Genomic DNA, 140,741 nt, shown 5'->3' on the forward strand with positions numbered 1-140,741 from the left:
TCATTTCTTTGTGTATGAATTGGTATTTTACTATTTGATAGCATGGAACTGTATAAAGTGATGGGCTGTCATTTCACCATGATATTGAATGGGTTCAGTAGTGAACAATCTGGTGGACATATGATGGACCTTTGTGCCAAGTTTGAAAGATTGTAATCACAAAAGGTTTGGCTCTAAATAAGATAGATGCATTACAGGATTGATGGACAAAGTTTTTTGGTGATAGTCAAACATAGGAAATATTCTACCATGTTCTAACATCCCATTTGATCGTTCAAATCCACACAGAAGAAAAGTGATTGGAGAAGAATTTGACTTGAACTATTATGTTACAGGTTTTAAGATTAATTTCTTTAAAAAAAACATATATCATCTATAAATTCTGATAATACATTTATCTTAACATAAAGAGCTAGCCATATGTAACATCTCAGTTTAACACCAATTTGTCAATTTGCAATCAAATTATAAGTGTACTTCTTAATATATAATGCCTAATATGATTGGTTTTTGCTATGAGGTATTGAAAGCCTCAATTTAACAGGTTGACACTAAATTATGTAAATTGTACATGCATTATCTACTTTAATTTACAAGATCATTGTATCTACAAGTATATGGTTATCATTATGTGATGGAATCATGCTGAAAAAAAACAAGTAAAAGGGGAGAAATCACTCCTATATACATATCATATTACTACATCTACTGGAGATATCTGAGAGAACAAAATAGGGTATAATGATCATCATAGCAGAATCTGTCTGCTGTCATTTTGCCAAGGGGCACTACTGTAGTAATAACCTCTGTATATTTGCAATTTTATAATCAAAAATATTTCTCCAAAATTCTGGGTTTGCTATGTACATAAAACAAATTTTAACACTCTTTTCCGATATAAGTGTTTGCGATGTTTAACCACTATATTAGGACTACACTGAATCTCAACATGCATAGTATGTACATCAACAAATCTGTACAGTTCCAGCTGAGCTCGCTTTAGCTCTGAGTTGTTACTTTTACCAGTTTTTTTTGGTTTACAGTGCTTCCAATCGAAGTATGAATGATGAAGCACTGCAAAATATTAATACATTACTGAATTTGTCCTGGTGCATTGACATTAGATATAGCTATAGTAGTTACAACATTCATTATTCAGCAGCAAAGTTGAATAACAGTTTACTTTGATAATGCCGCCAAACAGATGCACAATATTCATTTTTGCATCTGTTGGTAGATATCATCACCACTAGATGTACAGAGTGATGCATGAGACAAATATCCTCGGTAACTGTATGAGGTCACTGGTGCCAAATTTGAAATTTGTTACGATTGAAGTTACCAGTACTGACACGCAAAAATGCAGCACATCTTTGATCTGACCCTACTAAATACTGTACAAAGACACAGACCCATTTTGGTAATGTATCAATATGTCGCAGTAGTTTGTTGTTCATACTTTGACTGGAAGCACTGTAATACAGTTAAATTATCAAAATTTTAATCCAAGTCAGGATACACACAACAAGAATTTGTGACACTGTTATGATTCCTGTTAATAATCAAATTGTCAATATTTTAGGGTCAAAGTTCATAATCACACTAATGTACAGTACAGGGCTAATTTAGTATTCATATATGTAAATTAGATCATGGATATTCATATATGTAAATTACATCATGGCTATCCATCAGGTTTTCAAATTTTATGACAATAACTTATTATCAATGGAGAATACTCATTGGTGTCTTGTTAAACATGACAAATTTATCGGCAAAAAATCTTTTCAATCCAAATTCTATTATCACTGATGTTGGATTAAAGTTCGTCTAATATAGAGAATGAGGCTAATTAAGTATTCATTTATGCAAATTACAAAAAAGAATATTCATCAGGTTTTCAATTTATTGGTTTCCAAGTTTTATTGGTGTTGTATTATTAGTACTTTATGAAAAATTTATCACTAAAACATCTTTTCAATCCAAACTGTATAATCGTTTTCTTCAGATTAAAGTTTGTCTGCATGGTGCACAGTGCAAGGCGTATTAGAAATCATTTATGCAAATTACATTAGTGATATTCATCTGGTATTCCAATTTTATGCTAATGATTTATCACGGGAGACATTTTATTGGTTTTACAATGTAAGTATTTTAAGAAAAATTTATTAGCAAAACATCTTTTTTTTAATCCAAATTTTATCATCACTGTTGTAGAATTACAGTTCGTCTGTATGGTGCACAGTGCAAGACTTATTAGTATTTTTATTTATCAAAATGGTATTCTTATGGTATTCAAATTTATGATAATGACTTAGTGTCAATGGAGGATAAGTCATGAGTGTCATGTTAAATAGTATATAATAAATGGTACCAGTAAAACAACTTTTCACTCCGATGCCAACAGTTATCAACATGTTAGTTACGTGAAGTTTATCATTATAATAACCTGCCATCGACTGACAGACTGCTTTCTTAATTTTAATTTTTTTCCACAGAACTGAAAACAGTGCCCCTGATTTGCAAAGAAACTAGATGTATCAGTATATGTATGTACAATGTCTCGAAGGTTGAGTTTGTCACAACAATATTGTGGAATAGGGAACTTGCAAATCCGCCATGTTGAATGTTGCATCATGGGAAATGTGATTATAAATACTAATCAAATAGTATGGTAAACAATATGTTGTTTTTAACCACAAATAATCAATTCATAGTCACCCTGATCATTGTGGGAGGTTTATATTATCGGTAGCTCCAGGTTAGGTATTATGATAACCACAGATAATCCCATAGTCTTTTGCTTCTCAGCATGCTCAGTCTGGATTGCAAGTTCCCTATTAAGTCTCACTTATCCAGAGTTGATACAGTAAATCCACTTTCTTGTTTTACAGCAACAGTAATAGATCCATTTCCAACCTAGGAAACTAATTTCAAGATCCAACAAATTACTTGCAGACAAGATGCAGTATTGTAGTTGTAAGGGTGTAATGTACCCTGGGTTGAGTTCATTTACAATTGTTACATCATCTTGGTGTAACACTGCCGCAGTTTGACTGGTAAACCACCTGGGTTGAGTTCATAAAATTCTACTAATTGCACTAAGTCCATAAATTTTGTAACGCCATCATCTAGGGAGACGTAGACACAACCACTTTGATCTTCTACCTGTAGAAATTATGAAAATAACATTTAGATGTTATTCCTCAATATTTTTTTTTTGTTCAGCCAAGGAAAATACGAGGGACCTAAGGTCATGAGTAATTTCTAGTTGAATGAAGAAAAATATTGGAGAATAACATAATTATACCAGCACCAGTAATATCAAAGAAAAAACGGGGAAAGTAATGGTAATTTTGAACGTTTTGACTCGTATTTCAAACACAGCAGAACCAGTGACATAGACACACATTGTCGTGATATAGACACGTGTTGTCATGACATAGAACGACCAGAGTATATAATCCATATTTTTTGTTTTTAATGGTTTGTGCATGATATGAGACAATTATTAATGATAATATCAATAATGTCAATGATAGTCAATTCATACAATGCCACTGTCACTTTGATAAATGGCAATAATTTTGATTTATGTTCAAATTGAGATACATTATCTGAGATTTTCATTGAAAACTTGGCATTACCACCATCTGCCATTAATATGCAACCCTTGAGGGTGTCCTTCTTTCATTTTTGTTTGGTATATCAGTGTGTGATTCTGTCTCTGGACTTTAGTGAGATTTCGTTGAGCTCGAACCCCTGAGGGCAAGCTTCTTTTTTCGTTTGGAATGAAATTTGACAGGGGTTATTTTTTCACCTGAGAACGGCTAAGCATAATCCGAGCTGTTGTGCTGTAGTGAGTGTTTTACTAATGTTTGCAATAGGTTTGGTTTATGTCTAGTCTATAGTTAGCTTTCCATAGTAGTTTTAATGTATATCTATCTTTGCTTGTCTAACGTTAACTTTCTATAGTAATGTCTATATACTTACTGGAATTATTTGATAGTGTCTGATTTTATTACCAAAACACAGTGACAGTACATAGTAGCCAGAAAGACGATGACTTTCTCTCAGTAAATAGAGTCCATCTACAGTTCCATGCTGTGTTAGTAGTTGTTCAGCCTCATCTCTACACATCCCACTATGAAACCAGGGCTGTGTAAGATGTACGCCTGAAACACACAAATTATTTGGAATGACATTTTTTTCAAATCATCAAATTCTAAGGCATAAAACAGAAAAACATGAACTGATATAAAAATAGACCTGGAAATAACTGGTCTTTTATCATGATGTCACTTTACGCCTACTGTGCAATCAGCCATATTAAACTGAATCTTTTCATAAACAAAGCTCATTAAAACAAAAGCATTGGCATGAGGGCGCTCTTTGTTTTAATCCATTATTCTCCATATGATTACACACAAGATGTAACTGATATGGGAAATGAATACCAGTATGTAAAGTCTTATTTTGGTTACAAGTGACTATATCCTTGTCATCTCATCTCATCCATGCCAACCCTTATTTATTGATACAACAAGTACTTTACTAATCTGACCACAATTTTTCATTTTTGAACAAAATAACCAAATTTATCAGAACCATAATTTTTTCTTCAAAAACTAGTTTTGCATGAACTAAACTAAACCTAAATTATCAGAATCTGAACTAGTACTCACTGATTTCAAGTCCTTACTGTCTGGGGAGGAGTGAAATGTATTTGTGTGTGAATGTATCTAAATCTAATATTGTTGTCATCAAAGCAAAGTGTGTTCTCCAATCTAAACTATTACTCACCGACCTCAATTCCTTTCATTCTGGGTAGCAATGGACTGCCTGTACTAAGAGGACTTGTTAAAAGTGGACTGCTACTCATATGTGGGCTTCCCATGGGACGGTGACCACCTCTGTGTTTCTGTGAAATGTACATGAATTGCAAGCTGATAAGACACAAGAACAATTTTGAATGTTTATGATATGTCTGAGATAAAGTTTCTGTTCACATGCTAATATTTCACATTATCACATCAAATTTGAGATGTTAGGTCATCGAGAGATGACCATCAAGTGATGATTTTAATATTTTAATTAACACGTAAGTGAGCTTCTTCTTCTGGTGTTTGTTTCTTCTTGTGTAAAATCTGAGAGTAATTAATATTCATTTATGCAAATGATATTCAGCTACATGATGTACATGCAAATTTAACATACAATCTCATTATGCAGATGACTTTGACCCTGTAACACGCTAACAGAGCTCCAAGAATGTCTATGAAACTGGCATTTTAGAGAGTATTACAGATTTTTTATCTCCTAATATTGGACTATGGTATTATGACCATTCAGGAAAGAAGTCTGTCACTGTATTTTTGAAAATAGTTGCCTTTTGGGGACTGTTTTTGTGAAAATGTCAAGACACTGACCCGGAATTGAAAATTAGCTCTCTAACAATCAATATCTTCCCTTACCCTCCATTCATGTCCCTCGGCTATTGCTACTGCCATAGCTTCTGTAGGATTCTCCACAACTCTACCTTGGTGCTGGGTGAAATCCATGGCAACACGATCACGATCACTGGCCCTCATCTAGAGGAACAAAACACAATATCTAGAAGTATTATGAAATTGTCACTTAGCAGTTTCCAAGGATCTACAAGTTCTCTGTTTTCTTGTTGACAATCAGTGATTTGAGCAATTTCAACAACTGCATCATTCCCTGGTTGTCTTTTAATGAACTTACAAGCTGGTATGTTTCATCTTAGCATAAAAATATCCTTTTCGGCAGTTTCACTTTCAAATCCAATTTTAAATTATCAAATGTTCAAATCATTATTGTACAAGAATTGATCATAAAAATTCAATATTTTCAAATTATTAAATTGTCTGTAAAATCTTCAACACATCAAGAACATTATGTGGTGAAATAATGGTGAAAACCACTCTAAGATACATCACAATGGTTGAGTGCACACTGCATAGCGCCCTCAACCTAAGTAGGATGCCATGATAGCAGGTGTCTTTCTCACAGACACACACCAACTGATACAACACGCCACACATTACATGATGGGGAAATATGATACTGTAACATACTTTGTGAGTGTGTTCAACAAACAGTACCCTGATCCAAAGCAGTAGGCAAGGATTTGAGTGTAAGCTTTAGGTGTAGAATTCAGATAGCAGGTGTCTTTCTCACAACCACAAACCAAAATGCCAGCCATATCACATTATCAGTATGGTGATGGCAAAATATGACACCATGAAGAAGGGAGAACCACTTCAAGACGCATCCTCATGACTCATGTCTATACGATGCTTGGCAGGATGTGGTGATATAAATATGCAATAACAGGTGTCTTCCTCACAGCTACAAACTTAAACACATTCTACTACCGGTACATTTTGTGATGGGAAAATAGTGTTAGTGAAAGCCACTTTAAGGATGGTAAGACACATAATATTCTTTACTCTGTTTGATAGACAGCGCCCTCAACCGACATAGGATACTGTGATTATGTTAGTATGTGATGCCCGGTGTCTTTCTTACGGCCAGCATTTTAAGATTGCAAAATATGATATCATGAAGTAGTAAGAGCCACTTCAAGCTACATCATTTCCAAGACGGTGTTGTATAGAAGACACCTTCAACTAATGCAGGAAAGCAGTGATTAATTAGCATACGATGGCAGATGTCGTTTTTCACAGCCAGAAACCAATTGTAACATGCAACATGAGAACACATTCACTCTTACCATTGATTTCCAGTTAAATGAGTAAGTGAATCGCCTTGAACACCACTGACATATCAATGACATATCATATAACCAGAAGATACATTACAAGGGTTAGTGGGGGGGGGGGGGGGGGGGGGGGTAATATCATATCTAGAAAATATCTTGACTTTGAAAACTGTATGACCCCATAAGTAAGTCAAATCTGAAAACCAACACAGATGTGTCTTATATCAAACAGCAGAATTATAGTATATTTTCCCTAAAGCTTCCAATCATTGAAGTTTGTTCTTGATCTTCAATATTCAATAACTATTTGACCTAAGTAATCTATGTGTTTATGATACGTACCAGTACTGGACTTGAGGTTGCATGGAGATCTTGTAATTTAGCTTGTCTACGTAGAGTTGTTTGATAGTTTTTACGGAGTAACTGAGACCCATACTTGGCAAGTCTTATACCAGTTACCCAACACTGCCTGGACTCTTCACTGTCTGCACACAGGCACTTTACATCTCTTGTCTCTGATGAAGTTACAGGCTAGTAAACAGATGGAATAAAAAAGAGATATAAACAAATCACCTTTAAAGGCATGACTGCCTGTGCCTGGCACCCTATTTTGCATATGACTGACTGTATGTTTTGGAGGTGGAGAACTTGTGATGACTCACTGGCAAGTATAATCACCAAAATATAAACATTCCCTATCTGGGTTGTTCACATGCAAATGCCGCATATTTGAATAATCCTAAGTGACACACAATCTAAACAGCTGTTTGCAGGGGAATTTGTCTCATTTTAAAAGGTTTTTACATTCTAAGAAACAAACAAATTGATTTTCAACTAATTTCGTGTATCAAGTTACCATCCTACGACATTCACAAACAATTTGTACAATTTGATTCACGACCTGTGTATTTCTCGGAGTACAGAAAAAATGCTGAAAACAAGACCCAGAAGCTATGAATTTCCCTGCATTTGCATAGATTAGCCATAATCCTCTTTATATAGGGCAATTCTGTGTTTAAAAGGCTCATGCCTGATTAGGATTAATTTCAATTAAAATATATACAAAAATTCAGTCCAGTGATCCTATCCATACAAATCCATATGGCACCACTGATACTATTGATATGTGAGAACCTGGGATTCGATCATGGGCCTTTAGGCACCACAATCTTCCATATTAACTAAACAATTTGGAAACTTAAAATAATGTGGTTTTCTTGGGTATCTATTTCAGGCAAGGGATATCAATGTAAATATCTTTAAAAATAAATCATTGAAAACATGATAGCAAATACAGGTACTACACAGTTAGACAGCACCCTCTCTCACATTTTGTTGAAAATGAGAAAGGGTATGAACCTGTCCTGTATTAAATCAATGAAGCATACTTTGTACATTGAAAACTGCTTATACTCTTTTTTTTACTTTACAACAAGCCATAACCTTTCATTCACAAAGTCCGTTTATTATGATTCCCATTATGTTTACTGTATGTCAACCTGCAACCTATATTGCCATAAAAAAATTCATATGGTCAAAATTATCAAATTTTTGACACTTCAAGACTTTGTTTTAGATTGTTGTCATAGCAATCATACATATTGTAGACTTGATGTCCAAATTGTGGCTTTAAAACTCATCACATTTACTTCATTTTGTGAAATTTTTTCACATATACTAGTATTCCGTTCACATTTGCCAGGTAGTGAGGAGAATTATAATGATGGAGGTCATTGCACTCACAGTATAAATCAGTATAAAAGGTCAAAATGTTAAACTTATATCTTAATTATCACCATGGAAATACATGTATATGAAAAATATTTACATTTGCTGATGGTATAATATTATGTTCTGACATAGTATGTTCTATATCTGAACAGACAGTAAGCCATCTAGTCCTTAGAACTGTGTTACATTGTACATCTCTTTTGGTAAGACTGTCATTGCAATGCTGTAAAATTCACCTCAGTCACAGGTATGTCAAAATTTGGGGTAGGCTATCTAGTCCAAAATATTTCTGAAATGTGTTGATATAGTCAGCACTGTGCAGCACCTGAGTGTTCTAGGGTTCAGCAGGAGTACACATAGAAAATTTGAACAACATCTTTCTTGCATACAGACCTAGTTAATTCAATCATTGGGCACAAAGTTCAACTCCATACTGCAGTAAAGAAGCAAAAAAAAGTGCTAACTGCTTGGCAAACCACGAGCTGGGATTTCAGTATAAAGCGTTCACTAATTACTGAATCAAGAATAAAGTATGTGATTGAAGAATAAAATATGTATATATGAAATAAATTTAGATGACAAGAACGAAATAGTACATGTAGGTGGTAGTTGACATGACTATAATTGCAACAACCACACAAACCATTTAGACCTCTCTAGATGACAGGCAATGAATGGAAGTGTTTATCATTTACCCCCTCTTACAATTTGTGCCAAGGTTAACTGAAATACCATGTTGTCACTATTTCCTCCTTCCGTCTGAGATAATCATGTTTTTTTTTCCACCAGAAATGTTGTTTTCTGCTTGATGATGTTATTGCATAGCAATAACACTTACATTGGTATAGCCTTGAACTAAAGAGTGTAATGACCAATATGCAAAGTTTGAAATTCAAAACAACATATCAACTAATTGACTCTTTGGCAAAACTAAAACTGCTTGACGATGGTATGTTTATTTTCCACTTTGATGGTATTTTCAAAGGAAAGGAAACATGCTGATTGTAAAATGGGGTGGGAAATAATGACAATGGCACTGCAGCACAACAGAATGTACAAAATTGATTACATCTATTTGCTTTTAAAGTTTAGAAGAAAAATCCAGTGTCTTACTTCTGCCTTCAGTACACTTGTATTGAATACTGCTATCAACTTAAAGGAAAGTCCAGTCAGACTTATTTCTATCTTTAGTACACTTGTAATGATTACTGCTATCAACTTTAAAGGAAAAGTCTAATCAAACTTATTTCTGTCTTTAGTACACTTATATTGATTACTGCTATAAACTCAAAGGACAAGTCCTGAAGTAATTATGAACTTATGGCAGGCATCCAGCTGGGTGGTATTTCATTATTTTGACTTCTAATATGTAAAGATAAATGAATGAATAGTAGACAAAACAATTATTTTGATGATTATCTGATACATATTGTTGTACTTTGATTATAAGTTCTATTTCAAAACCAGCAACTCCATGCATGGTTGTACATTGTAATTATGTTCCTTACTATGAAGTCATGGTCACACATGTTTCCACTCTACCAGGGTATTCAGAGATTATTTCATTTCATTCCCACTAAACATTTTAATGTAAAGTGCCTCGTTATTAACATAAAACATAATTAACTTTCCAGAACTAGAATTGTAGTAACTGAGCTTTCAGCTTACCAAGATAGATGTAAACTAAATCTATCTCTGCTGAGGCAATGTGGTAGATTACACAAATGGGCAACATTGACGCTTTTGTTGTGTGGATAATATCACCCTAGCTATAATCACTGAGCTGGGATCCATTTGTCATGATGACAGACGAGATTGAACTCACAGTGATAATAGTGTGTTCACCTCTGACTGTCTTATAATAAACAGTGTGAACTGTTAGGGACCTCTGGGAGTCATCATCACTGTGGTAAACAAACCTATGGGTTGTTTCAAATAAACAATCTTCAATTGAAGACACTTATAGCATTAACTAAATGTCCTATTTTGGAGCAAGGTTGGGTCACAGTTAACTTACAACCTTAGCTGTCCTAACCTGGTAACACAGTGACCTGGGATTCTGTACAAAAACAAAACTCTCAACAGTTAGAAATAAACAAGTGCAACTGAGGAGACCAGTCTAAACTACGTAAAGTACAACTTAGGGGTAAGGTTGGGTCAAAGTGAAAGCACCTCAGTTGTCCTCAACCTATCGATGCAGTGCCTTTGGATTCTTTAGCAAAACAACACACGTTTAGTTGCTAGAAATAGACACTGTTCATTTGAACAAAAGCCTGAACTAAGCAATATACAACTGGGGTACTTTTTGGCAAGATTGGGTCAGTAATTAATTGATGACCTTACCTATCCTACATAGTTGATTAGTGACTGACCTGGGATTTGGTGGTTAAACAAAATATCAATTTGTTGGAAATAATTAATATTCCATCAAAGACATAATGTCTAAACCCAGCTTTATGGCCAAAGTAACTGACTTTAAATGGCAGCATCGTACTAGACACTTGTACCTCACTTTGAACTGTAAGATTCAGTGTGTGGGTGCTCCACCTTGCTGTCGTCTCAACTACTAGACACTTATACCACACTTTGAACTGTAAGATTCAGTGTGTGGGTGCTCCACCTTGCTGTCATCTCAACTACTAGACACTTGTACCTCACTTTGAACTGTAAGATTCAGTGTGTGGGTGCTCCACCTTGCTGTCATCTCAACTACTAGACACTTATACCACACTTTAAGCTGAAACATTCAGTGTGTGTGTGTGTGTGTGTGTGTGTGTGTGTGTGTGTGTGTGTGTGTGTGTGTGTGTGTGTGTGTGTGTGTGTGTGTGTGTGTGTGTGTGTGTGCATGTGCTCCACATTGCTGTCGTCTGAAGTACTGGACACTTGTACCACACTTTAAAATGAAAATTCAGTGTGTGTGCATGTGCTTCACCTTGCTGTCCTCTGAAGTAATAGACACTCATACCACATTTAAGATTGAAAGGTGGTGTGTGGCTGCTCCACATTGCTGTCGTTTGTAAGTACTAGACACTCATCCCACATTTAAGATTGAAAGATGGTGTGTGGGTGTTCAACATTGCTGTCACTTGTAAGTACTAGACACTCATACCACATTTAAGATTGAAAGATGATGTGTGGATGCTCCATGTTGCTGTCACTTGTAAGTACTAGACACTCATACCACATTTAAGATTGATAGATGGTGTGTGGGTGCTCCACATTGCTGTGGCTTATAGCAAGTAACAACAATATGGTGTACCAAATCTTTCAGTTTAACTGAACTAAAGTAGCTCTTTATCATACAGGGCAAGGTTTTTGGAAATTACTACATTCAGCAGATGCATCAGTGAGAACATGTGTATAGAAACTGACAGCTCTCTCTTAACATGATCTATTACACGTTGACTACATGTAGTTTCATCTGGGGAAACAATACATCATACACACATGTGTATTTTCCCATGTGGGAACATTTTGTTTAAGTTAATTAAGAATAAATACAGTATGCACACTGTACAATTACACTACTCTTGATATTACTAGCATTCCAGTGGGCACAGTGAACAAATGTTGACTGACTGCACCCACTGGAATGCTAAAATATCAGATTAGAGTAAACACACAGACAGGGATTTCACAGAAGACTGTATTAAACAGTTCTAGGATGTACATATAAATATTTATAGAGGGCAGTCACTATAGGATATCATACATTTTGTATATGAACTATCTGCAAAGCACATTAATCAAAGACAGGCTAATTTTAGCACTAGAAGTACAATATACTGGTGCAATAGTCCAAAATTGGTTTCATTCCAAAACCTTCACTTTCTGTATTAACCACTGCATTCCATAATGATTTTTTTACTATAATTGTTTATGCTAGCTGCAACTTGAGTTTTATTTTTTTGATTAGCCAATCAACATTATATTCACTAAAACTATTAAAATACCAATGATTAGCTATTATATTATACCAGTATATTGATGGCACAAATCGTGAGATCTGATTGGTCTAGACATCGAACTAGCGCGTCTAAAATGAGCGATAATGCACAGTTGGCATGTGTCCAAATTTTGATGTTCACTGTTCGTCTAGAACGTTGTAGTCCGTGCAGGGATGGGGGCGCAAATGAAAGCAGAAAATGTTGCGTCTTATCTTGTTTCCGATATTTTCAATATACTGGTATAATATAATAACGATAAACTACCCCTGGGGATGGTATACCACTCGGTTTTGACCAGTGAACTCAATATATGCACTCGCTATCGCTCTTGCATATATTTCGTTCACTGGTCAAAACCTCTTGGTATACCATCCCCAGGGGTGGTTTATTGCTTAAATATTGTATGTGTGCCTGTGCCTCTGTGTGTGTGTGTGTGTGTGTGTGTGTGTGTGTGTGTGTGTGTGTGTATGTGTGTGTGTGTGTGTTTTTGCACACCGATGTGTACAAGGGGGAGGGCTTGCATATGTGTGGTTATATATAAACATCAGTCAATAAGTTGACTTATTATCGAGTTCATGTAGTTTCTGTATTTACAGCATAGTTCTAAAACCTACATTACAGTTTTGTACACTGGTCAAATCCCACATAATGGGAAATACCCATAACAATATATGTAAAAGTTCTTACCTTCAAACAGAAAACACTATCTGATGGTGCCCCAAAGTGTTTCTTTCCATTGATTGCATGATACACGTTGACGCCAGTAAATGGGGAAAAACATTGTAGGTGTCTAGCTTCCTGAAACAGGAATGAAAAGAAAAACCACAAGAGACTATAAGCCTGGCAGTCACAGCTTCATTCATTCATGGATTCATGAGTTGTGTAATTGATTTAACAGCCTTCAGTCATTGGCAGAGTAAAGGTATATAGAAGATCTACACTTTACTGACCTGTTATGAGGTATAAATTGTTACTGTAAAGCTAGTAGGTATAAAACTAGTACTGTTATTCACATTCAGGAAAAAAACCCATCAATTTCTGTCGAACTCATTTACATAGTGCCATAATATAGATTATTTGAAATCTTATTGCCCAAAGAAGTAATTCTTATAGAGTACGAGGTCATATAAATACCTGCCAATTACAAGTGAAAAAGGGCCAGTAACAAAAGTCAACTGTAGTCATTTTAATGGCCTGTCTCCTAAACTGTTTAGCCTTTTTATTTCTCGTTGTTGGGAGTATTTTACTCTGGTAACAAGAGCTTATCATCTGATTAAATCTTCTAAAAATCATGGGAGTAGAAGGACAAGAGTGTATGTAGCAAACAAAAATAAACAACGGTCACATTATATTAGCTTGAACCTTACTTGACTGTTTTGTGTCATTTCAAATTGATTTCTTATGATAAGTACTGTTTTTTTCTAGTAAACTGAGTAAATATAGACATGGGGACCGGTAAGTTTCCTAGATATTATACCATGATTTTGACCAGAAACCAAGCTGTAACTTAGGATATAACCGTTACTGTATACACTGCCATGCCCACTGAAGGCACTTGTGTCATGCAAATGTATTTACTACCAATATTTTTTCAGTCTATTTCTACATACATACATACATACATACATACATACATACATACATACATACATACATATATACATATATACATACATACATACATACATACATACATACATACATACATACATACATACATACACACACAGACACAGACAAAACTTGATGCCAATAGCACGCTGAATCTCAGTTCAGTTGTGCTATAAAAAATATTTGAGTTGTAGCTGGTGGTAACTCATGTAAAGGTTTTACTTATACTTAATTTCCCCCAAGGATATAAAACATGGAATCAAATTTTAACATATATATAACTTCTACATGAAATCAGTATGCAATGTGTATCACCTCATTACAATAACGAATAGCATAGTAAATTGACTGTGACATTCTCTCCTGTTTTAATTCTATCACTACTCTACGACCAGCCAAACTATAAATGACAATCTATACAATCTATTTTATGTACAAAGGGCTAACTACATTGATAAAAACTTTGAGTTGTAATTAATAGACATTCTTGAAATTATTAACAAACGTCAACAGACCCTTTTCTACATATTACATATATTTGTGTAGCAGATGGTCAGAGGAGGCCAATTACAATAGTCCCCCTCCCCCCTCCCCCTCCCCCCCCCACACACAAACACACACCTGAAGGGTGGCTAAAGAAAAACAGAATACCTTTCATTGCTTTTTTAAAGTATAAGTACCGGTATCTATTCATGTAATTGCTCATTTTTTATGCAAAGCCTGAGCCGAGATGAATTTGAAGTTTAAAAAAAAATCTTGTCCTCTCAAAAGGCATTTTGACACAAAATGTCTGACAAACAGACAAAAGGTCAGAGGGCAAAGTGTTACTTAAACTACAAATTGATATGATAATGACAGACTAACCTATAGTTCAACTCATGACCACTCACTGTGAAGAATGACTGAAATTTGATATACCGGTATGTCTATTTCAGTATGATTACACAAAATGAATAGGGTTATTAGATGTTACATAGTAAGGAAGATGTCCGTACAGTCATCATTGTAATTTGAAATAGATATACTTTCAGTAGCAAAAAAGTTGAAATAAAGTGACTTCCTATGAAGAGTTATGTAGCATGATATCCTGGATTATGTTATCATTGTCAACACAATACTAGATAACATGTACCAGTAGATACTATTACTATGTGTAAGCTTATAGTTGTACTCATTTGAACTGAAACTATAGGATTTATTTTCAAGATGTCCAACATCACAACAATCCATGTCTATGTCATCAGTTCTGACTATATTTCTTGATTGTCAAAGACACTTGTTTATACACTTTTCTCAGCTATGCAAAGTAGCCTTGTTCATTCTTGAGACTATCACATACATGCATGCATTCTGTCTCATCATGAACATTGTCAGTGTTATAAGGTGAATGACATTAACATCGTACAGGACATGAATCACTTTGCAGGAAGCGAAATTGGATCTGATGATGTTACAGAATTGAAATTTAGAATCAATCAACACTCTAACTAGATGATTACAAATGGCACAGACTGTCTGATGTAATGTTATGTAGGCAATATGCTACACATACTGGTCATAGTCTAGTGCTATCCATGGCATTGACTCTCAAGATTTCTGTTATGATTCAATACTGCACAGGTAACATCTAGACTCATAACTCTAGCAAGAAAGATATATCAATATTTAGTTATAATGCTCCAGCTTGTAATTTGCATGGTCTGTAATTTTATCTTTCTGATTTATACATTTGTTTCATATCATAATTATCATCCTGGACCACTAAAATGTATTCTTAAAGGCGAGAGCATAGATTTCAGCTGATGCACTGAAAAGTATGGAGTGTCTTGGATGGTGCTGTAATGTGGCCTGTTGTTTTATGACAATACTAAAACAGGTCAACCAGGTCAACAGGCCACTAGGCAGTCTAGCAATTAGCAAAAGGACAGTTTGACTAAACGTATCAACCACAACAGGTAAAACATCACTAGTAAGTAATTAGAACCCTTGGTTTTGGTACAAGAACTTATTATTTATATGACATCATTTTTTGGTTGCCATAAAACCCCACAATCTTCAGTTACCTCTTTGTGCTGCTGGAAATAAAAATAACCACCACCTCTATCATACTATGTTGATGCCACTTTACTCCTGGGTAAGTTTTAGTGTGTGTTGTGTCAGTAGATTTTGTATGTTGACTTTAGCAGAACACTGGACCTCACTTCACAGAGGCTGTCACTTAAACTATACATGTGTGTTTACTTTTTGTGTAGTATATACGGGTTATAGTTTGAAATTACCATTCCTGTTCTTGTTGTACAGTTATCAGATACACAAAACTACTACGCTGTTTGTTTTAACAACTTTAGGAATAAAGTTGGTCAGTTGGACCCCAGTTAATGATCAATTTGTCACGTCTTTTAACTATTTACACCTAGAATTAAAATATTCTTATATAGATATGCATTTTAAGTAACTGTCACATTTAATTCCAATCGTTATTTCCTGTAGACAATTGTGTAGACATAAACAGCTGCATGCATGCATGCATGCATGCATGCATGCATGCATGTATGTATGTATGTATGTATGTATGTATGTATGTATGTATGTATGTATGTATGTATGTATGTATGTCTGTCTGTCTGTCTGTCTGTCTGTCTGTCTGTATCTATGTATGTATGTATGTATGTATGCATGCATGCATGCATGCATGCATGTACGTACGTACGTACGTACGTACGTACGTACGTACGTACGTACATACGTAAGTATGTGCATGCATACTGCACTTGTGTACATGTTAGTGCATGTGTGTACATGTATGTCTCAGTATGTGTATCTGTATATGTGTCTCTATTTGTCTGTTGTGTAAGATGGATGGCATGATGTCATTGGCACTATTAGTGTCACCTCATTTTCACCTAGTCTAGTGATTACGCTCTTCTAGGCGTCAATTTGAAGCAGTGCATCATTGCGTGACAAAACCTGTGTGTGATGACTCACATCTGTCAATAATATACTGGAGGTGTTGTCTAGATGGGACTTCTGTAAAGGTTTTGTGATAAGACTGTGATTGTGATATAACATTGATAACTGCGTGACTATTCTCTTCTCATCCGTCTTGTCAGGCATGCTTTTTCTGTTGCTCTAAATGATGTCAACATGGGAAGCTTATGCCTTTCTAATAATCTGATTAAACAATTTGAATGTTTTGAAATGTTGCCATGGATACTGCAGTATTTTCCCTGGAGATGCATTTGTAAGAAAAACTGAATGCAGCTTCTTCTTCTTCTCCTGAGAACAACTCTACTCAAAACAAACTGTTTTAGTTATGCAACAACTGAAGAAAATATCCATCTGTAGTGCATACATGTATAATGTCATCATGATGGAAAGGTCAAAAATCTCAAATCTAGGTTTGGAAAAAATTACTTCATTTCTAGATATATTTCATGCCATTCTTTTAAAAATTGCATGATGAAAATATTAGAATTAAAAACAATTTGAAATTATAGTTTTTACAGTCATGGACATTGTGACTTGATATTTTCACACATTTTATATGCATGGTAATGTATATCTTTCCATATATATATACAAAATTGTGTTATTCCGATTACGCTCAATTTTAGAGTAGGTGGGGTAGGTAGGTTTTTATGTTATTTTTTTACTTTTTTTTTTCATGTGTGAATGTCTAGTTCAGGTAGTTATGTTTCCGTTGTTTTCCATATGGCCGTTACAGATTGGAAGAACAGTTTGTTTTTTTCAGATTCCGCATCCACTATTTCTTGCGAGACTTCACAATTTTTACGATTTTATTTTTTTTTTTTATCGAATATGTAAAAAAACTTTAGGGTCGGCATAAAAAACTAGGTGGGGTTGGGTAACTGGAACCAAACAACTTTCTTAAGGCCTAACAACATACAAGTCAAAAGATTAATATTCCAATCATTACAATTTTCAGTTAAAGAAATTCCATCACCTCATATACTATACTTTCTCAATTATTATAAAGTATATTGTGCCTAAGGGGTATATGAAATTGTGATTTTACATGGCTTTCAACCGATTCCATCGATATCTTATAAATGTCAGACTTGTAGGTTGAGTCATACAATGTAATATACAGTGGGAGGCTAACACTACATTATGCAACGTCAGTAATGCAAGACTAGTAACTATACATGTGGGTGTTTTCTATAATCTCTCTCTCCACGTAAAGTCAAATGGACAAATTTGGCTGAAAATCTAGCTAAATCTCCTGCTAAGGAAAGGGTGAACAGCATATGTCAGTAGTAAATCCATCACACATTGACAGATGGTAGTACTTATGTGATTCATTCAGTTTATTACAAACTCAACTAGGCCCCTCCAGTCTTAATGGAAGCCAGGTGAGAATTAGTCTTGCTGCTAGATGTTTGGGCTTTCTTTCGATACTATAAGTGAACGATAGCGATGTTCGGTCATGTGTCATATTGTATCGGAAGAACATCCGAGGTCTAGCAGATAGACTAGGTGAGAATATGATAACGTCATCATCATGTTAACACATCAACGGTCCAATAGCATTAAACTACTGCTGTCAGCGGCAAGAATGGAATGTCATACTAAAGAAAGACATTTCATTATATGATGGAGTCAGAGAGATCATATAAAAACGACCACATGTATAGTCACCGACAGTAAAATAATATTAGTCACTTTGGAATGGTACATTAGAAGTGAATGTGACATTTCTATCTGTATAGGATGGACCTGCATGATCACCTAATGATTTAAATAGTCAGGGTTAATGTCTCGATCTTTCTGAATCTGAGCAATGATTTAAATATTCAGCGATAATAATGTCTCTCTCTGAAACTGACAGAATAAGAAAGAGACATTAATGGTGAGAGACAAGAACACTGAATAATTACATCATTGTGTGATCAAGATCCTTAGTAGATGGATCGAAATGTCACATTCGTTTCCAATTTACTGTTTCAAGGTAACTAAATTTTACTATCCTATTGATTCTTAGAGCCATGAGGAATGTATTCGTCATTATAAACTCATGTTGTATCACTTTAATAATTACATCTGAGTATTGAGAAATGACTCACATACCTTTGAAGTACCTTTTGTAGAAAAGTACACTCCAGAACCCCGTAACAAGAAAAAAGATTTCTTCCATCCTCTCTTATGAGCTTCTTTACCTTGAAGATGCCCTTCTATGTCTGGGATGCGGTCTGTATTCAAAAAAAGTCTCTGCAGATATAATAAATCAAAGGAACAAAATTTATGAAAATTTAACAATGTTGCATAAATTATATTAACTTGCAAAAATATATATTTGCTGTATTAGAACATACTGAAATGGCTTTTTTTTTACAGTAAGTTTTGGGATCAAAAGCACAGATAAGGTGTATGAATGTCACTTCATTCTCAGTATGTGCAATAGTATTTTACCTCATGCTAGAGGCTATGGGGCGGAGGGCACTTGAATGCTGGGAATCTCAATGTATTAAAATTCTTGTTTTATACAGTAAGTATTGGTTTCTGACCACAAATATGGCTGCCATTCAGTCAAATTAGCATATTTGACAAAACAAAGTGATGTGCATACTAGTATGTTCCTTATGATATGTCGCCTTTGTACTAAGTTTGAGATATTGCATGTCTGAGAAATGTATTATTGATGCAATGTTCAGACAGATGGGTGAACCCGGCTAAAATCCACAATAAAATACCCATTCTCATCCATATGACCATCTTAAATTAAACCTTGAACACGAAGATATGTTTAATATATATCATATCAAACATATAATACAATCAATAAATCCAGGCAAATATATTGATAGATACAACTTGAATTCTACTTGGTACCTATACCTTCCTATATATAAAAGTTGTAGTACATTGTGTAGTTTACTGTATTAAACCTGATAGCAGAATAAGATAGTTTTTACAATAGCCTTTAGCATTTCCCAACAAAAACTAATCATCCGTACCAAACGTAAATCATGTCTCTATGTATAATAGGTAAACCTACAGATACTGAAATGACTGCAGGACATCCAGGATTGTACATCTATTTTCATTTGAAAGATGTCACTGTGGAAACATTTACTATGGTATTACCTTACAGATATAATACAGACACTTGGCTTGTTGAGACACTGATAAGAAATGGGGACGAGATGGTTTACAATGTTACCATTTATATTGAATTGGTATGGTTATTAAAGTTATAATTGGAAGCCATGTCTGTGTAATTGGCAAAGGAAAAAACTTTCAGGCTACATTGGCTTGAGCTAATAATAGCCGTTTTGGCCAGTGATAAATTAATTCAGAGTTTAAAGAAGTACGTTCAGTCGAACCTTCTCTTCTCGTTACACTTCACTTGTTGATAAATCACCAAGATTAATTCCCATGACAACAAACAGGTGATAAAATATTTAATACTGTATGTAGTTGGCATCGGTCTGTAGTCAGTGCACAGGTGTTCACTTTTATTTACTATGTCATTTTCCCTCTACACCAATGGCATTGAAAGAGTGAGCAACTCATAAAGTAGAATGTACCTATGAGACCAGTTTGTTTGAAAGTGAAAGAATCTGAAGCCACCAAAAGTTTGCCAAATAAAAGCTTGTTCCTGGCCACTTTGAACTAATTATAACAAGCCTTCAATCGAACACATACTTCCCAACTTGTATATTTTATGGCTAAGTTACTGTGCAAATCAGAATGATATGTCGAGATACAAAACTTCATAATTAATTGGCAATTTGCTATTTGACCTCGAATATGGAGATCAAAGGCCAAGGTCAAGATAGGAAAATAAAGCTGACTTTTGGGCAATAGACATTAAAATGGAGTCTTTGTTTATTCAACTTCTTCAGTTAACATAAAAAGAAAAATTTGTGGTCATTTCACCTTGAAATTGTTTGTCAAGGCCAAAGGTCAATGTCTCATTAGAAAGCTCATCTGATGATAATGTGAGGGTAGACACTTGAATGATGTTCATATGTATCAAACTTGTGGCGATAACAGGCAAAATCTGTTTGGTTATCACAAACATGGCTATATTTGATTCAGTTGTAAAAGAAAATGGCATGCATATGTCTCACGTAGTATTTGTTACCTTTATCATATCATATCAAATAACCTTTATGCCAAGTTTGGTTGAAATCGGTTGATGCATGCCAGAGATATGAGGGTGAATGCACATATGCACGGACGCACAGAAGGAACTCAATGTATATAAATCCCCTCTGGCGACTAAAAACTTACTTGCCTGCCACCGAGTTTTGCAGGGAATTGTCAACCTATTATTTTGCCCATAGAGTCTACATGATAGTGTTTGGCAGACATTTTGAATATGGATAAACTTTGACATCATTTTGTTCTCTATTGAAAAAATTTGCATGCATCTTGATTTAAACTGTGTATGGGTTAGGATTTTCTTGAACAACTAACATGGAGAGTCTAAGAGTTTTATTTCTGTGGCATATGCTATGCTTAAACATAGACGATGGTCTGTGGTTTAAAGGGAAATGCTGTTCCAGGAAAAAAAGTTATTTTTTTAAACTTTGCATTCAGGAGAGTCAATTCCCCCCGGAGTCATTCATACCTAGCTTGCACAATTTCGTAGTTATGTCCCCGATTCCGTAGGTGGTTGTGATGGAAATGTGAATTATTAATATTATAATGACTTGACTGCCACACAACTACTGAAGACTATTTGAAGGGTATTGACAGTCATATCTAACTAGGAGGAAGCAACTACAAAAAGTCTGGATGCAGTTTAGAGTCATTGTACCATTTATTAACGTACACACTGTCAAAGGGAAGGCAGTATGTTGAGCTAGAATTATTGTATGTACTACCACACAGTGCTAGTTATCGTCTTAGGATGTACAAGCTAGGGAAGGGAGTGTGTACAGTCCTAGCTTTTCTAAGTGGGATGAAGAAACTGCAAACTCATCTGGATGCACTCAGATTCATTGTATCATAAAGTGAATGATAAGACAGGGAGTGTAAAATGAACTACCATTACATTTTTACATTTATTGTACTACCATACACTTCTATTCCAAATATTCCACTTCTTCCAAATTGAGGAGCATACAATTCCAATATTAAAGTATTCTTACTTCAAACAAAATTTTCTTGGCTTCTTCTACATCATCTGCCAAGCCTTCTAACTCATCTTTATTTATTGCCATGTGGGATGGAAAGAATTGCTGCAAGGCAAAGAAAAGATAGATAATCAAACACGTACTCCATGGTATTTCTACTTCTTTACATCATAGCATTGGAGATCCTCTCCAGGTATTCCTGGAATGGTGTACTCCACTGGGATTTGTCTAATACCAATGATAAATGTATTCATTTCAACTCTCCAGGCATAGTAGAACTCATTTGGTTAAAGTGAGAGTACAAAATATACACAATAGACATAGACAGAGTTTGAGGGTATGTCTGATTTGGTTGTGAAAATCTTCAAAGTCTCCACTACTATTTTGAAGGGGAAGCAGTATCGTCACATTTTATCTTTAAAATACCTTTGCTTCTTATTCTTAAAGGCTACTTAAGATTTAGGATTCTAATCTATGAAAACAGTTGCCTGGCAAAGCTATTGAAAAACTGATCCCGAAATAAAGAATGATTCCTCATGGCTTTACTGATAAGACAAATGTGAGGACTCGGGATTGAAACATAGCTGACTTTTAACATTTCTTTTCAAACACATTCATCATGGTTACCACTATAAATAAGTATCTGACGCAATTCTTTTAGGCTAGTCAAAAATTGGACTTGTTTAAAATGGCACTAGCTGAATTTATCAGTTTTACTGAATGGATGGTTTACAAAAATACATTAGTAGACAAACACTGTCCCATACAATGTTAATGTTGATGCAATTGCCTCCTATGCTTTGGTGTTGTTAGTACAGCTAATGGGATAACAGGGGTATGTGTATATACTAGATCATATCATTGCATCAGAAACGTTTCATAAATTGCCTGAATACCAGGTTGAATCTGACAATAGCTAATGGTACTTTAATATGTAGAATATATAAACATCAAGTACCTTCTAGTATTTAGCAAAAATTACTCACAAAACATATCAACTCAACTAATGCCCCTTTAATTTCACAGACACTATTTCCAAAAAATTAATTGATATACAGTACAAACCTATAATTGAGTACAGAATTGTAGATATTACATTTTAATATATTGGATAAATTACCACTAAATTTGATTTCCTTACACCCATTTATATATGCCATGTATGTACATGATAAGTACTGATCAAAGAGTAAGAGTGTATAGAGTAAATTCATATTGACATGATTGTATGACACACTGGATGAACTATTGACAAGAAATCCTAAATTTGTTTTGATTTTATTCTGTCCATAAATTGTTTAGTCCTAAATAAATACTGGTCAAAGAGTAACAGTGCATAGAGTAACTGGTAAATTTGTTTTGATTTCATTTAATGTCCATAAATTGTTTAAATTGTCACATCAGTACATATTAATTCTTATCAAAGAACAACATTCTAACAGTATGATCTGTTGGATATTTTATTTACACTGCTGATAAATTCTATACTACAGTGACTGCATGTGTTTAATTGACAAAAGTGCAATATATCTCTGTTATGATAGCTGTTAGATTAATAAATTGGACAAACATTGATTTTCTTAAGTACATGCATGAATACGAAAACGGATTGATAATCGTTCATTTTGACATACTGGTACATGTACAAATAACATGGTTGACATAGTTAACATAGAGTTATGATGGTTGAACGGTTAGAGTGGTTGGCTTATAATCTGTACATTGCTGGTTGTACAGTCATGATGGTTGAATGGTTAGAGTGACTGACTTGTAATCTGTACATTACTGGTTGTGGAGTCATGATGGTTGAATGGTTAGAGTGGCTGGTTTGGAATCTGTAGGTAACACAGATTTGAGCCTGCTTCTGCCATTTATTTCTGAATTGCTAATATATATGGGCAAGATTTGAACCATGACTGTGCACCAGTCAACTCAGCTGATAATTAGGGACCTGGTAGTATAGAGGTTGCAATGTGAATGCTCTAAGTGTATGTGTTTGCGGAGGCTGCACAAGTTCTGCAGAGTTGAATAACACTCCTACAAGTTGATGTGTCAAACAATGAACATTCTCGCAAGCCAGAGTTATTCGTTAAGAACGTTGCCTTAAAACAGGCCGTGGTTTGCGACGATGACAATGAACTGCTGGTTTCAGTTTCATCTTCACTGTACAACACAACCAGTAACAACCAAAGTAAAGACATGCAACACTGTGCAATTTATACAAGGGGAAAATCAAGGGGAAAATAACACAGGTTCAATTTCTTTAGTCATAAGTCTATTCTGTATGCTTCCAATGTAGTAAATTTGAAATCAACATTGGCAGCTGACAAAAAGTTGACTGATTACAGTGAATGGATATGTAGCCTATTTCTCATCCACACTTATCTTAAGGCTGATAGAACATGACAATTCTACATGATTGCTATAAAATGAGTGTCACCTTGAATCATTTATAGAAAGTGAGTGGGTGTGTTGTCCATCACTTTTCATAACTAGACCATATCAGTATTCTTCATCTTTCCTGTGTTTTTGAACAAGTAGCTATAACCAAGGCCAGGTACACCTACAAACATCACAGCAATCATGAGTGCCTTAACAAAGGCCAGGTCATCTACAAACCTCACAGCAATCATGAGTGCCTTAACAAAGGCCAGGTACATCTACAAACTGCACAGCCATTATGAGTAAAATATGGATTTTTTCCCTTTCTCTATACTTCAAAGAGATACTTCTTTAAGAGAACGATTGTTTGTGGCCCTGGACAGAAATTGTTTAATTGTCTTTCTTGATTTGTACATTTTGATATTTTGTACATTTGTTAATATTTTTTCTATGTTTATAATTTCTGGCACTAAATTATTATTGCAAACGAAAGGATGGGCAAAGGAAATCATATTTCCATAACGGAGAACCAATAACCCTTAAATCTTCAAAATAAAGATTGTAAAACCGTAATTTGATGTTTGTTGTCATTGCACTAATATCGAGGTTTTGCACTAATAATTATTTTTTATGTAATCCAGTGAAAGTAATTTATCAAAATTGTTATCATACGACATGCAAATGGACACTATTCTTTTTAGCAAAACATGAATAAAGGTGAAACCATGTTCTCTGTAGTTTGTCAATTCAGACATATTAAAGTAGGTTTTTAATAGGGCACTTGTAAACCTGCCATGTTGAATGTTGCATCATGGGAAATGTGAAAATAAATACTAACCGTAAACAATAATGTTATATTGTTTGTAACCACAAATAATCAATTCATAGTCACCCTGATCAGTGTGGGAGGTTATTTTATCAGTAGCTCCAGATTAGGTATTACAATAACCACAGATAATCCCATAGTCCTTTGTTTCTGAGCATGCTCAGTCTGGATTGCAAGTTCCCTATTTATGCATTTTACTCCCACACTTTTCTTTTCTTCCTAAAGTGTGACCTAAAGTGTGACCTAACACCTCTTACACAACACATTTTGATGTTTTACATACCATGTGTCTATATCCAACCACTTGTACATTAATCATGACTTATTGGAATGTTTGAATGGTGAACAATGTTCATTTTAAATGACCTATGACATGTTTTGATGTTTTTCTCCATTAAACCATGTGCATCTGGACTTGTATACATGCATGGACATTAATATAATATTTTCATCAAATTTTCAACAAAAAAAGTAGTCTATGGGGAACAAGTATTTCATAATTCATGTTCTTATATGTGGCAAGAATGAAGAAAGTATCACAAACTGTTGAAACTCATGCCCATATTTCATATTCATGGAAATATTGAGGATGTAGTATTTTTATTACATGCCAAGTGAATTTTTATATGATGGTGAAAATTTCAGTAGTTTCTAATAAATCTAACAAAATGATAATTTTGACAAACATAGTCTTTTCCTTGCAAAGTATAGTGACAGGCAATATATATAACTTTAAGCTTCACTAGTCTGGCAAGTATCCTGGATGTTTCTAACTGAAACAAATTATGGCAAGATAGAATGACTGTGTCTAATGAGGCATTTAGGTTGGACGGCCTAATTTATCTGACACTATGCCAATACAATTTTATTCCGAATCTCCCACATTGAGAAAATTCATCAGCCATTTGGGCAATATCTTGAATAGCATAGCCATTTGGGCAATATCCTGAATAGCATAGCCATTTGGGCAATATCTTGAATAGCATAGCCATTTGGATAATAGCTTGAATAGCATAGCCATTTGGGCAATATCTTGAATAGCATAGCCATTTGGATAATATCTTGAATAGCATAGCCATTTGGGCAATATCTTGAATAGCATAGCCATTTGGATAATATCTTGAATAGCATAGCCATTTGGGCAATATCTTGAATGGCATACTGTACAAATGTATGTAGTATATATGACACCCAATTTTTTTCCAAAATACACAAGACGCATGTTTATAGACAAGCATTGTATTAAAGTCAAGATACTTACAGATGGATTCTCAAATAGCTGGTACTTCAGGAAGTTTTTCCTGAATACAAATTTGTTGTTTGAGTTTTCTGGCCAAGGGCGAAATACTTCCATCACTACTTCATGGTCTTCAAGACATCTCTCTGGAAAGATAAATGTCTTTCGTTTCAAGTAATTTCTCCACCATGAAATTCATAGTAGATGCAGGATATATACATTATTAAAGTCTATAGAGTATCAACAGGTTTAATAAGGTTTGAGAATGCTAGTAACAGACAAGGACATTTGGTATAACTTCAATGTATTTCTATACTATCAGTGTGTTCCGTCATCTGGTACAGAAACCACAGTGAACAACCTGGGGAACTCAAGAAAATGTTAGTGCCTGCATCCCATCCTTTAGAAAAACAACTATAAACAGAAAAAAAATTCAACAACAACAACAACAACAACAACAACAACAACAACAACAACAACAACATTTGAATAGTGAGTTTGGACATTTCTCATTTGGTAGTATAGGGAATTAACAGATTGTGAGGGCTTGAGGAAGTTTGAAATCATGGTTTCTGAGATCTTTCTCTGTGTATGTGTACACACACACACACACACACACACACACACTTAAACACACACACATATACATACATACATACATACATACATACATACATACATACATACTGTACATACATACATACAGTACATGTCATATATTTGGTTTACTTTTGTGAGTGAAAGCACTTGTCACATCAATTACAACCATGATTTCAATAGAAAAACCCTTGAAAATACATACAAGTTGTAAGCTGTTTCTCAGAAAAACACTACACATCCTTTGAAATACTCCTTTATAACTCACACAGTCAAAGGTCATCATTACCCATGATTTCTGAATCTTTTTGAGTTTTTTAAGAGACAGAGAGAGTGCCTTTGATTATTTTCACACGGTAAATTCTCAATTTCTTTCATTTTTGAAATGCAAATTACATACTTGAAATGTTAACAATAATTGCGTAATTGTGAAAAAGGTTTAGAGCTGTCAGAGCCATACTCATCTGAAAGGATTCATTACATTGACTGTTTTGTCCATATTCCCAATGTATTGTCAAAATTTGGGGAGGGGGGTGTTACAAAAGAGAGCAAATATACATTAACAATAACATTGACTTTTTTGTCCATATTCCTTAATGTATTGTCAAAATTTGGGGAGGGGGGGGGGGTGTTACAAAAGAGAGCAAATATACATTAACATTGACTGTTTTGTCCATATTCCCAATGTATTGTCAAAATTTGGGGAGGGGGGATGTTACAAAAGAGAGCAAATATACATTAACAGGTTCACAAATATTAAGATGTTCCTCATCATTTAATATGCCCTGTTGCTGGGCAACAAAAAGAACAGTCAAGTCAGGCAACTGTTGTTCAGAGAATAATGATAAAAGTGTCTACATGTATTCTGAAACTACACTTCACAGAAGGTAGGTAACGCCTTGTTGCTGGGAAACAGAAAGTGATGTCAAGTTTATACGCAATATGCTGCTGATGATGAAGCTTTCTATAATATATATATACCTCACATAATAGATTCAGGGTTTATCATGATGGTCACATGATGAAAGTCATTCTTGGTTGCCTAGCAACAAAAACTGAAGCCAAAGAAGGCAGCAGAGCAGTTATTCGTATGACCATTTCATGAATGTTTTACACTATGTGCATGTATCATACAATTTTAAGACATAATTTTTATGTACGACAGCAGCTCAATGCCTTGTTAAATGAAAAGATTCTTTCACAACTGAACTTGCCTTAGTCTTTACACAGATTTAGTTAGTGCAACATTTTGAGCACATTTCTCCCTGATGTGTGCACTCCAAGATACTTCATTTCCCTGGAGGAATTCTCTAATTTTAGAAATCTTGTGATATACAATGTACAGAAATGATACACATAATCTAGCAACATCCAAACCCACGTATACTGGATGAGCAATCTGATAAAAGGTGACTTTGGAACTGGTATTTCAATACCACCTGCATTTGATGATGGGATTGAAGTGTGTGTGTGTGTGGGGGGGGGTGTGGGTGGGTGTGTGTTGCGGTGGGTGTGGTACAGAAATCAAAGTAATATTATATCAGTATTTCACTTCTTCTTATTCCATAAAAGATCAAGCTGATAAATGAAGACTCAGACTCTAGAAATATGATGTATGCCTGGCGTGTGTGACTACATGAAAAATAAATACAAATACCTGAAAATATATAGCTAAAGTTTTGTGTCACTGATGACATTTCTGAATGCATCTGGAGTTGTTTTGTGCACAAAAGGTACTATAGGCTAAATGTGTTTGCAGATTGTGAAAGATGTACATGTTGTTTTGGTTGAAATGGCATATCAATGATGACAATGTGATTATGAATCTTGTAGAACACCATTAGACTTTCAATTTGACATCATTCAGCTAGTGTTTTCCACTTAAGATTAGAGTCTCAACATCTTTGTCTTTCTATGTACAATGCACTATTTGGAGGCACTTAATGACTTGGGTTTCACTTTTTCACTTGTTGGTCACATTTATAACCAAATACACTGTTTTGGCTAAAATTTTCACTTGTTGGTCACATTTTAGCCAAGCGAACTGTTTCAGCTACAAATTTTCTATCAGTCTGGACAGGATGTTTACATCCAAGTGTCCGGGACTACAGACAATTTTGAGCTCTATCTAAGAAAGTGTTACACTGTCTGGGGGCAGACATTGGGTTGAGATACATGCAAAAATGTATGACTTTTTGCCATCTTTGTAATTTCCATTCTGTAAAGTCCTTTGATTAGTTTAAAACACAGACACGAAAGTTCATAAACTGACAAACTCTCTTTGCAACTCAACTCAAGATATATCTAATTTATTATGTTAAAGGAAGGATATATAATATATATTGTTATACCTCATGCAAGCCAAGTTGATGCCATTTGTACAAAAAATATGGGTTTTTATACCCTGGTTGTCCTTCGTCATGACAACTTGCGTCTATGCCATTGGTTATGTGAAGTTCAAAAATTAGCTGTTATTTCCCTTTTTTTTCATAAAGTTTGCTTGAGGTGGTATAATTGCATTATTCCCCAATATTTTTCTTCATGCAGCCAGAAAATATTCATGACCTGGTTTTGCTGCTATTCGTCTAGTCAGAACTTGGAGTATAAAGGCCCCTTAGGTCACTCATATTTTCCTTGGATGAACGAAAGAAAAATATTTGGCCATCTAATTATTGCTGGAAATACATGACTATATCAGTAGGTCAGTGTAATTTGCAAATGAGCAAAATGCTTCCATTCTATTTCAGAATTTGTGAAACATGAAAAAATCACAATTTTGAATACTTTACTGAAGAACAAGAAGTCTTATAGAAATTATTAGATTTAGTTTTGGGTTTTAAATGGACTTATAGAGTATAAAATGAACTAAATTAAAACTAAATCCTTCTCAACTTGTGCAAATATCATGATTGATGACTGTATACTGTGTTCATGTTATTTAACCCGTTTGCCAATAATTCCTTTCATTGCGGGAATGTGCAGGGGCTAAAGCTGCAAAAGCTGTAACAGGGGTATTATATTTTTGATCAGACAATGAACAATATATACACTAAGGGTGACATTATTTATTTTCTGTTTCTCATTACCCGAACAACCCAAATTTTCAGCTCCGATATTTTATTTTTGCCCAACCTTAATATTTTGTGGAACAGTACCCGCTCTGGCAAGAATAAGCAAGTGTCTAGACTGTCGACATCATCTACAGTCACGGCAGCGATGATGACACTTGTTCAAAAACAGAACATTTTTTTCATGACAGAAGTTATTCAAGTGGGTGGGTGGGTGGTGGGCTGAAAACATACCAATTTTGTAGAGAAGCTGGGAATGGGCTTGTTACCCAGAATCCAATAAAAAGAAGATAGAGAGGAGGAAGAGAAACATGAAGATGATTTTTTATTTTTTTTATTTTTTTAAAAAAATAGACAGACTGACCCATAGTTGCCATGAAAAAGTAATGAGAAGCATAAAAAAAATATTGGGGCATCCTAACATCATTAACATACCAATAACTACACATTGTACATGTCAATGTGAGGTCTATTTTTATCTATAAGTAATACTAAGTTGAAATCAGGATTCATTGGGGTGCTGATTTTTGGGTGCAGACCCACAAATTAATTTGAATGGATATATTGCACTATACTATAAAAATACATTTACTCACAGGTGATTAAATACTGTTCAGGGGGTATATTATGAGAAAATAATTACACCTAACAAAACAGTTTAAAAGAGAAATGTTCCAGATGCAGTCAAACCTTAAGGCTATGAGCAAAATTGATAAATTTCAATTTGTACATCGTACATTCATCTTTTTTTCTTCATGTTATTGACAACATTTACTCAGCAGGTACCAAGACGTGAATTACATTTGTACATTTAACCTTTGCACACACACATACTACATGAACTACATTCAAACTAGCCTAATGTATTACAATTGAAAACACAATAAGTTTTATTACAGAGTCGCAGGGAATAAATTTACAATGTCATATGTCATGTCAAATCACTTGTTGAATATTTATCATAACGGGCAATCCATATTAGGATAACTTGACTGAACTCATTTGCATTTCATCTGCATGCAGTACATGTACAATTCAGCAATTTGATTAAAAAGATGTTCAAGCAAGATTTTTTCACCTTGCTGGGCTAAATAATGGAAAGTCAAGACCATAAAAAATGTGCATGTGCTGTCTAAGGCCAAAAAAAAGAAAAAAAGAATTGCTTCTTGTCAGACTCAAACACATTGAAAACAGAAATAAAATACAAATATCAGAACAAAAGACAAGTAAATATGACTCACCCAATCCTAAATCTGAGAGTTGTTCAACTAGAACCCAATTTTTATCATCTGTAGCATGATTTTTGATTACCATCAGACTGCAAACATCTCTTGCTAGAAAGTTCTTTTGTATGATAATAGTTTTCATGCTGCCATCTTCATTGTACACCTTGAGCGGATACTCCTACATATGAAAAATGAAAATGTTCGGACAAGTTAGAAAACAGGTACAAGTCAATACTTGTTTTCAGATATGTTTTTGTTTTATTTTATTTTCTGTTTTGTAGTTTATATGTTGTGTGTCTGGGCCATTGGATTAAGACTAGTTCCACTGAACTATTTCCATGGCCCTCACCAGGGAGGGTGACCATACAATATTAAATTATGTTTTTTGTCATGTACACTTTCTCAGTCTAAGTTCTGTCATCCTTTTTGGTGAAAATAACATGAATCACGTCAATATAGATGACATTGTGTAATGATTACATGAAATTGAGTGGCTGATCACATAATGCACATGTGTTCAGCTGTTTTTGGAATTTTCTGCAAGGGTTTATGGGAAAAAGTCTGGTGATAACGTCCCATATACCTTATATTGGGGTTCATTGTCTCAATTTCAAACAAACCTTACAGAGTTAACACACAAATTGACAGCCATATTGGATTCTAAATATCTTAATTTTGTTACCATTTTGCCCTCTATTTAAAAAAAAACTGTATGGTGACACTGGAATTTTTTTTTTTACATTTTGTTAACAGATTAAATATTCATATAAATGTGATGATGTTATCCCGTCCCCACATGATTTTAGTTTCAGACTGGAGAGGTGGAGTTCAGTTAACGAACAATTGTCTACAGGAACTAACCAATTGCAACTGTCTGCCAATTTGTGACATCAATTCATGGAGTGCAACCTTTCAATTTATATTAAATGGCATAGTTTATTTCAGTATTACGTTGACTTGTATGGCAAAACAGATATAATGATAGCCTGACAGTCAGTGTGTGCACCATATATGTAAGATAGTATTTTTGTTTGATCTACTAGTGTACTAGTGCAGATGAAATAAAATATCACGAAATGAGACAGTTGTGACAGTTGTGACAAAATATGGGCAGTTACTCAACTATATTGGAATGTAAATGACGATAATTGAGATACTCTGATGAACTTCCCATAATTGAGATACTCTGATGAACTACCGGTATGTGTAGTCTGGAAAAAATTTCATTTAATGAAGCAGATAGTCTAGAATATTTCCTGCTTCAAATATGCTGATTATGATCACATCATGAATAATGATGTTCACTAAGGTCCTGTACTATTTTCCAATGCAAATGAAACTATTCTGTTGCATTGGCAGCTCCCAGGCTTTTACACAGAGATGCCAAAACTACACATGAAAATGCAAGAATTTGCAAATGCTGACTCCATCGATGATGTACTTATATACAAATGCTCTGGACTGTTATTTTATGTTTGAACAATTGTGCATCACTTAGATTGGCTTTGTCTTCTGACAGTGTTTGTATGTAAACGGTCCAAATTGTCTTGTTTCAATTGTAAACACATGAAAATACATTATTGATTTTTAGCACGTTTTATTTGAAACTGTCTCTAAATGCAGCCTGATACATCTATAATGAAACCAACCAGAAAACCACTAAATTAGGAATATATCTCACTGATGTACAAGCACACAGTTCACAAGCAATAGAGTTGTGACCTTTGACCTTTTTACTAGCCAATCATATCATTCCATGGATCAAAGTTTACCCAGGTACACTGTTCTGTATCTGAAGCTCTGCACAGTGAGATTAAACATAAGTCAGATTAAATCTGCAAACTAGATCTGATAAATGCCATGGGCCATGGGATAAGTGTATTTGTACAGGATTATCATTGTCAGTCACAAATCTGCCGGAGGACATTAATAATCTCAAATCAATAGACTTAAAGCCCCAACAGCCAAGATTTAAGAAGAGGGTATTAGTCAAACATGACTAAATCTCTATATACTAAGTTGACTGAAGTTTACCTGCTTGTTTTACAGTCCCATGTGACTGTAAATCTTTATGACTTTTAATTAATATTTGCCTTTTGAAAAGTATATCAAATTGCTATTGGAAAAATTACACTCCTTCTAATTTGTTGAATCATCTACTATACACTGACTTGATGTCTGTGTGTAAACAGTACAAATAAACAATACAAATTGGCTTGATATCTGTGTGTAAACAGTACATATAAACAGTCTGTCATCTGTAAGCTTTGCTAGTCATATACTCAATATTGAAAATGTCCTAGCAGTGACTTTATGTTATTGCATGGCTGACGTGAGACTGGAAATACTCAAACATACATGCAGAAAATAAGATGGGAATTGATTGAAAAAGTGTAATTTTTTCAGGATTACATGCCATGGCCATTTCTTTGAGTTTTTAGAACCCGTTGTCTATCAAGATTGCAATGGTATAACTTACATAACAATTTGAATCATTTCTAAGATCACTTGTCAACAAATAGTCATTTTGTGGGCTACTGATCTGGTGTGACCAATTGACGAAACACTTACAGACTTCAGAAAGTACAATGACATTAAAAACACAGTTTCTGGGGCTTTGAGTAAATTTCTTGATTACTTCTGAGAGCAAACATAAAAGATTAACAAGATCATTTCTCAAACTTTATAACTTACAACAGATACATCATAAATTTATAATATTAAAGTAATCTTCATGAAATTTTAATGATATCAGCTTTAGGCATTCAAATACACAAAAGTATACAGCTACTATTATTTTGTCTCCAGAATATTATTTTTCCTGTTTTGGATGAATAATTACATGTAAGGTATGTATAAATTTTGAATGTGCTTATATATGGCAAACAATCTATATACGGAATTACATTGCCACAATAATGATATTTATACTGTGGGGACAAAGTCGTGGGGGAACACATTAGACTTGATATGCTTTGATTTAGATAATTTAACTATGCCCTACTCATTCAAACAGATATGTCATTATATCTTTCAAAATACTGGTTAGGATGACCCTTTTTTTTTTTGTTATTTATGACTATATACAAATGTGGCTATAGTCTAGTTACTATACATGTAGTCATTCTCTACCATCTCTCTCTCTGGACAAATTCTAGTGAAACTCTAAATAAATCTAGATCTCCTGCTGGGGAAGAGATGAACAGCACATGTCAGTAGTAATCCATCCCACACTGAGAGGCAGTTGTAATTGGTTGCTTCTTTCAGTTGACTACAAACTCAACCTCCAGTTTGAATGTAAGTGATGTGAGGCCAAGATAGCGTCACCACGTTTATATCAATGCTACAATAGCAAAAGCTTTCACTGCAGGTGGTAAATATAGAATTCTGTGCTAGAGGAATCCATTTGACTATATGGTGGACATGATCACAACACGTATCGGACTAGACTAATGGCTACCATTCCGTCAAATTTGATGTTTAGAAACAAAGTGACAATCATGTATCCTATATAGTATGTCACCTTTGTGCCAGGTTTGATAGAAATTTGACATTGCATGTCAAAGATATGAATGAGTAGGCACAGATGGATATGCACATGGACAGAACCCATTGCAATCATTACCCCCCCCCCTCCCAAGCACTACTAACTCATACTTAAAGAAGACAGACTGTCTTTCTATCGTTTGATGATGAAAAGCTATAAAGATATAAAACAACTAAAAGCCAAAAATCAATCACATAAATGATAACATCTCACACAATGAACCTTTGAAGTGTTAACTCAACTAGCTATGACACTGAAATCTATGTAACATAACCAACAAATCTCCCACATATAAATCATGAAATCCCACTTTGTATAAGTATGTCACTGTAAGATTACAACACTAATAACGTTTTCTAAATCCCTATGGAAAAGTGGTTTAAACTTCATTTGACAAGACATAAAAAGGAAAGTTTAAAGGTGTATTACAGAATGTAGTAATCTACCAATTGTTTCTGTGCCTGGAGTTCTTGAGTTTACATTTCCCTGGGAGTTCTTGAGTTTTCATTTCCTGAAAGTTCTTCAAGTTACATTTCCTTTGCTGTGTAATGACATTTTCTTTGTTGCTTGTTACATTGTGAATGACTTGATCTGATGCGGGCACCATTGTTTGTATCTTCATTGAAGTAATACCTTGTGACACTGCCATTTGTTTAGTGATGATTTGCCATAAGATAAAGTTAACTCAAACAACGACACTATAGTCAGCTCACAGTCCAAATGAAGATATCGATTTCTCAATGCAAAACATGGGGCTCACTTTTTGAAAATGGTTACGTGCTACGTGCATACAAACTTCGATTAAGTTTGGGCACTAATTTTCAACAGGTACAGTTGTGCTCACACCAAACAAATGTAGATATACATGCTTTAACAACTTTTTATAGATAGTTTGTTGTCGCTGATGACAGTAGTAAAGCTTCCTTTATCTGTGAAGTGATTAAATGCCTGATTGCTATGGAAGTTAATCTACAATCACATGGTCAGTTTACATTATATTGATTGCTTGATGTATTCCAACTTATAATACACAAAGTTTCTGGACTCAGTCTTGTTTTAAAAAGCTAGCTCACTGATACCTAAAGGATGCATACTATTAATATTTTCCCATCTGTATTGAACAATGTGACACATGCCGAATTCAACCAAACATGGTACACAGGTCAGATACAGTAGTTCAACATATACATCATTTTATTTTGTGACCTTCACAATAGTTTCAATGAATGGTCACCACACTTATTAGCCATAAAATTCAGATTATGAATTAGTAAGTTGAAATGTTGGGGGATATGTCTTCAATGAAGACTTGATTTTAAAGTCAGACAATGAAATAAAGGAACATTGTTTGTGCCAGACAACATCTCAGGTTTCACTGGCTTCAATTGTAAATGGGAAATTTGTTTGGAATCTGTAAGTTGTAGGTTCGAGCCCTGTCATTTGTTTCTGAATAGCTAAAGTCCTTGGGCAAGATTTGGTAGGATAGACAATGTGAATGCTTTAATCTTATGCACTTACAGAGGCTGCAATGGATTGTATGCTGCCCAGGGAGTTGAGGAAGTATAAAGGGCCATTTTGCCATACAGTCCGTGCCAGGGGTAATAATTGTAAAGTGCTTTGAGCACAGTGTGAGAAATAGCTACATAAAAATTAACATTATCATTATTATCATGAACCACATTTCTCATAACCTGATACAGCATTTTACCACTTAAGGGCGACATGAAAGTTATAATCATTCGATCTCTTGGTTGACACCATTGCTGCTGCTCCATGCACTAAACATGATGTATTAAAACTTTTTGCTCTGTTTGACTCTCTAGCATGAAGTAAAATGTTATTGCGAGTCCTGAGAATTAGGAGGTGGTTGTCAATTTTTTTTAAATATACAAGTGTTGATAACCAAGCCTTATTGAATACATCTCAGTATTATCTCTATCAAAGCATTGGCAACATTTATTTATGGTTTCAGTCTAAGTGTTGTTTCATTCGGATTCTTGACTTTTGGTGAAAATGGGACTTCAGTTACAGACTATGCCACTTTTAGTAATAATATATGCCATCCCGATCACTTAATGGTCTGCTATCAAGGAATACTCTGATTTGTTTGAGCCTAGCTAGCTCACTGATAAATCTCTCAATCCAGGTGTCACTCAACAATACTGGTAATCACGAATTGTCATGGAAACAGCTCCTGTTCAGTGGGCTTTGTCACTCCCAGATAAAACTGGTTCATAGGATAACATGAATTTACTTCCAGCATTGCACTCTCTGCCAGACAGGATGACATCCTATAATTATGAAGGTGGTTTACCGTACTTATATAGTGCTTTACTGCCTATATCTGCGCATGACCTGGTCATTCCTTATGAGCTATCACTAACTTTAGCATTTAATTTTTTTTTTAAATGCTGTCTTCCTGACAATGACAGAAAAGTAAAACACTTTACTATTTAGCACTGTTTGTCAGAGATACATGAGATCTGAATGTCGCTTTCATCAGTGGTGGACAATTAAACACTTATCTTTGAAAGTGTACTGTTAGAAAATCTTCACATTGGCAGAATCCCGACAATTCAGAGGAGGTCACAAGTTATATGATCAAGTGTATTCACATGAGAATACAATCAAATAATATTCCCAAATATTTTTTTCTTTCAGCAATGGGAAAAATGAATGACTTAAGGGGTCTTAACACTGCAAGTCAAAAGACAATGGTAACAAAACCCTTAGGTTAATAGAATTTTCCTGTCAGAGAAAGAAAACTATTGGGAGATAATACAATATTATAATACCTGTTCAAGCATATTATGATAAATCTGAGAAGATGACGACAATTTTATATAATTTGACTCAGATTTTGAGCATCATAGACATAGGCACTTGTTGTCATGACATAGAATGACCAGGTTATAAATTCCATATTTTGTTTGAATGTGTTCAACTTGGTTTGTGTGAGGTATAAATGAGAGTCAAATCCAAAAGAATTGGAAACTGTTCACCAATACAACCCATTTCCATGAATTCTCTATAAATGTGTGTACTTACGTCGTCATAGCTCTTGTCGTCACTTCCTGGAAATCTTGCCCTGTTGTTATCAAAGCTCCTGTTTTCCTGGCAGGAAAGATGGAGATGATTAATATCCCATTCAATCAAGTGTTACTATGGAAACAAGACTTGTATAGAAATAATAGACACCTTTTACATGTAATATAATACTTTGACTGATGAAGGCATCCCTTTAATTAGTCTAATTCTATACACGATACGATCATTTCCTCTGTATGTATAGTCTGTTGGATTTCTCTAGAACATAATTCTGTTTTTACTACTGACAGCAGTAGTTTACAGTAACTGTAACATATGCTACTGGAGCCTTGAGATAAATGTGATGGCATTATCGCATTGTCACGTCACTTATATTCAAACTGGAGGTTGAGTTTGTAGTAAACTGAATGAAGTAACCAATAACAACTTCCTGTCAGTGTGTGATGGATTACAACTGACATACGCTGTTCATCCCATCCCCAGCAGGAGATTTACTTAAATTTTGAATACAATTTGTCCATTTGACTATACGTTAGAAAGAGATCGTAGAGAATGACTACATGTACAGTAACTAGACTACACTGTGATCAACCTCTTACTGTATGCAAAAACTTCACCTCCTGTGGTTTTCATATCAAAGACTCAGTTTTCTTGATATAGAATTTGAGAATTGCTGTATTGTGATCCACAGAACTTTTGTACAGTGTCAAATGTATTGTTATCACATAATTCACTTGTTGCATACATTTTGTTCAAGTCAGTACCTCTGTCAGTTCTATGAATGAAAATAATGAAAAATTTGAGATTCTATCTTTCCAAAAATGTTATGATTCTGAGAGTACAAATCTTTATTTGTACCATTTTGTACTGATTATCCATGGACATTCATTCTCCCAAAATTGGCAAATATATATTTTAAGTCTAGATTGTTTGCAACTTATTACCTATAATTACTGTATTTGTAAGTACATAGACTCTGAGTTTAGGCAATATTCCGATCATTTGTATTGCCCAATAATTGTCTGCTATCAAGTATCAACTGTTTTTACAACTTTAGGTCAGCAAATACAGTAGTTTTTTGACCATCGTCTTGAAAGAAAATACCTTTACTTGATGTTTTTTTAAAAGATAAATAGGACTAACAATCAAAATATGAGAAAAATGATTGACTTTCTAGTCACATGGTCTACATTTCCTGAGATCTCCTAGTATGCAGTTTTATGAGAAAAAGTTAGTGCTTTCAATTCTGCATGCATGGCATCTGTAAAATTTACACAATTTTTTCAGGTGTACCAGAATGTGGATGAAGGAAAAATTGTAAAAATGTTTGTTGAGTAGATAGTCAAAGAACAAAATCTCTGTGGGGACCTGCACAGGGATCTCTGAGACACATCTTGTGGTTTTGTTAGTACCAGCTACACTTTACAGCCAGAAATATGTCTGTAGCACAGGGATCTATGAGACACATCTTGTGGCTTTATAAGTGCCGGCTAAACTTTGCAGCCAGACAACCTGATTTATTATATCAACTTATATTGCCATCCATAATTGTTTACACACTGAAAAACATCATATATTAGAGTGTCTGTGGATGGAATATACTAAGTCTAGAAATAGCTTTGGATCCTGTTATCATTCAAATAACATCGGTTTATTTTGGGTTTTTTGTGTGGACATTTTGAATCTTAATAATACGAGATCATACCTCTGTGTTTTTTACATTATTACTGGTAATAGCTCCCAACTCAGGGAAAGGGTTGGGTACATTTGGTGATTTCTCTGAGTTCATCCTTGTCATGTGAGATTTTTTAGTTCCTACTGGAACTGATACACTTCTGGACATCCCAACTGGTTTGGGTGGTACAGGAGGGGGATTTTTGACTCTCTCATTGGCCAGTAAAGGTTGATCATCAGCTACTGTAGAAAAACAGCTAGTAAAACTGGTCACAGAATTTGTATCTCCTACAAAGAAGAAGAAATCAATGAAATGTCATTCAACTTTATTTATTTTTATAGAGAGTATTGTACAGGCTTTTTAATGCCTTCCTTAGGACGAGTTGAGGTGTACACTAGTATGGCATATGACTGGCAAACATCAACTCACTATGGCGCACACACACACACACACACACACACACACACACACTCACACACACACACACACACACACACACACACACACACACACACACACACACACACACACACACACACACACATAACGGCCAATCAGTGTTTCTGCCATGGCCGTGACCTTTTTTGACCGAGTCAACCATAATGTTGTAATTCTTAAACTGCCAAATATGGGCACCAGATCATCAACAGAGTATACCTCCAAAAACATCCCAATCAAATTTCAGCTCCATTCACCAGGTAGTTTTCAAGATATAAGTTTTTGACCAAAATTGAGACTTTTAGACCTAATTTGCATATCACTGATGGGATCATCAATACATTTTCATCATACACATCCCCAGATGCATCCCTCTTAAATTTCACACTCTGCCCAATAGTTTGGATTTAAAGATTTATGATCAAATAAGCAAATATTAGACCTAATTTGCATACCACCGATGGGATCGAACAACTCTATGTCTGCAAATCCCTATAACATTCTCGACAAATTTGATATATTTTGACACCAAAAATGAGATTTTGACCCAAACAAAACACATGTGAATCATTTTGCTTTGAACAATTTCCCAACTACACAACAAATGAAATGTCCCAACCAAATACCAAAGCAATCGGTCTGGTGGTTTTTGACTTTAGGATTCAGTTCTTGACATGCATGCACATGTACACACACACTGTCACAGACAGACAGACAAATTACACAAAGCTGCCAACATTATATGGAGAGCAATATTTTTTGTGTAAAATCTACCAGGGTTCCCATCTCATTTTACCTGGGTTCAGTACCAGTGTTTTTGCTAAGGGTGGTAAGTAGTTGAAATCTACCAGGGTTCCCATGTCATGTTACCTGGGTTTCCTACCAGTGTTTTTGCTAAGGGTGGTAAGCAGGTAAAATCTACCAGGGTTCCCATCTCATTTCACCTGAATTCCCAAACAAAATTACCATAGCCTCAAGTCTATACAGAAACACTGCTATTTTTATCCCTTTCTCCTTTTCTGTATCGAGGTTCTCCAACTTTATCAAAAACACTGGAGATTTTATATTATTTTCAGTGCACATATACATATATGATACTAGATGAGGTTTATGCAAGTATAAGTATTTACTGAATAAAATAATATCTAAAGCTGGCTCATGTCCCTTTATGTTCATTTTTATGCTAAAGAATATTGCCCTGTTCCACTTAGCTTGACCTCTCTTTACAAACACACATTTGTACCATACAAAGGTTATCACAATATTGAAGCTTAAAATGTATACATTTACAGCATTTATAAAGAATCAACAGACTCTTTAACATCCAAAATGGAACACAACCTATCGACACATTTCTATACTTGCCAAACATGATGCTTTCCCTGACAGCAGGTATCAGAAGATGTCCAGATTTGACAAGAGGTTCGTTCTACTCGTATGGACACAGAGTACAAGTGAAGTGAATGAATCAGGAAATATACCACACTAATGAAGTGTTCACAAGTATTATAATTAGTTGGTTGCCATGGCATCCTGTAAAACCTTGTGTGACTGAAACGTTTAGTGATTCATCTCAGTAACAAACAAGACAGTTGTTCAGAAATATTAAGTTTCTATGGTTGATTTAACACCAGTATATTCTGTGTCAGCATAATATATAATATATATTATTATATATTTATCATTCAATCATGGTTTTTTTTTGTTAATGTCACATCATTACATACGTCCCTATGTTGTTATGATGGTCAAATGGTAAGCGTGGGCGGGCTCTGAATCCACAAATTGCAGGTTTTGAGTCTCATTAATACTATTTATTTCTAAATGGTCTGTGGCAGCCGTAATCAACCCAGTTATATTGAATAGGGACCTGGCAGGACAGATGTTGCTATGTCAAGGATTTAATCCGATATTGCAAGGAATATGTTCATACACATAGCTTTTAAACCCCTTATCCATATCTATGACATCTATAAATACAGTATTACTTCATTTTCACAAGGGCTTTTATACCATGCATAAGCCGAATCATTATCTTTGAAAATAATATAGATTATATACCATCATTCCATATGTTATGACAATGTACTGGTTCTAAGTCTTGAAATACGAGTCAAATGTTCTAAATTGCCATTATTTCCCCTCTTTTTCATGAATTATGCTTGAGGAGGTATAATTTATAATATTATTCCCCAAAATTTTTCTTCATTCAGCTGGACAATACATGTGACCTAAGGGTTTTATAATTGCGAGTCATAGTGACAAGGCCCCTTAGGACACTCATATTTTCCTTGGCTAAAGGAAGGAAAGATTACAGGGGATGATATCTAAGTACCAGTTTTCAGGTATCTCTATAGAACGCCAATTTGGTACTTAATATTGCTAACTTCAATCATATTTAACAATAATTACAAACGTCATGGCCCTAAGTGTTAGGTCAGTATCAATTTGCCAGGCATGTCCACAGAAAGTCATTCTGTATAAATTATGTTACATCTATAATATTTTTTGACAATAATTATAGACAGCTAAGGTGCTTGCTTGGACTGGCTGGCTTATCGACAATAAATCATAATTATTCAGTATTAAATGACAAAGTATCGACTAGTTAAAGTCCCTGGTAATGAAGTTTTATGGAAGCGCTTTTTGTGATATATAGGCTGCATACAAATGAGTGTAAATATGAGCTTTGCTGACAGCTACAGTTTAAATAGAACTCAGAAGCAGAAGAACCCAAAATCTATTCATCTTACACATCAGTGTCCCAACAAGGCTGTTTGCATCTCAGGAATGTATTGTATACATTTTGTATATCTACTGTGAATCTTACTTTGTATTATCACAACATTTGCAGTATGTTTGATACCACACTTTTGGTTTCACACATGTACATTGAAGTTCACAATAGGTCTGAAGGTGCAAATATTACGACCGAATTATTATGTGAATGTTTCTATGATGAGTATGAATTGCGATTTAAATTGGCACAAAATTAGGGATCTTGCAAAAATCGTAACATTTGACATCAAAGCAGTAATATTTCTTAGCCTTGAATCAAGTCGTGTGGGAATTTTTGTTTTCAGTCCATTCCCCTACAGCACCTGCCAATTTGCTGTAATGGCCATGTTCACTGAAACCTAAAATTTTGTTACAATATCCTGCAAATCCATTAGATACATCTACTATGTCCATCGTGAAATGTATCCTTGATATGTGTTTACACATAGTATAGCTCAATCCTCCGAGTTGGTTCTAATCAGGAAGTGATGCTATTGATATCAAATTCAAAACCAAATAAAAATATGTGCCTTTTTTGGCCATAGTTCCATTAAACTTAGTAAACAGTCGCTAGCAAAAGAACAGACATTGTAGGGCAATAGTGAAAGAAAAAAATCACTAAATGACTGGATTCTAGGCTATACATACATATCCCCCTGAAGCAATATATGCTGTACTTGCCAAGCAACTATCCCAGATGTTGCTGTATCTGAAATCATGTCATGAATGATGAACACTTGTGTACATTGAGTGCTGCAATATGAGAACTTTGCAATGTCACAATTGAATCCTATCTAAAAGTGTGTGCATATTCCTACTACTAAGGCAGTGTAACCTATATATTCCAGTCTTAGAACACTGTGAGGTTAATTCTTGACTGCAGGACATCCAATTTTATATTATATTTTTATTAGTAATAATGCACAAAATAAAGATCATAGTTTATGAATTTTGATTATCTTTTGTTATATTTGTAATTTTTGGTTATATTTATTTTTTTCCATTTTTGGTACCTTTAATAATTACCTTGGACTGATTATGTTTAAATCAATAAATTCTACAAATTTAATACCAAGAATCTGTTATTCCCTCAAAAACATATCTAAGATATAAGCAATGTTCTGTGAATCTATTTGTGCAAAATGATGAAATCCTGTTTTGTTGACTTCCAGCTCAGCTTGGTTTCTTTTCATGGCCGTCACACATGCCCCATACAAACATATACAGCAACCTAAACGTGGCATCACTTTCGTCAAGAAAACACATTTTTTACACTGTGACTACAATTAAGCAAAGACGTACACTTTATTAGGTCTAGGGTTTAGGTGGGTTTTAACTGTGGTTTTGTGATACATCAAGTCTCAAATATTTTTACATATTTTATTTTTAAAGATTTATATTTACAAAACTCCAAGACATAATATTTCAAAGAGTGGGCTGTGCAAATAAGCTTGGTTCTTGAAAGCCACAACAGTAGGTATTACGCATGGATTCTAATCCTATATTTAACAACTATGACCCCATGTAAAAGGACCTACAAACAAGAGGTCAATGTGTAAGGTCAAAGTTCAGGTAACTGACATGCTCTTAGTTTTCTTCAAATAATTCGATTTAAATTTGCATACAGGTGGGAGACCAATTTGAATAATCAAATGTGGTGATGGAGACGTATATGTATGTGTGCGTTTCAAATCAACTACCGTATATATGTTATCAAGGAATTCATTTCTTAACTTACCTTATATACCTTACAAAGTTACAGTTACAACACAAACACAGTTCAACTACTGACTATTGATCTGCCATGATTGACGATCCTCTTCAGTATGATAAATTCCCTATACACATGGTGACTACTGATCTCTAGGTGGCAGTATGATCAGCTGATTCTTTTTTGAAGATAGTACGAAGCATGACACACTTGCATCTGTTGATTTTAGGATGTTGTATTATCTAATGTTGATAGTACTCTCTAATGATTGATGTACAGCGTCAATAATGAAACAGCATCCAGTGTCCACGTAGACAAGCATAGTAATTTATAGTAGACGATTGAGCCACCTAAGCCTATTCTTAACCCTAACCATACCCTAATGCTAACTCCCTAGCTCTGATACAAGTGTGTGTGCAGTTAGTTTGTACAATCTGGCCACTGTTCTACTCTAACTTGCCCAGAATCTCTGTCATGAAATCCTGAGGTCAATGTTTCTTTACTAAGACCCGCATGTGTTTGATTGTATAAACTTTGTATTTTATTTGATTCATAGAGCTGAATGAATCATTCTCACCTTCTTGACCTCTGCTTCCTGTTTCGTTGTTATTTGCAGTTTCATGGAACGGAAATGTCATCTGTAGATCAGCAACCATTTCATTGAGATTATCCAGCATCTGGTCAAACTTCTCAGGTCCTTCCATGATTACAATTCACAAACTAAAACTCCCTGACGAGCTTCCTGTTATGTAAAATAGTAATAAACAAACCAAGGATTGGTTTAAAGGCACAGTTTGGTTTAGGATTACGATTAGGATTAAACAGTTGTCAGGCAGAGGTATAGTCTATCTGCTAAACTTCGGATGTACTTCCGATAGAATACGACACACGACCGAACATCGCTATCGAGGATGGAACATCCAAGGTCTAGCAAATGTCATCAGGATATAAATAACTGCCAATCAGAGAACCATATTAGCGACAAGCACAAACAAAGGACAATAGCTAATTTTTCATGCATATTCATCTTAAGGAGGGGCTTGTAAAAATAACCACCAATGCGTTAACTAAAATGTGTGAATGACAACGTCTACACACTCATCAAACACAATTACCATAAACCGATAAGACATAGTAATGACGTAAATGTGTTTGTCAACTCCTGCATGCAGAGATTGAATATATTAAAGTATATATATGCATACATGGCCCAACCCACCGCTCAATGTAATCTCAATGGAATGTCCGGTCTGAAAATGACATTTGCTAGACTGTTCGGGCAACCCCTCACTGCGAACTTCGTTCGCTTATACTATCAAAAGAAAGCCCGAACGTCTAGCAGCAAGACTAGCAGAGGTACAGAAAAAGTTGATACTGCACTAAATAATGATCCTATCTAATCGGCATGGCAACAGTGATGCAATATCACTAATAATAGGACAACCCAGGATTGAAACCCTGACTTAACGTTTCAACAACATTCAATATTTCAGCAAAAGGTTTGATATCCTAAAGTTAGAAACAGAAAGCAAAAAAACTGGTACAGCTCATGTACTGTTTCCTTTAATACCAGTGATTAATTTAGCACTGTGTAACATTTACAATATTGAATTATTCAATGCTTGGACAAATGATAAGGTTGAATTTCATAAAATGAAGTGGCTATACCCTTGCATCAATTTGTGCAAACTTGACTATGAAACTAGTGAACAATTTTATGTTAGCAGATCACCATCTCTGGATGCAAGTCATCTTTTTTCTTTCTATATTTCCTTCCTTCCTTCTCTCTCTCTATATATATATGGCATTGTAGCACAGCTGTACAGTTTTTAAAAATGTTTATCCATATGCTAGTCCATGCTAATAATAGGCTTTCATTTGCTGAATGACTATCCAGTTGCCTATCCAACCATGTTGCTATCTTTTCGATATACGCGATCATTTGGCTGTTGCTATGGGCATGGTCATGTTGCTAGATATATTTATTTGCATACATGTTCGAATGTTTTTGTTAACTTGTGTATGAATTCCTGATATTATCTATGCAATATACGTGATTATTTGACTGTTGCTATGGGTGTGGTCTTGTTGCTAGGCAAATTTAAATACAATTTAATTGAATGTTTGTTCAATTGTCTATTAATCCCTGTTATCCTTGTGAAACACACGACCATTTGGCTGTTGCTATGGACGTGATCATGGTTGCTAGGGATATTTGCATACATTTTTTGCCTACCAGATGATGTTATTTCAGCAAAATATACTGTCATTCGGTTGTTGCTAAGGGCATGGTCATTGTTGCTAGGGTCAAATGTTTCAATATAGTTTGAAGGAAATCTGCAGAATAACACTTCTAGAAACATCTCACTAAGTTTGTCTCATTGACCTTGAGTACTTTTTGAGATAAATTTTTGACCAAATTTCACATTTTTACACCTAATTTGCATATTACTGATGACATCATTATGTGCTTAATATTTCTTCATCTATACACCCACAGATGCATCCCTCTTAAATTTCAGCCCAATCTGCTGAGTAGTTTTGGAATTATAGGTTTATGACCAAAAATACACATTTTTAGTCCTCATTTGCATATTACTGAGGGAATCATCATGTCATGAACAATCTTAATTTACTCACATCTAAGAATGTTCCCACCAAATTTCATGCCAATCTGCCCAGTAGTTTAGGAGTTTAAGTTTTTTGACCCAAAACCCACATCTCTGATGCAATCATTTTCATTTGAACAATTTCCCAACTAGACACTTGAAGTGACATGACCACCAAATATCAAAGCAATCGGTCCGCGGTCCAGCAGTTTTTGACTTTAAGTTGTTTACACACACACACACACACACACACACACACACACACACACACACACACACACACACACACACACACACACACACACACACACAGACAGACAGACACTTTGCCATACCTATAGCACTACTGAACCTTCAGTTCAGTTGTGCTAAAAATCTACCTACCCCACCTATCCTAAAATTGAGTGTAATCAGCACCACACAAATATTTTTTATTAGGCCTTTAAAGAATTATAGCTAAGATGAAGCTTCACTTGTGTTCCCCTTTAATGTCAAGCCAACATAAATAACTAGCAACCATGTCATTCAACTATATATATGTAGGAAGGCTTCAATTATTTCTGGTATAGGTTCAATTCCCAGGATATACTGCACACAGATTTTTCTCATGACAATTATTTTAACTACAGGACAGAAATACAAAATAAGACCCTGATTAAAATTAGTTTGAACATTTCAAAATTGTTACCTTCAAAAATAACTTCCCTGAAGGACTCCCTTGTGAAAAACCACAAATATCTAAGATTTTTTCCAGATATTAAATAATGATTTTTTCCAGATATTAAATAATATAACACATCCAAGAGAATTCATTATAGTTTGTATATTCATTGCTCCTGGCAATCACATAACTAATTCTCAATTGTTGTGACTTCATAGAAAAAGTTCGATTAACAAAATAATAATTTTTTTTTTCTCCTGAAAACTTCAAATGTACATACTTTTAATGTGTTATAATTTATTTATATATGTGACCATGACAATTTCATTAACAATACCATGTACATTGTCATTGATTTTGAAATACTATTGACACTGACCATAGAGAATGGGCGATCAGAAATACTTTCACTGTTACTTACCACACGCACAGAATACTGCTGCAGTTCAAGGCCATGACAGATTCTTGGCATAATATATGACAAAGGTCTTGGATTAAGTATATATATGAACAAACCTACAACACGTACGGTATACTGATTACAATTACTAGTATTCAGATTAGTTCATGGAAACACCATGAACATGACAAACATATTACAACATTAAAACTTCCTATAAACATATCATAACTCACCTGACTGAAAAACACTAACAGAGGGGAGACACACAGGCGTATATTTCAAATTGATGAGCCCACAGTTCAAAAGTAGGGCACGCCACGAGTACTCCAATACACTTTGCAGAATGCGTTTGACGGCGGGGTCAAAGATGTCACAGTTACTACTGTACAGTTACACAAAGCCCATATTTTCTGCTGCTGTGGATACCGTCAAAGTGGCTTCTGTAGTTATAACTTTCGATTTTCCGATCGCTGCTTATGTTTCTAATTATATTTGTATGCGTGGGTGAGTTAACGAGTCATGACACAAGACCAGGCAAAATGTCACCGACCAACAACGCATGTTACATTTCAGCTCTCAACGGTACACTGAAAACACGCCCAAACGTTTAAATTTCTTCAACTTCAGTTCAGATCCTCCAGGTATTAGAAAGCGCGTAATGATTTGTCACAAGGGATACTATAATAAGAAGTACAGAAGTGCGGTAAATCTGCAACTTACACGTAAAGTTCTCGTAGTTTTGTCGACGGTTGTGTCATCGTTTCATCATCATGCGCTCTGTACTGTTTACTATTTACATGGGAGACGTGACCCCAAGGTCACTGACACCTTTCGCGTTATTGCCTCTAGATGGCGCACATATACCCGCGCCAAAACGTTTTCTTTGGCGAGCTTGCAAGCTTGGTGTCATATCACTTCTATTTCTAGCATTGATTGTATGTTTTCCGTTTTTTATCTTCTTTTACTGTAGAACCAATTTAAAATCGCACAAACTGCGCGCACACTCTCTAATTGATACCACGTGTCTTATGATGCCTTAGTAAGGAAGCCTTCAGTAATTACATATACATGAGGAGAGCCGGGGAATTTTTAATAATATAAATATTGTGAACAGGGTATGGGGGGGGGGGGGGGAGGTCATGTTCAAGCTCAGACCACGTTCAAGAGAACAGGAATTTAAAGAGGGCCACATTCTAGAAATGGAATCGGGGATCCTTAAATACATCGGGGGGGGGGGGTGATCATATAAATAATAAAGTTTATAATTATATTTAACAACAGACCGGGCTTGATTTCCCGTGAGACCCCCTAATGTAATTATTGAATGCGCCCTTGGGGCATCCATCAACAGCAACGTCGTAATATTACATATAGTGTAAAGTGTCCATATATGATATATAGATGACGAATGGCTATATTTTTGGACTTTTAATTTAACAACAACAACAACAACAACAACAACAACAACAACAACAACAACAACAACAACAACACTATTTGTTTTTCATCTTTAAAAAAATAACCTGACCAACATAGCCTAAGTCCGTGTAATAAATTCCGATCGATGCTATTTTCACTTTGGTTATGTCAAGGTTTCTTTCTTAAAGAGAGCGATTTTCTTTCAAATCAACCACTAAGCACGGAAAGACGCTCGAAGTGAGATGGAAGTTGCGCCAGACAAACGCGAACACCCGCAGGTGACTGCTCGACCAAAAATAAAACGCGTGCATGTGTTACTTGCAGTGACGGTGACTGTCTTAATCGTTGGTATTCTCGTCGCTACTGCCTCGCTGGTATATTTCCTGGTACTAGAAAGGAACACAGGTAAGGAAGTCGACCAAAGATTAAACTCGTTATACTACCAAACCAGAAAAACTATGGCGTTTCAATTAGGCGGCATGGTGCTTTTTACATCTATCACAACGTTTCTTTGTTACCAATTCCACAAACAAAATACAAGCACTGATAGCGCGTGCACACACATGTGAACACAAATCAACATTTTTGTCCGTGAATCTTCCTTGTCTCACCCAACAGTAATGTTGATTTGTGTTCACAGTGAGATAGAACGTATCATTTTATATATTATTTCGCGCTATCAGTGTCTGTATTTAGTTTTATGTAATTTATAAAAAAAACTTGCGTGAGATGTAAAAACAAGATCGTGCTGCTTGCTAAAACTGTATGGTCACTCTGGTTTGCTAGTAGTACATCGAAAACTTTGTTCAGTATCAACGCATACTTATAACGGGTATAGTGGTTATGAAAAGTGTTGTTGTTTCGTTTTACATAATAAATCGATCAATATAATATCAATGACCAACATTATTATTATTTGTTGTGTTGGGCAAATAAAATATTGACTATGTTTGTACCGCAATATGCTTTACATATTTTTACCTACTGTATTTCCTCCGTTTATCAACCGATCGTTTCCTGTAACAGGCAGAAATATATATCAGAAATGTGTATTTCACAATATAGGATTGTGATCATATCACTTTTGGTGCACCGTGAGTTGTATAAAATCACCTTCAAGATCGTTTTAAGGGTTTGCAGTTTTTAATAAGTTCAAGTTGTTCTATTCTCAATGTTTTTTTTATATAGTTGATGGAGAATCCATGTCTGAATTGACAACGAGTACGTCGAACGCATTCAGCGTCTCAACACTATGGACCGCAGAAACATCTTAAAGGGTCGTCGTTCTCTGTCACAGGTAGGAAGCTCAATAATTTACTACTGTGAACAGTATATCATCGCCGTCAAGATTATGTTAATGTTTGTAGGTATATGAATGAGTTTTGAGTTGCTTTATTGTCAGTTGTTATATTACAAATGGTGTAGTACCCGGGCCTGAAATGACAACCAGTCGGTCTATCGTGACAGTCAGCGTCACAGGTGGGTAACTCTACAATTTAGTCCATCAGAGGTAATTTTATCCAACAATGTCTACGTTATTAGATGTAGGTAATGTAACCCGAACAATTACCACACTTCAATAATTATACCCAACAATTTTCTCCTAGGTAACGTAACCCAAAATGTGCCTACATCGTGGATGAAATCAGTTTCATACCCTAGAGATAATATAAGTCCATAACTTATGGCGTTCAGTATCAACTCATAGTGGACCTAGAAGATTTTGACGACATGACCGCCTATGCACTGTATGAATGGTTTGCAATAAGTAATGAAACCGACAACTATAAACTACGTTTACGATCGTATCAGGGTGGAGGAGCAGGTAAGTGTATAATCTATGTTGTTAGTCCATGATAAATTGGGTACAACCTTCTGCAATGGTTAAACCATAAATAAAACAACTCCTTTATCCAAGTTATGACTTTATCGTTTCCAAGACCCTCAAGTGACGCAACGCACGCATCTTTTATCTTTAGAGGCGAAATGTACATTGCTTTTTGTATTACTTTTGTAAAGATTGAATGTAGTTTAGTCTTTTAATTCCACTTTCTGAGTGTTTGTAAATAGGGTAATCCTGTAGACATCTCAAATAAATAAGAGAAAATAATAGTATTACAGTTGCAAACGGAAGGTTTGGATGCAGTTTGTCACGGATTGTTAAAAAAGGGGTGTTCTTGTTTGCTTTATTTTGTCTGGAAAGGGAATCGGGGGTAAATGGATTCGAACGAAATGTCCATCATATTGTCTTTGCTTGTCCATTCACGGGGGGGGGGGGGCGCTTAGGCTCAATTGGTTATATTTACGAAAATAAAAGGTAAAAAAAACCCCCAAAAATGTACAAAATGATATCAACCTTGATAGAGATGACCGATAATGTGACTAGAGATCAACATTAACGTATCTATGCAACGGAAATTAACACCTTCATTATTTTATAAACAGCAGGAATCTCTGGTAAGAGAGTAACAACTCAGTACATATATAATGCAACCAATGGCAACACACTACAACTCAGGCAAATTAAAATGTTCGTATGAAAACAGTTGTCTGACAGCTATAGATAAAGTAGAATAGAAAAGAATAATCCAATGTAAGTCTTATGGCTTCAACGGATGAGATAAAACTAATGCTACAACATAGGATTTAAAGGGACCATATGGATGAAAATGAGTGCTGTAGTAATTAATTTTTAGTTTACTATGTTTCTCCATTTGATAGAATGATATACATGTATAATAAAGTGCCCCAAGTCCCTGTTGCAAAAAAAACCCCAAACAAACAAACAAACAAACAAACAAACAAACAAACAAACAAAACAAAACAAAACAAAAACACGTGTAAAAAGTTTGTTTACAATCACTGGACGTACAATAACAAACTTGTTCCATAAATGATATTTTTTATTTTTTATTTCTTTGCAATTGTGTTGAATACATGAGTTAAAAATATAGACTTGGTTTGAGAAAAATACCGTGGAGTTGTTTTATTACTCCAAAATTCAAATAAATACTTATTTCTCACCAATATGACCACTTTATTACCTGGCCTTTATCATTTCACGTGTTGTCCATTTCAGGAGACGGCCTTGGTTACCACAGAGATCATGAATTTTCTACGAGAGATAGGGACAACGATGAATGGTCCTACATGTATGTATCATGTTCAACTCATCATCTCGGGGCATGGTGGTACAACGGATCCGGAAATGACATATGTGGGTCGACCAATCTGAACGGCCAATACCTCGTAGGAGAGGACGAAACATATTGGTATTGGTCGTCTTCTTTTTATTATTATTATAATACATATTATGATGATGAAACAGTTACATGGTTCGTTTGGAAAGGAAACGACGATTCTCTTAAACGCGTTGATATGAAAATAAAACCTGTGATGTAGGCAATGCCAAAGTTTGCACCTTGGAAATAAAAGTCTCAAACTTGTTCAAGAAAAGTTAAACCAACCCCAGTTAGAATCAAGAAAGAAAATCAGGAGTCACAGTACAAGTGTTTTTTTGGTGTATTTATGTTTTATTTATCTAAGTAGAAATTATTTCAAGAGTGCTCTTAGAAAGTTTGTTACTAATTCACCATAGACAGTTGGTGTTTAGTATTGTTCCCATCGCCATTAGGCGACAAAAATATAATTGTAGGTTTTCTCTGAAAATAGGGTGGGTAGGTTCGAATTTTATTTTATATTATCACAGCGTTTTAATTGTTTTCATTTTTGTAAAATATTGCGCTTCGACCAAAAAACAAACCGTCGAAATGTCTGTTAGAATACCCCTGTGTGATAGTTTAATGAAATATGTACAGACATCACTGGGGAAAGAAACACAGACGTACATGAATGTCAAGAAGACAGAGAATTTCTTAACCTTTTGTTTTCGATGTTAAAATGCTTAGGATCGGCGGCTTAAAATAGGGTTCTCGGAAACACACGTTTTTTTTTATTTTGCCTTAGTACTAGTAGATACAATTCCTTTGCTCTCTCTGAATGGGGACTGGCCACTGATAAACTTTGTTTTAGCTATTGGTCAGTCCCCACTCACACTGTTTCAGGCCAAATAAAAAATAGTGTGTTTACGATAACATAGTTTAAGGCCCCGACCCTAAACAGTTTTTTGCAGACAAAAAGGTAAAATGGTAACAATTTACTTCTATTTCCGTCTTTGCCTCATCTGTGGTCGTTTAAAAAAATTGTATTCCATAGAGAAACCAGGTATTTTTAGACTATAACAGTACAGTCTGCATAATGTGTTCGTCTACTTAACTTATAATTGTCTTCATTTACTTCATTGACTCCACAAACTCGGAAGCATTTTGACCGACGAGTATTTTATCTGAAATTATTAAGATTTAAAGGAAAATAAAATAAAATTCCGACCTACCTACTCTATTTTCTGAAGTCATGTTATCGGACACAAGCATTTTTTTTATTTTTGCCTTACATGCGTCTCTTTTATATTGTGACTGAGTTACTTTATTTCGTGGTTGTATCGATATTGATATTCTTTACTGAGTGACCGTCCAAAATAAATAAATATCTGAAATCACTTTCAATGCATCTGTCCTTGATGACCAAGGACTTTACTTTGTGTTTGAATTTGTGCAAACACAAAAATGTTTTATTAAAAAATGTAAATAAAGATACCGATTTGACTGAGTCAGCGTGCACATTCAGAGTTGTTTTCTTTCCTGGAACCTTGTATGGCGTGAAGCCCATCCACTCTTATATATAATGGTATGTGTAGAGAGGTACGTGTATGGTTGTGATGACGTGACGCTATTAGAGTGACGAGTGTGTACAGGCACATCCGCTCCAAAAACATAATAATGAATGTCGTGATAGCACTACAATCTACATAAGTTTCATTCCCTGGCTATCTAAAACGATGCTATATACAACTTCCTCAATTCCCCAGGGGATTACGCAGTCTATAACAGCCACTGTAAAAGCATAGGATTACATTTTTCATACAGCACTCCTGTCCTACCACATGGCTAGGTTGACTTGAGCAAAGTGATTATTCAAATCTTGCCCATGATTTTTAGCCATTCAGAAATAAATGACAGCGGCGAGGCTGGCAACTTGTAGAGTTGACCGTTCTAACTGATCATCGTGACTTGTAGAAATACTCCGATCCCACTTTCGAGCTGATAATTTAATTTGCACACGCACAGACAAAATATTAGTATTAACCCAAGATTCATCGTTCTTATCAGACTGCTTACATCTGTGTTTGTTTGTTTGTTTGTTTGTAGGCTTCCGCACGTGCAATGATACGGATCATGCGCACAACATAGAAACAATTTGTTGTCATTCACGCAATAAAGTGACAGAAGGCTTGGAGTATCTGTAACATGTATAGGTACGCCGTGACGGGGTGCCCTCACACATCGTTCAACCCCTCCAGAGAGGAGGCCGATGAGGGCGGAACGACACGATGTATCTTACAGTCTAGGCGCGGAGGTACCGGTGGGAGTATGGAAGTATATGTAATGTATTCGACTATGTCTAACAATGAAAGCAATCTTGTTAACTAAAATAAAATGATGGAATTTTTAATGAAGTCTAGCTTAATCTAACATTTGAAGAAAAAAAGACAGTTGCGGGAAATTGATCACATATCTTGCTTATTAAACTAGAACATTAGAAGTGGCAATTTATGCTGACGGCCAGAGTTTTCATCTCACTTAAAAGCCCTATCCCCTCATAAACTTAATCATTTATTATATATTTCATTGAACTGGTCCCTAAAAATTGCACCCCAGTGAGTAATGAGGTGACAGCCAATCAGATGACAGAAACATGTGCGACTTAATTGGTATGCAAATTACTCTAATTGTATATTACTCAAACGAACATTTTAATACCAGTCACTTTTGAAGCGAGAGCTGGGTGATACGGCCGAGAACAGTGGACAAAGTTTTCAGAACACGGCCGATACAGAGCATGCCTAGCAGAAGAAATGGATTTACATATACATAAGCAGATTTTTCTTTTAATATTCGGTATAAGTATAATCCACCAAACGTTATCTCAAGTGTAAGTATTAATTATAAATTTCATTTAATATATATCGGACGTTTAATTTATGAATATCTGTGTCGAATTCTGATGACACCAGTACGTCAGTGTACTGTCAGTTAACATTATTTCGGGTTTTGTTTTGTTAAATTTTTGGGGAAAAGAGAAATCAGTTGACCGAAAAGCGTTAATTTCTTGCACTCCAGTGAAAAGTGAAGTTATATGTTTATATTCTTATATTGAGGCAATGTACAAATATTGTATTCGCATACCTAGTGAAAATCGGAGAAATAGTCATTCTGACGACTCTTACAATCACTGGAATTCTTAATTCCCGTTTACTTTTATCTGGAGAGATGTTTACTAGTAGCAGCTTGCCTTTGAAATATTCTTTCAGGGAGGCAACTATAACCAGTTTAAGAAAGACTATCCTGATAGGATGGATACATCGTATTACCTGTAATTTTAGTGTTTCTGTGATCAGTGTTCGTCAGGTGCAATGCAATGTATTTAATATTACAACCATTTTTTTTCGTAGAGTGATTAGTTGTCTCTGGTCAAATAATGTTTTAAAGGCTCACCGCTGATACATTGTTGTATTGGTAGAAGTAAATGTGAAATTAAAGCTACAATGGTTGTATTTAAAGGCTAGGGTTTCAGTCCCAGGTTCTAGCATTAGTGCTATCTAGTTTGTTTTTCTTTACCCCGCCAGACAACAGTTTTCACACCCGAATTTTAACCTAATCAGAACTTTGCCTTTACAGGCTGTAAGCTTCGAGACACAAGACAGCTTTTTTCTCCAATAAATTGCATTTTGACCAGAGTGTTATTTTGATATAGGTCTCATTTCTGCGATGAGCCTTACACAACATTGGTACCCAAGATAACACAAGAAAGGGAGGATAAGAAAGAGCTGTGTTCCCTAGCTGGTGAATTATCTGACCGTGGATGGATTAAAGATGACTCTAAGACCGGTGTGAATCCAGAAGAATGTTTCTACTACAAGTAAGTGTCTTTACTAAAAAAAAGATTGAATATTGCCCAACTGTTAGTTCATATCATTGTTGTCTTGTCTTTGAGTGATATCGTGATGTGTTGGGAGTGTCGCATGATAAATATACACGCATATAAAATGTGACATTTGTTATATGGTGTTTTATTTTTTGGTGATAAACCAGACAGACAGACAGACAGACAGACAGACAGACAGACAGACAGACAGACAGACAGACGAAAACGCGATAGAGACACAGACAAAGATAGACAGAGACTGACAGATAGATAGACAGACAGAGACAGGCAGGCAGACAGCAGGCAGACAGACAGAGACAGACAAATTGAGAGATAGACAGAAAAAGACCGACAGAAGAAGACAAAGATAGACACAGAGAGAGACGGACAAAATATTAACCAAACAGAACGTAGTTGTAGATGGAAATGAAACTGAGATAGATCGCAGATGTAGAAAGACAGATTCAATGATAAAGACAGATAGAAAGGCAGACTGACGAACAGATAGACAGTCAGACAGATAGAAAGGCAGACTGACGGACAGATAGACAGTCAGACAGATAGAAAGGCAGACTGACGGACAGATAGACAGTCAGACAGATAGAAAGGCAGACTGACGGACAGATAGACAGTCAGACAGATAGAAAGGCAGACTGACGGACAGATAGACAGTCAGACAGATAGAAAGGCAGACTGGCGGACAGATAGACAGTCAGACAGATAGAAAGGCAGACTGACGGACAGATAGACAGTCAGACAGATAGAAAGGCAGACTGGCGAACAGATAGACAGTCAGACAGATAGAAAGGCAGACTGGCGAACAGATAGACAGTCAGACAGATAGAAAGGCAGACTGGCGGACAGATAGACAGTCAGACAGATAGAAAGGCAGACTGGCGGACAGATAGACAGTCAGACAGATAGAAAGGCAGACTGACGGACAGATAGACAGTCAGACAGATAGAAAGGCAGACTGGCGGACAGATAGACAGTCAGACAGATAGAAAGGCAGACTGGCGGACAGATAGACAGTCAGACAGATAGAAAGGCAGACTGACGGACAGATAGACAGTCAGACAGATAGAAAGGCAGACTGACGGACAGATAGACAGTCAGACAGATAGAAAGGCAGACTGGCGGACAGATAGACAGTCAGACAGATAGAAAGGCAGACTGACGGACAGATAGACAGTCAGACAGATAGAAAGGCAGACTGGCGAACAGATAGACAGTCAGACAGATAGAAAGGCAGACTGACGAACAGATAGACAGTCAGACAGATAGAAAGGCAGACTGACGGACAGATAGACAGTCAGACAGATAGAAAGAAGGAGAAGGGTTTAAACATCGACTCATTTTTTTTTCATTTATGTCAACGGTCTACTTCAACTGTCGATATCTGTCGACTAGTTTACGACGCCGCTATGTACGCCACAGTAAATATATAACCGTAAATCTGTAACAGAAACCCCGTCAATGATACGTAAAAACTGTCATTATTGGTCGTTTATACCAGTAACATCCGCATATCTAAAAGTTTAGAGTCGGGATATATGCTCAGGTATGAAATTAAACTGTCGTTATCCACACCTGTCTACCTATTAGTCACTTTGGTAATTGTTGTTGCTGAGGGTACGGAAGTGTAATGATAACAGCGGCGAGTGCCACCATTGGCTGTTGGGAGCATTATGAGGGATGTTTATTTGTTAGGAGATGATAATAATTATGCGGTGCCACTGTTTAGTCGTTTATATGCATATGATCTGAATAAATTGTATAAATATCACATACCGCCACATCGGGATAACAAGAAGTCTATAATTTCCCACACACAAATTTAAATATCTGAGCTATTAAACAACACGTAGGCACTTCAAACCTTCCTGAAAATATAACTCTAAAATTCTGAATGCAAAGTCATACTGAACATAATTGAGTGTTTCTCGATTTCGTATTCAGTGGTTTGGATTTCCTCTGTAACTTTAACAAAAATGCATTAATATAACTTTTGCATGTATATGGATGTGTAATTTTGACATATACGACGAGTTCTAAATTCTGTATTTTGTACGCTAATATCTATACTACTTGAGTACATATTAATATGATCACTAAACTTATTTATCTTGTCTTCATATGGGTACGCTTAGGTCATAGACCTTCCACTGTGGAGGGTCTATGCTTAGGCCACAGACGATGACATTTCACTGCCTTTGGTTAACCCCAGGATGAGGGTGAAGGGGATTGGGTGGGGATGATTTGAAGGCAAGTGCTATAGATGGAAATACTAATGGGGGGGGGGGGCGTCCACGCGAAAGAGGCAATGTATACTGCCCCATGTTTGAGGTAGGGTATACTCTTCACTTCAAAATTAAATCATAAAACAGATTTTTCTTCTGGAGTGGGTAGAGGTCAAATATGAGCTGTCTTCTATTGGTATAAGTACTTGTAATTAAATGAACTAGTAATTATAAGTACTTAACGATTGGTTTCAGGATAATCACATACGTATTTTACATCTACTCACCGGAAACCATTAAAACTTTCCAACTGATTGAAAAACACATACCATTAGGCCAAAAAAAAAGAGAATTGTTTCTGGTCAGCGCGCGCATTAAATTACCCTCGCGTCGGTCTTTCATTTCGTGAACTTATCCAGCCCATGTAGTCTGCAGATCCGGGGTGAAACACAAAAATAACCCTTCATACGTACTTTAGTGAAGACAACTGTAGCGCCAATCGCGAACAAGCAAATGACATCTGCTCCACATACACACTTGCTCTAAAGTACTAAATAAAAAGAAATGTAACTGCCATAAATTTAGTGACAGATTTAGAGACAGGTTTGTTGAGAAATAAAAAAAAAATCGCGTCGTCGCACAACTTTAGACAAAATGTCCTGACCAGAAACAATTCTCTTTTTTTTTTGGAATTACTATTATAATCATTACCAATACAGACAACGGATGTATTTGTTTCGATCTTGTTTTATAACTAATGAGAGTGAGCCTTTAAAGTTCTTATAACATCATACTGACCGAGCAGCTATAAATAACAGAAGCTGTACCGTTTGTTTATAACTATACTAGGAGTTACTAGTATATGTATTTAGTTTCATGCAACCGTTGAGGGCGCACCATATACGTACTTGCCTCCAGAATCATGCTCTATTAAAGGTGAATTTCTTTATGCTTAATAAGGACCCAGTAAACCCATTTTTACCAATTCTGCAATAGCCTCAGCAATGTTTGGTCAAGAATGAAATGGATTGGAATCTGATAGCTTAGGTTGTTTCCCAGAATGCCTCAGTGTACATCAGACCTATTCTATAAAAGCCGGGTTTGTCAGTTTTCATTACTCTATTTCAGAAAGCTAGGCTGCACAATGCACAGTTGGTCACAACTGCTTTTCTGGGTCTCGTAATTATAAAGAAATCAGCTAGGATAGAGCTAGAGCCAGCTTCACCTTTGTTACCACAAACAGAGAAAAGGTTGTCTCGGTTTATCTGTGCTTATACGTAGAGCTGCATGTCACAGTAAATGTAAGATACAAGTTACTGATCGCGAAGCAAGTCACTTATTAAAATGTTGAATTTCTATCGTGATTTCTGAACAGACTTTTCACCAGTTTTATTGAAAATCTTCTGGACGAATAAATTCAGTAACTTTAAACTGCTACAAAATTTGTGTTCCTTGGAAAGTCCCCATTTCGTCAAACGACTGAATGATTGTGTATGATGGTGGATATTATATTATGTGTGAATATTACTACCAAACCAGAAAGACTGGAGCGTTTCAGTTAGTATAGGCGTCTCGATGACTTGTTACTGCTCACACGGGTTTTTGTTTCGAATAACACAACCAGAATACAGACATTGATAGCTCAATGCGAATCTCAATCTATTTTAATGCGAATCTCAATCTGTCTAAATGTGAATCTCAATCTATCTCAATGTGAATCTCAATCTGTCTAAATGTGAATCTCAATCTGTCTAAATGTGAATCTCAATCTATCTCAATGTGAATCTCAATCTATCTCAATGTGAATCTCAATCTATCTCAATGTGAATCTCAATCTATCTCAATGTGAATCTCAATCTGTCTCAATGTGAATCTCAATCTGTCTCAATGTGAACACAAATTTGTATCTACTTTGTTTCATCTGACAGTGATGTTGCTTTGAGCGAGATAAAATGTATATGCTTGCGCACAACCAGTGTCTATACTTTATTTTATGTAATTTGTAACAAAAAAACCTTGTGTGAGACGTAAAGTACATTATGCTGCCTAATTGAAAGTGTATCATCACTCTGGTTTCGTAGTAACATCATGCTGCCTAATTGAAAGTCTATAGTCACTCTGGTTTGGTAGTAACATCATGCTGCCTAATTGAAACTCTATGGCCACTTTGGTTTGGTAGTATTTATTATTCTGCACACTCTTATCACTGCCATGTTCTTGAAAACTACTTGCAGGCCTGAACAGGTAGAGAAAGTGATAGAAGAAGCATCACGACAAGTGTGTTGTGAAGGTTGGAAGGGGAATGACTGTAATGAAGGTAATTCAATCTTTATAGGTAGAATGCATCCACCTAGAGGACAATTTTTTTCTGTAAATAAAAGTTCTTTACATCTTTCCAAACACTGCCCCTATGCCTCCTCTTGAAATGATAAAAGGAGAATTTATTTTCCAGTTATTAAACATGATATTCGGAGGCCACACTGGGTTCTAAAACTATTGCATCTGTTACTTCCTACATATTGACGTTGCCATCCATGAATAGTTTGATTATTTGTGTTTACTTGTGATTACAAGTGATTACTCTTGTTTACCAGTTTATTTACAAATCACTTTTTACATAGTTTATTTTGCGATACGAGTATGGACTTGGGCTTCGTTGTTTCATATTTGTATTTTTTTCAAGTAGAAAAACGCACTAAAGTTGTTTTATCAGTACATTTGTATTGAAACACATCAGAAATAAAACCTATTTCTCATGGTCGGACTCACTAGAGACTTATTTCTTACAGCTGTGTGTACTCAGGAGTGTTTGAACGGTGGTGCTTGTGTAGCCCCTGACAAATGTGAGTGTTCGCCACAATGGGAAGGCAACAGGTGTCAAACCGAAAGAGGTAAGATTGAATGATAACTCTTGATGAAATAGTAATGTTTTGTTTGATGTCAAATTGAAGCTTAAAAGAAAACGGAGTCTTATAAAACGGTGGTAAATGCATTCGACGGGTCATCGTTCATTTCTGACTCAAACATTGAAGTATATCAGTCGAAATAAAATTGTAACACCCGAAATTCCTATTACTTGTAAAATGTAAATTACTCTTTTCCCCCTTTCCTTTCTCTCAGAAACGACGTTGCCATTTTCGACATGTGTGTGTTGGGGTAAAGGACACTTTCGAACTTTTGATGGACGGCGTTATCAGTTCGAAGGCACGTGTACGTATTCCATGGCAGAGGACGTGGATGGTACTTGGGGAGTTCGTATCAGAAATATAAACTGTGATGTGCCTGAAACCTGCCACAAGGTATGTTTGGCGTAGAGGGCGCGTCTCCCCCGTCGATCCCACAGAATGATATATTGATTTTATGTAAATTATTTTATCATTTTCATCCTGGTCTCTCACTCTAGATAGAAGATGATCTACATGCAAAATACATATGTAATTCATCTTCCTTGCATCTTTGTTTTCTGAGTTATGGGGAGGGGGAGGGGACGACACAAAACCCTTCCTATAGGACGAGTTACAATCCTGTTCCTCCTAATCTAGTTTGTTTTAGTTACATTTTGATAGTAAAATACTAAATTTCAATGCCAAGACAACCCATTCTCGCAAGTAAGAGCACGTATTTCTGCTGAAGCAATGAAATGTGGAACTCTGGCATCTTCCATTGTACTTTTCGTTATTTTGGAGAAATGTTATAAATATTCATGCAATGACATCTCTGTGGGGACGTTTTGGACGTTGCCGTAAAGAGGACAGTGCTTTACGACGTTGAGACAACAAAGACAACCTGTTGTAAAGAGGACAGTGGTTTACGACGTTGAGACAACAAAGACAACCTGCCGTAAAGAGGACAGTGCTTTACGACGTTGAGACAACAAAGACAACCTGCCGTAAAGAGGCCAGTGGTTTACGACGTTGAGACAACAAAGACAACCTGCCGTAAAGAGGCCAGTGGTTTACGACGTTGAGACAACAAAGACAACCAATGTATAGGAATGGCTGCACTGTTGATTCTAAGTGATATTCAGACTTTATAAAATTATTAGGTTGTGAAAATTGTTCTTCGACTTTCTGTATATTCATAGTTTGTACATTTGGAAACCGCAAAGTTTTTTTCCCCTAAAAGTTGTTGTGAAAGACGAATCTACTCTATACTTCGAAGACAATGTCGTATTTAGCCACCAAAAGTTGAAATATGATATATTGCATACCCCTTGTCAGTTTACATGTATAACTCGTATTGTGTGTTGACCTGTTTGTTTGTTTCTTTAAAGGAAGCTGTTTGATTGATACGCACGAGAGCAGCAGGGCCTGTCAAGTTCAAAAATCCATTTTGTCTATTTTGCTTATCCCTTTCAATATAAAAATGAAGAGTAGAAAATATGTTTGCGCTTTAAAAATAACTTACTGTTCATCAAATCATATTGATACATGGCTCTTTCATTATCACATGGACAAAAATATATAATAAATTAGTAAACGAATGTTTTTTTTCAGCGAGTTGAAGTGTCGTTAGGTATAGGTGAAGCATCACAAACGTTGGTGGCAGAACCTAATTTGCTGATGATTAACGATGCTGCTATCGAATCCCTACCTTACCAACAACGAGGCGAGTAGAATATTGTACTCAGTGTCATTATGCAAGAAACCTAAACTCTTCAAGAATAGTTTTCCCGCTATTTACTTAATCAAGTTAGTGATATAATTTAAATTAGCTCGAAATTGTCCGAAACTACGAATGTATGTGAAGAAGACTAGGTTTGGCTTCCTTTAAATAATCGTAAATGATGTAAGATTGTTACAGGAAAGTTCAATCAGAGTTATTTCTGCCTGAGTGCATTTGTATAATTACTGCTATCAACTTACATGATGTGATTATCGGTGATAACTTATTATGATGTTCTACTAACTACAATTTGGTCCTTTCGTAATCTATCAGGTCTCATTATCGAGAAAAGAGGCGAATATATATTCTTAGAAAGTGGTTTAGGTTTGTCAGTGAAGTGGAATGGTACTCAAGCTGTTTACGTTACACTTGACCAAGGATCTAACGTTGAGGGCTTGTGTGGTACCTATGATGGTGACCTAGAAAGTGAGTACTGTGTGTGTGTGTGTGTGTGTGTGTGTGTGTGTGTGTGAGTGTGAGTGTGTGTGTGTGCGTACGCGTACGTATGTGCGAGCAAACGCGTGCGTCTGTGTGTGTATGTATGTATGTATGTATGTATGTATGTATGTATGTATGTATGTATGTATGTATGTATGTATGTATGTATGTATGTATGTATGTATGTATGTATGTATGTATGTGTGTGTGTGTGTGTGTGTGTGTGTCTGTCTGTCTGTCTCTGTGTGTGTATGTATGTATGTATGTATGTATGTATGTATGTATGTATGTATGTATGTATGTATGTATGTATGTATGTATGTGTATGTATGTATGTATGTATGTATGTATGTATGTATGTATGTATGTATGTATGTATGTATGTATGTATGTATGTATGTGTGTGTGTGTGTGTGTATGTATGTATGTATGTAAGTATGTATGTATGTATGTATGTATGTATGTATGTATGTATGTATGTATGTATGTATGTATGTATGTATGTATGTATGCCTTATAACAAATACGATTGATGTATTTCTTCATAATTTCTCAACAGACGACTTTCTAATGAAAGGTGGAACGGAGTCTGCATTTCCTGCTGCATTTGGCAATTCATGGAAAGTGCTAGAGCAAGGAGAGGTAAGGGGAAATGTATAAATGCCGATCAACGAAAAGGCCCTATATATATTAAATTATTTCGTAGGTATTCCAGTTGGAGACAACGTACTTTTGCTTCAACAATCTACTATGGATTAACACGCTTATATGGCACATATTTACATAACTCAGTTTCCAGAGTTTGGTCGTATTTACATATTTGTACCATATCTACACTTACAGACATGTCCCGATGCCAGTGACCCACCGCCACCGTGTAAGGACAAACCTGACCTTCTACCAAAGGTGACCGAAATATGTGAAAATCTGAAGAAAGGAGATATTGCAGGATGCAATGACATGGTATGTAAAACATGTAGTTTTGACGTCGTCTGTATACTGGCTACATCCATATATAGCCAAGTATGCAAATAAGTATATCACAATGTCATCATAGGTAAACCAACAATGATTGTATATTGTCCTAATATAATAGTAAAAGTGCAATTACCCAACTCATAGTAAGGTTGACTCTTTTTAACGTTATGCCCGCTGACGTCACACCTGAAAATGATGGGTCAGTCGGTAGGTTAACAAAGAAATAAATAAAAACGTAAGTGTGCTAAGTACATGTTTGTGTGTTTACATATATTATGTATTAATAATGGTGTAATTACAATCCATATATCTGAACTTGCTGATGTTTTGAGTTGGCGAGTTGGAAAAAACTCATCGACGGTTCTCATGATTACTTGACAATTCAACTCTGTGACGTCACAAACCGCCTGTCATTAGATTATCAGTTGGCCTGAAGAAGCGTCCATGGTAGGACGTGGAACTATTGCCATTCAAAACAGCAGCAAGTCCATGTGAACATATTGTGTACTGCACTGATAACTTCATTCCTGGATGATTGAGAACAGCCATAACCACTGTTATTTAGAATCATTGGTAATTATTATCTATTATTTGATAAACAAATATAAAAAATATCTAAACTCTTTTTTTGTTGTTCTACATTTCTATTCGTTGATAAGGTCGATCCCAACTCGTATGTCGAGATCTGTCTTTATGATCTATGTGGAATCGGTGATGACGAACCAGCCTTGATGGAAGGTCTCTGCGTTGTGCTGTCAATCTATTCCAGTGACTGTGCAGCTAGAGGAAACATCATTGAATGGCGAAAGGAAGGATTTTGTGGTGAGTTTAAGACGTTGCAGGAAGGCAAATTATCTCGGATGTAAACTCTAAATTTAACCAAGGTACAACCAACCAGAAAGACCATAGAGATTAAATTAGGTGGTTTTTTACGTCTCACATAACTTGTTTTGTTACGAATTACACAAACAAAATACAGGCACTGATAGTACACACGCACATGAACACTACATCTTATCTCACTCTGTACACAAATAGCAGTTCTGTGTAGTTTGTTTAAGTGTAATTTGTAACAAAAATTCCGTGAGACATAAAATTATCGTGCTGCTTACTTGAATGTCTATGGTCACTCTGGTTTGGGAGTAAACTAAATCCTACACGCGGAAACATTATGAGTCGACGAAGAGACCTGTGGGGTTTCTTCTATATATATGCGAATGCTATTAGTATAGAACATTCTGTACAGAGTAACAGTATTTGAAGTGCGATATGATAGTGACAAAACTTTTGTAATCCAGATTCTGAAATGCATGAACACATATCTTTACAATTTCAATTTACGTTCTTAATAGCATCCCTGCGACGTAGAAGTTTTTTAAAACGCAGTTTGCTTCTTGCATATGCATGATTACATATATAACGATTTTTGGACAACGGGAGGATGTATATGTAGGCGCATGAGCAGATGTTTGACATGCAGAAATCTGAAGAATTAGGTACTTTAGGAAAACCCACTGCGCAGTTGAAGTTTTCTCCTTGGATAGAATACAAGTTAACTAGATATGAAAATAAACATTCTTACAGAAAAATCATGCACTGGAAACCAGATTTACAAGGAATGTGGATCGGCGTGTCCCCGTACTTGTGCAACCGTGAATTATGATGCCGAGAAATACTGCGTCAAAGACTGTGTGAGTGGGTGCCAGTGTCCCGAGGGATTATTTCTCGAGGGTGGAGAGTGTATTGATGCGTCTGCTTGTCCTTGTATTCACAATCGTCAGAAGTACAACCCTGGGGAGACGATCAAGACGAGTTGTGATGAATGGTAAGGGTTTAAGCACAATGTATACATGAATAATACAATACTAAGAAATCATTCATTTTGTCTGACTCGGAGGGAACATATGTAGCTTGAGGAAATGACAAGTTCAGTATCAATTGCACACACTCACTGAATGATACATAACATATGATGGCGCTATTTTCAGTGGATATGCATGTATACATGCTTTTAAGACCAGGATACACCACGCACGTACGCACGCACGCACGTACACACACATGCACACACACACACACACACACACACACACACGCACACACACACACACACACACACACACACCATACACCCCGCCCACCCCCACACAAATTCAGTCTATGGTGGCAGTGAAGACCATATTTATTAAAAGATAGGCAAAACGCACAGCACGACAACATTGGCCAACAAAGTGATGATATAGCTTCAGTAGAAATGAACACAAGTACAAATTAATAAGTGATGTTGTAAGAAATTGTTCACTAACATTATTATCTGTAATAAGTGAGTGAAAAAGTTCGGCTAGGTTCAAACCTCAGTGAGCTTTTTCAAAAAAAGTTTAAAATTAAATTTCACTTACATCTATGTTATTTTGTCTTTGGATATAACAGTGAATGTAACGGTGGTAAATGGGAATGTTCGTATCGACCATGCGATTCTACATGTTCAATCATTGGTGATCCTCATATCATTACATTTGATAACACCTACTACAAATTCCAAGGAAACTGCGATTATACGCTGGTGGAGGTACGTCAACCCGAGTGACAATAGAGTCATTTTTCTTACCTTTAAATATATAGTTCTCTAACCGCTGACTTCCAGCTACTTTGTATAATATTGAGAACGACATTTGGTGTACGACAGATTTTCTTTAGCAACCCCAGTCTTTTTCGTTTGATCCTTAGTAACAAACTCTGGGAGCATGTGCACGAATGGGACATCTTGTGTTTGGCAATATTTTAACCAAGAGGTTCGATGTCACTGTATGTATTGTTGTCTAAGCAAAGTAATCGCGTATAAAGGTTGTTAACAGTTTGTCGCAAGTTCAACATGAATCCAAACATATATATTGGCCAAGAGCTTGGAACATAAAAAACACAAAAAAGTGTACTGTTTGTATTTCAGGATATAGATTCAGGGAAGATCAAGATCATTGGGGAATTTGGCCAATGTGGTAGTAGCGGGGCAGTGACTTGTCTACGGTCTATCATAGTCTACGTTGGTAATACGAATGTCCAAATCTTAGCCGATCAGAAGATCAAGGTGAACACAGTAGATGCGACTCTGCCGTTCAGAAATGGTGACATTACCGTCAAGAGAGCCACCTCCATATTTTTGCTCTTGGAAAGCCCCGGATTGAAAGTAACCATTGACATTGATGGAATGAGGGCGTACATCAAACTTAATCCATCTTACGTAAACAAGGTAGGTAAAATTCAAGTTCCTATGGAGATGCTTCGGTTTTGACAATTGGTGGGTAAAACTAGCTGAGTAACGTTCTATGCCTGCACAAATGGAATATACATAAGGTTTTTTTTTTATCGATAAACATGGTTGTTAAGATCATCTCATCAAACATTCCGTTGATGACTGGAGTCCATAAAAAGAAGACACCATTAAGTCTTGTCTAGTCGTGTCTGACGTAGTCGCATTCTCTGAACTCGTGAGATAGCGCATATGGGTAGATATTGTACGCTATTGTACTCAACACTCTATGAAGACTAGAGGGGATGTTTTGATATATTATTATCGGTCATATTTGCAAAAAATACTGTTGTGTCAATTCCATTTTTGCAACTTAATCAGTTTTCATTGTAAGACCATATAATGATTTGCAGGGTATAACAACATGGGGAGTAAAACGTTCTGATGGCTTTATTGCGAATTTGAACCAGGACCACAGTGACTTGTGGACTGTGATGATACTTTTTAAGTTCAGGATTTGGCAAATTTATGTATACTGTTGTAGATTTGTCCTTGGTACATATTTTTGTAGCTAGATTTATTGGTATACAAGAATGTTAAAGGTGGTGATAATTAAATAGAAATTGAGTTTTTGTCTTTGATATACTTTAAAAATAACTGATGTTAGAACATACATCGTAGAAATGTAAACAAAAATGCAGCTACTCTGGCTTTTAAATAACCCTACACCGTTTTTTTCCTGTTGGCATTGTTTAGGTCCAGGGATTATGCGGCACTTTTGACTACATCCAAAGTAACGACTTCGAAACACGTGACGGCGATATAAGTGATTTCACATTCGCTAATTCATACAAAGTCCGTGGAGAGTGTGCTGATGTTGGGATTCCGCCCTTCCAACCATGTATGATCAACGCCCAGAACGCCCTCTACGCTGTTGAAAAGTGTGATCTCATTACATCTTCCACCTTTGATGCATGTCACGGTTTGGTTGACCCCGAAAGATTCTACGATATTTGTGAATTTGATGTCTGCGGGTGCAATGATGCTAACCAATGTCTGTGCAATGCCATCGCAGCCTACGCCAGAGAGTGCGCCATCAGCAAAGTGGTGGTCGATTGGAGAAATGCTGACGCAGTGTCGAATATCTGTAGTAAGTTACATGAGTAATGTCGTTTCTGTTTGTTTTGATAACGGTATCAATCGTCAATTTGTATCTATCTTCAATGATTCATCCTTCATCCCTAATGATGGCAGAAAATAAATCAACAACCGTCTTGGTGGGGGGGGGGGACGCTTCAGGCCGACATGATAATGTTCGCCATATACTTAATATACATCTATATGTATTATCGCAGCTGTACTCTTTTGAAGTACGGTAAATATATAAACCCAACCCTTGTTTGCATTTCGACAATTATCTTTTCTATACTTTTTTCTTTTCAATAATGTAAACGCGATTGTGAAAAATTGACATTTACATATCTGTTTTGTAGGACGTGGTGTAGTTCAGATTTTTTTTCAACTCTCATATCCCGAAATCACTGACTTTGCTATTCATTTTAAAAGGAAATTGTCCTCAACTTAATTTTTAAAATTATCCCCCAAGTTACTAGTAGCATCTCATGGGCCCAACTCGTTCACACGATTGCTTCGCAATCCCCCGTTCAGATTATCATTTTAAGCAAAAGAACAAAATAAATTATTGTTTTAATTTTATACAAACAAATAATCACGTTATTAAACCCTTTACTTGATCAATTCTTGTTTTTATTCTTCAAATTTTCGAATCCCAACAGAAAAAAAGTATAGAATTGTATTGTTCTTTTTTTTTAGAGCCCGAATGTTTAGGAGGACAGGTATACAGTGAATGTTCGTCAGTATGTTCCAACACGTGTGCCCAGTTGAGTTCTACCGAGGACTGTGATGATTCTGAGTGTCTCGCAGGTTGCAATTGTCCCGCAAATTCTGTACTAGATGATTCTGGAAACTGCGTACCGCCATCAGAGTGTACTTGTACCTACTTGGGCAAAGTTTTTGCAGCTGGAGAGGAGATAGAACGGGCCTGTCAGACATGGTAAATATATAAAATCCTGTCACTTGAAACGGGCTACATGTTTTCGTCTAGTTCGATTAATACACTTTATAAGCTACATTTTTGTGTGTGAGAAATATCATTATTTTAGCAAGTCACTGCCATTTATCTGCATTACATCAATCCGTCCATAGAATCCCCGCCATAATTTTACGTGTAATATAAAATCTCTTGTTGATTCAGACCATGAAATGCAGCAATATTAGTAACTTGAACGATTTTATCGAGTCGGGCGATGCTCTGTTTCCTGACTTTAATGTATTTGTCTTGTCAAAATTATCAGCTATGATTTCATTATAGATTTAATTCTATTGATTGACTGACTGACTGACTGACTGACTGACTGACTGATTAATTGATTGATTGATTGATTCAATGCATTAATTTGTAGGATGTCTTACGATTTAATACGAATAAATACTTCATTTCTTCGTGTTTGATGTGGGTTAAGGTGTGAGCAAGTGAATTGCCCCAACGTTAACTCACAGATTATCATGTATAATGTCACATCAAACGTACAAGTAAGGAAGTTTATTAGTATGGATTAGTTTAGTCTCAGAAGTCAGTCATCGCTAGTATTGCATAGTTGTCTCATAAAACGAAAGTGAATATTATTGATTATCTTTTGTTAGTCAGTCGAACATTGATATCTCCGTATCCTATATTACTTTCCATCAACAGTGTTTGTACAAATGGCCAATGGGACTGTGAAGGTGAGATCTGTGAACAGAAAACGATCTGTCCTGGTAACAAAGTGTACAGTGAGTTCATATCACCATGTCCACTGACGTGTCTTAATGTTGATAACTATGTCGACTGTGGAGCATCAACCTTCCCAGGATGCACATGTCCCGACGGAACAGTTCTCGATATGCAGGTACATATTTAGACATTATTTGTAGTAGTAGTAGTAGTAGTAGTAGTAGTAGTAGTAGTAGTGGTAGTAGTAGTAGTAGTAGTAGTAGTAGTAGTAGTAGTAGTAGTAGTAGTAGTAGTAGTAGTTGTTGTTGTTGTTGTTGTTGTTGTTGACGACGATGTTGTTTTAGTTGTTTTGTTTGTTTGTTCGTGTGTCTTGTTGTTTTGTTGTTATCACCGTACTCCCTACCATATTTCTGTCACCGCAGAACTAATGATATAAACGCGCATTGTCGTGACATAGAAGAACAAGGAAATGATTCCAGTATTTTCTGTTCAAATGTGTACAACTTGGCTCGGTATGGTAATTTATGTTTTTTTTTCTCGTTTGCAGAATGACACATGCGTAGAACCAGATGCATGTCCATGTCATCATAACGGTCTGAGATACGAGGCTGGGGAAACGGTGGATAAAGATTGCAACAAATGGTAAGCATGGGCAGATTGTACGAGGCTTGCAACACTTTGTATTGAACGATAGCATGCATTATTCAGCATATCGTAAGGATGAAATAGTGTATTTTGCCGAGGGATTTCAAATGAACGAAATAAACTTAAATAAACATGTTTTGTTACCAGGCGCAAACAAATGTGCCGTTTGTGGTCAGATAAAAATAGCACTGTCTTTATCCAGCGTTATTTTTCCTATCCCATACTAGTAACACAGCTGGTGTGGATTCCGATAGATGTGTTGTCTGTTTTGGTGGTGGCAAGGGATGGGGTGGGGTTGGGTGGTTGATGGGTTAAGTTTACATAACCGTTATGAGGCTACGTGTCTACGACCTTATCTCCAATGGTCTATGGCAATTTTTATAAGGATGTATCAAATTCATATGTTGTAAGAGGCTGATTGATGGTGACTTGGGTGCTATCATTTGTTCTATTAAAATATTGAGACTGTATCATCATTAATGTTATTCTTAAACTTCCAATTACAGTGTCTGTAAGGGACGACGATGGGATTGTACAACAGAAAAGTGTGCAGGTATGTCATTAATTAGTTACATAAATTAGACTTCATATATGAGACTCTATTGTGACAAGCAATCACAATGTCTTACACGTACAGTGTTGATAGCTTTACTTGTTACTTTTAATATTGTATTTTGTCTGAGAAACCATCAAGCGTAACATTACATTACATTACATTACATTGCATTACATCACATCACATCACATTGTATTATATTACGGAACATTGCATTACAGTAAGTGATTCAGCATATCATCACATTAGATTACATTGCAGTGCATTGCATTGCATCACATCACATTATATTACATTACATTATTACACTACACTACCTTGCATTACATTACATTACATTACATTGCATTTCAGTATATTGCATTGCTTTGCACTGCATTACATCTCACTACCATTAATCACATCAGATCACATCAGATCACATCACATCACATCACATCACATCACATGGGTGTAGAAAAAGATAAATTTGACATGACATGACAGTACGTTACATTACATCATATTTAACTAGCATATACCCCCACAACACAACACAACACAACACAACACAGCACAACACAGCACAGTTCACACGTTAGCCCTATTCTAAGTATTACTTCGTACCCTAAACTTACAAAATACTTTTGAGCAAGTTTTCCATCAATCACCACAGTGTCTAACTACCATATCTTTCCTCAACCAGCAATATGTTCGGCAATTGGTGATCCTCACTACATCACATTTGACGGTAAACAATTCTCATTCATGGGCGATTGTAGTTATGTTCTTACGGAGGAAGTCAGTGGTGCTTTTGCTGTCACATCAGAGAATGTGCCGTGTGGAACCAATGGCGTTACCTGTACTAAATCAGTCAATGTTGTCATCGGCAACGTGAATATCCATCTGTTGAGATACAAAGAAGTTACCGTAAACGGAGTGGAAGTTACGTTACCTAAGATATACAAGACCTTGGAAATTCACATTTCTGGCCTTTTCACTGTTGTTTCCACCGATATTGGCTTGACAGTAATGTGGGATGGAGGTAACAATTCATTTACTATAATTACACAACCGTCCACTAATGTAACACAATGACATCTGAAGAAAGTTCCAATTCCCCGTGGGGAAAAATAAAACAAGATGTGACTATTTTCAGAAGGTATCAGGCAGTTGATGGCAAAATAAAGATTTTCCTCGACATTTGAATATGCGTGTTCTAAGTCATCGAATCGTTCATGTACAATGTAGAAATATCAGCTTTAAGTTCTGGCTACAGTAGCAAGTGATAGTTAAGTATGCAAGAATATTACATGTAGGCCTACCACCAGCTTCTACCCATTTGAGTGAAAGTTAATGAGCTTCAAGATATTTAAGTCGTTATTTTTTCTTCTGACAGCAACACGTGTGTACATCAAACTTACACCTAACTACACTGGTAAGTTGATTGGGTTGTGCGGTGACTATGATGGCAACCGGGACAATGACTTCAAAGCGCGGAGTGGTATCGTTGAAAAAGTGTCGGACAATTTCGGAAATAGCTGGAAACTTTCCGACGCTTGTGCTGACGTAGACAATGAAGAACAGGTTCATCCGTGTGAGGTAACGGTTTATTCATATTAGGTCAAAACGGCGATAATTGCTGTTCTTAATTTCCGCTTCTTTCCATTTGGATATTACCATTGACTTACCTTTGAAAACTTCTCTGATGTTGCCGACAAGAGATGACAAAAAAAAAGCATTTCTGTGATAGATGAATATATTGTATCATGTCAATGTGTACTACAGTTGGTATCCATTGATAGTAATGGTCAGTAATTGCGAGTAATTCCGGACGTAAATTATATTTCAATGTGTTTTGTTTCATAAATTGGAAGCTCAGATTATCCCTAAAGTTCTTATCCGAAGTCTGAGAGACAAACATAATTATATGAAACATGTCTTATCATTTGCTTTTTTCCAATACCCCTTTTTTAATATTCAGGCCAGTCCTCAGCGAGCGACATGGGCACAGAAACGATGTAGTATATTACGTCATCAAATGTTTGAACCTTGTCATCCATTGGTGGATCCAGATAATTTTGTTAAGTGGTGTCAATTTGACGCATGTGGGTAAGCATCGTAATTCCTTAGTGGTCAAGCATTTGTTCTTTGCATCAGTTGGACTTTTTGTATCAAAATTGGCGATACTGAAGCATGTGCGGAACTGAATTTCATTGATGTTTTGTGTGTACAAGAAAAAGGCGAAACGCAAAATGGTTTTGCTTAATATACAATCTTTTAAGGGATAACAACAAATAAAAAAACAGATCAATGAATGACAATGTGAAGTAAAAAGTAAATGTACTATTGTTTACTCGTCTCCTGCTGACAGATACAAGCCTCAGAAAACAAAACATTAACATTACATCAACTTCATTAAAATTCTAAAACCTTCAGTCCTATATGTTGATACTATGACGTCACTTTTGTTTCATACATATGTATTATATACATATACATATTCATTTCATATATATACCTGACTGATAGCAAACAGTGTCTTTGGGATTTTGGGGTAGTTTTTTTTTTCAAATGTTCATTTTACAATATGTGGGTATTTGAAGTAAACATTGCAGACTTTTCTCAAGAATTGAGCAACATACATATTTCACGAATAAGTTTTAGATTCACTATCATTACAATTGTGCACCTCAGATTTAATTTCATATACTAGTCAGACGCACTTTCATACACTAGAACACGTTAGTCATTTTTTCGTTACAAATATCACGATTTGTCTACATATCCACATTACGCTATTTAATATGTAATATGTGAAATGCCATTGTGTATGATAAGAGTGACATTATTTAGAAACAAATTCGTAAAGTTCTTTACCATCATTGATATACAAATATTTTTTTCACCTCACGTCATAACTTTAGATGTGACTCAGGTGGTGATTGTGAGTGTCTGTGTACCGCCATAGCAGCGTACGCCGAAGAATGTAACAGGAAGGGAGTTTACATTAAATGGAGAACTCAGGAACTATGTCGTAAGTGGAACATGAATTGAGTTTGGTTAAGGTGTTAAATATCATAACTTTTCTGAAGGAATTACATTTATATTTGTTTTTTGTTAACATTAAAAATACAGAACAGACACAGTGTAAGGGATGTGCATGTATTATTTTTACTGTGTCTATCTCAACATGAAACCTTGTGATCAGTCGCACCGTACCGATGTTGATACATATTTTAGATTAATAGCGTTTGCAAGTTCAGACGAAATCTCGTACGCTGCTTTGGTTTTATAACATACACGAGAATAGAACTTATGTGAAGCCTTTGGAAAGGCCAAATTGATTGGAAAGTATACAAAATATAGGTAACATGTTTTATTTCACTGTTGTTTTCTACCAATCATAACATATCTCGCAAAGACTTCACGTTATACTAGGGAATGACGCAAAAGTTGACATTTGAACCGAAGATGGCGTCTTTTGATCTGCTCAAGGCAAATTCCTGAAAATGATGAGCCCTGTATCACCCTATCTAATCAGCCCAGTTCATTATACATACATGTCGTTGACGCCGGTTCTGTAATGATATCATCTAGACTATAAAGCAAACATTAAAATACATATTAGTATCAATTCTATTATATACATATGTAGCAACATCACGTGATGACACATATTAGACTAACACTTCATCGATGTGAATAACACAACTTAAGATGACACCATCTCATTTGCTGTTCATTTTAAGCGATGCAATGTGAGGAAGGTTACACATACGAAGCCTGTGGTCCAATGTGTGCACCAACCTGCGATAACATAGATGAGGATCTCCCGGACATGTGTTCTGGTTGTCTAGAAGGTTGCCACTGCCCTCCTGGAACGGTAGCTCAAGGTGATTACATTTAAGACGTTCACTTGGAATCCAAACATAACCTGATGCCTATTCAAAAGTTATTGACATACTGCTAGGAATCGATTAGATTATCGGCTGAATACGAAACAGAAGCACAATAAAAAATGAAGATAATTATTAACATCTCATTCTTTCTCTCTCCATCAAATCCACCATTCCCCCATTCTCTGTTACCGTTCATTTCTATTTATCTCTCATTTGCATCACCTGTCCTCCTGTTTCTCCCTCTCTCTCCCCTTCCCTCTCTCCCCTCACAGGTGAAGCATGCATACCCTTTGAGCAATGTCCATGCAAACACAAGGGCACAGCATATCCCCCTGGGACAGTCATATTTGCAGATTGTCAAAACTGGTAAGAACATGTAGTTTTTTGTGGCAGGTCATAATTTTCATTTATGCATCAATTCTTTTTGTCAGCCATCACTTTTCCAGTCCCCATATCATTAAAATGAATGGACAAAGTCATACACGTTCATGAGTTTGATAAGCATGACATGCGCTTAACACTATGGTTCATTTCGCCATAATTTATTTTATTGGACGTGTTCAAACTGAGTTTGATTAAAACAGTTCTATGATTGTTTTTTAAATTCTACAAGAAGCGTGTGTTAGTCTAGCATAGTCCCTTTGAAAATGATACATTATTAACTTAACTTCCTTAACTATTTACATGTATCTATTGCAGTACGTGTTTAGACGGACAGTTTGCTTGTCTTGGTGATCCTTGCTATGAAGGTATGTAAGATAGATAATGTTTTATAGATATGAAGACAGACAGACAGACAGACAGACAGACAGGTAGAAAATGGACAGACAAACATATAGATAAATAGCACAACAAACTCATTTATTAGCAGGATAGGAGTGCTGTCAGATTCAGTTGTCTTCTTAATAACCAAATGAATCTTTATATGAGAGTAGTTTATCCGACCATTTTACTAATTAAAGCGTCCAGGTTCCTTGTGCCGCTCCTGTAATTGGATAGTTAATTGTGTTGCTTTTTACATCCTACCCTTGTTGCTGTTAGAAAATGCCGCGTATGATAGAATTACTGTGTTATGCACGATGTGTACATTAACTTTATGACTGAATTTCTTCAGCGGAAACTTGTAAGGCGGATGAGTTCACATGTGGAAGTGGGCGATGTATTCCAATGGGATGGCTATGTGATAGCGGGGACGACTGTGGTGACGGAACAGATGAAGTCGATTGTAGTAAGTGATGGAACGTATAGCATGTTAGCTATAAAATCCTTGTCTGGCAAATGTATACCAAATTTTATTAGGTTCAATAAATTTGCTATAATTGTAATTAGAAGCAAAGTATGACGCATCGGACAGTAAATTCGAATACTGTTTACCGTTACAATGAAGAGCGAAATTCAGCAATACTCACAGCTTTAACTTATCCTTAGAGCTGTATTTGACAGCAGAACGTCTATGGAAAACATAGTTCGAATATGAGGTTGTAAAACTTCAGACCGTCATATTTTCAATTTCTTTGTTCTTGAACGCCATCTCAGTGAAATGGTGTGAGATGTCATGTACTCGCCATGACGAAATAACTATCAATATACAAGTATTTTTCAAACCATTACCACGAATATGATGGGAATATATGAGCAAAAGAGAATGTGTATAATTTCAAACACTTGATTTGTAATCCTGTTCATCTACAGTTCACACATGTGAAAGTGATCAGTTTACCTGTAACTCCGGTCAATGTGTACCACTGGTGTTCCGATGTGATGCACTTCCTGACTGTGAGGACAGTAGTGATGAATATGGATGTGGTAAGAAATCAACTTCACTTGTAGAATTAATTTGATTAATGTTGTCACGTGCAGTAAGCTATCACGTGGTAGAGATCGCTCGGTCGCCATTTTACAAGAACGTGTTTATACAATTGTCTAAGCACGTGAACTGTTTTCATATGAAGTAATAGTCATCAATTGGCATCGCCCTCAACTTAACGTACAAACCCCAACCTTCTTCACTGTAATGAACTGTCGTACCGCTATGATGTAACTGGTGCAAGAATTTAGTAACCACTCGTGTTGTGAAGATTACAATACCCGTACAGAGTAATGTTGACAGGGACTGAATTTTTGGGAAAAGGAGTATAATGCTAATAGGTTTGCTTAAATTCTAATATGTTTTTTATTTGTCTTTCTCTCACTTTCATATTTAAAGTCTATTTCTTAGCTTTAAGTCATACATCTGATTCACATTTGTTCCTTTTAACAGTTCCAACGGAGTGTCCCGATGGCCAGTTCAAATGTCCCAAATCGGGGAAGTGTATTCCACGGGTATTCTTTTGTGACCATGAATATGACTGTGGCCCGGATGACCATACTGATGAAGAAGACTGCAGTAAGTGTCAATCACGTGGCCATCATGTGACTATTCATATTGCAATAATTGAATATTGAAATAAAAGTGACGTCAGACTCTGAATTGAAACCAGATTCTAAAAGTATCTATACACAAAGTCCGTCGCCATGTACTGAAAGTAGATATTGTAGAGCGATATGTCAAGTCCTTTCTTGCAACGGGAATGTCCTGTGGAATACAGATTAAACGCTGGAATATAGAAAATCCTCATTTTTAAAAAAGATAATGTCTAGTTGAAACAATCATGTGCCTTATTGATATTGGAAAACTATGAACGTTTACAAACTATTGTTCATTGCTTTATTCATCAGAATTCTGTGATGTCAGAGAGTTTGCCTGTGAAACTGGTCCATGTCTTCCATCTATTCATCGGTGTGATGGACATGATGATTGTGGTGATGGAAGTGATGAATTTGATTGCAGTAAGTTCACTCAGTTCATATCTTCCCATGATCCTTTATGTATACCTAACAGCACTACATAAAACCCATAGATTGTGATGTAAACCTCCCATTATTATCATAAGGTTATGTTATAGAAAATTACCAACTCTGTTATCAGTCACTCCCTCCCTCCTCACCGACTCCCCCCCATCCACTCACCCACCCACCCACCCACCCACCCTCTCACTCACTCACTCACTCACTCACTCACTCACTCACTCACTCACTCACTCACTCACTCACTCACTCACTCACTCACTCACTCACTCACTCACTCACTCACTCACTCACTCACTCACCCACCCACCCACCCACTCACTCACTCACTCACTCACTCACTCACTCACTCACTCACCCACCCACCCACCCACCCACCCACCCACCCACCCACCCACCCACTCACTGTCTGTACTCGAAATTTAAAGGCATAGGATATAGAGGAAATGAATGTTTATCAAGGTTGGAGCTTAGTTAAACGTAGGGTTGGCTATTACCAATCCTACCAGGAAACTGTCGACCTAGAACGGAGGTAGAGTTAAAACTGTCGACCTTACTGTGAAGGCAGGGTTATAATGACGTTCAACCAGCATCGCCAATTTCATCAAAACTACAAATTGTTTGATTCCGCTTCAATTTGTCGCAAAATGAAAAACTCATCGATGTGTATGTGTACATGTGATATTTATCGACACACTTTCACCAATTTCAGACTGTACATGCCCTCATGAGTTTACGTGTGAAGACTGTGAGTCGTGTTTGCCTCTCCACCGAGTATGTGATGGCGAAGAACATTGTCCAGATGGATCTGATGAAGACAACTGCCGTAAGCCATTCATTTAGAGAGAGAGAGAGAGAGAGAGAGAGAGAGAGAGAGAGAGAGAGAGAGAGAGAGAGAGAGAGAGAGAGAGAGAGAGAGAGAGAGAGAGAGAGAGAGAGAGAGAGAGAGAGAGAGAGAGAGAGAGAGAGAGAGAGAGAGAGAGAGAGGCTAACATAGAAATAAACAATTATAACACAGGGAACGGGAGGCATGTACTAGTATACCATTAACTAGACGGTGAAAGGGACAGACGTGTGACACCTTATGTGAACACTTAGCGAACGAGCTGATAACAGCTAGAGGTACAAATTGGAAATACAATGTCTATAGTATCATCTTTATTGAACATAAAAGTAATAAAAAAACATATGTAAATACTTGTATATATGCCTCCAGTTCCCTTTGCTAATAGAATGAGGGTGACACATCTTGATATATATTCGAATATTATATTGTAAAATAGTGTATTACCATTTCCTGTTCATGATTTACACGGGAGCTTCTATATGTATCATCTATATTTTCTAAGCGTTATATACATGTATGTACGAATGTTTTAATGTACTGGATGTATCTATTTCAGCATGTGAAGACAATATGTATAGCTGTGAAGACGAAGGTTGCATTGAGCCAAGTAAACTCTGTGACGGTGTAGAAGATTGCCCAAATGGAGACGACGAGAAAGAATGTCGTAAGGAATTCACAACATCATGTTTTTTCATGTACAACTATAAACTGATAGACTGATCGTACTTAGTTACTAGTACAATCAAAAGTCTTTATCTGAGGGGTAAACCATTCGATGGGGGTGGGGGGGGGGGGCTGGGGAAGGAGGATTTGGACCCAACATAAACTTTCTTTCACCCACCATGACAGCAAATTGTTAACAAATATATGCGTTAAATTTTACAGTTGTCAAGTCGCGTCGCATCATTTAACATTTAAAAATCTATTTCATTTCTAAAGCGCTTCCTCTATTTTAAAAATATTCAAAAGCGCTGCACAATCAGTTAAAAGAGACATTAAATTACCATACAAAAACAATTAATACACATCAGGTAAATTTAGTAACATTAAATCAATTTCTAAAAAGTGTTTTAAGAAACACATATATGGGGAAAATTAACTGTTACAAGACCACAGACGGCACAAGCCCTGTCATTCAACTTATTACAAGATCATGGAACTACGAGATTGTGACTACTATTTCTTCTGAGATTATAATTGGCGTTGTGAACTCCCTCAATCATACCTGTTATGTACACCGGAGCTTTGCCGTTCAGAGCTTTAAAAACAAGCAAAATGATCATGAATTCTACCCGTGCCTTAACAAGAAGCCAATGCAACTCAATTAGTGATTCCGACAAACTATCAAATTTCTTCAAGCCTTGAACAACGCCGCACTTTATCATCGCATGTTGGCTCATTGGATATTACTGAAAACCCTAGACTAGTGTCTATCAACAAACATTTTGTATTTCTTTGATGATTGTATACATACATACATACATACATACATACATACATACATACATACATTACATACACAATATCTTTATGTAGATGGTCAGCAAATTTTCTTTCCTGCTTTTGGCCGGCGACAATTTCTTTTTTTCGAAAATCCTCCAATCCCCAAAATCAAAATATGGTTTACTCCTATCGTACTCTGCCCAATAAACGTCGATGAATGCCGAATGTAACATGTTAACTAACAACATCAAAAACTGAGAAGGAACGGCATGGCATCAAGTCTTTCGGTTGTATTTTACCGGTTGTATTTCGACTGTTACTGACACCTATATTGTAGAACAAAGATATTTTATTATCCCATGGTATCGTGTTTATGAAATCGAACGTGTTACCGAAATAAAAATACCGAAATAAAACAAGAGATATATTGACAACAAATATCATCAACTTATTGCTTTCAGCAACTCTAGTAATGGCGGCAGAATTCGTAACGACCGGAGTACCTGGAGTAACGTGTGGACCCAATCAGTATCTATGTAAATCTGGTGAATGTATAGATAATATTGAGGTTTGTGATGATAAAACGGACTGCGAATCTGGGGACGACGAAGAATCGTGTGAACCTGAAGGTAAGTATTATTCGACTGACTGAGGGCGTCCTATGTGGACCATTACAGTGGCGGTTGTTGTAGTCGCGCAAATGGGACATGAAACAGAAAATAGTCGTCAAGCTCGTTGACAAATACTACCATCACAGCTGATTTGAAAGCTTTGTAGGAATAATTTACTATGTTTCGCAACCTCTTCCAATGCCATTCTCGTAAGCTATGTCAAGGATAATGCATTCGTTGATATTGAACACATGAATAGTGAAAATAAGAATAATAACATGAGTGCCAGGATGCAATGTTTGAGTTTTAAACTTGTAACATTTTTTATTCTTTTTCCGCGTAATAGAACCTATTGATGGTGGCTGGAGTACATGGACCCAATGGACTGAATGCACGGTGACTTGTAATGTTGGAGCCAAGAAACGCTACCGAGAGTGCATTGACCCTGAACCAGCCAACGGCGGCAAGATTTGTGAAGGTAGAGAAGAAGACTCCGAAGATTGCCCCCATGATCCATGTCCGAGTAAGTTTTTTTTTCATTTCCGATTCTCTGTTGTTAACTACGATTCATGAAACTGAACTACAGCACGGAACAATTAAAACTGTAGTACCATGAATTCATGGCTGAAAATTGTTCACAAATGTATGAATACAATCATCTGGTTATCAAACACACAAAATAACGATATTCTACAGTTCATAAAAAACGTTTCACAATGATGTTATAATAATCTAATGAGGGCCATATTTTAGAAATTGGAAATTAGGGAAGGGTCACATTTTACTTTGACTCATTTAAAACAAAATCTAACTTAGCATTATTTTGTGATTTTGGCATGAGCCCACCGCTGCCACCAGTTCAAAATCCTACTCCTACTATATACTGACACTGCCACCATTGCAAAGTAATCTTTAGGAGTTCTGGCCTTCACCTCAGCCAATTAGATCCAAAAACAGGCATTGATTGAAGACAAATTACAACCTCACTGTGGTGATAGTGAGAAACAACAAAAATACTTTACAAACTATCAATGTGGTTGGATCTTACTACAGAAAGGTTCCCAGTCTCTAGTGGGATTTGAGCCTAGGGCTTTATGACTACTAATCTTGAGCTTCTAACAACTACATCAAAGGGAGGTGATGTTGAAAATGTGTTTCATTGGAACATTTGAATAGGGGGATGGTCATATTTTACAGAAAGGAAATTGAAGCAGCAACACCTTTTAGCACAACGGATTGGGGGGGGGGGGCGTGTCACATTTTATGCCACAGACCTGGTTTGATTTCCCCAGGCCATCCTCTTGTCATTACTGAAGGCTCCCTGTAAATCCATTTACCCGAATGAAAGAACTATAAACAGTCATGAATGGGTGGGACCGCGGGTAGATGTTTATAATTTTGGTGCCGAATTCTAGAAAATGTAACCAAACGTACAAATGATTTTGCTACAGGCGGTAACAATAACGAATGATCTCACGTTGAAGGGAGTATGTAGATAATGTAAAACACATGTTGTCGGTTCCAAAGTGTATCTCTTCATGTATTCTGTACCCGCACGGAGGGGATGGTGGCAGTGGGGGAGAGAAGGGGGTTACTACTCTAAGGATGGTTGTCACCTGGGTTAGTCAGTGAATTTCTATAATCATTCACAAATAATGAAGTCAACATGTCGTGCCATCATTTCATGATGAAAATGTTATTTCAAACCTACTAACAACATAATCGACGTGGTATCACACAATGCTCTTTGGAATTGGAAAATCTAACAATTATTACTGACCAATTGTGTGTATCGGACGTATGTTGTGCTAAATAGGTTTCTACGTTTTATATAAAAAAATCTTCTTCATCTTCCAGTCGATGGCGATTGGACCCCATGGTCGCCATGGCGAGGTTGCAGTGCTACATGTGATGGCGGTATTAAACTAAGATTAAGATCATGCAGCAACCCACCGCCACAGTTTGGTGGTGATCGATGTGGCGGTGCTCCGTTTCAGATGGCGGATTGTAACATGATGCCATGTGGAGGTAGGTAGCTTCGTAGAAATCGTACAACAATTTGTCTATATGTAATTTTCAACGACCCTCTTTCTTGAAGTTTACTTGGTTTGAAGGTAAATGTACATTTTAAGGAAATATTCATGCCACGAGAAATCATGATATATTGTGTAATGTAATGTAATGTAATGTAATGTAATGTAATGTAATGTAATGTAATGTAATGTAATGTTACAGTATTGTAGTGTAACGTTATGTAATGTAATGTAACGTAATGAAATGTAACGTAATGTAATGTAATGTAATGTAATGTAATGTAATGTTATGTAATGTAATGTAATGTGGTGCAGTGTAATACTTGTCAAGTTTTCTTTTACTTCTACAGCATATGAAATGTCAAGACAACTGAATCATTGGAGTGGGGTGAAGTAATTTGGTTATACTTCTCACTACTAAACCTTAGCTTCGTTATTCATACGTTTTGAAAGTGATTGTTCACTATGTATTGAATGATGAATCGATCATCTTTCCCTGTAATTCTTCTGTTGATAATAATATGCATACCACCATCGAATAAATGACAAATGTTTGAATATATATACGATTCATTATTTTCTCTAAAACAGAGGAGTGTGGTAATGGCAAAGAGGAGCTAACCGTAGATCAATGTCAAGGTAACTGTCCACGTTCCTGTACATCGTTGAGCGGATTCGTCGAGTGTTCCCAGGATTGCTTACCTGGCTGTCACTGTCCCGAAGGAACCCTATTGAGTGATAATGGCACATGTGTGACACCGGAAGGGTGCGGTTGCTTCTACGATGGTGAAATGTACGAGATTGGTGAAACTATACAGAAAGATGACTGTAATACCTGGTATGTTGATTTGTCGTTTTCTGCAAACATTTATAAAAAGATTTTGAAGTTTTGACTTTGAGTCAGATATCTGAACGTTGCAAACGAGTGTATTTAGTTCAGCGTGGGATGGGGTGAGGGGACGGGGTGGGTATGAATGGCAACCTAAGTATGATTGCAATAGCGTTAGAAAGCATATGGCGGGGCATTAAGAATTCGTTCTTTGTTTTCTATGTCTCAACAGCACTTGCGAAGAAGGCGGCACCCTCCATTGTACAGAAGAAGATTGCAAAGGTATGTTGAAATATGAAGCATAAAACAATTCACCCGATTTAGAAGATGTACAAAGGTAATGTCTTTATCTTAATATTACAAATGCAATACACCCGATCGCTATCTTTTTAGGTAGAAGTTTGTTACAGGTATTATAAGGGTGTTGTGCAAATTCAAGAATTGGCGGAAAATTATTTGCAGTTTACGGGACTGCAGCTGTTCCCGAATATATGCATTGTTGATGGTTTTCAGGTGTGTTCAATAACGTGTAATTTAATTAGCAAGGCGACTATTGTGGCATTCCGTATTATATAGGTAATTAAGTTTACTATGTTGACAATATTACATGCACGTGAAAGATGTGGTAACATAATAACAGATGCTGTGAATGAATGAATGAATGAATGAATGAATGAATGAATGAATAAATGAATGACTGTTGTTGGATGCATGTGTTTACAGGCTGATAATCAAGCATACTATTTATAACAGAACTGTAGCAGATGCTCAAATTTCATGGGCATGGTTACCATCAACAATTGGCAAGCGCCATGTACATGTGTGATCTCTTTGAGACTTTGCAGTTACCAACATTTATGTAAATCAAGCCTTGATATTGACTGAGCTGCTATATGGTCATGTAGGACGAGTGTTTCTGAAACACGTCTACAACAGGCGTGCTCATTTGACAAAACGAGAGCTGTTCCGAAGTGCCTTTATACATTTTATAGTATCATTATCATTAATTGTTGGGTTAGTCAGCTGTGCATCACGTTTTACACATAAATTCGTTCGTCTTGTGTATACGTACATTGTTTTTCTGTACCACAGAGGATTGTGTTTTGAGTGAGTGGACGCCATGGGGAGATTGTCCAGCTACCTGCAGTGACTACGAGTTTGTACCTCAAAGGAAGAGATACAGATACAAAGATCCACCGTCTTCCAATGGTGGAGAAGAGTGCGACGGTCCGTTAGAAGAAATTGAAGATTGTAATTTTGAACCCTGCCCAGGTAAGCAGGTCACATTTTGAAAAGAAGAAAACTATGCGAATAATTTGTATCAATTAAAGAAATTGACGAGCAGTATACTGAAAATACATGTTTGATATCTCCATAAGATCATGTAACAGTTAACCACCACTAACCTTACCTTCCGACTGGTGTATATTGTAAGGAAATTTACTTGCGTATAGGGAAATGCCTCTGGCGACGCGACAACAAAGTTTATTAAGGGACATTGTCCGGACAACTCGATATGTTTCCTCTATTTACTATTTGAAAGCAATGTATATGCCAGAACTATGGTATAATTATTACACAAAGGTCAACAATCATTTCGATTTTGCCTGACTTTATATTGATGAATTATGTATTGCGACCGTATACGTTTTCAGAGCCTGGTAATTGGACACCATGGACGTCATGGACACATTGTACGATGTCTTGTAATACTGGTATTAAGATGCGTGTACGGAGCTGTACTGCCGAGCGACCTCTGAACGGCGGGGCTGCTTGTCCAGGAAAACCAATAGATCTTTTTGAATGCAACGTGCTTCCATGTGGTAAATACAGACATGATTTTGATTATAATATTTTTTGCAATCGTCGTTCTTTCTGTTTACATTTTGGTATGATTTCAGTAATACTGTAATGCAGAAAAGGGAATCTGCGAATTCAGTTGGACAGTACATGATATTGCAGATAGAATTTCATATCCTTTGCAAAACAAACTGTTCGATACCACACCCTGCATCCAATGATTCCAAGGAAAGAAAACAATTGCAACTATTAATTTTCAGTTATAAAATGACTCGTTTCTTGGAGTGTGGAAATACATCATGCGGCCATGTGCCTGTGACGACAATGTAAATAATGATGTGTGATTCCATTATTGAATATTTCTATTAGGTACGGACTGTGAAGAACCGAAAGAGTTTCTACAGTGTAACTGTCCACAGACATGCGATCACTTGTCTGGTGCAGCTTACTGTGAACAAAATTGTGAAACGGGTTGTTATTGTCCAGATGGACAAGTTATATCGGTATGTATTACTCATTATCATTCATTATCACTACAGACCATTTTAGACTTAATCATACGAACAGGCTTCTTTGCAAACTTTGACGCTGAAGTTTTAGATTGCAAATCAATCGATCACTAGTTACTTACTTAAAAAAGAACAAGACAACCTGTGATTATTTCTTGATGACTTTACGACCTAAACGAACTAATCAATCCAATTCCAGAATGACACATGTATACCGATTGAGAGCTGCCCATGTCTCGATGCTGATGGCAAAGAGTACCAAACTGGAGAGATTGTACCCGTTGAATGCAATACTTGGTAAGAATCTTTGATAATGGATGACACACACACACACACACACACACACACACACATATTTTGTATACCTAATTGATCGCTCAAATTCAAAATAATTTGGTACATACCTCAAAGAAAAGAAAGCACACATGTCCTGAAAAGCTTATTGATGTAGCTTTTAGTTTTTATTGAGTCATTTATATAATTAATGATTTTCAGTAATTAGGCTATATCTGACGAGTGCATACCTCAAGTTCTATAATTTGGTACATACATTCATGATACCCCAGGGTACATGTGTATCGTAAAGCTTATTGATATACCAGTTAGTTGTAGTGAGTCATTTGCATAATTAATTATTTTCTATAATTAGGCACACTTCAAATCCAATATAATCTACTACATAAATCAAACATAACAAAACAAATGGGTTCTAAAGAACTTATAGATTTAGCTTTTAGTTTTAATGACCCCTTGCCGTAATGAATCATTTTCAGTAATTAGGCCATCTTAAAATTTCACACTTCAAATTCAATATAATGTGACCCATACTTCAAACATAACAAATTGCATATGTTCTGAAAAAGCTTGTTGATGCTGCTTATAGTTTTAATGAATCATTTGCATAATCGATGATTTTCAGTAATAAGCTCAATTCAATGTAATTTGGTACATACATCAACCAATGTACACTGTTCTGTTATATTTCATTTGCATAATCATTGATTTTCTGTAAGTAGGCAATGTGTTATGTATACAACCTTCAGATTTCTTATAGTTTGGCACACATATATATGATTGCTGTAGGCAAGAATTTTGCATTTCGTCAATTATTGTGTGTAGGAGCGAAAAATCTAATGATTCTGCCCTTACGGAAGGCATCCTGTTTGAATGGTTGCATAATGCTATGTACCTTTACTAGCTCGGAAACTCCCTCTATGTGAATACTGTATTGACAATATCAAACATCTCTCTTATAGTCACTGTCATGAGGGGAAGCTGATTATGTGTACAGAGGATGTATGTGACGGTAAGTGTGTGCTTTGACATATATACTGTGCTTGTTTGATTACCACCAATTTCACTAAATGAATTTGTCCATATCATAAATCTTAATAGTAAGGTTTGTTGTACTGTACATATATTCAATCTATGTACTAAATACAATGTATTATTTGACCCTTTGTAGTGGATGGTGACTGGAGTCCATGGTCAGCTTGGGGTACCTGTGACAAATCGTGTGAGGGCGGTATTAAAAATAGATATCGTGGATGCGTAGATCCTGCTCCTAAAGCCAGTGGTAAAGATTGCGAAGGAGTCGACACGGAAACCAAAGTATGCAATGAAGACGCTTGTACAGGTAGGCAGACAAAATTATTATTGAGGACACTGGGGATCATGGTCATCGTGAAATTGAAAACATATTGAATACATACATGCATCCATTCCGTAACTACCTACCTACCTACCTACCCACCTGCATGAATGCATACATGCACGCACGCAAACACACATACATACATACATACATACATACATACATACATACATACATACATACATAGAAATGCATATGGAACTTGTGAGACAGTCCGAATAAATAGATGTAATCCGACGTTTCGAATAAAAATTCTTTTTCAAGGTATTCAAAGGCAAGATCTATGAGGTAAACACCTGAATATATCTGAATGTTATGGAATAGAACGACAACCGCGTCAAAACACACACACACACACACACACACACACACACACACACACACACAGACGGATGGGCGGACCGACCGACCGAACGGACGGACAGACAGACAATGGGAAGGAAGCTGAGAAAGAGGAAAACTGATTAACTGGGACATTGCACAATACGACATCAACTATACAGACTAGTGAGACAGACAGGTAGATAGAATATAGATACATTGACAAAAGAATGGTCGGGCCAGTTAATTAATTTCGTCCTGACTCAACATACCATTCTTATGTTACTTACAGTAAACGGTGAGTGGGGATCTTGGTCATCGTGGCTTGAATGCACTGTGACTTGCGGTGCCGGGACAACAACACGTTCCCGTGACTGCGATGATCCTCCACCATCAGGTGAAGGACTTCCGTGCCCTGGCAATGAAACTGAGGTTATAGCCTGCTTTCCAGGGGAATGTCCAGGTAACTACGATAACAGTTCATTTCTTTGTTAATTTGGAATCAAGATATGTTAGATTTTGATGTCATCTGGTTTACTGTAGTAATTCTTGTTTTGAGTGTAATATTCACAGGTCTAAGTTATTGTACTGTATGTCTTCAGTGTCTCTTAGACAGAACTATTAACTCATACACTTAGTCATCAATGTATGTTAATTCTAAATGATGTACTTGTGTTTTAAAAAAAATTCAAAAGATCGTGTTGCATTTTACAAATCGGAACGAACTTATGGGTGTGAATGTTCTCTGTGCCTACACATTTTATATTTTTAAAAACTAATAAGTCAACGCTGGTGGCTATAATACCAGGTGTAAAGTGAATGCCTTCCGTAGGGAAAGAAATTAGATTATTATTGTTCATGCTCGTATTATCAGAATGCAACTGTCGGCAATTTTTATAACATCTGTCGTTCACAGAAATAATTACAAATTTCGGGAAATATTAGAAAAATCGGTTTTATTACATGAAAAACGTGATTTCTATTACAAATATCGGCAATTATTACAAAATTTGTACAGAACTACCTAGAGCTACCGACAGGACCTACTTAGTAGTGAAGCTACTGGCGTTTCTAACACTGTGTATCTATTCACAGAGATTCCGTGTGAGAATGGAACTGAATGGGATGACTGTGGACCAGACTGTCCTCGTACCTGCGCAGATATTGGGCAATGTGTAAGCCAATGTGCACAGGGATGTTACTGTATGGAAGATGGTGAAGTTCTCAAAGATGGCGAATGTGTCGAGGTCTCAGAATGCCCATGTCAACATCCAAAAACAGGAGAGCTAATACCGCCAGGTTCTACGTTTAAAGAGGATTGTAACGAGTGGTTAGTTGAGAAATACTATGTTTTTAGTATACGATTTTGACATTTTGATACAAAGGATTCATATATCGTTATTGAGATTCATGGCTTGACAAGAGTGTTTTGTTTTCAAGAAGTAAAAAATTGTTGTAATAGAACATTTCGGCCGATTTCATGAAGTTATAATTTACCCGAACAAAACAGTGCTTGACCCTATATATAGTTTTGTCACATACCAGAAAGCAACTTGAATTTGACATTCACTTAGCTATAATATCCTGAACCCTTGTACATGTTTTGCCATTGTCCATTTTCGCAATGTCAAACATACATACATAAATACATACATACATACATACATACATAATACATACATATACATATATACATACATCCATACATACATACACCCTCCTCCACACACAAAGCTTTCATCGTTGTTGTTTTCCTTACTTGTTGTCACAAGCCTGCATAACATACTTCACATATACTTACATAATTTGTTTTCACAGTGAATGTATGGATGGCGAAATCATATGCTCAAATGAGAAATGCACAGGTATTTACAATTATTACAACTATTTACTATTGCAGCTCCCTACCCACCAAATTGCTCAGTTTTTCTTGATTATTTTCATGTTTATTTGGCACGAAATATAATTGTTACCATACATACATGATCAACACTGCCGTTAAAATAATTTCTGTCGACGTTTTGAAAGACGTAAATTGTCTGACAGATATGCACATACATACAAACATACATGCATAGGATGCAGACAATTAGTCGATAACGAAAACACTATTGGTAAAGACAAAGACGGTTCTTAACAGTATGGATTATCATTGATTGTGATGATCGTATAATGTATTAAGATAACATCTATTAACTGAAAAGAAATCTATTTCAGTTGATGGTGGCTGGAGTTCATGGTCACCTTGGAGTGAGTGTAAGGTTAAATGTGAAGGACGTCCAACCAAGCAATTCCGAACAAGAGCGTGCACAGACCCGGAACCGCAAAATGGCGGTAAAAAATGCAAGGGAAGAAAACGTGAGAAAGCTAACTGTCCCGAACAACCATGTCCCCGTAAGTGCAAACTCTGTCTGTCTGTCTGTCTGTCTGTCTGTCTGTCTGTCTGTCTGTCTGTCTGTCTGTCTGTCTGTCTGTCTGTCTGTCTGTCTGTCGCTGGTAGCGTGTCTGTTCATCGGTCCGTCTGTTTATTTGTATGTACAAGCAGATTATGTGGTTACAACGCTGAAACAACACCTTACCAAAGGTGTTTTGCTCTCCCATTTTGTTTAAAAAAAATAATATTTGATAACTATTCTTGTCCAGGGAAGGGCAATTGGTCACCATGGGAACAATGGTCTGGGTGTGAAAAGTGTGAGGGTGATTCTGAATCTAGAACAAGATACTGTACCAAACCATATCCTATAGATGCTAGTGCAGATTCTGGATGTCCGGGCAACACGACGCAGACACGCCCTTGTCCTGTCGATGTCGAGGAATGTGGTAAGCTTAAAAGTTATAATATAACATGTTTTAGTTGTTCATGTTTACGTATTTCTTTGTTTAGGGCCATGTTTTTTTATACCAGTACAAGTGTATTATTACATAGTTCTCAAATTGGTGTGGTTTGAAGTGAGTACATAGCATTTTACAATGTCATAACTACTTGATGTATTGTGGCCAAAATAAAACTAATTTTCTGAAAAAGAAGTAAGTTCCCTGTTTACAGCTTTGATCATAGATGTAATAGCATATCATCTGCAAAGTAACATATACACATCCCATAATATCACACAACATACCGGATTTGTAGTTCAGGAAATATCAAATGTAAATGTTTAAGAAGTACAATACAACAAATAAAGTATTACACCAATATACCCCCCCCCCAAACGTCTACACATAATTCTTGCCCTTTAATATATTAATGCCACTAATTTACATTATCCTTAAGGGGAAAAATGTCCCGACGAACGAGACTGGACAGACTGTGCAAACATGTGTCCTAGAACCTGTGAGGACATCCAGAACGACGTCGATTGTACAGAAAATGAAGACTGTGTCCCTGGGTGTCAATGTCCTGCCGGTATGGTTCTATTAGATGGCAGTTGTATACCACCAGAAGACTGTCCATGTAAATACCCCATGGGTGAAATCGTCAAACTTCTCGGTAGGTGTATATGCGAACGTTCACTGCACTGTCTTGTGTGTCACTGAGTATACATGGGCTCACAAATATGACGGGATGATGCACTGCGCAAGTACTATAAAATAGGATTGACCGCATATACGATCAAATAGGTTGAATCATCGCTCCGGTTCGCTTCTGCCTTTCAAAAGTCACCGTAATGCAGTGTTTTATTTGTCAGATTCTACGGTCCGATCGCAGAATTTAAAAAAAGATTATATTTATTGTATAATCACTGCGGGCGACTATTCTTTTTAATTTTCCTGGACTAGACGAATGACTTCGAAAGTACTTGATGAACACATTCACCCCTGTGGCAACATATACTTGTATCAGTAGATAACGAGTTGAAATCTCACATATTCAGTAACGATCGATTGACAGAATCGTGCGTATGTGGGGAAACCGACAATATGCAACATTAGACAAAATATTTGTAATATTACTTAGGGTGGGTAGTACTATCTATTACATGGGGCTTATGCTCAAAATGATAAACTGCAAACGGTGAATCCCAAGAGTAAACATTTTTGATAGCTTGTTCAACATGCTTCTGAATAATTGATGTCATTATATCATCATACAATATAATGTAACTATGTAGAATAGGAGTACTGGAAATCTAATATCTGCTTTCTTTCAACTGCAATTAACAGATTCGGCTCTTCAGACTACTGCCGCCCCTGGACGTATACAGACAGTACAACCAGTGCAAGCAGGTGAGGGTTTGACAACAATGCGGAATCCGTAGTTTGAATCCACATGATGTAGTGTTGATACGTTGTTTGTTTGTTGTCAGTTGCTGTAGTGTTGATAAGTTGTTTGTTTTTTGTCAGTTGCTGTAGTTTTGATACGTTGTTTGTTTGTTGTCAGTTGCTGTAGTGTTGATAAGTTGTTTGTTTGTTGTCAGTTGCTGTAGTTTTGATAAGTTGTTTGTTGTCAGTTGCTGTAGTGTTAATACTTTGTTTGTTTATTGTCAGTTGCTGTAGTTTTGATAAGTTGTTTGTTTGTTGTCAGTTGCTGTAGTGTTGATACATTGTTTGTTTATTGTCAGTTGCTGTAGTGTTGATAAGTTGTTTGTTTGTTGTCAGTTGCTGTAGTGTTGATACATTGTTTGTTTATTGTCAGTTGCTGTAGTGTTGATAAGTTGTTTGTTTGTTGTCAACTGCTGGTATTTTGAAATTCAAAATGGTTCATATTAATTATCTCCATCGCCAATAGAATTGCTTATGATACTTTGTTATCGGTACCCCATACTTGCCTACGGTAAATGGGATGGGTGGGAGGTGGGGTGGGGATTAGCCATTTATTTCTCATAATCTGTAATTTGGCTATCCATATTATATTTCAACAAGGAGAAATACTTTGAAAGTTAAAATGCTTAATCTTTGCATGGTTTCTAATATTTGTTAACTAAATGTATAATAAAATTTTAAATTTATAAAATTTATACTCACAATGCATTTCAACTGAACAGTGTCTACATTTGTGATTAAGAAACAGCTAGTAGTGCTTCCCAAGGACTATTTTTTAAGGAATATTTTAAAGAGGACAGTGTTTCATGCTTACGTTGTAGTAACATTTGTGGGAACAACGCCATCATTCCCGGAACCAGGAACCGGAGAAGGTCGAGTAACACCGACTACACCTGGTGGGATTGTTGGAGCAGCAGAAGTTGGAGCACCAGATGGAGCAACTGTATTAGGTAATAGTTTGCAATCAATGCTGTGGCTATATTTATATTTAAATTTTATCATAAGGCACTTCTCCCGCACTTTCATACTAATTCCATGATATTCCATAGTTTTCCCAAGCATATTTTGTGTGTGTGTGTGTGTGTGTGTGTGTGTGTGCGCGTGTGTGTGTGTGTGTATGTGTGTATGTGTGTATGTATGTATGTATGTATGTATGTATGTATGTATGTATGTATGTATGTGTGTGTGTGTGTGTGTATGTATGTATGTGTGTGTGTGTATGTATGTATGTATATGTGTGTGTGTGTGTATGTATGTATGTATGTATGTATGTATGTATGTGTGTGTGTATGTGTGTATGTGTGTATGTTTGTATGTATGTATGTATGTATGTATGTATGTATGTATGTATGCATGCCTGCCTGCCTGCCTGCCTGCCCGCGCGTGCGTGCATGCCTGTGTGCGTATGTGTGTCATAGTGTTAGACCAGATAGGTACGTACATGTGCTTGTGTGTATGTACACGAAATTAAGATACCTTGAATAAATCAATATCAGTCCGTAATTGTGTTGCAAGTGTTTAATTATAAAGTACAAACCTACCTACAAAAATCAAAGTATCTAACAACCAGTCAAATGGGCCTTTACTTATAAACAAGTGAAGTGATGATAAGTTAAACAATTTTGAATTCACAGGGACAACAGGAGCTGGTGGAATAATTGGTATAGGTGGTGTTGCAGGAGAAACAACACCCGAGTCAGACATTCTAGCAGAGCAGCTTGTTAAGACCTTGCAGAATTCTCTTGTTGACCCAGGTGAAATGGTCACTGTGAACTGTAATAACTGTACATGTGAAGCAGGTCATTTAGAATGCACTGAAAAAGAATGCAAGGGTATGTAATAAGGTCAGGGGTTTATTTCTTGTGCTGCCTGGCAAAGTATATGAAGCATGTTTATAGATAGTATGACGTCTCTACTCAGGAAGACAAGACTGTGCAGTTTGATTAGACAATTACGAATTATACACATTTGAATCGTACAGCTAAAGAGAGAGAGGCAAAAATAAACTTTCTTGACATCATATTTGTTGTTTTGAGGAAGATGACGTCAGTAAGTATTGTCCACGGTGAAATATTGTTTCATTCAATGTCCATCCTAATGAGGTATCCAGTATTTATGTAATAGGAAACTTGCAAAATCCGCCAACTTGAATTGTACTCTCCGCTGCTTTATAGGAAATGTATCGTTCCATTGATAAACATGAAGAAATAAATTACTGTTTTAGACAGTTCGTCACATGTTTTGTAGCGACATCTAACTTAAACCTGGTTTATACCAAGACATTTGCAAGACTGATATCCTTCTGGTCACCTTGAATTGTGTAGTATCCCAAGTACAGATAATTTCGTAGGTCTTATCATCTTACCATCCTCAATTTGGATGACAAATAAGTCAGTGCTTCTATAGGAAATAAAAGCAATATAAAAGAAATGCTAATTTGCACGATAGTCTAATCCCCTTCATCATAGCAATATACGTGTTTTCAGCAAATCTCCTAGATTGGCACCAGTCCCTAGGGAGTTTTTTGTTTTTCTATCATAATCTTCAAGTGTTTTTAATTTGCTATTCATTTCAAATTTTGTGAAGAAAAATGTGGTTAACTTTTATATTTTTCCCAGTTACTAGTAGTCTTCCATGGGATTGGCTATTGGCTTAGTGTTCACCAAGGACTGGTCGCAGTCGCGCATCCAGGTCGCTATTTCACACAAAAGAACACAAGTGTGTCAAAACATTTCTTATTCAAACAAAGAGTGGAACAAGCCCAGAGATTTGAGCAACTCTATAAATCTCCTTTTATTTCCATGCTTATGAAACCATATGTTCAGATAGTGTCAGGATAATAATTTTGTTGGAGGGTTGTGAATGTTCCTTTTGTTTACCTATCTTTTCAGTTGATGGCAACTGGGCTGGTTGGTCTCCATGGGCAGAATGTAGCGTAAGCTGTGGAGGTGCCATGCAGATTCGTCGACGCCTATGTGCCGATCCAGCGCCTTCAAGTGGTGGAAAACCCTGCCCTGGACGTGATATTGACCAAAGAGTTTGTAGGGAAGAACCTTGTCCAAGTAAGTATAACTGTAGTATCATTATAATAAAAACAGAAAGAGAAACTGTTATTGATGTCATGACGAGTTAAAATGAATATCATGAGAAAGATATAGTCACTGAACCTTTCTGGTATTGCATACGTTGTTGCGATGGAAACCACGTGGCTATGTAAACTTGCGATCTTCAATATATAGACATACTCAGGTCAGGTTTATTAAGAACCTTGTTAGAGCTTTTTCAATGGAAAGCCAGTAATTTGTTGAAAATTGAAACCATACGCAAAAGTAAAAATCTTAATAACAATTATTTTGGATGACAATTTGTTACAACCATTTCGCAGGTCCTCTCCCTACTCCTATTTATAAGAAATGTATCGCAGACATGTCAGTGCTTGAAGAGATTTCAGACGTCTTGGGTCAAGATGCAGATACTGTAACCATTGATGGCCAAATCGGTGAGCTGGATGATGGAACTCCATTTTTCCCCGGAGATGTTCTGGACTCAGACCATGTTTTACAACTACGATGTGGAAACTGGTAGGTAATTTCAGATGGCGTAGACTTGTAGCTCATAGCCACAGCATATGATTGTTTTCACAATTACATACATCATTGTTGCGATATGTTAGGATGTATTTTTTGAAATTGATGGGTTATTTCAGATCTGATTCTACAATTGTGTCTCACGTTCACAACACGTGGAAAATATTTTGTTTTCGACAGAATGAGATACATCATTACTGTAATATTATTGTGTTTCATGAATACATTTTGTGAGGTAATTCATACCAAAAAAATAGAACATTATAAGTACATTACAAAAGACGACTTTATGTATTTTTAACCAAATGAATATCTTATCGCTGATACATTTATTCATTTATTTTAGTACTTGCGAGGATGGAAACCTTAACTGTAAAGAGAAGGAGTGTGAAGGTAAGCAGAACATGCATGTATATATATGTATGTATGTATGTATGTATGTATGTATGTATGTATGTATGTATGTAGAAATGCATAAGGAATGAGTGAGACAGTCCGAATTAATAGATGCAATCCGATGTTTCGAATAAAAATTCTTTATCAAGGCACGATATAATAGGTTAACACCTGGCTATATCTGAATGTTATGGAATAGAGCGATACCCGCGCGAGATTAACATCTCATTCGATTCTATGTGAGTAGAGAAGGTTTGCAAATCCAACAAGGTGAAATATGGCTCAACGAATTCCTTCGCCCCTTGTAATTACCGAAGGCTACCCAACTGCCGCTATCAAACTGTATTGTACCATTTAAAGTGTAAAATGATTTTGACTGGACATTTCTCGTAGCCCTACCAACAAGTTTGCCAAAGTGTGTCGCCGATATGTCGATCATCCGTAATATCAACAAAGTAGCTGATAAAGAGTCTAAAGTTGGAAAACCGAAAGAGGGTGAGCCAATGGGATACCTAGAGGATGGCAAACCAGTTTATCCTGGCGATGAATTACTTCAGGATGACATACTTCTTCTAGAATGTGGAAATTGGTGAGTCAATGCTTATTGTAAATTTGCTGATCGAAACGGGATCTGGTGTCTGAATAACACCAGATATGTCAAAAGTTAGAACACACTACATTATGAAGAATATGATAACACTGGTGATTTAATGAAGTATGCAAATGACATCAGATCATGTAAGCTTGAGTACTTGAAAGACATACCAGGATTCATTTATATCATAACGTATCTTCAACTTACAGCACGTGTGATGATGGTAATGTACACTGTACCCCTGGGTCATGTAAATGTAAGTTTGAAGAATTATTTTTATTGTACCCATTTCATTTCAAGTTCTAATGTTAAGCTGTATTTATCCTTTGCTTATGCGATTCCATGATGTCTTCGATTTCAAAAGAATGCCATTAAACCAATGTCATTATTCATGTATTGTTTTCATTACGGTGTGCAGTCTACATATTTTAAAGTGACAAGTTCAAAACCCCCAAACTTGGCAGTGGTACTTTCCTACCTACTTCACTTAATAATTTTACAGTGGGAGAATGGTCATCCTGGACACCTTGGTCACTGTGTGAAGTTACATGCGGTGAAGGCTTTGTTACACGTAAAAGAAAGTGCAGAAAGGAAGGAGGTCGTAAGCGTGACAAGTGTCCTGGTAAGGGAAAGGAAAGAGAGCAGTGTGACATTCCTGAATGCCCAGGTATGTTCTCATTTGATAATATCGTCATGAGAAAGTATTCTTATGAATGTAGACATTTACTATGCATTTTACACTTGTAATGTAGTTCATATGAATTAGCTGTTGAATTGCTGAATTGCGAACAAACTTACTTCCGAAATCTTGTTTTGTTACTTTCCAGAAGCCACAGCTCCAATTCTTCCTGAAATTGCCGCAGCGGAACCAGGTAAATTGAATTAAAGATGATTGCCTTAAGTATGAATGTGTATATAAAAAAATGCAACTACGTGAAAGTTTGTATAAAACCAGTGTTTGCGACGATTAGTGGCTTTTTGCACGATGCTTTTGCAATACCGTCATAAATGTGCCATGTTTGGAAAAATAGCAGTCGCTTCAATTCATGTACAGTGCACATTCTCGTTACCTATAAAAACAGAGCATAGGGTCAATTGTGATAGAATTAAGATCGACAGACAGACGGACACAAAGGTTGAACAATGGAAAGATAGACTGATTATGAAATAGCAAAGCGATTCAAATACTAGGATAGATATATGATAAAATATACATTGCAATGATTTACAAAGTATATTTTCAGAAAACTATACTTATGTTATTGCTAAAATTTAAGTATCGGTTTCCCAATTAAAGTGCCAGTTAAGGAATGTGTTGCGGATATGGCCAGTATTGAATTAGTGTTGGATAAGGCCGATGAAGACCCAAATGTAGAGAAACCAGGTGACGGTGACCCAATCGGTGTGTTAGATAATGGGGCACCATTTAAACTGGGCGATACGCTGACTGGTGATCTGGTGCTACATCTACAGTGTGGAGAGTGGCAAGTATACTTTGACCATCCTCACTCTGGGTACTGAAAAAGTGTATCTAAGCTTTAGTCCGTATGACTGGAAAGAAAACCACCTCTTTTATTTTGTTCTAGATGATATATGATATATTTTATGTGTAGGTAGTCGTGGTAAGTGGAAGAGTAGATATGATGAAAAATGATTATGACCTAATGGTCCTGTAATTTGTAGACACATACGAATAAAGATTAACTTGGAGATGAATTTATGCACTATGAAAGAGGTTTTGTTTGATATGTTATGTCGTCCGTAGTTTAATATTGGTTGTTGTCACGTTTTCAGTCATTGTGAAGAAGACAAGATGGAATGTGAAGAAAAGGAATGTGAAAGTAAGTAAAGCTATACTTTCAACATGCCAGTTCAGAAATAGTTGTATTGTCGTTGTTAATGAAAAGTTGCCAAAAGGAATAGCCACTCCAACTTATATGTAACTAGTGACCTGAATGTAAATTGTTATGCAACATATCATTTTTGTAGATTGAAGCGATGTGGTCAAAATCATGTTTTAGATATAGTGAAATCTTTGAGTGACTGAAAGTTGTGATAATTTTGTTTACACATCATTATACAGCTTTCATAACCATATAACACTATTTTGACTTGAAAATAATGTAAGATCAGTAAATCAATTGCAGAAAATATTCCTTACTGCTATGTCACCTTAGTAATTTAATTTGGATTTGGTTACAGCACTGCCAACGACCGTGCCAGTTAAGGAATGTGTTGCGGATATGGCCAGTATTGAATTAGTGTTGGATAAGGCCGATGAAGACCCAAATGTAGAGAAACCAGGTGACGGTGATCCAATCGGTGTGTTAGATAATGGGGCACCATTTAAACTGGGCGATACGCTGACTGGTGATCTGGTGCTACATCTACAGTGTGGAGAGTGGCAAGTATACTTTGACCATCCTCACTCTGGGTACTGAAAAAGTGTATCTAAGCTTTAGTCCGTATGACTGGAAAGAAAGCCACCTCTTTTATTTTGTTCTAGATGATATATGATATATTTTATGTGTAGGTAGTCGTGGTAAGTGGAAGAGTAGATATGGTAAAAAATGATTATGACCTAATGGTCCTGTAATTTGTAGACACATACGAATAAAGATTAACTTGGAGAAAGAGGTTTTGTTTGATATGTTAAGTCGTACGTAGTTTAAAAGTGGTTGTTGTCACGTTTTCAGCCATTGTGAAGAAGACAAGATGGAATGTGAAGAAAAGGAATGTGAAAGTAAGTTTAGCTATATTTTCAATAGGCCAGTTCAGAAATAGTCGTGTTTGTCGTATTGATAAAAAAGTTGCAAAAAGGAATAGAAGTAGGACTATGTATCTAGGACTTCACTGTAAATTATTGTGTAAAATTAATTACTGTTTCTAAATTATGACCCTTCCACCATTTGTAACATATGACCCAACTAATTTTCTTGCCCCTTGTAATTACCAAAGGCTACCTAACTGCCGCTATCAAACTGTATTGTACCATTTAAAGTGTAAAATGATTTTGACTGGACATTTCTCGTAGCCCTACCAACAAGTTTGCCAAAGTGTGTCGCCGATATGTCGATCATCCGTAATATCAACAAACTAGCTGATAAAGAGTCTAAAGTTGGAAAACCGAAAAAGGGTGAGCCAATCGGTTACCTAGAGGATGGCGAAGCAGTTTATCCTGGCGATGAGTTACTTCAGGATGACGTACTTCTTCTAGAATGTGGAAATTGGTGAGTCAATGATTATTGTAAATTTGCTGATCCAAACGGGATCTGGCGTCCGAATAACACCAGATATGTCAAAAGTTAGAACACACTACATTATGAAGAATATGATAACACTGGTGATTTAATGTAGTGTACAAATGAGATATCAGATCATGTTAGCTTCAGTACTTAAAAGACATACAAGATTTATTAATATCATAACATATCTTCAACTTACAGCACGTGTGATGATGGTAATGTACACTGTACCCCTGGGTCATGTAAATGTAAGTTTGAAGAATTATATTTGTTGCACCCATTTCATTTCAAGTTCGAAAGTTAAGCTGTATTTACTCTTTGCTTATGCGAATCCTTGATGTCTTCGATTTTATTAAATTATTGATAAAATATTACGAAAACAAAACCATTATTTATTTATTTATTTATTTTAACAAGGTGTGAAGACTACATGTTAAACTGGTAAATAGTCTGTATTCAGACCCAGATATATGTTGCATTCCTGAAACATTGGTTGATTTATTACTAATTATGTTCACATATATATAACGTGCGATTTACTAATCAGTATGTACAGTGCACATTCTCGTTACCTATAAAAACAGAGCATAGGGTCAATTGTGATAGAATTAAGATCGACAGACAGACGGACACAAAGGTTGAACAATGGAAAGATAGACTGATTATGAAATAGCAAAGCGATTCAAATACTAGGATAGATATATGATAAAATATACATTGCAATGATTTACAAAGTATATTTTCAGAAAACTATACTTATGTTATTGCTAAAATTTAAGTATCGGTTTCCCAATTAAAGTGCCAGTTAAGGAATGTGTTGCGGATATGGCCAGTATTGAATTAGTGTTGGATAAGGCCGATGAAGACCCAAATGTAGAGAAACCAGGTGACGGTGACCCAATCGGTGTGTTAGATAATGGGGCACCATTTAAACTGGGCGATACGCTGACTGGTGATCTGGTGCTACATCTGCAGTGTGGAGAGTGGCAAGTATACTTTGAACATCCTCACTCTGGATACTGAAAAAGTGTATCTAAGTTTTAGTCCGTATGACTGGAAAGAAAACCACCTCTTTTATTTTGTTCTAGATGATATATGATATATTTTATGTGTAGGTAGTCGTGGTAAGTGGAAGAGTAGATATGATGAAAAATGATTATGACCTAATGGTCCTGTAATTTGTAGACACATACGAATAAAGATTAACTTGGAGATGATTTTATGTACTATGAAAGAGGTTTTGTTTGATATGTTATGTCGTCCGTAGTTTAATATTGGTTGTTGTCACGTTTTCAGTCATTGTGAAGAAGACAAGATGGAATGTGAAGAAAAGGAATGTGAAAGTAAGTAAAGCTATACTTTCAACATGCCAGTTCAGAAATAGTTGTATTGTCGTTGTTAATGAAAAGTTGCCAAAAGGAATAGCCACTCCAACTTATATGTAACTAGTGACCTGAATGTAAATTGTTATGCAACATATCATTTTTGTAGATTGAAGCGATGTGGTCAAAATCATGTTTTAGATATAGTGAAATCTTTGAGTGACTGAAAGTTGTGATAATTTTGTTTACACATCATTGTACAGCTTTCATAACCATATAACACTATTTTGACTTGAAAATAATGTAAGATCAGTAAATCAATTGCAGAAAATATTCCTTACTGCTATGTCACCTTAGTAATTTAATTTGGATTTGGTTACAGCACTGCCAACGACCGTGCCAGTTAAGGAATGTGTTGCGGATATGGCCAGTATTGAATTAGTGTTGGATAAGGCCGATGAAGACCCAAATGTAGAGAAACCAGGTGACGGTGATCCAATCGGTGTGTTAGATAATGGGGCACCATTTAAACTGGGCGATACGCTGACTGGTGATCTGGTGCTACATCTACAGTGTGGAGAGTGGCAAGTATACTTTGACCATCCTCACTCTGGGTACTGAAAAAGTGTATCTAAGCTTTAGTCCGTATGACTGGAAAGAAAGCCACCTCTTTTATTTTGTTCTAGATGATATATGATATATTTTATGTGTAGGAAGTCGTGGTAAGTGGAAGAGTAGATATGGTAAAAAATGATTATGACCTAATGGTCCTGTAATTTGTAGACACATACGAATAAAGATTAACTTGGAGAAAGAGGTTTTGTTTGATATGTTAAGTCGTACGTAGTTTAAAATTGGTTGTTGTCACGTTTTCAGCCATTGTGAAGAAGACAAGATGGAATGTGAAGAAAAGGAATGTGAAAGTAAGTTTAGCTATATTTTCAATAGGCCAGTTCAGAAATAGTCGTGTTTGTCGTATTGATAAAAAAGTTGCAAAAAGGAATAGAAGTAGGACTATGTATCTAGGACTTCACTGTAAATTATTGTGTAAAATTAATTACTGTTTCTAAATTATGACCCTTCCCACCATTTGTAACATATGACCCAACTAATTTTCTTGCCCCTTGTAATTACCAAAGGCTACCTAACTGCCGCTATCAAACTGTATTGTACCATTTAAAGTGTAAAATGATTTTGACTGGACATTTCTCGTAGCCCTACCAACAAGTTTGCCAAAGTGTGTCGCCGATATGTCGATCATCCGTAATATCAACAAACTAGCTGATAAAGAGTCTAAGGTTGGAAAACCGAAAAAGGGTGAGCCAATCGGTTACCTAGAGGATGGCGAAGCAGTTTATCCTGGCGATGAGTTACTTCAGGATGACGTACTTCTTCTAGAATGTGGAAATTGGTGAGTCAATGATTATTGTAAATTTGCTGATCCAAACGGGATCTGGTGTCCGAATAACACCAGATATGTCAAAAGTTAGAACACACTACATTATGAAGAATATGATAACACTGGTGATTTAATATAATGTAGTGTACAAATGAGATATCAGACCATGTTAGCTTCAGTACTTAAAAGACATACAAGATTTATGAATATCATAACATATCTTCAACTTACAGCACGTGTGATGATGGTAATGTACACTGTACCCCTGGGTCATGTAAATGTAAGTTTGAAGAATTATTTTTGTTGCACCCATTTCATTTCAAGTTCGAAAGTTAAGCTGTATTTACTCTTTGCTTATGCGATTCCTTAATGTCTTCGATTTTATTAAATTATTGATAAAATATTACGAAAACAAAACCATTATTTATTTATTTATTTATTTTAACAAGGTGTGAAGACTACATGTTAAACTGGTAAATAGTCTGTATTCAGACCCAGATATATGTTGCATTCCTGAAACATTGATTGATTTATTACTAATTATGTTCACATATATATAACGTGCGATTTACTAATCAGCATGTACAGTGCACATTCTCGTTACCTATAAAAACAGAGCATAGGGTCAATTGTGATAGAATTAAGATCGACAGACAGACGGACACAAAGGTTGAACAATGGAAAGATAGACTGATTATGAAATAGCAAAGCGATTCAAATACTAGGATAGATATATGATAAAATATACATTGCAATGATTTACAAAGTATATTTTCAGAAAACTATACTTATGTTATTGCTAAAATTTAAGTATCGGTTTCCCAATTAAAGTGCCAGTTAAGGAATGTGTTGCGGATATGGCCAGTATTGAATTAGTGTTGGATAAGGCCGATGAAGACCCAAATGTAGAGAAACCAGGTGACGGTGACCCAATCGGTGTGTTAGATAATGGGGCACCATTTAAACTGGGCGATACGCTGACTGGTGATCTGGTGCTACATCTGCAGTGTGGAGAGTGGCAAGTATACTTTGAACATCCTCACTCTGGATACTGAAAAAGTGTATCTAAGTTTTAGTCCGTATGACTGGAAAGAAAACCACCTCTTTTATTTTGTTCTAGATGATATATGATATATTTTATGTGTAGGTAGTCGTGGTAAGTGGAAGAGTAGATATGATGAAAAATGATTATGACCTAATGGTCCTGTAATTTGTAGACACATACGAATAAAGATTAACTTGGAGATGATTTTATGTACTATGAAAGAGGTTTTGTTTGATATGTTATGTCGTCCGTAGTTTAATATTGATTGTTGTCACGTTTTCAGTCATTGTGAAGAAGACAAGATGGAATGTGAAGAAAAGGAATGTGAAAGTAAGTAAAGCTATACTTTCAACATGCCAGTTCAGAAATAGTTGTATTGTCGTTGTTAATGAAAAGTTGCCAAAAGGAATAGCCACTCCAACTTATATGTAACTAGTGACCTGAATGTAAATTGTTATGCAACATATCATTTTTGTAGATTGAAGCGATGTGGTCAAAATCATGTTTTAGATATAGTGAAATCTTTGAGTGACTGAAAGTTGTGATAATTTTGTTTACACATCATTATACAGCTTTCATAACCATATAACACTATTTTGACTTGAAAATAATGTAAGATCAGTAAATCAATTGCAGAAAATATTCCTTACTGCTATGTCACCTTAGTAATTTAATTTGGATTTGGTTACAGCACTGCCAACGACCGTGCCAGTTAAGGAATGTGTTGCGGATATGGCCAGTATTGAATTAGTGTTGGATAAGGCCGATGAAGACCCAAATGTAGAGAAACCAGGTGACGGTGATCCAATCGGTGTGTTAGATAATGGGGCACCATTTAAACTGGGCGATACGCTGACTGGTGATCTGGTGCTACATCTACAGTGTGGAGAGTGGCAAGTATACTTTGACCATCCTCACTCTGGGTACTGAAAAAGTGTATCTAAGCTTTAGTCCGTATGACTGGAAAGAAAGCCACCTCTTTTATTTTGTTCTAGATGATATATGATATATTTTATGTGTAGGTAGTCGTGGTAAGTGGAAGAGTAGATATGGTAAAAAATGATTATGACCTAATGGTCCTGTAATTTGTAGACACATACGAATAAAGATTAACTTGGAGAAAGAGGTTTTGTTTGATATGTTAAGTCGTACGTAGTTTAAAATTGGTTGTTGTCACGTTTTCAGCCATTGTGAAGAAGACAAGATGGAATGTGAAGAAAAGGAATGTGAAAGTAAGTTTAGCTATATTTTCAATAGGCCAGTTCAGAAATAGTCGTGTTTGTCGTATTGATAAAAAAGTTGCAAAAAGGAATAGAAGTAGGACTATGTATCTAGGACTTCACTGTAAATTATTGTGTAAAATTAATTACTGTTTCTAAATTATGACCCTTCCCACCATTTGTAACATATGACCCAACTAATTTTCTTGCCCCTTGTAATTACCAAAGGCTACCTAACTGCCGCTATCAAACTGTATTGTACCATTTAAAGTGTAAAATGATTTTGACTGGACATTTCTCGTAGCCCTACCAACAAGTTTGCCAAAGTGTGTCGCCGATATGTCGATCATCCGTAATATCAACAAACTAGCTGATAAAGAGTCTAAAGTTGGAAAACCGAAAAAGGGTGAGCCAATCGGTTACCTAGAGGATGGCGAAGCAGTTTATCCTGGCGATGAGTTACTTCAGGATGACGTACTTCTTCTAGAATGTGGAAATTGGTGAGTCAATGATTATTGTAAATTTGCTGATCCAAACGGGGTCTGGTGTCCGAATAACACCAGATATGTCAAAAGTTAGAACACACTACATTATGAAGAATATGATAACACTGGTGATTTAATGTAGTGTACAAATGAGATATCAGATCATGTTAGCTTCAGTACTTAAAAGACATACAAGATTTATTAATATCATAACATATCTTCAACTTACAGCACGTGTGATGATGGTAATGTACACTGTACCCCTGGGTCATGTAAATGTAAGTTTGAAGAATTATATTTGTTGCACCCATTTCATTTCAAGTTCGAAAGTTAAGCTGTATTTACTCTTTGCTTATGCGATTCCTTGATGTCTTCGATTTTATTAAATTATTGATAGAATATTACGAAAACAAAACCATTATTTATTTATTTATTTATTTTAACAAGGTGTGAAGACTACATGTTAAACTGGTAAATAGTCTGTATTCAGACCCAGATATATGTTGCATTCCTGAAACATTGATTGATTTATTACTAATTATGTTCACATATATATAACGTGCGATTTACTAATCAGCATGTACAGTGCACATTCTCGTTACCTATAAAAACAGAGCATAGGGTCAATTGTGATAGAATTAAGATCGACAGACAGACGGACACAAAGGTTGAACAATGGAAAGATAGACTGATTATGAAATAGCAAAGCGATTCAAATACTAGGATAGATATATGATAAAATATACATTGCAATGATTGACAAAGTATATTTTCAGAAAACTATACTTATGTTATTGCTAAAATTTAAGTATCGGTTTCCCAATTAAAGTGCCAGTTAAGGAATGTGTTGCGGATATGGCCAGTATTGAATTAGTGTTGGATAAGGCCGATGAAGACCCAAATGTAGAGAAACCAGGTGACGGTGACCCAATCGGTGTGTTAGATAATGGGGCACCATTTAAATTGGGCGATACGCTGACTGGTGATCTGGTGCTACATCTGCAGTGTGGAGAGTGGCAAGTATACTTTGAACATCCTCACTCTGGATACTGAAAAAGTGTATCTAAGTTTTAGTCCGTATGACTGGAAAGAAAATCACCTCTTTTATTTTGTTCTAGATGATATATGATATATTTTATGTGTAGGTAGTCGTGGTAAGTGGAAGAGTAGATATGATGAAAAATTATTATGACCTAATGGTCCTGTAATTTGTAGACACATACGAATAAAGATTAACTTGGAGATGATTTTATGTACTATGAAAGAGGTTTTGTTTGATATGTTATGTCGTCCGTAGTTTAATATTGGTTGTTGTCACGTTTTCAGTCATTGTGAAGAAGACAAGATGGAATGTGAAGAAAAGGAATGTGAAAGTAAGTAAAGCTATACTTTCAACATGCCAGTTCAGAAATAGTTGTATTGTCGTTGTTAATGAAAAGTTGCCAAAAGGAATAGCCACTCCAACTTATATGTAACTAGTGACCTGAATGTAAATTGTTATGCAACATATCATTTTTGTAGATTGAAGCGATGTGGTCAAAATCATGTTTTAGATATAGTGAAATCTTTGAGTGACTGAAAGTTGTGATAATTTTGTTTACACATCATTATACAGCTTTCATAACCATATAACACTATTTTGACTTGAAAATAATGTAAGATCAGTAAATCAATTGCAGAAAATATTCCTTACTGCTATGTCACCTTAGTAATTTAATTTGGATTTGGTTACAGCACTGCCAACGACCGTGCCAGTTAAGGAATGTGTTGCGGATATGGCCAGTATTGAATTAGTGTTGGATAAGGCCGATGAAGACCCAAATGTAGAGAAACCAGGTGACGGTGATCCAATCGGTGTGTTAGATAATGGGGCACCATTTAAACTGGGCGATACGCTGACTGGTGATCTGGTGCTACATCTACAGTGTGGAGAGTGGCAAGTATACTTTGACCATCCTCACTCTGGGTACTGAAAAAGTGTATCTAAGCTTTAGTCCGTATGACTGGAAAGAAAGCCACCTCTTTTATTTTGTTCTAGATGATATATGATATATTTTATGTGTAGGTAGTCGTGGTAAGTGGAAGAGTAGATATGGTAAAAAATGATTATGACCTAATGGTCCTGTAATTTGTAGACACATACGAATAAAGATTAACTTGGAGAAAGAGGTTTTGTTTGATATGTTAAGTCGTACGTAGTTTAAAATTGGTTGTTGTCACGTTTTCAGCCATTGTGAAGAAGACAAGATGGAATGTGAAGAAAAGGAATGTGAAAGTAAGTTTAGCTATATTTTCAATAGGCCAGTTCAGAAATAGTCGTGTTTGTCGTATTGATAAAAAAGTTGCAAAAAGGAATAGAAGTAGGACTATGTATCTAGGACTTCACTGTAAATTATTGTGTAAAATTAATTACTGTTTCTAAATTATGACCCTTCCCACCATTTGTAACATATGACCCAACTAATTTTCTTGCCCCTTGTAATTACCAAAGGCTACCTAACTGCCGCTATCAAACTGTATTGTACCATTTAAAGTGTAAAATGATTTTGACTGGACATTTCTCGTAGCCCTACCAACAAGTTTGCCAAAGTGTGTCGCCGATATGTCGATCATCCGTAATATCAACAAACTAGCTGATAAAGAGTCTAAGGTTGGAAAACCGAAAAAGGGTGAGCCAATCGGTTACCTAGAGGATGGCGAAGCAGTTTATCCTGGCGATGAGTTACTTCAGGATGACGTACTTCTTCTAGAATGTGGAAATTGGTGAGTCAATGATTATTGTAAATTTGCTGATCCAAACGGGATCTGGTGTCCGAATAACACCAGATATGTCAAAAGTTAGAACACACTACATTATGAAGAATATGATAACACTGGTGATTTAATATAATGTAGTGTACAAATGAGATATCAGACCATGTTAGCTTCAGTACTTAAAAGACATACAAGATTTATGAATATCATAACATATCTTCAACTTACAGCACGTGTGATGATGGTAATGTACACTGTACCCCTGGGTCATGTAAATGTAAGTTTGAAGAATTATTTTTGTTGCACCCATTTCATTTCAAGTTCGAAAGTTAAGCTGTATTTACTCTTTGCTTATGCGATTCCTTAATGTCTTCGATTTTATTAAATTATTGATAAAATATTACGAAAACAAAACCATTATTTATTTATTTATTTATTTTAACAAGGTGTGAAGACTACATGTTAAACTGGTAAATAGTCTGTATTCAGACCCAGATATATGTTGCATTCCTGAAACATTGATTGATTTATTACTAATTATGTTCACATATATATAACGTGCGATTTACTAATCAGCATGTACAGTGCACATTCTCGTTACCTATAAAAACAGAGCATAGGGTCAATTGTGATAGAATTAAGATCGACAGACAGACGGACACAAAGGTTGAACAATGGAAAGATAGACTGATTATGAAATAGCAAAGCGATTCAAATACTAGGATAGATATATGATAAAATATACATTGCAATGATTTACAAAGTATATTTTCAGAAAACTATACTTATGTTATTGCTAAAATTTAAGTATCGGTTTCCCAATTAAAGTGCCAGTTAAGGAATGTGTTGCGGATATGGCCAGTATTGAATTAGTGTTGGATAAGGCCGATGAAGACCCAAATGTAGAGAAACCAGGTGACGGTGACCCAATCGGTGTGTTAGATAATGGGGCACCATTTAAACTGGGCGATACGCTGACTGGTGATCTGGTGCTACATCTGCAGTGTGGAGAGTGGCAAGTATACTTTGAACATCCTCACTCTGGATACTGAAAAAGTGTATCTAAGTTTTAGTCCGTATTACTGGAAAGAAAACCACCTCTTTTATTTTGTTCTAGATGATACATGATATATTTTATGTGTAGGTAGTCGTGGTAAGTGGAAGAGTAGATATGATGAAAAATGATTATGACCTAATGGTCCTGTAATTTGTAGACACATACGAATAAAGATTAACTTGGAGATGATTTTATGTACTATGAAAGGGGTTTTGTTTGATATGTTATGTCGTACGTAGTTTAATATTGGTTGTTGTCACGTTTTCAGTCATTGTGAAGAAGACAAGATGGAATGTGAAGAAAAGGAATGTGAAAGTAAGTAAAGCTATACTTTCAACATGCCAGTTCAGAAATAGTTGTATTGTCGTTGTTAATGAAAAGTTGCCAAAAGGAATAGCCACTCCAACTTATATGTAACTAGTGACCTGAATGTAAATTGTTATGCAACATATCATTTTTGTAGATTGAAGCGATGTGGTCAAAATCATGTTTTAGATATAGTGAAATCTTTGAGTGACTGAAAGTTGTGATAATTTTGTTTACACATCATTATACAGCTTTCATAACCATATAACACTATTTTGACTTGAAAATAATGTAAGATCAGTAAATCAATTGCAGAAAATATTCCTTACTGCTATGTCACCTTAGTAATTTAATTTGGATTTGGTTACAGCACTGCCAACGACCGTGCCAGTTAAGGAATGTGTTGCGGATATGGCCAGTATTGAATTAGTGTTGGATAAGGCCGATGAAGACCCAAATGTAGAGAAACCAGGTGACGGTGATCCAATCGGTGTGTTAGATAATGGGGCACCATTTAAACTGGGCGATACGCTGACTGGTGATCTGGTGCTACATCTACAGTGTGGAGAGTGGCAAGTATACTTTGACCATCCTCACTCTGGGTACTGAAAAAGTGTATCTAAGCTTTAGTCCGTATGACTGGAAAGAAAGCCACCTCTTTTATTTTGTTCTAGATGATATATGATATATTTTATGTGTAGGTAGTCGTGGTAAGTGGAAGAGTAGATATGGTAAAAAATGATTATGACCTAATGGTCCTGTAATTTGTAGACACATACGAATAAAGATTAACTTGGAGAAAGGGGTTTTGTTTGATATGTTAAGTCGTACGTAGTTTAAAAGTGGTTGTTGTCACGTTTTCAGCCATTGTGAAGAAGACAAGATGGAATGTGAAGAAAAGGAATGTGAAAGTAAGTTTAGCTATATTTTCAATAGGCCAGTTCAGAAATAGTTGTGTTTGTCGTATTGATAAAAAGGTTGCAAAAAGGAATAGAAGTAGGACTATGTATCTAGGACTTCACTGTAAATTATTGTGTAAAATTAATTACTGTTTCTAAATTATGACCCTTCCCACCATTTGTAACATATGACCCAACTAATTTTCTTGCCCCTTGTAATTACCAAAGGCTACCTAACTGCCGCTATCAAACTGTATTGTACCATTTAAAGTGTAAAATGATTTTGACTGGACATTTCTCGTAGCCCTACCAACAAGTTTGCCAAAGTGTGTCGCCGATATGTCGATCATCCGTAATATCAACAAACTAGCTGATAAAGAGTCTAAAGTTGGAAAACCGAAAAAGGGTGAGCCAATCGGTTACCTAGAGGATGGCGAAGCAGTTTATCCTGGCGATGAGTTACTTCAGGATGACGTACTTCTTCTAGAATGTGGAAATTGGTGAGTCAATGATTATTGTAAATTTGCTGATCCAAACGGGATCTGGTGTCCGAATAACACCAGATATGTCAAAAGTTAGAACACACTACATTATGAAGAATATGATAACACTGGTGATTTAATGTAGTGTACAAATGAGATATCAGATCATGTTAGCTTCAGTACTTAAAAGACATACAAGATTTATTAATATCATAACATATCTTCAACTTACAGCACGTGTGATGATGGTAATGTACACTGTACCCCTGGGTCATGTAAATGTAAGTTTGAAGAATTATATTTGTTGCACCCATTTCATTTCAAGTTCGAAAGTTAAGCTGTATTTACTCTTTGCTTATGCGATTCCTTGATGTCTTCGATTTTATTAAATTATTGATAAAATATTACGAAAACAAAACCATTATTTATTTATTTATTTATTTTAACAAGGTGTGAAGACTACATGTTAAACTGGTAAATAGTCTGTATTCAGACCCAGATATATGTTGCATTCCTAAAACATTGATTGATTTATTACTAATTATGTTCACATATATATAACGTGCGATTTACTAATCAGCATGTACAGTGCACATTCTCGTTACCTATAAAAACAGAGCATAGGGTCAATTGTGATAGAATTAAGATCGACAGACAGACGGACACAAAGGTTGAACAATGGAAAGATAGACTGATTATGAAATAGCAAAGCGATTCAAATACTAGGATAGATATATGATAAAATATACATTGCAATGATTTACAAAGTATATTTTCAGAAAACTATACTTATGTTATTGCTAAAATTTAAGTATCGGTTTCCCAATTAAAGTGCCAGTTAAGGAATGTGTTGCGGATATGGCCAGTATTGAATTAGTGTTGGATAAGGCCGATGAAGACCCAAATGTAGAGAAACCAGGTGACGGTGACCCAATCGGTGTGTTAGATAATGGGGCACCATTTAAACTGGGCGATACGCTGACTGGTGATCTGGTGCTACATCTGCAGTGTGGAGAGTGGCAAGTATACTTTGAACATCCTCACTCTGGATACTGAAAAAGTGTATCTAAGTTTTAGTCCGTATGACTGGAAAGAAAATCACCTCTTTTATTTTGTTCTAGATGATATATGATATATTTTATGTGTAGGTAGTCGTGGTAAGTGGAAGAGTAGATATGATGAAAAATGATTATGACCTAATGGTCCTGTAATTTGTAGACACATACGAATAAAGATTAACTTGGAGATGATTTTATGTACTATGAAAGAGGTTTTGTTTGATATGTTATGTCGTCCGTAGTTTAATATTGGTTGTTGTCACGTTTTCAGTCATTGTGAAGAAGACAAGATGGAATGTGAAGAAAAGGAATGTGAAAGTAAGTAAAGCTATACTTTCAACATGCCAGTTCAGAAATAGTTGTATTGTCGTTGTTAATGAAAAGTTGCCAAAAGGAATAGCCACTCCAACTTATATGTAACTAGTGACCTGAATGTAAATTGTTATGCAACATATCATTTTTGTAGATTGAAGCGATGTGGTCAAAATCATGTTTTAGATATAGTGAAATCTTTGAGTGACTGAAAGTTGTGATAATTTTGTTTACACATCATTATACAGCTTTCATAACCATATAACACTATTTTAACTTGAAAATAATGTAAGATCAGTAAATCAATTGCAGAAAATATTCCTTACTGCTATGTCACCTTAGTAATTTAATTTGGATTTGGTTACAGCACTGCCAACGACCGTGCCAGTTAAGGAATGTGTTGCGGATATGGCCAGTATTGAATTAGTGTTGGATAAGGCCGATGAAGACCCAAATGTAGAGAAACCAGGTGACGGTGATCCAATCGGTGTGTTAGATAATGGGGCACCATTTAAACTGGGCGATACGCTGACTGGTGATCTGGTGCTACATCTACAGTGTGGAGAGTGGCAAGTATACTTTGACCATCCTCACTCTGGGTACTGAAAAAGTGTATCTAAGCTTTAGTCCGTATGACTGGAAAGAAAGCCACCTCTTTTATTTTGTTCTAGATGATATATGATATATTTTATGTGTAGGTAGTCGTGGTAAGTGGAAGAGTAGATATGGTAAAAAATGATTATGACCTAATGGTCCTGTAATTTGTAGACACATACGAATAAAGATTAACTTGGAGAAAGAGGTTTTGTTTGATATGTTAAGTCGTACGTAGTTTAAAAGTGGTTGTTGTCACGTTTTCAGCCATTGTGAAGAAGACAAGATGGAATGTGAAGAAAAGGAATGTGAAAGTAAGTTTAGCTATATTTTCAATAGGCCAGTTCAGAAATAGTTGTGTTTGTCGTATTGATAAAAAAGTTGCAAAAAGGAATAGAAGTAGGACTATGTATCTAGGACTTCACTGTAAATTATTGTGTAAAATTAATTACTGTTTCTAAATTATGACCCTTCCCACCATTTGTAACATATGACCCAACTAATTTTCTTGCCCCTTGTAATTACCAAAGGCTACCTAACTGCCGCTATCAAACTGTATTGTACCATTTAAAGTGTAAAATGATTTTGACTGGACATTTCTCGTAGCCCTACCAACAAGTTTGCCAAAGTGTGTCGCCGATATGTCGATCATCCGTAATATCAACAAACTAGCTGATAAAGAGTCTAAAGTTGGAAAACCGAAAAAGGGTGAGCCAATCGGTTACCTAGAGGATGGCGAAGCAGTTTATCCTGGCGATGAGTTACTTCAGGATGACGTACTTCTTCTAGAATGTGGAAATTGGTGAGTCAATGATTATTGTAAATTTGCTGATCCAAACGGGATCTGGTGTCCGAATAACACCAGATATGTCAAAAGTTAGAACACACTACATTATGAAGAATATGATAACACTGGTGATTTAATGTAGTGTACAAATGAGATATCAGATCATGTTAGCTTCAGTACTTAAAAGACATACAAGATTTATTAATATCATAACATATCTTCAACTTACAGCACGTGTGATGATGGTAATGTACACTGTACCCCTGGGTCATGTAAATGTAAGTTTGAAGAATTATATTTGTTGCACCCATTTCATTTCAAGTTCGAAAGTTAAGCTGTATTTACTCTTTGCTTATGCGATTCCTTGATGTCTTCGATTTTATTAAATTATTGATAAAATATTACGAAAACAAAACCATTATTTATTTATTTATTTATTTATTTTAACAAGGTGTGAAGACTACATGTTAAACTGGTAAATAGTCTGTATTCAGACCCAGATATATGTTGCATTCCTAAAACATTGATTGATTTATTACTAATTATGTTCACATATATATAACGTGCGATTTACTAATCAGCATGTACAGTGCACATTCTCGTTACCTATAAAAACAGAGCATAGGGTCAATTGTGATAGAATTAAGATCGACAGACAGACGGACACAAAGGTTGAACAATGGAAAGATAGACTGATTATGAAATAGCAAAGCGATTCAAATACTAGGATAAATATATGATAAAATATACATTGCAATGATTTACAAAGTATATTTTCAGAAAACTATACTTATGTTATTGCTAAAATTTAAGTATCGGTTTCCCAATTAAAGTGCCAGTTAAGGAATGTGTTGCGGATATGGCCAGTATTGAATTAGTGTTGGATAAGGCCGATGAAGACCCAAATGTAGAGAAACCAGGTGACGGTGACCCAATCGGTGTGTTAGATAATGGGGCACCATTTAAACTGGGCGATACGCTGACTGGTGATCTGGTGCTACATCTGCAGTGTGGAGAGTGGCAAGTATACTTTGAACATCCTCACTCTGGATACTGAAAAAGTGTATCTAAGTTTTAGTCCGTATTACTGGAAAGAAAATCACCTCTTTTATTTTGTTCTAGATGATATATGATATATTTTATGTGTAGGTAGTCGTGGTAAGTGGAAGAGTAGATATGATGAAAAATGATTATGACCTAATGGTCCTGTAATTTGTAGACACATACGAATAAAGATTAACTTGGAGATGATTTTATGTACTATGAAAGAGGTTTTGTTTGATATGTTATGTCGTCCGTAGTTTAATATTGGTTGTTGTCACGTTTTCAGTCATTGTGAAGAAGACAAGATGGAATGTGAAGAAAAGGAATGTGAAAGTAAGTAAAGCTATACTTTCAACATGCCAGTTCAGAAATAGTTGTATTGTCGTTGTTAATGAAAAGTTGCCAAAAGGAATAGCCACTCCAACTTATATGTAACTAGTGACCTGAATGTAAATTGTTATGCAACATATCATTTTTGTAGATTGAAGCGATGTGGTCAAAATCATGTTTTAGATATAGTGAAATCTTTGAGTGACTGAAAGTTGTGATAATTTTGTTTACACATCATTATACAGCTTTCATAACCATATAACACTATTTTGACTTGAAAATAATGTAAGATCAGTAAATCAATTGCAGAAAATATTCCTTACTGCTATGTCACCTTAGTAATTTAATTTGGATTTGGTTACAGCACTGCCAACGACCGTGCCAGTTAAGGAATGTGTTGCGGATATGGCCAGTATTGAATTAGTGTTGGATAAGGCCGATGAAGACCCAAATGTAGAGAAACCAGGTGACGGTGATCCAATCGGTGTGTTAGATAATGGGGCACCATTTAAACTGGGCGATACGCTGACTGGTGATCTGGTGCTACATCTACAGTGTGGAGAGTGGCAAGTATACTTTGACCATCCTCACTCTGGGTACTGAAAAAGTGTATCTAAGCTTTAGTCCGTATGACTGGAAAGAAAGCCACCTCTTTTATTTTGTTCTAGATGATATATGATATATTTTATGTGTAGGTAGTCGTGGTAAGTGGAAGAGTAGATATGGTAAAAAATGATTATGACCTAATGGTCCTGTAATTTGTAGACACATACGAATAAAGATTAACTTGGAGAAAGAGGTTTTGTTTGATATGTTAAGTCGTACGTAGTTTAAAAGTGGTTGTTGTCACGTTTTCAGCCATTGTGAAGAAGACAAGATGGAATGTGAAGAAAAGGAATGTGAAAGTAAGTTTAGCTATATTTTCAATAGGCCAGTTCAGAAATAGTTGTGTTTGTCGTATTGATAAAAAAGTTGCAAAAAGGAATAGAAGTAGGACTATGTATCTAGGACTTCACTGTAAATTATTGTGTAAAATTAATTACTGTTCCTAATTTATGACCCTTCCCACCATTTGTAACATATGACCCAACTAATTTTCTTGCCCCTTGTAATTACCAAAGGCTACCTAACTGCCGCTATCAAACTGTATTGTACCATTTAAAGTGTAAAATGATTTTGACTGGACATTTCTCGTAGCCCTACCAACAAGTTTGCCAAAGTGTGTCGCCGATATGTCGATCATCCGTAATATCAACAAACTAGCTGATAAAGAGTCTAAAGTTGGAAAACCGAAAAAGGGTGAGCCAATCGGTTACCTAGAGGATGGCGAAGCAGTTTATCCTGGCGATGAGTTACTTCAGGATGACGTACTTCTTCTAGAATGTGGAAATTGGTGAGTCAATGATTATTGTAAATTTGCTGATCCAAACGGGATCTGGTGTCCGAATAACACCAGATATGTCAAAAGTTAGAACACACTACATTATGAAGAATATGATAACACTGGTGATTTAATGTAGTGTACAAATGAGATATCAGATCATGTTAGCTTCAGTACTTAAAAGACATACAAGATTTATTAATATCATAACATATCTTCAACTTACAGCACGTGTGATGATGGTAATGTACACTGTACCCCTGGGTCATGTAAATGTAAGTTTGAAGAATTATATTTGTTGCACCCATTTCATTTCAAGTTCGAAAGTTAAGCTGTATTTACTCTTTGCTTATGCGATTCCTTGATGTCTTCGATTTTATTAAATTATTGATAAAATATTACGAAAACAAAACCATTATTTATTTATTTATTTATTTTAACAAGGTGTGAAGACTACATGTTAAACTGGTAAATAGTCTGTATTCAGACCCAGATATATGTTGCATTCCTAAAACATTGATTGATTTATTACTAATTATGTTCACATATATATAACGTGCGATTTACTAATCAGCATGTACAGTGCACATTCTCGTTACCTATAAAAACAGAGCATAGGGTCAATTGTGATAGAATTAAGATCGACAGACAGACGGACACAAAGGTTGAACAATGGAAAGATAGACTGATTATGAAATAGCAAAGCGATTCAAATACTAGGATAGATATATGATAAAATATACATTGCAATGATTTACAAAGTATATTTTCAGAAAACTATACTTATGTTATTGCTAAAATTTAAGTATCGGTTTCCCAATTAAAGTGCCAGTTAAGGAATGTGTTGCGGATATGGCCAGTATTGAATTAGTGTTGGATAAGGCCGATGAAGACCCAAATGTAGAGAAACCAGGTGACGGTGACCCAATCGGTGTGTTAGATAATGGGGCACCATTTAAACTGGGCGATACGCTGACTGGTGATCTGGTGCTACATCTGCAGTGTGGAGAGTGGCAAGTATACTTTGAACATCCTCACTCTGGATACTGAAAAAGTGTATCTAAGTTTTAGTCCGTATGACTGGAAAGAAAATCACCTCTTTTATTTTGTTCTAGATGATATATGATATATTTTATGTGTAGGTAGTCGTGGTAAGTGGAAGAGTAGATATGATGAAAAATGATTATGACCTAATGGTCCTGTAATTTGTAGACACATACGAATAAAGATTAACTTGGAGATGATTTTATGTACTATGAAAGAGGTTTTGTTTGATATGTTATGTCGTCCGTAGTTTAATATTGGTTGTTGTCACGTTTTCAGTCATTGTGAAGAAGACAAGATGGAATGTGAAGAAAAGGAATGTGAAAGTAAGTAAAGCTATACTTTCAACATGCCAGTTCAGAAATAGTTGTATTGTCGTTGTTAATGAAAAGTTGCCAAAAGGAATAGCCACTCCAACTTATATGTAACTAGTGACCTGAATGTAAATTGTTATGCAACATATCATTTTTGTAGATTGAAGCGATGTGGTCAAAATCATGTTTTAGATATAGTGAAATCTTTGAGTGACTGAAAGTTGTGATAATTTTGTTTACACATCATTATACAGCTTTCATAACCATATAACACTATTTTAACTTGAAAATAATGTAAGATCAGTAAATCAATTGCAGACAATATTCCTTACTGCTATGTCACCTTAGTAATTTAATTTGGATTTGGTTACAGCACTGCCAACGACCGTGCCAGTTAAGGAATGTGTTGCGGATATGGCCAGTATTGAATTAGTGTTGGATAAGGCCGATGAAGACCCAAATGTAGAGAAACCAGGTGACGGTGATCCAATCGGTGTGTTAGATAATGGGGCACCATTTAAACTGGGCGATACGCTGACTGGTGATCTGGTGCTACATCTACAGTGTGGAGAGTGGCAAGTATACTTTGACCATCCTCACTCTGGGTACTGAAAAAGTGTATCTAAGCTTTAGTCCGTATGACTGGAAAGAAAGCCACCTCTTTTATTTTGTTCTAGATGATATATGATATATTTTATGTGTAGGTAGTCGTGGTAAGTGGAAGAGTAGATATGGTAAAAAATGATTATGACCTAATGGTCCTGTAATTTGTAGACACATACGAATAAAGATTAACTTGGAGAAAGAGGTTTTGTTTGATATGTTAAGTCGTACGTAGTTTAAAAGTGGTTGTTGTCACGTTTTCAGCCATTGTGAAGAAGACAAGATGGAATGTGAAGAAAAGGAATGTGAAAGTAAGTTTAGCTATATTTTCAATAGGCCAGTTCAGAAATAGTTGTGTTTGTCGTATTGATAAAAAAGTTGCAAAAAGGAATAGAAGTAGGACTATGTATCTAGGACTTCACTGTAAATTATTGTGTAAAATTAATTACTGTTTCTAAATTATGACCCTTCCCACCATTTGTAACATATGACCCAACTAATTTTCTTGCCCCTTGTAATTACCAAAGGCTACCTAACTGCCGCTATCAAACTGTATTGTACCATTTAAAGTGTAAAATGATTTTGACTGGACATTTCTCGTAGCCCTACCAACAAGTTTGCCAAAGTGTGTCGCCGATATGTCGATCATCCGTAATATCAACAAACTAGCTGATAAAGAGTCTAAAGTTGGAAAACCGAAAAAGGGTGAGCCAATCGGTTACCTAGAGGATGGCGAAGCAGTTTATCCTGGCGATGAGTTACTTCAGGATGACGTACTTCTTCTAGAATGTGGAAATTGGTGAGTCAATGATTATTGTAAATTTGCTGATCCAAACGGGATCTGGTGTCCGAATAACACCAGATATGTCAAAAGTTAGAACACACTACATTATGAAGAATATGATAACACTGGTGATTTAATGTAGTGTACAAATGAGATATCAGATCATGTTAGCTTCAGTACTTAAAAGACATACAAGATTTATTAATATCATAACATATCTTCAACTTACAGCACGTGTGATGATGGTAATGTACACTGTACCCCTGGGTCATGTAAATGTAAGTTTGAAGAATTATATTTGTTGCACCCATTTCATTTCAAGTTCGAAAGTTAAGCTGTATTTACTCTTTGCTTATGCGATTCCTTGATGTCTTCGATTTTATTAAATTATTGATAAAATATTACGAAAACAAAACCATTATTTATTTATTTATTTATTTATTTTAACAAGGTGTGAAGACTACATGTTAAACTGGTAAATAGTCTGTATTCAGACCCAGATATATGTTGCATTCCTAAAACATTGATTGATTTATTACTAATTATGTTCACATATATATAACGTGCGATTTACTAATCAGCATGTACAGTGCACATTCTCGTTACCTATAAAAACAGAGCATAGGGTCAATTGTGATAGAATTAAGATCGACAGACAGACGGACACAAAGGTTGAACAATGGAAAGATAGACTGATTATGAAATAGCAAAGCGATTCAAATACTAGGATAAATATATGATAAAATATACATTGCAATGATTTACAAAGTATATTTTCAGAAAACTATACTTATGTTATTGCTAAAATTTAAGTATCGGTTTCCCAATTAAAGTGCCAGTTAAGGAATGTGTTGCGGATATGGCCAGTATTGAATTAGTGTTGGATAAGGCCGATGAAGACCCAAATGTAGAGAAACCAGGTGACGGTGACCCAATCGGTGTGTTAGATAATGGGGCACCATTTAAACTGGGCGATACGCTGACTGGTGATCTGGTGCTACATCTGCAGTGTGGAGAGTGGCAAGTATACTTTGAACATCCTCACTCTGGATACTGAAAAAGTGTATCTAAGTTTTAGTCCGTATTACTGGAAAGAAAATCACCTCTTTTATTTTGTTCTAGATGATATATGATATATTTTATGTGTAGGTAGTCGTGGTAAGTGGAAGAGTAGATATGATGAAAAATGATTATGACCTAATGGTCCTGTAATTTGTAGACACATACGAATAAAGATTAACTTGGAGATGATTTTATGTACTATGAAAGAGGTTTTGTTTGATATGTTATGTCGTCCGTAGTTTAATATTGGTTGTTGTCACGTTTTCAGTCATTGTGAAGAAGACAAGATGGAATGTGAAGAAAAGGAATGTGAAAGTAAGTAAAGCTATACTTTCAACATGCCAGTTCAGAAATAGTTGTATTGTCGTTGTTAATGAAAAGTTGCCAAAAGGAATAGCCACTCCAACTTATATGTAACTAGTGACCTGAATGTAAATTGTTATGCAACATATCATTTTTGTAGATTGAAGCGATGTGGTCAAAATCATGTTTTAGATATAGTGAAATCTTTGAGTGACTGAAAGTTGTGATAATTTTGTTTACACATCATTATACAGCTTTCATAACCATATAACACTATTTTGACTTGAAAATAATGTAAGATCAGTAAATCAATTGCAGAAAATATTCCTTACTGCTATGTCACCTTAGTAATTTAATTTGGATTTGGTTACAGCACTGCCAACGACCGTGCCAGTTAAGGAATGTGTTGCGGATATGGCCAGTATTGAATTAGTGTTGGATAAGGCCGATGAAGACCCAAATGTAGAGAAACCAGGTGACGGTGATCCAATCGGTGTGTTAGATAATGGGGCACCATTTAAACTGGGCGATACGCTGACTGGTGATCTGGTGCTACATCTACAGTGTGGAGAGTGGCAAGTATACTTTGACCATCCTCACTCTGGGTACTGAAAAAGTGTATCTAAGCTTTAGTCCGTATGACTGGAAAGAAAGCCACCTCTTTTATTTTGTTCTAGATGATATATGATATATTTTATGTGTAGGTAGTCGTGGTAAGTGGAAGAGTAGATATGGTAAAAAATGATTATGACCTAATGGTCCTGTAATTTGTAGACACATACGAATAAAGATTAACTTGGAGAAAGAGGTTTTGTTTGATATGTTAAGTCGTACGTAGTTTAAAAGTGGTTGTTGTCACGTTTTCAGCCATTGTGAAGAAGACAAGATGGAATGTGAAGAAAAGGAATGTGAAAGTAAGTTTAGCTATATTTTCAATAGGCCAGTTCAGAAATAGTTGTGTTTGTCGTATTGATAAAAAAGTTGCAAAAAGGAATAGAAGTAGGACTATGTATCTAGGACTTCACTGTAAATTATTGTGTAAAATTAATTACTGTTCCTAATTTATGACCCTTCCCACCATTTGTAACATATGACCCAACTAATTTTCTTGCCCCTTGTAATTACCAAAGGCTACCTAACTGCCGCTATCAAACTGTATTGTACCATTTAAAGTGTAAAATGATTTTGACTGGACATTTCTCGTAGCCCTACCAACAAGTTTGCCAAAGTGTGTCGCCGATATGTCGATCATCCGTAATATCAACAAACTAGCTGATAAAGAGTCTAAAGTTGGAAAACCGAAAAAGGGTGAGCCAATCGGTTACCTAGAGGATGGCGAAGCAGTTTATCCTGGCGATGAGTTACTTCAGGATGACGTACTTCTTCTAGAATGTGGAAATTGGTGAGTCAATGATTATTGTAAATTTGCTGATCCAAACGGGATCTGGTGTCCGAATAACACCAGATATGTCAAAAGTTAGAACACACTACATTATGAAGAATATGATAACACTGGTGATTTAATGTAGTGTACAAATGAGATATCAGATCATGTTAGCTTCAGTACTTAAAAGACATACAAGATTTATTAATATCATAACATATCTTCAACTTACAGCACGTGTGATGATGGTAATGTACACTGTACCCCTGGGTCATGTAAATGTAAGTTTGAAGAATTATATTTGTTGCACCCATTTCATTTCAAGTTCGAAAGTTAAGCTGTATTTACTCTTTGCTTATGCGATTCCTTGATGTCTTCGATTTTATTAAATTATTGATAAAATATTACGAAAACAAAACCATTATTTATTTATTTATTTATTTTAACAAGGTGTGAAGACTACATGTTAAACTGGTAAATAGTCTGTATTCAGACCCAGATATATGTTGCATTCCTAAAACATTGATTGATTTATTACTAATTATGTTCACATATATATAACGTGCGATTTACTAATCAGCATGTACAGTGCACATTCTCGTTACCTATAAAAACAGAGCATAGGGTCAATTGTGATAGAATTAAGATCGACAGACAGACGGACACAAAGGTTGAACAATGGAAAGATAGACTGATTATGAAATAGCAAAGCGATTCAAATACTAGGATAGATATATGATAAAATATACATTGCAATGATTTACAAAGTATATTTTCAGAAAACTATACTTATGTTATTGCTAAAATTTAAGTATCGGTTTCCCAATTAAAGTGCCAGTTAAGGAATGTGTTGCGGATATGGCCAGTATTGAATTAGTGTTGGATAAGGCCGATGAAGACCCAAATGTAGAGAAACCAGGTGACGGTGACCCAATCGGTGTGTTAGATAATGGGGCACCATTTAAACTGGGCGATACGCTGACTGGTGATCTGGTGCTACATCTGCAGTGTGGAGAGTGGCAAGTATACTTTGAACATCCTCACTCTGGATACTGAAAAAGTGTATCTAAGTTTTAGTCCGTATGACTGGAAAGAAAATCACCTCTTTTATTTTGTTCTAGATGATATATGATATATTTTATGTGTAGGTAGTCGTGGTAAGTGGAAGAGTAGATATGATGAAAAATGATTATGACCTAATGGTCCTGTAATTTGTAGACACATACGAATAAAGATTAACTTGGAGATGATTTTATGTACTATGAAAGAGGTTTTGTTTGATATGTTATGTCGTCCGTAGTTTAATATTGGTTGTTGTCACGTTTTCAGTCATTGTGAAGAAGACAAGATGGAATGTGAAGAAAAGGAATGTGAAAGTAAGTAAAGCTATACTTTCAACATGCCAGTTCAGAAATAGTTGTATTGTCGTTGTTAATGAAAAGTTGCCAAAAGGAATAGCCACTCCAACTTATATGTAACTAGTGACCTGAATGTAAATTGTTATGCAACATATCATTTTTGTAGATTGAAGCGATGTGGTCAAAATCATGTTTTAGATATAGTGAAATCTTTGAGTGACTGAAAGTTGTGATAATTTTGTTTACACATCATTATACAGCTTTCATAACCATATAACACTATTTTGACTTGAAAATAATGTAAGATCAGTAAATCAATTGCAGACAATATTCCTTACTGCTATGTCACCTTAGTAATTTAATTTGGATTTGGTTACAGCACTGCCAACGACCGTGCCAGTTAAGGAATGTGTTGCGGATATGGCCAGTATTGAATTAGTGTTGGATAAGGCCGATGAAGACCCAAATGTAGAGAAACCAGGTGACGGTGATCCAATCGGTGTGTTAGATAATGGGGCACCATTTAAACTGGGCGATACGCTGACTGGTGATCTGGTGCTACATCTACAGTGTGGAGAGTGGCAAGTATACTTTGACCATCCTCACTCTGGGTACTGAAAAAGTGTATCTAAGCTTTAGTCCGTATGACTGGAAAGAAAGCCACCTCTTTTATTTTGTTCTAGATGATATATGATATATTTTATGTGTAGGTAGTCGTGGTAAGTGGAAGAGTAGATATGGTAAAAAATGATTATGACCTAATGGTCCTGTAATTTGTAGACACATACGAATAAAGATTAACTTGGAGAAAGAGGTTTTGTTTGATATGTTAAGTCGTACGTAGTTTAAAATTGGTTGTTGTCACGTTTTCAGCCATTGTGAAGAAGACAAGATGGAATGTGAAGAAAAGGAATGTGAAAGTAAGTTTAGCTATATTTTCAATAGGCCAGTTCAGAAATAGTCGTGTTTGTCGTATTGATAAAAAAGTTGCAAAAAGGAATAGAAGTAGGACTATGTATCTAGGACTTCACTGTAAATTATTGTGTAAAATTAATTACTGTTTCTAAATTATGACCCTTCCACCATTTGTAACATATGACCCAACTAATTTTCTTGCCCCTTGTAATTACCAAAGGCTACCTAACTGCCGCTATCAAACTGTATTGTACCATTTAAAGTGTAAAATGATTTTGACTGGACATTTCTCGTAGCCCTACCAACAAGTTTGCCAAAGTGTGTCGCCGATATGTCGATCATCCGTAATATCAACAAACTAGCTGATAAAGAGTCTAAAGTTGGAAAACCGAAAAAGGGTGAGCCAATCGGTTACCTAGAGGATGGCGAAGCAGTTTATCCTGGCGATGAGTTACTTCAGGATGACGTACTTCTTCTAGAATGTGGAAATTGGTGAGTCAATGATTATTGTAAATTTGCTGATCCAAACGGGATCTGGCGTCCGAATAACACCAGATATGTCAAAAGTTAGAACACACTACATTATGAAGAATATGATAACACTGGTGATTTAATGTAGTGTACAAATGAGATATCAGATCATGTTAGCTTCAGTACTTAAAAGACATACAAGATTTATTAATATCATAACATATCTTCAACTTACAGCACGTGTGATGATGGTAATGTACACTGTACCCCTGGGTCATGTAAATGTAAGTTTGAAGAATTATATTTGTTGCACCCATTTCATTTCAAGTTCGAAAGTTAAACTGTATTTACTCTTTGCTTATGCGAATCCTTGATGTCTTCGATTTTATTAAATTATTGATAAAATATTACGAAAACAAAACCATTATTTATTTATTTATTTATTTTAACAAGGTGTGAAGACTACATGTTAAACTGGTAAATAGTCTGTATTCAGACCCAGATATATGTTGCATTCCTGAAACATTGGTTGATTTATTACTAATTATGTTCACATATATATAACGTGCGATTTACTAATCAGTATGTACAGTGCACATTCTCGTTACCTATAAAAACAGAGCATAGGGTCAATTGTGATAGAATTAAGATCGACAGACAGACGGACACAAAGGTTGAACAATGGAAAGATAGACTGATTATGAAATAGCAAAGCGATTCAAATACTAGGATAGATATATGATAAAATATACATTGCAATGATTTACAAAGTATATTTTCAGAAAACTATACTTATGTTATTGCTAAAATTTAAGTATCGGTTTCCCAATTAAAGTGCCAGTTAAGGAATGTGTTGCGGATATGGCCAGTATTGAATTAGTGTTGGATAAGGCCGATGAAGACCCAAATGTAGAGAAACCAGGTGACGGTGACCCAATCGGTGTGTTAGATAATGGGGCACCATTTAAACTGGGCGATACGCTGACTGGTGATCTGGTGCTACATCTGCAGTGTGGAGAGTGGCAAGTATACTTTGAACATCCTCACTCTGGATACTGAAAAAGTGTATCTAAGTTTTAGTCCGTATTACTGGAAAGAAAACCACTTCTTTTATTTTGTTCTAGATGATACATGATATATTTTATGTGTAGGTAGTCGTGGTAAGTGGAAGAGTAGATATGATGAAAAAAGATTATGACCTAATGGTCCTGTAATTTGTAGACACATACGAATAAAGATTAACTTGGAGATGATTTTATGTACTATGAAAGAGGTTTTGTTTGATATGTTATGTCGTCCGTAGTTTAATATTGGTTGTTGTCACGTTTTCAGTCATTGTGAAGAAGACAAGATGGAATGTGAAGAAAAGGAATGTGAAAGTAAGTAAAGCTATACTTTCAACATGCCAGTTCAGAAATAGTTGTATTGTCGTTGTTAATGAAAAGTTGCCAAAAGGAATAGCCACTCCAACTTATATGTAACTAGTGACCTGAATGTAAATTGTTATGCAACATATCATTTTTGTAGATTGAAGCGATGTGGTCAAAATCATGTTTTAGATATAGTGAAATCTTTGAGTGACTGAAAGTTGTGATAATTTTGTTTACACATCATTATACAGCTTTCATAACCATATAACACTATTTTGACTTGAAAATAATGTAAGATCAGTAAATCAATTGCAGAAAATATTCCTTACTGCAATGTCACCTTAGTAATTTAATTTGGATTTGGTTACAGCACTGCCAACGACCGTGCCAGTTAAGGAATGTGTTGCGGATATGGCCAGTATTGAATTAGTGTTGGATAAGGCCGATGAAGACCCAAATGTAGAGAAACCAGGTGACGGTGATCCAATCGGTGTGTTAGATAATGGGGCACCATTTAAACTGGGCGATACGCTGACTGGTGATCTGGTGCTACATCTACAGTGTGGAGAGTGGCAAGTATACTTTGACCATCCTCACTCTGGGTACTGAAAAAGTGTATCTAAGCTTTAGTCCGTATGACTGGAAAGAAAGCCACCTCTTTTATTTTGTTCTAAATGATATATGATATATTTTATGTGTAGGTAGTCGTGGTAAGTGGAAGAGTAGATATGGTAAAAAATGATTATGACCTAATGGTCCTGTAATTTGTAGACACATACGAATAAAGATTAACTTGGAGAAAGAGGTTTTGTTTGATATGTTAAGTCGTACGTAGTTTAAAATTGGTTGTTGTCACGTTTTCAGCCATTGTGAAGAAGACAAGATGGAATGTGAAGAAAAGGAATGTGAAAGTAAGTTTAGCTATATTTTCAATAGGCCAGTTCAGAAATAGTCGTGTTTGTCGTATTGATAAAAAAGTTGCAAAAAGGAATAGAAGTAGGGCTATGTATCTAGGACTTCACTGTAAATTATTGTGTAAAATTAATTACTGTTTCTAAATTATGACCCTTCCCACCATTTGTAACATATGATCCAACTAATTTTCTTGCCCCTTGTAATTACCAAAGGCTACCTAACTGCCGCTATCAAACTGTATTGTACCATTTAAAGTGTAAAATGATTTTGACTGGACATTTCTCGTAGCCCTACCAACAAGTTTGCCAAAGTGTGTCGCCGATATGTCGATCATCCGTAATATCAACAAACTAGCTGATAAAGAGTCTAAAGTTGGAAAACCGAAAAAGGGTGAGCCAATCGGTTACCTAGAGGATGGCGAAGCAGTTTATCCTGGCGATGAGTTACTTCAGGATGACGTACTTCTTCTAGAATGTGGAAATTGGTGAGTCAATGATTATTGTAAATTTGCTGATCCAAACGGGATCTGGTGTCCGAATAACACCAGATATGTCAAAAGTTAGAACACACTACATTATGAAGAATATGATAACACTGGTGATTTAATGTAGTGTACAAATGAGATATCAGATCATGTTAGCTTCAGTACTTAAAAGACATACAAGATTTATTAATATCATAACATATCTTCAACTTACAGCACGTGTGATGATGGTAATGTACACTGTACCCCTGGGTCATGTAAATGTAAGTTTGAAGAATTATTTTTGTTGCACCCATTTCATTTCAAGTTCGAAAGTTAAGCTGTATTTACTCTTTGCTTATGCGATTCCTTGATGTCTTCGATTTTATTAAATTATTGATAAAATATTACGAAAACAAAACCATTATTTATTTATTTATTTATTTTAACAAGGTGTGAAGACTACATGTTAAACTGGTAAATAGTCTGTATTCAGACCCAGATATATGTTGCATTCCTGAAACATTGATTGATTTATTACTAATTATGTTCACATATATATAACGTGCGATTTACTAATCAGCATGTACAGTGCACATTCTCGTTACCTATAAAAACAGAGCATAGGGTCAATTGTGATAGAATTAAGATCGACAGACAGACGGACACAAAGGTTGAACAATGGAAAGATAGACTGATTATGAAATAGCAAAGCGATTCAAATACTAGGATAGATATATGATAAAATATACATTGCAATGATTTACAAAGTATATTTTCAGAAAACTATACTTATGTTATTGCTAAAATTTAAGTATCGGTTTCCCAATTAAAGTGCCAGTTAAGGAATGTGTTGCGGATATGGCCAGTATTGAATTAGTGTTGGATAAGGCCGATGAAGACCCAAATGTAGAGAAACCAGGTGACGGTGACCCAATCGGTGTGTTAGATAATGGGGCACCATTTAAACTGGGCGATACGCTGACTGGTGATCTGGTGCTACATCTGCAGTGTGGAGAGTGGCAAGTATACTTTGAACATCCTCACTCTGGATACTGAAAAAGTGTATCTAAGTTTTAGTCCGTATTACTGGAAAGAAAACCACCTCTTTTATTTTGTTCTAGATGATATATGATATATTTTATGTGTAGGTAGTCGTGGTAAGTGGAAGAGTAGATATGATGAAAAAAGATTATGACCTAATGGCCCTGTAATTTGTAGACACATACGAATAAAGATTAACTTGGAGATGATTTTATGTACTATGAAAGAGGTTTTGTTTGATATGTTATGTCGTCCGTAGTTTAATATTGGTTGTTGTCACGTTTTCAGTCATTGTGAAGAAGACAAGATGGAATGTGAAGAAAAGGAATGTGAAAGTAAGTAAAGCTATACTTTCAACATGCCAGTTCAGAAATAGTTGTATTGTCGTTGTTAATGAAAAGTTGCCAAAAGGAATAGCCACTCCAACTTATATGTAACTAGTGACCTGAATGTAAATTGTTATGCAACATATCATTTTTGTAGATTGAAGCGATGTGGTGAAAATCATGTTTTAGATATAGTGAAATCTTTGAGTGACTGAAAGTTGTGATAATTTTGTTTACACATCATTATACAGCTTTCATAACCATATAACACTATTTTGACTTGAAAATAATGTAAGATCAGTAAATCAATTGCAGAAAATATTCCTTACTGCAATGTCACCTTAGTAATTTAATTTGGATTTGGTTACAGCACTGCCAACGACCGTGCCAGTTAAGGAATGTGTTGCGGATATGGCCAGTATTGAATTAGTGTTGGATAAGGCCGATGAAGACCCAAATGTAGAGAAACCAGGTGACGGTGATCCAATCGGTGTGTTAGATAATGGGGCACCATTTAAACTGGGCGATACGCTGACTGGTGATCTGGTGCTACATCTACAGTGTGGAGAGTGGCAAGTATACTTTGACCATCCTCACTCTGGGTACTGAAAAAGTGTATCTAAGCTTTAGTCCGTATGACTGGAAAGAAAGCCACCTCTTTTATTTTGTTCTAGATGATATATGATATATTTTATGTGTAGGTAGTCGTGGTAAGTGGAAGAGTAGATATGGTAAAAAATGATTATGACCTAATGGTCCTGTAATTTGTAGACACATACGAATAAAGATTAACTTGGAGAAAGAGGTTTTGTTTGATATGTTAAGTCGTACGTAGTTTAAAATTGGTTGTTGTCACGTTTTCAGCCATTGTGAAGAAGACAAGATGGAATGTGAAGAAAAGGAATGTGAAAGTAAGTTTAGCTATATTTTCAATAGGCCAGTTCAGAAATAGTCGTGTTTGTCGTATTGATAAAAAAGTTGCAAAAAGGAATAGAAGTAGGACTATGTATCTAGGACTTCACTGTAAATTATTGTGTAAAATTAATTACTGTTTCTAAATTATGACCCTTCCCACCATTTGTAACATATGACCCAACTAATTTTCTTGCCCCTTGTAATTACCAAAGGCTACCTAACTGCCGCTATCAAACTGTATTGTACCATTTAAAGTGTAAAATGATTTTGACTGGACATTTCTCGTAGCCCTACCAACAAGTTTGCCAAAGTGTGTCGCCGATATGTCGATCATCCGTAATATCAACAAACTAGCTGATAAAGAGTCTAAAGTTGGAAAACCGAAAAAGGGTGAGCCAATCGGTTACCTAGAGGATGGCGAAGCAGTTTATCCTGGCGATGAGTTACTTCAGGATGACGTACTTCTTCTAGAATGTGGAAATTGGTGAGTCAATGATTATTGTAAATTTGCTGATCCTAACGGGATCTGGTGTCCGAATAACACCAGATATGTCAAAAGTTAGAACACACTACATTATGAAGAATATGATAACACTGGTGATTTAATGTAGTGTACAAATGAGATATCAGATCATGTTAGCTTCAGTACTTAAAAGACATACAAGATTTATTAATATCATAACATATCTTCAACTTACAGCACGTGTGATGATGGTAATGTACACTGTACCCCTGGGTCATGTAAATGTAAGTTTGAAGAATTATTTTTGTTGCACCCATTTCATTTCAAGTTCGAAAGTTAAGCTGTATTTACTCTTTGCTTATGCGATTCCTTGATGTCTTCAATTTTATTAAATTATTGATAAAATATTACGAAAACAAAACCATTATTTATTTATTTATTTATTTATTTATTTTAACAAGGTGTGAAGACTACATGTTAAACTGGTAAATAGTCTGTATTCAGACCCAGATATATGTTGCATTCCTGAAACATTGATTGATTTATTACTAATTATGTTCACATATATATAACGTGCGATTTACTAATCAGCATGTACAGTGCACATTCTCGTTACCTATAAAAACAGAGCATAGGGTCAATTGTGATAGAATTAAGATCGACAGACAGACGGACACAAAGGTTGAACAATGGAAAGATAGACTGATTATGAAATAGCAAAGCGATTCAAATACTAGGATAGATATATGATAAAATATACATTGCAATGATTTACAAAGTATATTTTCAGAAAACTATACTTATGTTATTGCTAAAATTTAAGTATCGGTTTCCCAATTAAAGTGCCAGTTAAGGAATGTGTTGCGGATATGGCCAGTATTGAATTAGTGTTGGATAAGGCCGATGAAGACCCAAATGTAGAGAAACCAGGTGACGGTGACCCAATCGGTGTGTTAGATAATGGGGCACCATTTAAACTGGGCGATACGCTGACTGGTGATCTGGTGCTACATCTGCAGTGTGGAGAGTGGCAAGTATACTTTGAACATCCTCACTCTGGATACTGAAAAAGTGTATCTAAGTTTTAGTCCGTATTACTGGAAAGAAAACCACCTCTTTTATTTTGTTCTAGATGATATATGATATATTTTATGTGTAGGTAGTCGTGGTAAGTGGAAGAGTAGATATGATGAAAAAAGATTATGACCTAATGGTCCTGTAATTTGTAGACACATACGAATAAAGATTAACTTGGAGATGATTTTATGTACTATGAAAGAGGTTTTGTTTGATATGTTATGTCGTCCGTAGTTTAATATTGGTTGTTGTCACGTTTTCAGTCATTGTGAAGAAGACAAGATGGAATGTGAAGAAAAGGAATGTGAAAGTAAGTAAAGCTATACTTTCAACATGCCAGTTCAGAAATAGTTGTATTGTCGTTGTTAATGAAAAGTTGCCAAAAGGAATAGCCACTCCAACTTATATGTAACTAGTGACCTGAATGTAAATTGTTATGCAACATATCATTTTTGTAGATTGAAGCGATGTGGTCAAAATCATGTTTTAGATATAGTGAAATCTTTGAGTGACTGAAAGTTGTGATAATTTTGTTTACACATCATTATACAGCTTTCATAACCATATAACACTATTTTGACTTGAAAATAATGTAAGATCAGTAAATCAATTGCAGAAAATATTCCTTACTGCTATGTCACCTTAGTAATTTAATTTGGATTTGGTTACAGCACTGCCAACGACCGTGCCAGTTAAGGAATGTGTTGCGGATATGGCCAGTATTGAATTAGTGTTGGATAAGGCCGATGAAGACCCAAATGTAGAGAAACCAGGTGCCGGTGATCCAATCGGTGTGTTAGATAATGGGGCACCATTTAAACTGGGCGATACGCTGACTGGTGATCTGGTGCTACATCTACAGTGTGGAGAGTGGCAAGTATACTTTGACCATCCTCACTCTGGGTACTGAAAAAGTGTATCTAAGCTTTAGTCCGTATGACTGGAAAGAAAGCCACCTCTTTTATTTTGTTCTAGATGATATATGATATATTTTATGTGTAGGTAGTCGTGGTAAGTGGAAGAGTAGATATGGTAAAAAATGATTATGACCTAATGGTCCTGTAATTTGTAGACACATACGAATAAAGATTAACTTGGAGAAAGAGGTTTTGTTTGATATGTTAAGTCGTACGTAGTTTAAAATTGGTTGTTGTCACGTTTTCAGCCATTGTGAAGAAGACAAGATGGAATGTGAAGAAAAGGAATGTGAAAGTAAGTTTAGCTATATTTTCAATAGGCCAGTTCAGAAATAGTCGTGTTTGTCGTATTGATAAAAAAGTTGCAAAAAGGAATAGAAGTAGGACTATGTATCTAGGACTTCACTGTAAATTATTGTGTAAAATTAATTACTGTTTCTAAATTATGACCCTTCCCACCATTTGTAACATATGACCCAACTAATTTTCTTGCCCCTTGTAATTACCAAAGGCTACCTAACTGCCGCTATCAAACTGTATTGTACCATTTAAAGTGTAAAATGATTTTGACTGGACATTTCTCGTAGCCCTACCAACAAGTTTGCCAAAGTGTGTCGCCGATATGTCGATCATCCGTAATATCAACAAACTAGCTGATAAAGAGTCTAAAGTTGGAAAACCGAAAAAGGGTGAGCCAATCGGTTACCTAGAGGATGGCGAAGCAGTTTATCCTGGCGATGAGTTACTTCAGGATGACGTACTTCTTCTAGAATGTGGAAATTGGTGAGTCAATGATTATTGTAAATTTGCTGATCCAAACGGGATCTGGTGTCCGAATAACACCAGATATGTCAAAAGTTAGAACACACTACATTATGAAGAATATGATAACACTGGTGATTTAATGTAGTGTACAAATGAGATATCAGATCATGTTAGCTTGAGTACTTAAAAGACATACCAGGATTCATTAATATCATAACATATCTTCAACTTACAGCACGTGTGATGATGGTAATGTACACTGTACCCCTGGGTCATGTAAATGTAAGTTTGAAGAATTATTTTTGTTGCACCCATTTCATTTCAAGTTCGAAAGTTAAGCTGTATTTACTCTTTGCTTATGCGATTCCTTGATGTCTTCGATTTTATTAAATTATTGATAAAATATTACGAAAACAAAACCATTATTTATTTATTTATTTATTTATTTATTTTAACAAGGTGTGAAGACTACATGTTAAACTGGTAAATAGTCTGTATTCAGACCCAGATATATGTTGCATTCCTGAAACATTGATTGATTTATTACTAATTATGTTCACATATATATAACGTGCGATTTACTAATCAGCATGTACAGTGCACATTCTCGTTACCTATAAAAACAGAGCATAGGGTCAATTGTGATAGAATTAAGATCGACAGACAGACGGACACAAAGGTTGAACAATGGAAAGATAGACTGATTATGAAATAGCAAAGCGATTCAAATACTAGGATAGATATATGATAAAATATACATTGCAATGATTTACAAAGTATATTTTCAGAAAACTATACTTATGTTATTGCTAAAATTTAAGTATCGGTTTCCCAATTAAAGTGCCAGTTAAGGAATGTGTTGCGGATATGGCCAGTATTGAATTAGTGTTGGATAAGGCCGATGAAGACCCAAATGTAGAGAAACCAGGTGACGGTGACCCAATCGGTGTGTTAGATAATGGGGCACCATTTAAACTGGGCGATACGCTGACTGGTGATCTGGTGCTACATCTGCAGTGTGGAGAGTGGCAAGTATACTTTGAACATCCTCACTCTGGATACTGAAAAAGTGTATCTAAGTTTTAGTCCGTATTACTGGAAAGAAAACCACCTCTTTTATTTTGTTCTAGATGATATATGATATATTTTATGTGTAGGTAGTCGTGGTAAGTGGAAGAGTAGATATGATGAAAAAAGATTATGACCTAATGGCCCTGTAATTTGTAGACACATACGAATAAAGATTAACTTGGAGATGATTTTATGTACTATGAAAGAGGTTTTGTTTGATATGTTATGTCGTCCGTAGTTTAATATTGGTTGTTGTCACGTTTTCAGTCATTGTGAAGAAGACAAGATGGAATGTGAAGAAAAGGAATGTGAAAGTAAGTAAAGCTATACTTTCAACATGCCAGTTCAGAAATAGTTGTATTGTCGATGTTAATGAAAAGTTGCCAAAAGGAATAGCCACTCCAACTTATATGTAACTAGTGACCTGAATGTAAATTGTTATGCAACATATCATTTTTGTAGATTGAAGCGATGTGGTCAAAATCATGTTTTAGATATAGTGAAATCTTTGAGTGACTGAAAGTTGTGATAATTTTGTTTACACATCATTATACAGCTTTCATAACCATATAACACTATTTTGACTTGAAAATAATGTAAGATCAGTAAATCAACTGCAGAAAATATTCCTTACTGCTATGTCACCTTAGTAATTTAATTTGGATTTGGTTACAGCACTGCCAACGACCGTGCCAGTTAAGGAATGTGTTGCGGATATGGCCAGTATTGAATTAGTGTTGGATAAGGCCGATGAAGACCCAAATGTAGAGAAACCAGGTGCCGGTGATCCAATCGGTGTGTTAGATAATGGGGCACCATTTAAACTGGGCGATACGCTGACTGGTGATCTGGTGCTACATCTACAGTGTGGAGAGTGGCAAGTATACTTTGACCATCCTCACTCTGGGTACTGAAAAAGTGTATCTAAGCTTTAGTCTGTATGACTGGAAAGAAAGCCATCTCTTTTATTTTGTTCTAGATGATATATGATATATTTTATGTGTAGGTAGTCGTGGTAAGTGGAAGAGTAGATATGGTAAAAAATGATTATGACCTAATGGTCCTGTAATTTGTAGACACATACGAATAAAGATTAACTTGGAGAAAGAGGTTTTGTTTGATATGTTAAGTCGTACGTAGTTTAAAATTGGTTGTTGTCACGTTTTCAGCCATTGTGAAGAAGACAAGATGGAATGTGAAGAAAAGGAATGTGAAAGTAAGTTTAGCTATATTTTCAATAGGCCAGTTCAGAAATAGTCGTGTTTGTCGTATTGATAAAAAAGTTGCAAAAAGGAATAGAAGTAGGACTATGTATCTAGGACTTCACTGTAAATTATTGTGTAAAATTAATTACTGTTTCTAAATTATGACCCTTCCCACCATTTGTAACATATGACCCAACTAATTCTCTTGCCCCTTGTAATTACCAAAGGCTACCTAACTGCCGCTATCAAACTGTATTGTACCATTTAAAGTGTAAAATGATTTTGACTGGACATTTCTCGTAGCCCTACCAACAAGTTTGCCAAAGTGTGTCGCCGATATGTCGATCATCCGTAATATCAACAAACTAGCTGATAAAGAGTCTAAAGTTGGAAAACCGAAAAAGGGTGAGCCAATCGGTTACCTAGAGGATGGCGAAGCAGTTTATCCTGGCGATGAGTTACTTCAGGATGACGTACTTCTTCTAGAATGTGGAAATTGGTGAGTCAATGATTATTGTAAATTTGCTGATCCAAACGGGATCTGGTGTCCGAATAACACCAGATATGTCAAAAGTTAGAACACACTACATTATGAAGAATATGATAACACTGGTGATTTAATGTAGTGTACAAATGAGATATCAGATCATGTTAGCTTCAGTACTTAAAAGACATACAAGATTTATTAATATCATAACATATCTTCAACTTACAGCACGTGTGATGATGGTAATGTACACTGTACCCCTGGGTCATGTAAATGTAAGTTTGAAGAATTATTTTTGTTGCACCCATTTCATTTCAAGTTCGAAAGTTAAGCTGTATTTACTCTTTGCTTATGCGATTCCTTGATGTCTTCGATTTTATTAAATTATTGATAAAATATTACGAAAACAAAACCATTATTTATTTATTTATTTATTTTAACAAGGTGTGAAGACTACATGTTAAACTGGTAAATAGTCTGTATTCAGACCCAGATATATGTTGCATTCCTGAAACATTGATTGATTTATTACTAATTATGTTCACATATATATAACGTGCGATTTACTAATCAGCATGTACAGTGCACATTCTCGTTACCTATAAAAACAGAGCATAGGGTCAATTGTGATAGAATTAAGATCGACAGACAGACGGACACAAAGGTTGAACAATGGAAAGATAGACTGATTATGAAATAGCAAAGCGATTCAAATACTAGGATAGATATATGATAAAATATACATTGCAATGATTTACAAAGTATATTTTCAGAAAACTATACTTATGTTATTGCTAAAATTTAAGTATCGGTTTCCCAATTAAAGTGCCAGTTAAGGAATGTGTTGCGGATATGGCCAGTATTGAATTAGTGTTGGATAAGGCCGATGAAGACCCAAATGTAGAGAAACCAGGTGACGGTGACCCAATCGGTGTGTTAGATAATGGGGCACCATTTAAACTGGGCGATACGCTGACTGGTGATCTGGTGCTACATCTGCAGTGTGGAGAGTGGCAAGTATACTTTGAACATCCTCACTCTGGATACTGAAAAAGTGTATCTAAGTTTTAGTCCGTATTACTGGAAAGAAAACCACCTCTTTTATTTTGTTCTAGATGATATATGATATATTTTATGTGTAGGTAGTCGTGGTAAGTGGAAGAGTAGATATGATGAAAAAAGATTATGACCTAATGGTCCTGTAATTTGTAGACACATACGAATAAAGATTAACTTGGAGATGATTTTATGTACTATGAAAGAGGTTTTGTTTGATATGTTATGTCGTCCGTAGTTTAATATTGGTTGTTGTCACGTTTTCAGTCATTGTGAAGAAGACAAGATGGAATGTGAAGAAAAGGAATGTGAAAGTAAGTAAAGCTATACTTTCAACATGCCAGTTCAGAAATAGTTGTATTGTCGTTGTTAATGAAAAGTTGCCAAAAGGAATAGCCACTCCAACTTATATGTAACTAGTGACCTGAATGTAAATTGTTATGCAACATATCATTTTTGTAGATTGAAGCGATGTGGTCAAAATCATGTTTTAGATATAGTGAAATCTTTGAGTGACTGAAAGTTGTGATAATTTTTTTTACACATCATTATACAGCTTTCATAACCATATAACACTATTTTGACTTGAAAATAATGTAAGATCAGTAAATCAATTGCAGAAAATATTCCTTACTGCTATGTCACCTTAGTAATTTAATTTGGATTTGGTTACAGCACTGCCAACGACCGTGCCAGTTAAGGAATGTGTTGCGGATATGGCCAGTATTGAATTAGTGTTGGATAAGGCCGATGAAGACCCAAATGTAGAGAAACCAGGTGACGGTGATCCAATCGGTGTGTTAGATAATGGGGCACCATTTAAACTGGGCGATACGCTGACTGGTGATCTGGTGCTACATCTGCAGTGTGGAGAGTGGCAAGTATACTTTGAACATCCTCACTCTGGATACTGAAAAAGTGTATCTAAGTTTTAGTCCGTATTACTGGAAAGAAAACCACCTCTTTTATTTTGTTCTAGATGATATATGATATATTTTATGTGTAGGTAGTCGTGGTAAGTGGAAGAGTAGATATGATGAAAAAAGATTATGACCTAATGGTCCTGTAATTTGTAGACACATACGAATAAAGATTAACTTGGAGATGATTTTATGTACTATGAAAGAGGTTTTGTTTGATATGTTATGTCGTCCGTAGTTTAATATTGGTTGTTGTCACGTTTTCAGTCATTGTGAAGAAGACAAGATGGAATGTGAAGAAAAGGAATGTGAAAGTAAGTAAAGCTATACTTTCAACATGCCAGTTCAGAAATAGTTGTATTGTCGTTGTTAATGAAAAGTTGCCAAAAGGAATAGCCACTCCAACTTATATGTAACTAGTGACCTGAATGTAAATTGTTATGCAACATATCATTTTTGTAGATTGAAGCGATGTGGTGAAAATCATGTTTTAGATATAGTGAAATCTTTGAGTGACTGAAAGTTGTGATAATTTTGTTTACACATCATTATACAGCTTTCATAACCATATAACACTATTTTGACTTGAAAATAATGTAAGATCAGTAAATCAATTGCAGAAAATATTCCTTACTGCTATGTCACCTTAGTAATTTAATTTGGATTTGGTTACAGCACTGCCAACGACCGTGCCAGTTAAGGAATGTGTTGCGGATATGGCCAGTATTGAATTAGTGTTGGATAAGGCCGATGAAGACCCAAATGTAGAGAAACCAGGTGACGGTGATCCAATCGGTGTGTTAGATAATGGGGCACCATTTAAACTGGGCGATACGCTGACTGGTGATCTGGTGCTACATCTACAGTGTGGAGAGTGGCAAGTATACTTTGACCATCCTCACTCTGGGTACTGAAAAAGTGTATCTAAGCTTTAGTCCGTATGACTGGAAAGAAAGCCACCTCTTTTATTTTGTTCTAGATGATATATGATATATTTTATGTGTAGGTAGTCGTGGTAAGTGGAAGAGTAGATATGGTAAAAAATGATTATGACCTAATGGTCCTGTAATTTGTAGACACATACGAATAAAGATTAACTTGGAGAAAGAGGTTTTGTTTGATATGTTAAGTCGTACGTAGTTTAAAATTGGTTGTTGTCACGTTTTCAGCCATTGTGAAGAAGACAAGATGGAATGTGAAGAAAAGGAATGTGAAAGTAAGTTTAGCTATATTTTCAATAGGCCAGTTCAGAAATAGTCGTGTTTGTCGTATTGATAAAAAAGTTGCAAAAAGGAATAGAAGTAGGACTATGTATCTAGGACTTCACTGTAAATTATTGTGTAAAATTAATTACTGTTTCTAAATTATGACCCTTCCCACCATTTGTAACATATGACCCAACTAATTTTCTTGCCCCTTGTAATTACCAAAGGCTACCTAACTGCCGCTATCAAACTGTATTGTACCATTTAAAGTGTAAAATGATTTTGACTGGACATTTCTCGTAGCCCTACCAACAAGTTTGCCAAAGTGTGTCGCCGATATGTCGATCATCCGTAATATCAACAAACTAGCTGATAAAGAGTCTAAAGTTGGAAAACCGAAAAAGGGTGAGCCAATCGGTTACCTAGAGGATGGCGAAGCAGTTTATCCTGGCGATGAGTTACTTCAGGATGACGTACTTCTTCTAGAATGTGGAAATTGGTGAGTCAATGATTATTGTAAATTTGCTGATCCAAACGGGATCTGGTGTCCGAATAACACCAGATATGTCAAAAGTTAGAACACACTACATTATGAAGAAT

At 35.8% G+C, this 140,741-nt stretch overlaps 3 protein-coding genes and 1 long non-coding RNA gene across 4 annotated transcripts; 3 read left to right on the forward strand and 1 right to left on the reverse strand.

The window, feature by feature from the left end:
• Positions 1–2,723: 2,723 nt before the first annotated feature.
• On the reverse strand, positions 2,724–48,607 carry LOC144434369 (growth factor receptor-bound protein 14-like). Its single transcript, XM_078122820.1, has 13 exons — positions 48,579–48,607; positions 45,250–45,414; positions 39,776–40,032; positions 31,491–31,653; positions 26,609–26,730; positions 22,155–22,244; positions 19,123–19,263; positions 13,111–13,221; positions 7,088–7,276; positions 5,475–5,591; positions 4,804–4,921; positions 3,994–4,175; positions 2,724–3,168 (listed from the first exon to the last, which is right to left on the reverse strand). The coding sequence occupies exons 2-13, from the start codon at positions 45,374–45,376 to the stop codon at positions 3,022–3,024; spliced, it is 1,764 nt and encodes a 587-aa protein (XP_077978946.1). The 5' UTR covers positions 45,377–45,414; positions 48,579–48,607; the 3' UTR covers positions 2,724–3,021.
• Positions 48,608–61,803: 13,196 nt separating this feature from the next.
• On the forward strand, positions 61,804–65,995 carry LOC144434370 (mucin-2-like). The gene is made up of 7 exons (XM_078122821.1): positions 61,804–61,939; positions 62,169–62,347; positions 63,545–63,656; positions 63,987–64,139; positions 64,711–64,793; positions 64,995–65,114; positions 65,789–65,995. Exons 1-7 carry the CDS (start codon positions 61,804–61,806, stop codon positions 65,993–65,995), a joined length of 990 nt encoding a protein of 329 aa, XP_077978947.1.
• Positions 65,996–66,691: 696 nt separating this feature from the next.
• LOC144434372 (SCO-spondin-like) lies at positions 66,692–76,622 on the forward strand. The gene is made up of 14 exons (XM_078122822.1): positions 66,692–66,954; positions 67,560–67,698; positions 68,077–68,376; positions 69,133–69,526; positions 70,210–70,450; positions 71,150–71,345; positions 71,718–71,812; positions 72,322–72,368; positions 73,057–73,395; positions 73,750–73,952; positions 74,335–74,462; positions 75,278–75,387; positions 76,103–76,246; positions 76,525–76,622. Exons 1-14 carry the CDS (start codon positions 66,692–66,694, stop codon positions 76,620–76,622), a joined length of 2,697 nt encoding a protein of 898 aa, XP_077978948.1.
• Positions 76,623–97,924: 21,302 nt separating this feature from the next.
• LOC144433793 (uncharacterized) lies at positions 97,925–98,584 on the forward strand. The gene is made up of 3 exons (XR_013480807.1): positions 97,925–97,978; positions 98,194–98,240; positions 98,487–98,584. It is a non-coding gene; the product is annotated as an uncharacterized LOC144433793 (long non-coding RNA).
• The last annotated feature ends 42,157 nt before the right edge of the window (positions 98,585–140,741 follow it).

This window comes from Glandiceps talaboti, chromosome 4, assembly GCF_964340395.1.
Source record: "Glandiceps talaboti chromosome 4, keGlaTala1.1, whole genome shotgun sequence".
Lineage (NCBI taxonomy): Eukaryota > Metazoa > Hemichordata > Enteropneusta > Spengelidae > Glandiceps > Glandiceps talaboti.

Coding starts and splice junctions, on each gene's coding strand:
- LOC144434370 (XM_078122821.1), top strand. CDS start 61,804: ATGGTCGGACTCACTAGAGACTTATTTCTTACAGCTGTGTGTACTCAG. Junction 63,657..63,986: donor CCTACCTTACCAACAACGAG/GCGAGTAGAATA, acceptor GTAATCTATCAG/GTCTCATTATCGAGAAAAGA. Junction 64,794..64,994: donor AAGTGCTAGAGCAAGGAGAG/GTAAGGGGAAAT, acceptor CTACACTTACAG/ACATGTCCCGATGCCAGTGA.
- LOC144434369 (XM_078122820.1), bottom strand. CDS start 45,376: ATGGAAGGACCTGAGAAGTTTGACCAGATGCTGGATAATCTCAATGAA. Junction 26,731..31,490: donor ACTCTCAGATTTAGGATTGG/GTGAGTCATATT, acceptor TTATCTTTCCAG/AGAGATGTCTTGAAGACCAT. Junction 22,245..26,608: donor AGCTATTTGAGAATCCATCT/GTAAGTATCTTG, acceptor TTTGCCTTGCAG/CAATTCTTTCCATCCCACAT.
- LOC144434372 (XM_078122822.1), top strand. CDS start 66,692: ATGAAAATAAACATTCTTACAGAAAAATCATGCACTGGAAACCAGATT. Junction 66,955..67,559: donor AAGACGAGTTGTGATGAATG/GTAAGGGTTTAA, acceptor TGGATATAACAG/TGAATGTAACGGTGGTAAAT. Junction 73,396..73,749: donor GACAGTAATGTGGGATGGAG/GTAACAATTCAT, acceptor TTCTTCTGACAG/CAACACGTGTGTACATCAAA.